The 144,179-nt window shown below is 37.0% G+C and overlaps 2 protein-coding genes across 4 annotated transcripts; both read left to right on the top strand.

Moving 5' to 3' along the window:
• Positions 1–43,446: 43,446 nt before the first annotated feature.
• Positions 43,447–74,109, top strand: Spart (spartin). Of its 2 annotated transcripts, none has more exons than XM_087199512.1 (9): positions 43,447–43,592; positions 50,793–51,604; positions 54,526–54,723; positions 56,014–56,181; positions 59,870–59,993; positions 63,341–63,535; positions 64,701–64,859; positions 65,225–65,315; positions 72,772–74,109. In XM_087199512.1, exons 2-9 carry the CDS (start codon positions 50,795–50,797, stop codon positions 73,025–73,027), a joined length of 2,001 nt encoding a protein of 666 aa, XP_087055638.1. In that variant the 5' UTR covers positions 43,447–43,592; positions 50,793–50,794; the 3' UTR covers positions 73,028–74,109. The 2 variants fall into 2 exon arrangements, with proteins under 2 accessions (XP_087055638.1, XP_087055637.1); XM_087199511.1 differs by having other exon boundaries at positions 43,592–43,803.
• Positions 74,110–80,475: 6,366 nt separating this feature from the next.
• Positions 80,476–143,856, top strand: Ccdc169 (coiled-coil domain containing 169). Of its 2 annotated transcripts, XM_021266487.2 has the most exons (9): positions 80,476–80,698; positions 83,182–83,261; positions 95,239–95,349; positions 95,432–95,472; positions 123,574–123,621; positions 124,974–125,072; positions 125,288–125,341; positions 135,981–136,057; positions 141,168–143,856. In XM_021266487.2, the coding sequence occupies exons 1-9, from the start codon at positions 80,616–80,618 to the stop codon at positions 141,277–141,279; spliced, it is 705 nt and encodes a 234-aa protein (XP_021122146.1). In that variant the 5' UTR covers positions 80,476–80,615; the 3' UTR covers positions 141,280–143,856. The 2 variants fall into 2 exon arrangements, with proteins under 2 accessions (XP_021122146.1, XP_004854963.1); XM_004854906.3 differs by lacking the exon at positions 123,574–123,621.
• The last annotated feature ends 323 nt before the right edge of the window (positions 143,857–144,179 follow it).

Raw genomic sequence — 144,179 nt, 5'->3', positions numbered from 1 at the left:
TGACCTCAAATCTTCTCAGTAAAATATTATAATTGCTATCTGTTAACATTCTACAGGGATTTGACTTCTAAGACAACCATTAGTGTAAAAAACAGTTCCTCGGTCATACTATATTTCAAGGTACTTACTATCTAGATAAGATAATAAAAAACCTACTGCTTCCACTACAATACTGGTGTAAATAATCTCCTAGACATCCAACAACTGAGATTTAGAGAACAAAACTAAAAAAATAACTAGGCTAAGAGGAAAGCCCTCCAACATCAATAGGAACTCAGGACATGAGGAGAAATTTCTACAGGATCCTACAACCCTGATGAGTCAGTCACTGGACCTCCTGAACAGAGAGATTGTTGGATCCCAAAAGACAGGAGGCAACCAATGTATAGTGTGCTAAAAAGGAGGGTCACCAAAGAGAGAAATCTCTTGCCCACTTCTATGAGAAGACATATGGTCAAGCAAGACTGTGACCCATCCTGGTGGTTGATACTAGCAGAGGAGCTGAGAGGTTCTGTACATGGTCCCAAAAGTAACACCTAAAGAACCTTAACTGACCTTGATATATATTGCAAAATGTTAGTTTTGATTAACATAAGTCTTGTTTTAACTTGGTTTTAAACATTCAACACAAAATATAAAATAATAATAACAACATAGGCCAGATATAAAAGGGGAAGATCCAATCACTACCCTGACCCCTGGTGGCAGTCTCTAGCTACACCTGTAGCTGACCACTCTTATGGTTCAATAAGGCTAAAAAGCTACATTGGTAAATATAAAAGCTCAGCAAAAGTCTTTAAATTCCTTAGCTAAAATTGTCTTTTGAAACTGTCTCTCTTCTTAAACTTCTCTCTTCTTAAAACTGGAGGCACTTGTACACTAACAAATGAAATTTATTGTCTTTAGATAAATAATTCACATCAGGTGAAAAAACAGTAAAAGAACTGTCAGACTTATAGATAAACACCATAAACAAACAGGTCTGGAACTCAGCTGGTTACAATCCCTATTCCAATACGTTGAAAACAGTGTCTGAGCCAGGCATAGTTGCACACACCTGTAATCCCAGCACCCAGGGGGCTGAAGCGGGAAGATCACTGTGAGTTTGAGGCCTGCCTGAGCTACATAGTGAGTTCAAGACCAGCCTGAATTACATAGCAAGACCCTGTCTCAAAAAAAGAAAAAGTGAAAAACAGTGTCTGGCCTTGGTTTCTTTCCCAATCCATTTTTCCATCCTGGTTCTTATTCTTTGGTCATGCATGCTTAATCTCTTAGTAAAATTTGTTTATTCTCACCTAGAGGCTGTCAAACTCCAAGTGGTCAGGTAGATGGAACCAACAATAAAGGTGTGACTCCTTTTACTGGGGTCCAGTGTATTGAACTTCTGAAGGGAGTTCATAATTGCTAAACCCCAACATGACTTCTATCCAAGGACCCTTAGATTATATCTCTAGAGAAGACCGCTGACTCTGGCCTCCCCTACACTGACCTTTCTAAGCTTAAAGCAACTAGACTGAAACTTTGCACATTCTCCCTTAACCACAGTTAGGGGTACCTCTACTATGGGAATATTATAGGCAGTTAAATTAGATAAAAATAAACATACACTCAGAAAGGAATTGGGCTTCCTCAAGGAAGTCAGGACAAAAAAGTAAAGACATCAAAATTGTGGTTGGAGGTAAATCTATAAAAGTCCAGACCTCAAGATGGAGACACAATGGCCAGACCTGGACACATCTGGAGAGATAAACAGTAACTTGATATCATTAATAATTAGTATCACCTTGTCCAGTAAGTCCAGATAACCATCAGATGCCCTGGTAAGTGACCAGAACATTTGGTCACCATTCTTTCCCCAAAATTCCTTTGTTCTATTCATATACCCTTGCTACATGACTCGTTTTCTCATTAGAGCAATATTAACTAAGTGGCCATACTCATAAGTCAACAGGTTGATTACAGTCTGACCCATGTTGTACACACGTAGCAATTTTGCTGTATAAATTACCCTTGACAAAAGTCCTAGGTGGCCACCCATTCAGGATCTCTCCTGGAAATCTAGGAGCTATTCTTCTTTTCAAAAAAACTCTCCTAACTTCCTCTTTTGGTTCATGACTTAATTCCTTGTTGTTGTGAAACAACAAACTCAGCACATGTGATATATAATAGTTCAGGAATTATATTTCTCATATATCACAATGACCTTCAAAATGCTCCACATCTATCTGAACACATGAGCCAAAAGGTTCATGTTCACCTTATTATGTAAAATGTATTTAGTTCATTTCTAAAAGTCACCAAGTCTTAACAGTTTCAGGAGTGCTGAAATGTCCAGGTACAAAATCTGAGACTCAAGAGAAATTCATACACACAAGCCCCTGTAAAACTCAAAATGAAAGTTAAATATTTCCAACATAGAATGGTACAGGGTAAACATTTCCATTCCAAAAGGGAGGTAGAAGAGGATAAAAGGAAACTGGACCAAAAGCAAGACTGAAAACCAGCAGATCTTAAATCATGTAGCTCAGTGTCCTGCACCTAGGGATAGTTGTAGGCTTACCAGATTTTGCTGGATGCTGGAGTCTCCTTCTGGAGGTGATTCCTAGGTTCTTCTCTTCTAGAACAATGAATTGAACGAGACAAGCAAAAGCAGTGACAAAGTTTATTTGAGAAAGTAAAAGTGAAGGGTAAGGGAGAAACTGGCTCTGTAGAGTGAACTTGGACCAAACAAAAGAAGGAAAAAGTAAACCCTGAGAAATACAGAGTGGAATACCATAAAGAAAGCCATGGCAGTGAACTCTTCATGACATCTGTATCCTTTATGCAGTCCATATCTGACAGAAACCCAAGAGAACTTCTACATATGGCTCCTGAGAGGCAGTGCTATGTAGATTCTAGAATCCTGCCATGACTCTTTTCCCAGCCAGTCTTAACCATGCCCTGTTTTTTATCTCATTTCCCCCAAAGAGACTCAAAAACCCATAATTCTTTAGCTGCTGTGGGATTTGAGATCTCTGTCTTCTTTAGTTTCTTTGAGCTGCAAGGGACTGAAGACTCTGCTTACTGGGGATTAGTGCTCTCCAACTACCTTGGGGTGCTATGGCTCACTAGCTGGGTTGAAGAAAGAAAAATCATGGGCCAGGGACTTAGCTCAACAGCACCACACCTGCCTTGCAAGTGCAAGGTCTCCAGTAAAAAAAAAAAAAAAAAAAAAAAAAGAAAGAAAGAAAGAAAGAAAGAAAAATCTGTCAAAAAAAAAAAACAAACAATAAGAAAAGAGTTAGGGACCACTGAACTGCCTGTTTGATGGGAGAAAGAAACTTCACTATTAGCCCAAATATGAGGACCAGGTCAGATTTCCACATTTCCTGCAGAGAAGAATGTATGTTAAAGCATATAAGTTATCGAAAGCCTTGGAGCCATGACCTTAGCAAGATCCTGTTACTTATCTGTAATCATACTGAAGTCTTGCTTTTCAAAGGGAAATCTCAAGTCTTCCAGAGGCTTACAAGAATAACTTTATCCCTCTGGGTGATCTTGTTCTTCAGACAGTTCAGGTAGAACTGGCTTTATTCTAGAAAGCTGAATCCATTATTTATCTCTACCCCTTTACTGCAATGAGTGTGGCAAGGATCACTGAAAAGGGGCCCTTTCATTTTGGTTTTAACTTGGCAGCAGGTGTGCCCTCTCTTCAAGTTTTTACAAGCACTTAGTCTCCAAGTGGACGATCCTGGTCCCTTGAAAACTCGTATGACCATTTCCAATGTAGCATTTCTTCCCATATGGAAGGAATCATGAAATGTTTTTATAACTTTCCAGTGTCCCTTGAAGAAGGACCAGTTTGTTTTCTAAATATCACCAGCATCCCTTTTTAATTCCCCCTTTCCTGAGAGACATTTACCTTCCTGGGGAGTATAGACTGATTTTCATTGTCCTTCAGGAACTTGGAATAAGAATAGAGTCTTAAGGGGCTGTAAGGTTGCCAATTTTGCTTCCCTATCAGCATTTTAATTTCCCAAGGAGACTTCAGACATATCTTTTTGGAGCCCTTTATAATGCATGCATGTGACCTTCTTGAAAAGATGGACTGCCTCAGAAGTTGTAGAATGCCCTACTTGTCCTTTATAAATGATTGCTTATTAGTCAATAACCTCCTTTCCTTCCAGATTGCTGTCTGGGTACTAGAAAGGCATATACAGAGTCTGTATATTTAACTTCCTGCCTTTCCCTAATATCAATGCCTGGCCAGATATTGAATCTTTTGGAGGGATATCTGAGCCTTTTCCTTGGAGACTATATCCCTTCTTAGCTAGAAAGTTGAGAGTCCAATGTTATAGTCAGATAACTGAGTTGGGCTACAAACCAGAATATTATCTACATTCTATAGGATAGTTCCTTGTTTAAGCCTTAGGTTCCTCAAGTCTTTCTCTAGTGCCCAAGCAAAACAGTGAGGACTGTCTCTAAATCCCTATAAGAGAACTATCCAAGTATATTGCTGCTTTTCTCTTGTAAGAAGATTTTCTCATTCAAAGGCAAATGGAAAGTGAGAGTGTGGATGTAGGGAGATGGAGAAAAATGTGTCTTTTAAATTATAAGACTGGAAACAAATTAGTGTCCCCTGCAACTTGGGAGAGAATTGTATATGGATCTGCCACCAGAGGATGAATTGTAATGATGGCCTCGTCAATGAAATAAAGAGGTCTTGTACCATCCTATATTCTCCTTTACTGTGAGGAGAATGGGAATATTGCAAGGGGACTGACAAGGCTTCAAAAGATCATTTTTGAGAAACCTATGAGAGGATGGAAGTATTTACATGCTCTTCCTTGATTGGATTTTTTTTTCAGTTAGAAAATTGGCTGGGATCCATTAGTCTTATAACTACTGGCATAACTGAATTTGCCCTACCAGGTATTCTGTTATACCATATAGCAGGATCTACTTATTAGCTAATTTGGTCAGGGAGGCCTAGTGTAGTCCCAAAGGAGTAGGAAACTGTGGGAATTTAGAAGCTCAAGCTTAAATATTTGGCCTTCAAGTGACATGTCAGAAGAGAAGTAAAGAATCTCTGATTAGGGGTCCTCTCAACCCCAACTATGGCTATGGACCTAGAGGAAGGCTTTCCAGAGAAGGCAATCAAAACAGAATGAGCTGCCCTTGTGTTGATTAGCAGTTGGATTGGCTCACTTGTGACATCTAAGATTACCCAGGGTTCCTCAGAAGAAATGGTGATGTCTGTAAACAGGGGCATTGCAGGTTCTTTGAGCCTCTTCAGTCATCAGAGCAGAAAATAAGAGGTTCTGGTTGGTGTATTTCCCTCTCTGGGAGCAAAGACAGTCAGACTTCCAAAGCCAAAAAACAGGTGCATTAGCTGCCTCATATTTGGTGCAGCACCCAGGCAGTGGCTTGATGCAATCTCATGCCTAGTGTTCAGTCCTCTTGCATCTGAAATAGGAATTCTTTCCCTGGTTGTCCCTGGGTTTTTCTGTAGATGACCCGGGTGAGTTTAAAGCATTACCAATGGAAATAGCTATAATCTTAGCCTTTCTCTTTTGTCTCTCCTCTGGGTCTCAGAACACAGAAGAGGCTGTGTCCATCAATTGGGTCATAGGTGTCTGTTGGCCTATCTGACATTTTTGTGGCTAATGCCAAATATCTGGGGCTGACTGACAGATGAAATGATGCCCCCTCTCCATGGAAGATGGATCTATATTAGTATATTTATGAAACACTTCTATTAATCAGTTACAAAAGACAGCTGGATTTTCATCTACACCCTGTATGAACCTACTTACTTTATCAGAGTTAACAGACTTTTTAATACTGTGAGACCAAAGCGACTCCATTTTGCTAAAATCCACTATTCCTCTAGTCTCTATTGTCCCCACAAATTAATGATTAAAATGTGCATGCTCTGAGACAAAAGACACAATCTGTACCGAAGCAAAGTTCCTAAGTTAATTACTCAACCATCTGTTTACCTAGGAAAAGAATGTTCCAGGCCCCCTATCCATAGAACAATCTGTAGATGTGCTGACTGTCAGTACGTAATGGTCGTAACTAATAGTCAGTGTGTCTGCTGACCATCAGTACGTGACAGTCGACCACTAACCTGTGTCCCTCATTTCCCTCATGAAACCTACATGTAACCGCCCCTCAACCCCCCGATGAACCTAGCCAATTGGAAATGTACACTTCATACTTGCAAAATGTCAACCAATCATGTAACTGCTAAGTGGAAAATCCCCAAACCTTGCTGTAACCACAATAAAAACCGTGCTAATTTGAAATTCGGGGCTCTCAATCCTGACCCGCTGTGTCAGTGTCCGATGAGAGTCCCTGCTGGAGCTTGAATAAACGACCCTCCTGTGTTTGCATCGGAATGGGCTCCTTGGTGGTCTTTGGGGACCTCGCGATCTGGGTACAACAAATACAACTTTTTATCTTCATGGTAAGAGGAGGCTAGACATCATTTCTAGTCCATGACTAGTATTATAGTCCCAGTTTGGTTCTGTTGAAGGGAGAATAGCCTCTTCAAGGTTGTTTCTTTCCCCTTTCTACACATACTGCTCATCTGCATAGTTCTTACTGTCTTATAGGTTTCTCTGCCTTTCATTTTGAGTATAGCAAGTTACCAAGATAAGTTTGGACATCTCACCATGACAAATCAAAAGCAAGGCTCAAAGTCTGAAACCCATCTGCAAACTTACTAGGACCCTCTGACAATTGGCCTAGTCATTCTTTACACTGATGGCCACCTGCTACTGAAAAGGGGACCTGGACTTGAATATTCCTTTCCACCCCTGGACCTCTCTAAGGGGCAGGATAATTTGTGGATTAGAATAGTAAGAATTACCACTTCTAGTTCAACTTGTGGTACATAAAGCTGTCTTTGTGTGTCTAGTGGGACTTAATGCTGTCTGGAGAGCATCATGAGGAAGCTGAGAAACACTGAATTCCTCTAGGGCACTAGGTTCAAATGGAATTCTTGAGTCACTTGTAGGGACTGGACCTGATTTATTGGCATGGAGTCCTCCTAGTCTCATCAGATAGATCAGAGAGATCCATATCCCCCTGAGAGATAAGTGGAGGTCTCAGGACAGGGTCACTTACGATATCCTTCTCCTCAAGGGCTGCTCTAAGTATCACAGATCCTGAGCATTCCCTTTGAAAAACAGCCACAAAATTCTGCACATAAAGGATTTCTTTTATTCCACCTTGTATCCTTTAATCAAAAATGCTGTAATTGGTTTCACATAGTTTCACAGTTTCATAGTTTCACAATAGTTTCACAGTTTAAAGTACCATGCTATATCCATCTCTCACCACCTTCCAGTTTGTACTGAATCCAAACTACATTGCAATAATAGATAAGCTTTTCTGTTTTAAATTGTCGAGATCAAACCTTTCCCACTCATCAAGGATGAAGCCTAGTAGTGAAGACGGTGAAATCCACATGGTGGCAAGATCCAAGAGGTTTCCCATTGGCTCACCTTGGAACCTATAGACAGAAGGAGGCAACTAGATCTTGATTCCTTAGGATGGCACCCTATGAAGAAGGAGAACCAAGGCCCCCACAAAGTGCCCCTTGTGAGACCCTAACACAGACTAGACAGACATCTCTGTCCAAATGGTGAGAGCTATGCTGGCATCATTCACAGAAGCACAAAAGAACCCAGCCTGAGGGCTTTTGTCTCCATATTTAGACCCATTAACTCCTTAGGGATAAGGGGGCTAAGCTAGCTGCTGGCCATACCTAGTTCTTTGATTCCCTTGAGATAAGGGTAGAACTTTGCCCCAAGCAAAGTTCCCTTAGCCACTTAAGGCCCTTGATGGTTTAACTTGCATTTTGAGCTAATTGGGAAAATTAACTCTTGAATTTACTTTGCTAGTAGAAAAACCTTTAGTACTTGTTTAAGGCAGTAGAGATAGAAACATTTTTTTCTTTCTAAGAATAGGGATTGCTCTGATTTTATATACTCACAGTCACTTTAGTTAAGTTTTAAATTCTGTTCATTTGTTCTCCTCAGGCCATCAGGCATAGGTTTTTTTAATTACCTGCACTTAAACAAGGAAGAAATCCAGCCAGGAAGTAAGGTTTAAGGACAAGGTTTAAGACAAGGAAGAAACTGAGTCAGCTAAAGCTGAATGGAGCACAGGGTGTATGGGCACTTCAGTTTGCCCAAATCAGCATGCCACTGAGGTGGGGGGACTCGACCTTGGCACCACCCACTGGCCTCCCCCAGCACTGCTTAGTGGTTTCCACTCACCATCTGAGAACAGACCTCTAGTGCTAGCCAGGAACAGGCCCTCCTGGCCATTCCCCCATTCCAGAAAAAGCCTCAGGCATTTTTTTAAATGGACACATTTTTCTCTTCTATGTGGGAAAAGCCAATGTGGCAGTTAAAATTACTTAAAAGAAGAGCAGTTGCTCCCTCTTGTTTTCCAAAAGCCCACATATTCTCCAAAACCAGGGGCTTAGCTTGTAAGGTAAAGTTTCGAGGCTAAGATGGGAGAGAGAGAGAAATGGAAAAAAAGATGGTTGCAGTTAATATAACCCCATGTCTAGCCATGTGCAGAAGACAGAATGGTACCATGATGGAACAAAACACAAACTAAGAAAAACCATTTACAAACTGGGATAATCAGAGACCAGGTGAATTTCCAAAAGCGTAGCATACAAATGCACAAACAAGGTGTGCCACAAGAAAAAAGTCTATTGTGGCTGGAAGAGAAACAAAAGCCATGTATTCTCTCCCCACTCCCATGGCTGGAAAAACAGCAGACAGTTCTCTGTGCACAATGAGAAGAGTCTCCTGAATTCCCAGCCTAGGGGAGTGAGCAAGGAAATGAAGGAGGAAAAAAATCCTTCATGATGTTTTAGAGAGAAACAAAAAAGTGTGCCTGTGGACCTTAACTGTTTTCTTCCTGGCTGGCTACACCAACTAATATTACCAGATTTTGCTGGGTGCTGGAGTCTCCTCCTGGAGGCGGTGTCTAGGTTCTTCTCTTCGAGAACAATGAACTGAAAAAGACAGGCAAAAACTGTAACAAAATGTATTTGAAAAAGTAAAAGTGAAGGATTAGAGAGAAACTGGCTCTGCAAAGTGAACTTGGGATGAATAAAAGAAAGAAAAAAGTACACCCTGAGGCACACAGGGCAGGTTACCATGAGGAAAGCCATGGTAGCTAGCTCTGCAGGCCACCTGTGTCTTTTTCTGCTATCCATATCTCACAGGAACCCATGAGAAGTTCTATATAGAGGATCCCAAGAGATGGTGCTATGTAGATTCTATGACCTTACCATGACTCTCTTCCCAGCTAGTCTAAGCCATGTCTTATCTCTGTTGCAGAATTTAAGACACTGGAGAGACCAATGGGTGAAATAGAAGGATTTATTTAGGTTCACACTGACTCAATGGACTTGTGTCCAAAGGCTGAGCCCAGCACAAAGGAAGGACTCTAGTTTTATACATGTTGTGGAGGGGGTTTGGTCTACCTATTGGGGTGCAAGACTTGTGGGCAGAAGCAGAACAAAGGCAGTCAGTCAAGCTGTAACTGTTTTGCAACTTAGCATATTTTGATGGTCTTGGTCAGGTAAAAACAAGATCTTATGAGAACAGGAGGTTATGAAATGTTTCTTACAGACACAAGATCACTAATTTTATTTGTAATAGAATGAAGAACAACAGCCATAGTGAGGGAGAAGTCTAAGGTGGAATTGCTTAGGTTGGGGAAACTTGTTTTTTCTTCTTTTTTAAAGTCCTGCTTCATCTCCTCTCTCAGGCTGATGTGAACTTCAGAGAGCCTATTGGCCTTGCTGTTTGCAGCTCAAGTGTCCTCCCTCTTGAGATAAGTCTGCTCACTGCCTTCAGCTTTCCTCAGCAGATGATCCACATTCCTGGAATCTCCAACTTCCTGGGACTCATTGTGCGTTTGGTTTTGTTCCCATAGCTCCGTGCACTGGTTTCTCAGGGGCTGCTTGCCTAGCCTCCCAAGCCTTCCTTTTCAATCTGTGTAGAGCCCTCCATGACCTCACAACTCTTGCATTTGGCATGGTTGAAAAACCAGAACAATGTGGATGATAGCAATAGCCTGGTTCCCTTGGACTATGGGTGCAAAATCTTCTAAGCACCTAATTGGCTGAACTTCAAACAGTTCTTTAGGTGGCTCTGAATGAGCAGCCTACTCTGGGTTTTCCTCTCAAACCCAAGTCTTTCAAAGGAGTTTACCTTTTTATACTCATGAACTTGCAATGAGTGGAGTCTGGCCAATTCCTGAAGTGCCTTCAGGCCATCTTTACTATTGTACTGATGCAAATTACTTGGCTCATTTTTAATTCTAATCTTTTCAGCAACCATGCCCTCATTGGCCCCAACTTTGTAGGCACTTCCCTTCTGGTGAAACTATACTTTTCATATCTTTTGGCTCCTGACTCTCACTATAAATCTGGCTAAAAGCAGCTAGCAGTACCCAGAGCATGGCTGAATGATGGGCTGCTTGGTAACTTTCTCCACCAGACTACTTAATCCATGATCATTAAAATTTACCTCATACAAAGTCATAGGAAATGACTGTAAACTATACACCAATTCTTTGCTAGAGTCAGTTTGCAATGGAATCTTCATTCCCAATTGAAACCTCAGAAGCCTAGGCTTTACTGTCTACATTCTTATCAGTATTCTGGTTTTCTGAGCTCTGGCCAATAACACCCACCGAACACTGTTCAAAAAATTCTAGGGCTTCTCTAGCTTGAGTCTCCATACTTTTCTAAGAGTTTGTAACCCAGATTTACAAAACAGATAAGAACAGCAATTTCAGCCTTGAATGGTTACAATTCTTAGTTGCTTTTCAGGGGAGTTCAGTTGTTAAAACAGTTCAAACAGGAGCTCTGTTATCTTCTGGACCTGAACATTCAAAGAAAAGCTAAAATTAAACAAGCAATCAAAAAAAACCTCAAGTCATGAGCTCAGTTGTTTTTCCAGAACTAAATGGAAGACAAATTTTAGAACAAAACAACAAAGCAACCCCACTAAGATCAATTCATGAAAGCTATATAACATTACCAGTTATATAAATAAATAGAGCTCCTGGCCAGAGTAAATGATTAGAGAGTAGCTAATTTTATGAAATTAAGTCACATAAGTACCCTTATACAAAACAAAGTTATGGCTTTTTATTTTATTTGTAAAAACATTCCTCTTCTTCTTTATGTGCTGTACCACAAACTTTCCATAATAATTTATTCAACAGATCCTTCTTGGAAGACAGAAACTTGAGAACGTATCAATTATGAAGACACAGTAATTGAGGAGCATTTCCTGAGGTTAGGAGCCACATTGTTTGCGTGTTACAAAGGATTGTCTACCCAAATACCATAAAATAATTTTGTTAAATAGAATCTTTCTTTCTACAATCTTAGACTTGATGTGGTGTGGTGGATCCAACAGATGGATTCCAGGGTCCTAAGAGCAGCAAGAAAAGAATTACAAGTTTATATCCAGTGGTAAAAGAAAAAGCAGCTACATTTATTGAAGATAACAGGAAGATGTGCTCAGGGCAGGGATAAAAAGAAAAGTGGTTCTGGGACAACAGGAAAATAAAAAGCACTCAGATAAATCAGGCATTTGCATTTTAAAAGATGTACCTCCCATCCCTGGTACCTCTCAATGGGTCTCCGGGTAAGATTAATAGGAATTATTGATGGGGATAGAGTCATCTCAGGGGCTTCCAGCATGTGTGCCTGTCCAGAATCCACTCTGATGAAATTGCATACATGAGATGTATTCCATATGTATGAACCTTTAACAAGGTTCAAGTGGAGAAAATGTCACTGAAGGCTATAAAACCTAACATGCATGTGCTTTGGCCTGGAGGTATAAAGATTCCCAAGGTCTTTATTTTTATTTCTGTTTCTCTTAGAACAATGAAAGGATTATCCCTAAAGTGTTGCCTGTTAAGACAGCACACGTGAAATCACTCATTTAAATGGGCTTTTGAAAGAAAAGTTTATTCCAGTCAACAGAGACTAAAATCAGGGATTATAATCAGGCATAGATTCTAGCAGCTATCTGGGAAAAGCCAAGTTTATTATATCCATGTGTGAATGGGCTGACATTGGGAGAGAGAAATAGTAGCAGCTAGCTGGGATAGATTTCATCCACAGTGGATGGGCTAATACTAGGAGAGAGATAGTAGCAACTAACTGGGAAAGGAAATAGGCTTATATAAGTATTGAAGGTACTAAGGAATCTGGACTGAAATGTTTATGATTGAGTCCAAGGACAGTCTGTACAGGTGTATAGATAATTACTGGGCTTTCTGGCACCAGGGAGATTGTCTTCTGTTTACTGAGAAATAGCCTGTCATTTGCTGAAAGCAGCCTGTTTGCTTTTGTCCTGTTTGTTTGTGAAGGACTCAGTTCAGGCAAGACATTGCCCAAATTCAGGTGAGTGAAGGGGATGTGGTCTCCCAGCCCAACTATGTTACTGTACTAGGCTCATACCCCACTTAAAGCAAAGATGGAAACTTGGTACAACAGACTCCACACTGTATCTCCATGAGCATTGGCTAAATGCACAGCAAACCTATTCACTTGTATGGTCTCTCTTCCATTTATTTTGTGTTCTGGGCAGTGAAGAAATTCTGGCAGAGTTTTGGACCCCAATGGCTGAGAAATTAAAAGGTGATGCATGCCTGGGTAGTTCTAATCTGCTATAAAAATAAAGCAAAAAAAATCATGCTAAATATTAAAACATAAGTTTTACAGTGGCTTGAAATTATTGCAAGGAAATAGTCAAGGGAATAGAGAAATCAGCAGGCAATTGATTAAAGATAGAAGGAAAACATTTTGACAAAACGAAACAAAAACACCATTGCGACCGTGACCTTCTGACCATCTACAAAAAATTGAGGAAACTATTATGTGAGCCACATCTTAACTGCGAGGCATTTGAAGACCACAGATACTGGTGATATGTCTCTATAGGAGCTATGCTAAGAAGCAGTGGTTCTCAAATGTTTGTTTCAGAGCAGGAGTCAGTACCAGTTGGAACAGGTTAGAGTATTAATTCCAAAGGTCCACTTTATCCATCAAATTAGGAAGTGTGGGATAAGTCCAAGAATTCTGACAAAACTTTAATGTAATTCTACTAAAATTTGAGAAAAACTGAAATTATGTTTCAATTAGCATTTCATTTCCATGCTGCATCATCTACATCTGTGGTGTGTATGTCCAAAAATTTTTTTAAGATTAAATTAATCTTTCTCTTTTTGCTTATTTTAAGGATATAATGAACACAAAAGTAGTCAGTAAATGATAATAACTAATCTAAAATGACAGAAAAAACCCAACAAGAAAAATATGAATACATCATTTTTTATTTTCTTTTTGTTAATAGAGCGTGTATCCCTTGAAATTCTCTTGATGCAAATATCATATTTGTTTTCATCTGGAAGGGAATTCAGACACATCTGTTGCTACCTTCTCAATTTACAAGGGAGGAATTTGAACAGGGTAAGATTTTCTTGGCATGCCAACATTAAACAGCAAGTTCAGGATCCAGGTCTGAGGAAGAAAGCTCTTAGGTAAAGGCTTAAATAGAGTAGATATTCTTTCATTTGGGGGAAAATAAACTGATTATCTACACCTTATTTTATGTAGTTATATAGTCCATTTAAACTATTTTCTCCATCATTTGGCTCCTGTCAGAGGCTGGTGCTAAGACACGTATCATTAGAGGCACTCAGACTCCTCAGGAGACACAGCAGATGGCCCCAGCTGCAAGGCTGCCTTTGCCAAAGGAATGAAAGAGTCTTTTCAGTCCCTGTTTCCTCCCTCCCCTGTGGCAGCCACAGCTCCAGTGCCAGCCCCCAACATCCCTCTGTGAATGCCTTCTTCCATTCTGGAGGGAAATCATAGGCAACTTATCCAGGAAGAATTGCTCTTAAGTGAGTAAAGAGACAAACTTATTGTTAGTCATTATTGTTTTATTGATGCTGTCTATTGCCCCTTCTTTTAGAAAGTATTCAAGGAGTGTGGACTTTGTTTTTAAAAACTGGTTACCTGTCTGTCCCATCCTTATCTAACCTCTTTATCCTCAGAAGGTGAGCCTGTGAAGAGTCAAGCCTGGATCCACATCTTCATTGTTTTCACAGTGTCACTGTGTGCCTGGTGTGTGCCAGGCACACAGTGAGGGCTTCATAAACCCCTGGTGAATTTCTGAGTGAATGGAAGAAAGCAATGAGTAGAAATGCAGTGTAGGCACAGAAAATGTTTCCTGTTTGATGGATAGTTCCTGACAATTGAATCCTTTGTTTTCACTTTACTTCGAAAAGTAAAGCTAGTAAGAGGGAATGGAATCACGGTAAAGTTATGCTGAATTAGAGGATGACACATCAGATCCTTGTGTTTTCAAGTCTGGACAAAGAGATTTTCCAGGATTTCCTCAGATTTGGAGATAGCTGCAGTAAGATGGTCATATTACAACTGTAATATTACAACTGAATATTACAACTGAAAATTAAAACTCGGAGCTCACAAAAAGTCATCAATTCATTCACAACAGGATTTAGAGACAGAATTATGTTAGATGCCATCTTAGAACTAAAGTGTTTGCTATAATACTAAGATAAATCATTACTATAATCATGAAGAGAATAAAGGTAAAATGTCAGCTTTACAACAATAGGAGTAAATTGCTATATTTTTAATGATTCTGTTGTTTTTTTCACTATGGCTTTGGCTAGAGTTTTTCAGGAACTAAATGAATTAATCCCTGTTAAATGTTTTCATTGTGTCTGGACCTCTTGCTATTTAAAGTCTTAATGAAATAAACAGTATGTTGACCCTAAGGAGGAAAAGACAGGAGGTAAATGACCTTGGAAGAAAATTCAAAGTCGATTTAATTTAGAGAAAAATAGAAGTTTTAAAAATTTTTTCTATAATTAAAAAAAATCATTATGGTAGTATATTAGGTATTTTAATGGGTAATATATTAGTATTTTAGTTTTAACTCTAGTAATGACTGATTGAAAAATATAAAACAAATATATATAATACATACTTTGATTTCTCTAATACTGAAATTACACAGTGAACAATTGATACTTTATTAGGAAAGGCATACAAATAACTTCCCACTGGAAATTTTTTTAAGTAAGGAAGAATAAAATTATCCTGGCAGAAGAATCATCAAAATTCTGTGTAATATTCTGTTTCAGTGATAGATAAACATGATCTCAACAAATTCTGTTTTTGGGGTGGTTTTTTTTTTAACAGGAATCTCACTATGTTGCCCAGGCTCCTGGGCTCAAGTGACTCTCTTGCCTCAGCCTTTTGAGGCAGTGCCACTGTACCCGGCTTGCCCTTTTCTTGGTGGCCTTTCTTCCTTAAAAGCTTTCTGGATTGGTTTGTGTTCATCCAGAAGCTTGTATCAGCCTTCTGAGAAGGGCACGTGCCTGTGTTGTTTATTCCTATGTCCTTAGATGCTAATATAGTGGCTGACATGTTAGAAAACTGAAGGAAGAAAAGACAGAACAAAAGAAAGAATCCATTTTTCCCTGACATGCTTTAAATATTCCTGATTGATCATTTCCTTGAAAGAAATATCAGAACCCTTAAAGTTGTAGAGCCAAGATTGTTTCACTTGTGGCAGGGGTTTATAAACATTAATGAATGTATCTGAAATAATTTTTCTGTTTGTAACATTTAGACTTAAAATATGTGGTAGTAAAAAAGGAGTGCAAAAATAAATCATGGACCTTAAATTTGCAGAGGCAAATGTTTACTCGTCCTTATTCTGGAGAGTATATTATTTTTAGAAACCTTAGAAAAATAATATTCATATTTACATCTAGTATATATTTAGACTATTTGTATCTATTATATATTTGAACTAAAAGCTATTTTAAATATTTTAATTGAACTAGAAACTATACGTGTGTGATTGTATTATCATATTCTTGTGTGAATACATGTCACCATGAAGTAGAAGATCTGTTTCCCTAACAAGGCTGAGAAAGCACTGCCATCTACCTGCCCATTTGTTTTCAGATTCCCTAAGAGGAGCATTCAGGACCTTTTTCTCTCCAATTAAATGGCTTTAAAAAATATGCGTGTAGAATTCCAGCACTTTATAAGTAATATATTTTCAGAACTCAACTGTGCTCAAAATGTCAGCTGGAAACTAAGTATCATAAAGTGGAGTCAGTAAGTTTATACATAAAGGTTGTCAAGGATTTGATAGATTGATTGAACTTGCCAACCCACAAAATCATTTCTGTGTAGGCAGAAAGTTTTTGGAGTGGGGAAAGAGTTATAAGATTATCTTTGAAATGATGAGCCAGTAGAGATAGAGGCATGCCTGGTTAAGAGTGTTGGCTAAGGAGTTAGTGGGGCTGATGGTAGTGTGGTAATTTTGGTGGATGGACAGGACAAGTTTCCATGGAATTTGTGGCATTTGAAATAAACCTTGAAATCAAAGAGCTGTAAAATGAAAGATCTGTTCTGGAATAGCTCAAAGTGTGGGGTGGCTGGAACAGAGACAATGTATAAGAGAGAAGAAAGAGAGGTGTGTATGAGTTGGAAAGACAGACCAAATTTTATGGTGGTCTTGAACACCTTTCTAAAACAATTTGAATTATTTTCCAGGCATTAAAAGCTTTCAAGTAAAAGAGTGAAGTGGACATATTGTGTTTTAGAAAACACTGGTCAGAGTAGAGAAAAGCATTCATTTAGAGAGATCAGAGAGAAAAGGCTCTTGCAGAAATCCAAGCAAGAAATGACAAATCTGGACTTTGCCCATGGGATGTTTAAAGGTATTGTGAAAGTAGAATTCGTATGATTTGGCTGTTGGTTTTATGTAAGAAGAGATAAGGTAGTCTGAGAATGAGCTCTCACCCCAACAAGGTAGCATTCTAGAGTGAAGTGCTGTGCCTTTAGTCCGCTCATGCATTCCACAATTTTCACCTGTAGAAAGAAAATATTACAACACGTATGACTAATATCCTTCATTGTGTGTTCAGTGGAGAAATGGGTAGATACCAACAGGCAGATCATGGGAGAAGAAATACATGAAGAAATGTTTGGTCTCCCGAGGGATCAAAGCAGTTTGCATTAAAACAAAACAAAAAATATTTGGGGGAAGAATCTCACAGACTGATAAAAACAAAAAAGAATAACAATAACAGTAACATATTCTGTGATACTTAAGCTGACATCAATTTGATTGGCTAAGGAGGTGTCTAAGCTATTATTAAAGCAAATCTCTGAGTGTGTCTGGATGTGTCATGGAGGTATGGCCTTTGGGTCTATATCTGGCTCCTGGCCCCTTTCTCTCTAGCACTAGTTCCCTGCTCTGTTTCTCAGCCACCATGAAGTGAGCAGCTTTGTATCTCTGCTTCACAATAACCTTCTGCCATGTTTCTGCCTTGGAGCCAGGTGACCCTGAACTAAAACCTCTAAAACTCTAAGCCAAATTAAACCTCTCTTCTTTTAAGTTGTGGGTGTTGGATGTTTTGTCCAGCAAAGGGAAAGTTGACTAATCCAATACATATCCCAATTTTATAGCCTAGAACACACACGCATGCACACACACACACACACACACACACACACACAGTAGAAAAATGGAAAGTATATTCTCCAGGCTGTCAATTATTTTTCTCCAAATCAGATATGATGTGTATTACTTAGTTGTACGCAGGGTTTCTTTGTATCATATAATTTTTTATACTTTAGCTATGTGATACTTCTATAAACTAAAAATAACCAATGGTTCTTTTTCAACTTTGGAAAAATGACAGAGCATTGAGTTCAGAGAGGATGGAAGGAGAGCAGTCCTGGCAGTGGAGGCACATCAAAAGATCTTGGAAATAGGAGTATTGGTGAGAGTCATTAGCAGTTCAGCATCACAGTGTTAAGTGCCAGAGGGGACAGTCAGAAGGTCATGAAAAAGAGCTTCAGTTTTTTATTTTTAAAATTGTATTAGTACATGTTTGCTGTACATGAAGTTTACAGTCACCTTTCGGGGTAGGTACATAACATAGCTTATTTCTTTTTTAAAAAATCCCCTTCCTACCCACCTCCCTCCATTTCTAAATCACCTTTCCCCATTTTCTGTATTATTGTTATTACTATCAGCTCATGTTTAGGATATATAATGTTCACATTAACTGTGGTTATTAGGTTCCTATATATGGCATATTTTTCTTACCCTCCCCCCTCCCCCCAGTCTCCTGAACTCCTTATGTGCAAGAGATTTATCTCCTTGTTTCCTTTTATCCAGCGTTTATTTTGTTCTTTGTACTTTGCCTTACTCAAAGAGATGCCATATAGTATTTAAGCTTCCATGTCTGATTTATTTAACTCAACATTATATATTCCAGGTGTATCCATTTCCTACAAAACTCTCAAAATTATACTTCTTTATAGCCAAGTAGTATTCCATTATGTATAGATACCTCATTTTCTTTATCCACTCATCTGTTGATGGGCATAAAGGCTGCTTCCAGGATTTAGCTATCATGAATTATACTGCTATGAACATTGGTATGCGTGTATCACTATAACATGATATCTTTAGCTCTTGGGGAAAGATACCTAGGACGGCAATAGCTGGGTTACATATGTCTTAGTTACTTTTCTTGTTGCTGAGACAAAATACCCAACACTTGAAGTTAAAGAAGGAAAGGTTTATTTGGCTCACACTTTGTAGAGATTTCAGTCTATAATTGGCCAGCTCCAAGGCAGGGTGTCATGGCAGACAGGTATCACAGAGGAGAAACAGTTCATTGAACACAGAAGACAGCAAACAGGTAGAAGGTAGCAAAACAAACAAGCAAGGGAACCACAACTCTCTCTATCCCTTATATCTTATTCAGGCAGCCAGGTAGCATTACACCCTTAATCCTAACATCCTTAATTCTAACCTTGCACCATGAATCAATCCCAGAGTCACATACTCTAGATCCAGCGACCTCTGAAAAACCCCCACATATGACTGCATGAGGCTCTGAAGGGACATCTAGACATAAGGCATAACAACATAGAATTTCTAATTTTAGTTCTTTGAGAAATCCCATACTGATTTCCATAATTGCTTATACTAAGTTTACATTCCCACCAACAATTTAGGGTGGTTCCTTTTTCACCACAGCCATGCCAGCATTAGTTATTCTTTGACTTCTTGACAGCTATTCTTTCTGATGTAAAATGCAATCATAGTGTTGTTTTAATTTGTATTTCTTTTTTTTTAATTTGTATTTCTCTAATGGCCAGTGTTATGTTGTATATCTAGCTGTCCCCCTAAAGCCTCATGCACTCATAGGTGGGGCTTTTTAGAGCTGGCTGGATCTTGGGTGTGTGATACTAGAATTAAAGATGTATGGTACTAAAATAGTCCACTGATTGGTTTAGCAAAGTTCTGGATGTGGATAATGAAGGGCCCTACCGTTAGTATGGGTGGCACCACACAAAAAGTTTATAGCCTGGATGGGATAAAAAGGAAAGGGAGGCTTGCTTCACTGCTGCTTCTGCTATGGCTGCTGTTTCTGCCTGCCTCACCATGGACTGTTTCCCTTCTGCCATGCCCCTCTGCTATGCTGCCCTGCCTTGAAGCCAGCTGACTACAGAGTGAGACTTCTATAAACTGTGAGCTGAAATAAACCTTTCCTCCTTTAGCCTGTGGGTGTCAGTTATTTTGTGTCAGCAAGAAAAGTAACTGAGACAGCCAGAGATGTTGAACATTTTTTTATATGTGCATTGGCCATTTTTACTTCTGAGAAGTGTACTTCTTAATTTCACTTGCCCATTTCTTAACTGGATCTTTTATTTTAGATTACCTAATTTTTTGAATTCTTTATATATTCTAGACATTAGTCCTCTGTCTGAGGAATAGCTAGAAAAAAAATTTTCCCTTTCTGTCGGTTGTCTCTTCACTCTACTAATTGTTTCTTTTGTTGTGCAGAAGCTTTTTAATTTGATGTAATTCTATTTGTTGATTATTGCTGTTACTTCTTGTGCAATGGAGTTCTGTTTAGAAAGTATTTACCTACACCTGTGACTCAAAATGTTTTACCTAGTTTATCCTCCAGTAAGTTTAATGTTTCTGTTTCAATATTTAGATCTTTGATCTATTTTTTAATTTTAGTTTAGTACATGTGAGAAAGTCTAGCTTCAATCTTCTGCAAATAGATAGCCAGCTTTGTCAGCACCATTTGTTGAACAGGTTATCTTTCTTCTAAGGTATGTTTGGGGCACTTTTGTCAAAGGTCAAATAGTAGAGTATGTCTGAGGATGTTTCTGTATCCTTTATTTTGTTCCATTGATCTACATGTCTGTTTTTGTGCCAGTACCATTCAATTTTTATCACTGTTGCTTTGTAGTATAGCTTGAAGTTAGGCATTGTGATGCCTCCTGCATTGCTCATTGCCCAAGATTCTTTTTGCTATTCTGGTTTTCTTCTGGTTTCATATGAGTTTTAGGATTAATGAGTTTTGCTCTTACCCTAAAAGTAAAGAGAGCCAGTGACAACTTCTGATCGGGGGGAAACATGGCCCCATGTTCAATTCCCTCTGTGGTCAATGTGGAGAATGTATGGAATACAATTGGGTAGTGACAGGAAGATCACATAAGAAGCGTTTACAAAGTATTGTCACCAGGTAATGGAGCTTCTCATGGCAGCAGGAACTTGGACAAGTTACATTCACAGATTTTCTGGCCTTCATTTGTCTCACTGTTAAAAAGAAATAAAAACAGTATCCACTTTGAAGATGAATACATTGCAAACTTTGTAAAGGGTAGTTTTCAGGACCTCTCATTTGCACCATCCCAAGTATTTACTTTTGTAAATATTAATTTTGCTTTTTTTGAGACAGGGTCTCTCTATGTAGTTCAGGCTGGCCTTGAATTCACTATGTAACCCAGGCTGGCCTCAAACTCATGGCAATCCTTCTTGCCTCAGCCTCCAGAGTTTTGGGATTACAGGGATGCACTATGCCCAGCTATAAATATTAACTTTGATATATGCAAGTTTTTATTGTTTTTCTTTAAATCCATCCCTGAAACTTGGATTCATTTCCAACAATGTGTAGGATATCTATCAGGATGAAATGAGATGACCTATATAGGTTATGTGAGACAGTACCCACAAGCACATGGTACTGTTCTGGGTGTGTAGGCTGTTCTCAATACATGGAGGTGAAATAGGAATCTATATGCATCTAGTATGGTCCCAGGGTATCCTGGCACTGTGGCTTGGGCCTCAGGGTGGTAGTACCCCAAGTAGAGATTATTTGGTTTAAGAATAAAGGAATACAAGCTCCACATTGGGTATATTGAAGTTTAAGGCTTGGATAAAAAAAATCTAGAGGTATCCAGAAGTAGGCCATGAGATGATTAGGTATAGGTATAGGTATAGGCCATGAGATGATTAGGTATGATTAGATATAGATTAGGTAAAGGTATATAAAAAAGAGGTTAAGATTATACATTTGAGAGTTATCCAAAAGGTAGTGAAAGCCTTTATGGATGACAGTGGCCAAGGCAGAGTATGATGAATGAAAGCTGAATGGGATTTAGCACCAATCTTTAATAATCACACATCTTGTGGTAGTAGTTACATGAATCTACACACAAATCTATTAAATTCCAGTAAACATACTGTATATACCCCATCAAAAAAGAATACATATAAAAACTGATAAAATCCAGATAAGTTATATAATTTAGTTATTAGTATTATACTAGTGCAAATTTCCTGGTTTTGATAATGTCCTATGGTTATGTAGGATGTTATCCTTAAAGAAATCTGGTTAAAGAGTGCACAAGACTTTTTTTTCCATATTTTTATAGTCTGAATTTTAAAACAAAAAGTTTTTAAAATCAAAGCAGGCTGCAGCACTATTGTTGCTGATACCCTAGGACAGGCTCATTTAGACATGTTGAGACAGAGTGGTCTCAAAGTTGCTGGATAATTTAGAGTAAGATATTGTATGCTGATATTATTTTATGGCTATCTTAAATAGTGATCTAATTTCGGGATAATTTCAAAAGAATGTGACCAACTACACAAGCTAAACAACTAGACATTCATGCTACAATGTCTCCAGGATTTTTATGAGGGTGGGAATCAGGGAGAGAGAGAGAGAGAGAGAGAGAGAGAGAGAGAGAGAGAGAGAGAGAGAGAGTCTATTCAACCCAACACAGTTTATTCCCAGACACTTTGGAAAATATCTCGCAAGACCAAAAAGAACATTAGAATAATATATTAATTTTTTAACTTCCTAGGATAAAAATCTCATAATCTCATCTGAAAAGTCTTCCTTCTCTAGATTATATCTGCTTTGTTCCTGTTAGTTTAGGGCCAACAGCTGAGAAGCAGCAGGCAGCAGGATACAGGGCTGTGGGCTCTCAGGCATCAAGCAACCTCTGTGAGCGACCTTAAAGGGACAGGGCCACACCTGTCACCTATCCAGCTTCTATCTGGCCAAGACCTTGAGCTTCCTCTGCATGGTGGTGTAGAGGCCACTTCAGAAGGATTGAATAGGGGCCAGAGATTTAACTCAGTGGTTCCGCTGCCTGCCTCTCAAGCACAAGGACCCAAATTCGATCCCCAATACCAAAAAAAAGAAAAAAGGATTGTATATACAGGGATCCCAAAGGAGAGAGGGGAAGTAGGGATTCTACATCCTGAGGTATGTCCCTATCTGACTAAAATGACTCTTTCAGAAAATGCTATTAGAATGCATTTATTTCAACAACTGAATCACTATGGTCAGATGGTCTAGCAGAATGAATATATTGCACTCAAAAGTCATACTTGCTTTGTCACACAGATCTCAAAAGTACTCTTAACACCTTCCTCTCTACCTATCTTCCTTGTACCCCAACTCCAACAAACTTACTAGTGAAGCTATAAAATTCATTACTGTGTGGCTGCTGATTTACTTTTATATGTTTCTCTAAATGCAAAATCAAAAAGTCAAGATTTTAGCTCTGTTGGTAGTTGCTCTTGCAGTGCAGAATCTTTTTAATAAGATGAGATCCCAGTTGTTGATGCTTTGTGTTAGCTCCCATGCTACTGAGGTTTTGTTCATAAAGTCTTTTCCTATGCCAATGTCATTGAGAGTTCTATCTAACATATCTTCCAGCAAGTTTACTGTTTCTGTCTTGATATTTAGCTCTTTAATCCACTTTGATCTTAGTTTAGTGCACGGTGATAGGTATGGGTCTGGCTTTAATCTTTGGCAGGTTGAAATCCAGTTTTTCCAAAAATTTATTGAACAGGCTATCTTTTCTCCAATGCAGGTGATTGGCCCCTTTGTCAAAGATGAGGTGGCTGAGTATGTCTGGAGTTGATTCCGCATCATCTAATCTACTCCACTGATCTTCTGGTCTGTTTCTTTGCCAGTACCATGCTGTTTTTATCACAGTAGCTTTGTAGTATAGTTTCAAGTTGGGGATTGTGATACCCCCAGGCAGACAACCTACAATATGGGAAGAAATTTTTAGCAGCTGTACCTCAGATGAAGGACTACTATCTAGAATATATAAAGAATTGGAAAAAGATCAGACCCCCCAAATTCAAAGACCCAATTCAAAGATGGGCATCTGAAATGAACAGACATTTCTCAGACAAAGAAGTAAAAACAGCAAATAAATATATGAAAAAATGTTCAACATCACTGGTCATTAGAGAGATGCAGATGAAAACAACACTGAGATTCCACCTGACCCCACAAAGAATGGCTGCTATCAAGAAATTAACCAATAACAAATGCTGGTGGGCATGTGGAGAGAAAGGAACCCTTCTCCATTGTTGGTGGGAGTACAGACTGGTGCAACCACTATGGAAATCCGTATGGAGATACCTCAGAGAACTAGGGCTAGAGGTCCCATTTGACCCAGCTATTCCCTTGCTGGGTATCTTCCCCAAAGAATTAAAAGAATCATACCACAGTGATATATGTGCACCTATGTTTATAGCGGCACAGTTTGTAATAGCTAAGGTTTGGAAACAGCCCAAGTGCCCATCAACTGGAAACTGGATAAAGAAGATGCGGTTTTTTCATAAAATGGAGTAATACTCAGCCATAAAGAATGAGAAACTAGAGTCATTTATAGTTAAATGGATGCATACTGAGGCCATACTCTTAAGTGAAATAAATAGGATACACATGCATAAATACCAAATAGTATCTCTAGTGTGAAAAACTGAAAGTGTAAATAAGGATGAAAATCATTAAAACAAATAATTGATAATTTGAAATAAGAAAAGGTGCAAAGGTGGAGGGGTGGTGGGAGGGGAAGGGGAAAGGGACGAAAGGAAAGGAAAAATTATTTGAAAGAAAAAAAAAACGGAAACAAAGTCTATGTAAATAGGGAAGGGTGGTGGGGGTGAAGGGCGCACAGGTAATGGGGGAAAAATAAGAACCAAGATACATCATGTTCAGGTACAAGCACCCAATGACAAATGTAAATGTATTGTATACCTAAAATGTACCAATTAATATATAAATTTTTTAAAAATTGGAAAAAAAAAGTCAAAATTTTAAGTTATGGGGAGGGGGGATCACTTTAATTCACCCAAATGATTGGAGAGCAAAATAGCTAACATTTATTCAAAAAATGTTTAAAATAATTCTGTGTATATAATGTGCCAGGCACTATCCTCAGTACTTCACACATACTAACTCATGAAGCAGTTAGTTACTATCATTACCCTCTTTAACAGTGGAAAACCAGCTGTACAGATGTGGATAAAGCAAACTTGCCCAAGGGTCACTGATGAGTCAGTGGCAGACTCAGAATGTTAATTCAGGAAGCTGGCTTCAGGATGTATGTTATTGACCACCCCATCTACTGCTTCTCATGAGGTACAGAGCTTTACATATATTAATTTGTTGAATGCTAAGTATAAAGCTGTAGTTATTGGTATCCCAATTATGCCAAGTTGGGAACTGAAGCATTGAGAGTAGGGACTTGCCCAACTAAGTTCACATAGGTAGTAGCCAAGACTGCCAGGTTTCAAATACTGGTCAATGTGATAGTCCATAATGTTAAGTAGATGTCTAATTTAAGAACTGTATCAGTTGACTTGCCAACACTGCCACCATGTACCTGACATAAGCAACTTTAAGGAGGACAGGTTTATTTTGGCTCATACTTTTAGAGGTTTCAGTCCATGGCCAGTTGTCCCCAAGGCAAAACATCATGGCAGAAGGTCATGGTGGAGGAAAACTTCTCAGGTTGTGGCAGCCAGGAAGCACAGCTGGGGAACAATGCCAGAGACAACAGGTAAAGGGACCAGATAGGTCCCCACAGTCATACCCCCATGACCAACCCAAAAATATGCTTTACTGATCTAGGCATCTGTCAAACCAATCAAGCTGATAATCAAGATTAAACACCACAAGAGGTAGTCCAAAAAAGGTCACCATATCCTTGGTAAAAGGATATGGCCACCATATCTTTAGTAAAATATTTCAGATTTTTCTAATATTTATTACCTCTTAGCATAACCAATAATATCAACAAGGCACTGTGGTATAAAAGAATTTAAAAAATTAATACAGTATACCCCCGCGAAGTTGTGGTTCAGTTTGCAGCCTCAGTCATTTGGAGATTTTATCTTAGAACCTAATAATTTTTTGCAGAAACCCCAGCAATTTTGTGAAAATTTTGCAAATATCCTCCACAATTGTTTTTTTGGTGGGAGGTTTGCAAGTAGCCAATCCGAGAGAATTATTCAGTTCTTGCTGCTGACTGCCTGCTGCCCTGTAACCCATAGCTGGCAGATGCACCAGCATTCCCACATGGTAACAGGTTGTCATACTGCATGTAGCTATCTTGAGTGTTCTTGGTTTTGTTCTTCTTAAAACCCTAAGATCCCTAAGATGCCACTAAAATGCCCTGCATCTTCTAAATCTTTATTAGTACAGTATTTTGTTAAATTAAATTACATAACTGCTGGAGACATAGCATATTTAAACTATAAAAATAGGCATGTATAGGCATATTTCTTACCATATCTGAAATTCACAATTTTTCACAACTCATGGGTGCTCTAGAAACATAACTCCCATGAATTTTGGCTACAGCTTAAATTATAGCTCTTATTAGCCATAAGACCTTAACCATATTATTTGATGTCGATAAAACCCATTCTGTATATTTTTGAGAAAATTCTAGGATAATGTATGAAAATTACTCATGCTGAGTATACAATATAACATCAACATCAACAAAACAATTCTGAAAACAGTCTTTGTGAATCTTGACTTTGTCAGGTATTTGTGGGGTTTTTTACTCATTACATAAACTTTCTTCATCTAAGGATGCCACCTTAGTGGATTACGGGGGTGAAGTGAAATAAAATGGTGAACACAGAAGAGTCAGTAGAGGACCTTCCACTTGGTTTGAAAAGAACAGTATTTATTACTAATGCTTCAAATTTAATTTTTAAGAAAATTTAATGAAAATTTTCTTCTCTAAATTATTTACTCAAATTCCAAAAGTTCTTAATTTATTCTGATGGAGTAATTTATAGTCTTGGCAGAGAAGGCCTAAATAATGCATATTCTGTGGGCTACTTAAAACTGGATTTTGTTAGCATGTAATTTCTGTCTCTTCAGGACTGCATAAGAAGCACCCCACTGTTATAATCAAGCCTTGTAACTAAATAGAATTCTGTGATTTCAGCTATGCTATGATCTGATATCATAAAAACATCTCTGCATGTAAATTAAACCAAGACAATATTTTGGGTGGCAGAACTGGCTTTTATTTTTTATTTTTATTTTTTGAAGTAGCATTTTTTAATGTATTGAGTTTATTTGTACATTTTAGGTATATATTATGATCACATTCATCATTGGGAATTTGTACCTGTACATGATATATCTTGGTTCTTATTTTTTCCCATTCCCATGCCCTCACTTCCACCCCTCCACTCCTCCCTATATATATAAGCTTTGTTTCCATTTTTTCCTTCTTTTCTCATTTTTTTCTTTCTTTTCTTTCCTTTCACCCACCCCCTCCCTAGTTCCCCTTCCCTTTTGAACATTTTCTTCCTGTTTTACAATATTATACATGTTGGTCCTCATTTACACTTTCAGTTTCTCACACCAGAGAAACAATTCGGTGTTTACACGTGTGTCCTATTTATTTCACTTAAGAGTATAGCCTAAGGTGGATCCATTTAGCTATAAATGTCTCTAGTTTAACTTTCTTTATGGCTGAGTAGCACTCCATCTTATAAAAAATAAACTATATCTTCTTTATCCAATCACCAGTCGATAGGTGTTTGGGCTGTTTCCAAGATTTAGCTATTACAAACTGTGCCACTATAAACATGGGAAACATGGGTGTGCATATATTGCTGTGGTATGATGCTTTTCATTCTTTTGGAAAGATACCCAGAAGGGGAATAGCTGGGTCAAATGGGACTTCTAATCCTAGTTTTTTGAGGAATCTCCATACTTATTTCCACAGTGGTTGCACCAGTCTACACTCCCACCAACAGTGGAGAAGGGTTCCTTTTGCCCCACAACCCCACCAGCATTTGTTATTGGTTGTTTTCTTGATAGCAGCCATTCTTTCTGGAATAAAGTAGAATCTCAGCATTATTTTCATTTGCATCTCTCAAAAGACCAGTGATGTTGAACATTTTTTATATATTTCTTTCCTGCTTCTACTTCTTTATCTGAGAAACATCCATTCATTTTAATTGCCCATTTTTAGATTGGGTTTTTTAATTTGGGGCATCTGATTTAAAAGAACTGGCTCTTTTAAAAGAAATAGGCATGATAAATATATGATAAATGTTGATGAATAGATCTGTTTACTCTGATTTAAACATTACATAGTGTATACATGTGTCAAGCATCACTTGGTATCTCAATATGTACAATTTTCATGTTTTTATGTATCAGTTAAATTTAATTTAAAAATTTAAAAGAAGAAATAAATAGGTATTCTCAACACTTCCACCTTGAATGTAAATTTTTAAAATAGTCAATAATGTCAGACCTAGCCTAAACAAATGAGACAAAACAAACAGGCTGCTTTTAGCAAACAACAGTAGCTCCTCAGTAAATAGGGCAAATGGACTCCAAAGATAATATACAACAGGGCCAGGGATTTAGCTCAGTGGTTCTGCTGCCTGTCTCATAAGTGCAAGGTCCTGAGTTCGATCCCCACTACCAAAAAAAAAAAGGATAGTATACAACCCCCTGAAACTGAGGACTCCAGTAATTGTCTACACACCTCAGTAGACCATCCTTGGGCATCCAAGTCATAAATATTTCACCCTGGATTCCTTAGCCCCTTCAAAACCTATATAAGCCTAATTCCTTTCCTGGTTAGTTGCAAATATCTCTCTCTCCTGGTGTTAGTCCATCCACTCAAAGATGAAATCTCTCCTAGTGTGGGACTGCATAACCTTTGTTCCTTTTCTTCAGCCCCATTGTGATTAAATGTGAGTTAATGGATAAAGATACTTGTTAGTTTTGGGACACTAGATAAAAATCTGTAAGAGACCTAAAGTCCCAAAGTAAACTACTCAACTTCTTCTTTGCTCAGAACTGATGTTCCGGACCCCACAATCTATAGAACAAGCTGCAAATGTCTGCTGACCATAAATATGTGACAGTCGACCACCAACCTTTGTCCCCTTTTCTTTAATTCTATATGTTAACTTCCTCCTCAACCCCCTATAAAAATAGCCTCGGACTCTGAGCCAGTTGCCTCTCTAAGCTATTTTGCTTTGGGAGTGCCGTCTGGCCAGACTAATAAAGGTCTGTTTTATTTTCCAACTTGTCCGGTGTGTTCCTTCCCGGGTGTTCTTCGCTGTAGTCAGCTCCTCGGAGTGTTTGGTAAGGCTCTTGGTCTTACATTCTGAAGGCACCACTGGGATTCCTGGGTGTGCTTCACTATAGTCAGCTCCTCGGAGCATTTGGTAAGGCCCTCGGTCTTACACTAGCTAGCTGCCACTGTCTCTCTCTCCCAATGTCAGCCCATCCACACACGGATGTGATAAACTCGGCTTTTCCCAGCTATCTGCTAGAATCCCCTGATTTCAGTCTCTGCTCACTGCAATAAACTTTCCTTTCAAAAGCCTATTTCTGAGAAGTGGATTCTTCATGACAAATAGCTTCTTTTTTTTGCAATACCTTTTGTTCAAGCCAAACTAAGGCTATCCAAAAAATAAATAAATTCAACTCTGATTTTTCATCTTCATGTATATGTAATTAGTCACAGCAACAAGTTTTTGTAACTTTGCGGCGGGGGGGGGCAGTGAATGTATTTAAAGTTTGTATTGCTCTAGGAAAAATGGGTTTATTTTTTAAAAAACTGTTATGCCCAGATCGCAAAGTCCCCAAAGACCACCAAGGAGCTGATTCCGATGCAAACACACGAGGGTCATTTAATCAAGCTCGAGCAGGGGCTCCCAACTGTCACCGATGGAGCGGACCAGAATTGAGAGCCCCGAATTTCAAATTAGCGGGGTTTTTGTTGTGGTTACAGCAAGGTTTGGGGATTTTCCACTTAGCAGTTACATGATTGGTTGACATTTAGCAAGTATGAAGTGTACATTTCTGATTGGCTAGGTTCATGGGGGGGGGTTGAGGGGCGGTTACATGTAGGTTTTACGAGGGAAATGAGGGACAAAGGTTAGTGGTCCACTGTCACGTACTGATGGTCAGCAGACACACTGACTATTAGTCACGACCATTACGTACTGACAGTCAGCACATCTATAGATTGTTCTATGGATAGGGGGCCCAGAACATTCTTTTCCTAGGCAAACAGATGGTTGAGTAACTAACTTAGGAACTTTGCTTCGGTACAGATTGTGTCTTTTGTCCCAGAGCAAGCACATTTTAACCATTAATTTGTGAGGACAATAGAGACTAGGGAGTGGTGCATTTTAGCAAAATGGAGTCGCTTTGGTCTCACAAAACAACAGCAATTAGAAATACAAACATGCAAAAAGACTAAAGTAATACAGGCTGTTTAGAAAATGAATACAGGTTCCGGGTTCCCGCCCACGGCACCGTGAGGTCCCGGGAACAGCTTGGAGCCCCGCCTTCATCCAGTGCTTCTCTCCGCGGGTCAGCCAAGCAGCCTGAAGCTCCTCAGCTGTGCTCCAGTTCCTGCCCATAGCATGGTGAGGTACTGGGAGCGGCTTCAAGCCCCTTCTTCATCCAGTGCTCTGCTTAGCCTTCAGGGAGCCTGCAAGGCCTAATTCCATCATCCCTGCCCCACCCTGGCTTCCGGCTCTTCTGCTACCTGGTCCCACACTACAGAGGCATAGGGGATTATACGTCACATAATTAAATGTGATAGATTAATAACTACCACAAATTGTCATTTTCTAAGCTGTGCTTGATGCTATGGTATTGCTGATTGTAACATTTGGCCTAACATGTTGTGATTGATCTAATCAGTTTTCCTTCCTGGTATAAGGAAAATAAAATAGCCTCAGAGTCATTAGAGCCTCAAAACCTAAACACAAGCCATATCTGGAAGACACCTCTGAAAAGCAATCATTCCACAAGGGTTTTAAACACAAGCAACAAAGATACCTGCATTAAGCAATTTTGAAATATCAACCCAGAAACTAAACCAAGGACAGTAGCAAAAACAAAAATGAGAAGACATTTAAGCAAGGCACAAACGCAGGCTTCCATGCCACAAAAAGGAAATTCTAGGGGAAATTAGGTGGAAAAGTCGGATAATCAACCACCTGGACACCATGAACTGATAGCACAGGAAGTAACAAAGCAGATACATGGGAACGGAACCAGCAGGGCCGAGTGGGGCTGAGTGGTTGCAGGCTGACCAGGACCTGCTTGCTCCAGCTTGCTCCACCAGCTTTCCACCAGCCACCAGGACAGGGTGAGGAGGAACACCCCCACCCCCACCCCCGGGCAGGCCCACCAGGAGGCATCTCCAACAATACTCCCTGCCCCTGGCCTCTGGCCTTTTGGCTTTGCAGCTACTTGGTTACACACTGCAGAGGCACAGGGGGACAAAAGCCATTGTCCTGAGCTCCAGAACTGAACAACAGAGAGAGTGCCTGTCTCAAACTCCCTGATAAAAACAAGCCCACTGGAAAAGTGAAGGGAATCTCTGCAGTAAAGGCACACCAGACCACTGTGATTGGTAAGTTGGAGGGATTATCAGCTCCCACCTGAAACTGGACTTTCTTCAGGAGAAAAGCAGCTGATACCTGCAGTAGAAACTTGCAGAATGCAACCCTGCAGGAGGACAGGGAGCTGAATTTAGGACTTGCAACCACAAATCTGCCTGAATCTCATAGGTCTGGGACTAGTTTATTGAGACTCATTGACTAATAACTGCACACTGCTGATCACGTTGTCTATTGTGACAGCAGAGACACACCTCGAAGGAGGCCCTTTATTTTTTAAAGGTGATATATTAATAACTATGACAAATTGTCATTCTTTAAGAGATACTTGATGCTATGGTGTTGCTGATTGTATGACTTAGGCTAAGGTGTCATGATTGACCTAAACAGATTTCCTTTCTGGTATAATGAAAATGAGATAGCCTCAGAGTCATTAGAGACTCAAAACCTAAAGACCAGCTATAACTGGGAGACACCTCTGAGAAGCAATCATTCCATAAGGGTTTTAAATAGATCAACAAAGATACTTACAATAAACAACTTCATAATATCAACCCAGGAACTAAACCAGGGATAGTACCAAAAACAAAAATGAGAAGGCATTTAAGCAAGTCACAAACCCAGACTTCCAGCCCACAAAAGGCAATTTCTGGGGGAAATGAGGTGAAAAAATATGATAATCACCCACCTGACACCCTGAACTGATAGCAAAGGAAGTAACAAAACAGATGAATGAGGCTCTACAAAAATTCAAAGCAGAAATAATCTCCCAGATAAATACAGAGATGGTGAGCAGCATGAAAGACATGATTAGAGGCTCTAGTACAAAAACTGATAAAAAAAAATAGATGAGCTCAGAAACATGCTGGAAGCCAGGAATGCCCAGCAAAAGAAAGAAATGAATGATCACCCAACATAAGAAACAAATGGAATCCATGAAACAGAGTCAAACAGATATTCAGGAGATTAAAAACTCCACTGAAAGCATACAGAGCAGATTAAGAGAATCTGAAGACAGAATATCAGATATAGAAGACAGGATCACAGTTAAGGACCATGAAAACAGAGATTTCTTAAAAATAGTAAGGGACCATGAGAAATCAATCCAACAGCTGCTAGATGATGCAAAGAAGAATAACATAGGACTGATAGCAGTCCATGAAAAAACAGGAGAAAGTGCAATTAACATAAAAAAACTGTTCACAGAAGTAATAGTAGAAAACTTCCCAGACAGAGGAGGAGAATTGGACATACAGATAAGCAAGGCATATAGAACTCCACCCAGCCATGATCAAAAAACATCTACACCTAGACATATAATAGTCAAGATCCCAGAAACCCAACAGAAGAACAAAATTCTACAGGCAGTTACAGAAAAGAAACAAATCACCTATAAAGGAAACCCCATTAGAATCATGGCAGACTTCTCAACACAAACCCTCAAATCAAGGAGAGCCTGGAGTGAAGTATTTCAAGCCCTAAAAGAAAATAACTTCCAACCTAGACTGTTGTATCTGGCAAAATTATCTTTCAAAATCGATGAGGAAATTAGATACTTTCATGACAAAGAACACCTGAGAAATTTCATGAACACCAAACCAGCATTCCAAACAATTGTATGCAATAACCTAGAAAAAGGCAATGAAGGTCAAAACTCCATGAGGGACAACAGAGAGAAGACACCACGCAAGGTAAGGCACTAAAGGGAAAGGGGGAAAAACAAGAAAAGAGCCAACAACAATAAAACATCATGGCAAGAATGAGTCAATATCTCTCAATTATATCTATCAATGTTAATGGACTCAATTCACCAATCAAAAGAAACAGACTGACAGAATGGATTAAGAAGCAAAACCCAGCAATATGCTATATACAAGAAACACACTTAACTCAAAAGAAAATTCATAGACTGAAAGTAAAAGGATGGAAAACAGTTCTCCATGTCACAGAAACCCAGAAAAAAGCAGGGGTAGCAATCTTATTTGCAGACAAAGGAGATTTCAAACCAAAACTAATTAAGAGAGACAAAGATGGTCACTTGTGGAGAGCGAAAGGTTGAAATAACCTTGAGAGACCTCTGAGTCTCTTGAGAACATGATGAATCCTGGATATGCAGCTGGCACAAAAACAAGGATGGTTACTTGTAACAAGAGTGGTTAAATAGAAAGAGTTCGAATGTCTGCAGTGCAAGGGAATGTTATTCCCGGAGTTGTAAAGATACATTTGACCTTTTCCCTGGAAAATAATTAGTCGCCGAATTAGGTACAGAGGAGGGGTTGGGGGTTGTGGAAAAGGTATATAAAGGGCAATAAAGTGGGAAGAGGGGTCTCTCCTCGGACTCTCTCTCCTTTTTCTTTTCCTCAGAGGTTTTGTTTTTCTTTCATCCTCTCCCCTCCTCTCAGGTACTGTTCGACTAGTGACGGCTGGCACCGTCACAGTCACTACATCCTTATTAAGGGAACAATCCAAGAGGAAGAGATGACAATCCTAAATATTTATGCACCAAATACGAATGCCCCCAACTATACAAAACAAATATTAATGGACTTGAAAAACCAAATAAGCACTAACACAACTGTAGTGGGGGACCTCAACACCCCTCTATCACAAATAGACAGATCATCTATGAAAAAAATTAACAAATTCTAGAACTGAACCAAGCTATTGAACAAATGGACTTAATAGATATTTACAGAGTGTTCCACCCCACAAAATCAGAATACACATTCTTTTCAGATCCACAAGCGTTAGTCTCCAAAATAGATCACATGCTAGCTCATAGAGCAAGTCTAAGTAAATGTAAAAGAATTCAAGTTATCCCCTGCATATTATCAGACCATAGTGCAATAAAATTGGAGATCAATAACATAAGAAACCGCAAAACACCCACAAACGCATAGAAATTGAATAACACCCTCCTGAACAACCAATAGGTCATAGAGGAAATTAAAGAAGAAATTAGACAGTTTCTACAAGTAAATGATCATGCCAGTAGAACATACAGGTATCTGTGGGACACAATGAAAGCAGTTCTACATGGGAAATTCATAGCAGTGAATGCCCATATTAGGAAAACAGAGAAAACTCAGTTAAGTAACCTAATGCAGAACCTCAAGCTCCTAGAAAAAGAAGAGAATAACAAACCCAAAGCTTGTACAAGAAAGGAAATTATAAATATCAGAGCAGAAATCAATGCAATGGAGACTAAGAGAACGATACAAAAAAATCAATGAATCGAAGAGCTGGTTTTTTGTAAGAATAAGTAAAATCGATAAACCTTTAGCCAACCCTATCAAAAAAAAGGAAAGAAAAGTCTCAAATCCATGCAATTAAGAATGAAAAAGGGGAAATCACAACAGAACCAGCAGAAATCCAGAGGATCATCAATACCTACTTTGAGAACCTGTACTCTAATAAAATGGAAAACACAGAAGAAATGGACAGATTCCTAGATACACACAAATAGCCAAAGTTAAATGAAGAAGATATAGAAATTCTAAACATCCCAATAACAATGAGTAAAATTGAAAATGTAATAAAAAATTTACCAACAAAGAAAAGCCCAGGTCCCGATGGGTTCACTGCTTAATTCTACAAGACATTTAAAGAAGAACTATCACCATTACTCTTTAAACTCATCAAGGAAATTGAAAGGGAAGCAAGGCTTCCAACTCATTCCTAGAAGGAAGTGTTACTTTGATTCCAAAACCAGAGAAAGACCCAACCCAAAAAGAGAACTACAGACCAATCTCCCTAATGAACATAGATGCAAAAATCCTCAACAAGATACTGGCAAACAGAATATAGAGGTTCATCAAGAAGATCATACACCCCAACCAAGTGGGATATATCCCAGGGATGCAAGGATGGTTCAATATCTGTATATCAATAAATGTAATACACTATATTAACAGAGTCAAGGACAAAAACCATATGATCATCTCAATAGATCCAGAAAAGTCATTTGACAAAATCTAACACCCATTCATGATAACAGTGCTACAGAAAAATTGGAATAGAAGGTCTTTATCTCAACCTGATTAAGGCTATCTATGAAAAACCAATAGCCAACATCATACTAAATAGTCAAAAACTGAAAACTTTCACGCTAAATTCAGGAGCAAAACAAGGATGCCCACTGTCAGCACTCCTGTTCAATATTGTTCTGGAAACATTAGCCATAGCAATTAGAAAAGATAAAGAAATAAAAGGAATAAGATAGGAAAGGAAGAAGTGAGACTGTGATTATTTGCTGATGATATGATTCTTTGCATAGAAGACTCAAAAAACTTGGTCAAAAGCCTTCTAGAGTTAATTGACAGATTCAGTAGAGTATCTGTATATAAGTTCAACACTCAAAAAACAATAGCCTTCTTATATCCAAATAGCAGACCCATTGAGAGAGAAATTCGGGAAATAATTCCTTTTACAATAGCATCTAAAAAAATGAAATATCTAGGAATCAATCTAAGAAAGTAAGCAAAAGACCTCTACACTGAAAACAACAGCACTCTGAAGAAGGAGATCGAAGAGGATATAAGGAAATGGAAAGATATCCCTTGTTCCTGGTTAGGAAGAATCAATATAGTGAAAATGGCCATACTTCCACAACTACTATATAGATTTAATGCAATACTGATTGAAATTTCAAAAATATACTTCACAGTTCTAGAGAAAACAATCCAAAAATTCATTTGGAACCAGAAGAAACCTAGAATTGCAAAAGTAACTCTAGGCAACAGAGACATGGCTGGGGGTATCACAATCCCCAACTTGAAACTATACTACAAATCTACTGTGATAAAAACAGCATGTTACTGGCAAAGAAACAGACCTGAAGATCAGTGGAATAGATTAGAAGATGCAGAGACAACTCCAGACATACTCAGCCACCTCGTCTTTGACAAAGGAGCCAACCACCCTCATTGGCGGAAGGATACACTATTTAATAAATGGTGTTGGAAAAACTGGATTTCATCCTGCCAAAGATTAAAACTGGACCTATACCTATCATTGTGCACTAAACTAAGATTGAAGTGGATTAAAGAGCTAAATACTAAGACAGAAACACTGAACTTTCTAGAAGGTAAGTTAGGTAGAACTCTTAATGACATTGGCATAGGAAAAGACTCTATGAACAAAAATTCAGTAGTACGGGAGCTAACACAAAGAATCAACAACTGGGATCTCATCTTATTAAAATGCTTCTGCACTGCAAGACAAACTACCAAGAGAGCTAACAGAGAACTTACAATGTGTGAAAAAATTTTTAGCAGCTGTAACTCAAACAAAGGGCTACTATTTAGAATATATAAAGAACTGAAAAAAATCAGACCCCCCAAATTCAAAGACCCAATTCAAAAATGGGCATCTGAAATGAACAGACATTTCTCAGACAAAGAAGTAAAAACAGCAAATAAATATATGAAAAAATTTTCAACATCACTGGAGATTCGAGAGATGCAGATGCAAACAACACTGTGATTCCACCTCACCCTACAAAGAATGGCTGCTATCAAGAAATCAACCAATAACAACTGCTGGAGGGGGTGTGGAAAGAAAGGAACCCTTCTCCATTGTTGGTGGGAGTGCAGATTGGTGCAACCACTATGGAAGTCCGTATGGAGATACCTCAGAGAAGTAGGACTAGAGGTCCCATTTGACCCAGCTATTCCCCTACTGGGTATCTTCCCCGAAGAATTAAAAGAATCATACCACAGCGCTATATGTGCACCTATGTTTACAGCAGCACAGTTTGTAATAGCTAAGGTTTGGAAACAGCCCAAGTGCCCATCAACTGGAAACTGGATAAAGAAGATGTGGTTTTTTTATAAAATGGAGTACTACTCAGCCATAAAGAATGAAAAACTAGAGTCATTTATAGCTAAATGTATGCATATTTAGGCCATACTCTTAAGTGAAATAAATAGGACACACATGTGTAAATACTGAATAGTATCTGTAGTGTGAAAAACTGAAAGTGTAAATAAGGATGAAAATGATTAAAATGAATAATTGATAATTTGAAATAGGAAAAGGTCCAAAGGTGGAGGGGTGGTGGGAGGGGAAGGGGAAAGGGAAGAAAGGAAAAGAAAAATTATGAGAAAGAAATAAAAATGGAAACAAAGTCTATGTAAATAGGGAAGGGTGGTGGGGATGAAGGGTGCATAGGCAATGGGGGAAAAATAAGAACTCAGATACATCTTGTTCAGGTACAAACACCCAATGATAAATCTAAATATATTGTATACCTAAAATGTACCAATTAATATATAAACAAAAAAAAAGAAAATGAATATAATGAAATAACAAAAAATTTCTGGGAGGAATTTTTTGATATTTTTAATTGTAAAGACATAATTCTTGTGTATTGTCACCAAGTTTTATAAAATAATAGGTCTATCATTTTCTCTTTTTTTTCTCTTCCCCATGAACAATGTCCTTGATTATGAACTCTCTGTGAACGTACTTGAATGTTATACTGAATGATGTGATTCTGATCAGCAGCTAAAATATCAGCTTATTTAGGCAATCAGGCTTGGACAACCAACCCCAAGAGCCGAAGGTTCTGGAGATGGTATTTTTGGGTCTTGATCTTACCCTCCAAACTGTGTGCTTATTACCAGACAAGTATCAACTGTTTTGAAGTTGGAATCTCCCCCAGGACAATCAAGGATGTCCAGCAACAAATTCCTGATGTTCAGTGGGTTTTATCAGCAATCCATTTCACATTTTTCTGCCCCAATAAGTGATCTACTGGAGAAAGAGTAAAGGGGGTAATGTCTGGCTAGTGTCAGAGCCAACAGTCACTAAAGATATTGTCTTCTCTTTATGTTTAGAATCCCCAATTACACAGAACTTGGAATATATATATACATATATATCAAACTTAACTACTGTTTTAACAAACTTAACTACTATTTTAACAATACAGAAACTTTCCCGTTTTATAAAGGGTTCTTTCACACTCCACTTATAGACTCATTTGGTAAAAAGACACACAATGTTTAAGCAAAAGTTCTGAGGATATGACTTGCTGCAAAGCTGCACAGTGGGACACCACTCTTCCTCTGACTCCTCAATTTTGGCAAGAGTCTTACCTCAAGGTCTTACTTGTAGGTGGCCAGGCTTCACAGTCTTCATATTCTTCTCAGAAAACCCCCAAGTTTTCATCAACTCACCTGCAAACCAGCAAAAGCAACTCACTTCTTACTTGTCAGGTCTAATTTGGTTTCTCAGCAGGTTATCACCACTGTGCAAGGGGGTTGAATAATAAAACTTCCATCCATGCACCTGCCTCACCGGGAAGTGGGTCCCAGGTAAGGCTACAATCAATCTCAGGAACAAAGCAATTAAATATTGATACGGGTAAAAATGCATAACCTGCACCTTTTCTAACAGGGAATCATAGCCTGTTGGTGACCCAAAACTGAGAGCATCAAAAGCTTTGAGAATCTGTATTACAGTTTGGACATGGTCTGTCCCCGCAAAGTTCTGTGTTAAATTTGTGGTCCCAGCAGTGAAGCTATCAGGAGGTGGGGCCTAGTAGGAAGTCTTCAAGTCACTGGAGATGTTCCCTGAAATATGATATGGAGATGTCAGTCTCTTCCTCTTCCCCTGTTAATTCACTTCCTAGGCATGAGGTAAGCAGTTTTGCTCTATTACATGCTCCCCACAGTTGCAATTGGACCCTCCTATCAGAGGCCTAAAAACAGGGAGTCAACCTGATTATGCACTGACATCTCTACAACGGAGCCAAAGTAAATATTTTCTCTTTATAAGTTGATTATCTAGAGTACTTTGTATAGTAATGTAAAGCTAACACAACCTGGGAAGCCAAGTTTGTGCCAGAAAACAGGGAGTTGCCTTTCTCAACTGAGGAGTATCAAACCTTAAGACATTTAAAGGTTTCTGAGGAAAATCAGTTTGAAGGATATTAATACTGAGTCATTAAATGTAGTTCTGTTGTTTACATGTCACAAAGTAATGTATACTTAGTATATAAAATCAATAACAAAATATTCTGTAAACAGCTAGTTAAACTGGAACCACCCGACTGATTGAAAAGGTGTAGCTAATTAAGTTGTTCTAAATTGACTTTTGGTTTTCTATAAATGCTGCCATGTCACACTGTTATTGGAGTTCTCAGAAGCTGCTCTAGTTCTGCAAGCTGCCCAGTTGGCAAATCTATTTTGTTCTGTTTTACTCAAATGAACTCTATTAATTTTAGTTGGTCTAAGAAATTTTCCTTTCAATAATACTTTCTTCATATGAAAATGATTTTATAAATATTCCATGGGGGGATAAAATTCAACTTTTCTGTAACATGGTTAATCAAGATTAGCTTTTTTAGGCTGGGGATTTAGCTCAGTGGTTCTGCTGCCTACCTTGCAAGTGCAAGGTCCCGAGTTCAATCTCCAGTACCAAAAAAAAAAAAAGAAAAGAAAAAAGAAAGAAAAATTAGCTTTTTTCTGTAATTTAGGGAAATTTATTTCAGTTTTCTAATTTAATATTGATAATGTCATCTTTCTGATTGTTTTCAAATTTGGAAGAACCACTAATAGGTTTTTGGTGAGGTATTGATGAGCAAACCAGATCCTTAGCTGATATTTTTACAAGCTTAATGACTGGAATAATTTTCCATAGATTAGTGTCTGTCCCTATATACATCAAACCTTGTTTCTTCTCCCCAAGCATACTTTTTATGGTAGACATTGTACAGGTTGAACATCCTAAATCTGAAAATTTGAAATGCTCCATAATCAGAAACTTCTTGAGTGCAATAATACCACAAGTACAAAATTCCTCAGCTGACATGTGATAGGTTGAAGTTAAAATGCAAACAGAGTAAAAATACGGCACATGAAATTACCTTAAGACAATGCATATAACGTATACTGTATATGAAATATAAATGAATTTTGTGTTTAGATTTGAGTCCTATACCCAAGATATCTCATTATGTATATGCAAATATTCCAAAATATGAAAGTATGTGAAATCTGAAATGTGTCTGGTCTCAAGCATTTTAGACAAGGAACTATCAACCTGGGCAGTATCATGCAAAGATTAGGTAAGCCAGCAGTCAGTAGAAAGAATATTCCTGGAAGTCAATGCTCTAACACTATGGTTAGCGATAACTTGATAATACATGGAAGCCACTGTAAACATAAGTATATCTCAAAAAACAAATAACTTATCCAGACCCCAAACCTCCCATAGCCATTTTAACACCAATGACAAGAAGGGAGGTCAAATGGAGCCGGTGGTTTTTAACTTATGTGTAAAAAATCCTTTTGTACATGTATGAATTTTACTAAAATATACAGTGGACCCTTGGCTTACCATCTCAATTGGTTTCAGAGGTCTGGTTGTGATTAAGTTGGTTGTAAGTCAATACAGCTGAGATTTGGATGGTTACCTGGGTACACCCTATAGAAAACAAGAGGCAAATGAATCTTCCATTAACTTAATTAATCCAAGTTGTTTGCATGTCAGGCCAGTCTGAACTTGAGGGTCCACTGTATATGATCACATAAACACATGCCAAGGAGGCTGTGCAAATTAGGAATGCTAGTGGCTAAGGGGGTAACAAATATTATACTGATCATCTAAATACAATGGTAGTGTCTTTTAGAGCTACAAAATCAATCAAGTTAATGTCAGGTAAAAGGCTGAAAACCAAGACCAGACCAGGCCACAACAAGCCTTTATTAGGGGAACAGATCTGCTGGGCTGTCTCTGAACAAAGAAGAGACAAAAGCAATAAGGCCAGAACAGCAAGTGCCTTTTATAGGGGCTTGTAGGAGCTGAGGTGGGGTTGAGTGAGGTAGTGACTAGGGACTGGCGGAGCCTGTGATGTCATTAGTTGTTAGGAGGAGAGCAAGTATTAGGTTACTCTTTTGGTGGGAGTAGGGGCATGTTGGAAAAACGGTAGCTATTATATACAGCAGCCACCCTAAATTGGAGGGAAAACCTATCAGTTAATACATGATAAAACCTAGAGATGAAACTTTTGATATTATTTTAGATTTCTTACACATTTTTAAATGAGGCATTAAAATCTAGTTTACTGAGATTTCCTCTTCTGGCTTAACAGTGCGAGGAGCTCTGTAGACGATTCCCCAAAGAAACTAGTGAGCTGTATTCAAAATAAACAATAAACAAAAACCCATTTAAAGTGTCTAGGAATTGTCCTAAAGACACACAGAAACAAAGACACACAGAAATCTGTTGCTGAAGCTAAGCTTGAGGTGAGTGTGGCTGAAAACCACAGGGCTCCCATCTGGCCAGACAACCCTGATGAGATGGAGGCAGGACATAGCACCACTGGGAATACTGAGAATATCTTGTTTTCCTTTTCAAGATTGTTTTACAAACTTTAGGATCATTTTACCAATTTCTACAAAATTGATCTGAGAGTTTGATGGGGATTATGTTGAATCTGTAGACCTATTTGAGGAGTATTACCATTTCAACAATATTAAGTTTTTCAATCCATGAATATAGAATATCCTTCCATTTAAATTCTTTTAATTCTTTCAGTAATATTGCATAGTTTTCACTTATTTTGTTAAATTTATTCCCAAGTATTTTATTCTTCTTCAAAGTATTTTAAATAAAAATTTGTTTGAGGTCCTGGGGATTGAGCCTTTGCACTAAGCTACATGCTCAACCCTTTAAAAAAAAATTTTTTTTAAGACAAAGTCTTCCAAAGTTGCTAAAATTGCCCAAGCTGGGGTTGTGCTTGCAATCCTCCTGCTTCAGCCTCCCAAAATACTGGAATTACAAGCTTGTATCACCATGCCCCCCTGTAAATGGAATTCTTAATTTCATTTTCAAAGTGTTCATTGCTAGTGTATATTAATATTGATATATGTATATCTTTTATTCTTCAACCTTGATTAACTCATTTATTAGTTCTACTATCTTTCTAGTAAATTCTTTAGGGTTTTCTATATATAATGATCTTATGTGTAGAAATTTTACATTCTTAAACATTTTAATCTTTATAGCTATTGGAAATTCTAAAAATTATATCTTATGTGCTTAGTTATTATGCAAATAAGTATAGTAGGTAATGAATAAAAGATTTTCAAGAAGAGAAAATATTAACTGAGGTAAAATTTCACATGGTGGAAATATGAGTTATGGAAGAAAAGAAATCACACAAAATATTCTATTAAAGCAAAGCTTGTACATGTAGTTTAAAAATTGATGGTAAATATTAAATTGTCTGGTATTTAGACATTGGCTACATTTAGAAGTTGTGTAACTTTTATTTTAAAATGCTATCCTTTCAAATGATTTAAGTCAGAAGAAAAATTTTGGTGAACATTCTAAAATGTGGGTAGTACATAATTAGTTGGTTTTTTAAAATTCTTTTAGGGGCTTGAAGAGCAAAACTAATAGCAAAGTGCTATACAATAAGACAGGCCCCTGTTATGCCTCCATTTCCCGCCCCCCCCCCACAGAATGTTTTGTTTTGGAAACGTAAGTTTGTGTTTCAGTGCTCCTGCCCAGCTTATCAAAATGGTTTGTGACTATTTGAACTGTGTGCCCTTTCAGGAAGGTCCTGTTAAGCTCTGCCCCCTCACAAGAAGGTTCTGTTAAGCTCCACCCCCTCTCAGGAATGTTCTGTAATATTCCTGAGGGGGCGGAGCTTGGAGTTGCAGCACATTCCTGAGAGGGGGCGGAGCTTGGAGTTACAGCACATTCCTGAGAGGGGGCGGAGCTTAACAGAACCTTCTTGTGAGGGGGCAGAGCTTAACAGGACCTTCCTGAAAGGGCACACAGTTCAAATAGTCACAAACCATTTTGATAAGCTGGGCAGGAGCACTGCAGCACAAACTTACATTTCCAAAACAAAACATTCTGTGGAAAAAAAAATGGAGGCACAAGGGCCTGTCTTTATTGTATAGCACTTCTCTGTCAATAGCATTTCACTAATTTTAAAGAACTTTTGAAGAAAAGTGAACTATGTGCACTTTGACTTTTTCTATTTAACCTTCTATAACCCTAAGCGATACTGACACAGTGTCTTAAGAGTCAGAAATTTAACAAATTTAATACACTTTGTAGCTGATTTCTGGCTACAACAGTAGAGTCACAAAGGCTACGTTCCAGAATTGCTGATCAGCCTTTGTTCTCCCAGATGCGCCGGGCTGCATTCCAGAGTTGTTCTGCCTCTAGCGGCCACAGGTCTTCAATGCCCCGAGACTCGTGTCGGGCGAAGCCTCACGTTCGCGGGAGGCGAGAGACACTGTGTGCGCAGGCGCGGGGTGACCTACGTGTCGGTGGGAGACCCGGGTGAGGGGTCCGCGCTGAGTTTCCTATTTAGGAGGTTCTGGGCCTCCTGTCCTCCCTTCCTTTCCCTAAAGTTTCACGTGGCGTCTAGGCTGGAAGCGGATTGACGTCCTCCCTTACACCACTTAGAAGGTTAGAGTGGGCAGAACCTAGTCTGGTCCGTGGGGAGGACGCCTATGGGCGTCACAAGAGAGGACCAGCGGCGCGGGCGGGTGACGTAGTCTGCGGCCTGAGTGTGAGCCCACGGGGCAGCCCGGGCGCGGGAGCCACGGCTCCTCGGCGGTCGCGGCGGGGCTGGGGACTTTGGAGCAGCGCCGGAGCGGGCCAGGTCTGGAAGGCGCAGGTGAGCAGCGGCCCGTGGCTCCCGCTGGGCGGGGGTGAGGCCCGGGGTCCAGGACGGGGGGAGGGGGTGCGCGCGGGGGGAGGGGAGCCATTTCGAGAGCGGAGTGTTTGAGAAACTGGTAGTTGGTAGGTACCTGGTATTTGAGGGACTTGCCCTGCCTTCCCGCCTCATTCTCTGCTGGGATGGGGCGCGGCGTCCCGAGCATCTGCGTCCTCCCACCACCGCCGTTTACTTTGCCCCCTGAAAATCGCCTTGGATATTACCCTTCCCCCAGCGCTTACAGTTTCCTAAAGGGTCAGTAGCCCACCTTCTTGCAAACCAACAATCAACAGCAGTTGGACACTAGATAGCGTGTGATTTTACTCTTTCGAATACATCTGTTAATGTGCACTAGGGATGGCGCGCCGCAGAGGAATCCCTCCCACTGGATTTTGTTTCGGGGAAAAGTTGCTTTTGGAACGTGCTGTTTCTCGTGACAAGGCATTATTGCGTTACTGTAGGGCGGGCCCGTTTCCCTCTGTAACTGCGGGATTGTTTTATAGTCCTTTGCGGATCCTCGAGGTTTGCTTTATCATATTATAACTTAATGGATTGCCGTTCAATGTTAGCGCATAATAATGACCTCAAATATTTAAGAATTTAAGTTTTTCTTTGAAGTTTATAAGAGGAAGGCAGTGGAATATCGCCAGTTCTAAAAGGAGCTGTTTTCTGATTCATTCTCTTGTATTATTGATTTAATTTGGTGGTCTCATATGACCTGTTAGAAACTATATTATGTGGTTTGCTTCTCACCTGTGGCGCTTTCTCAGCCAGTTTCCCTGACCAACAAGAATGGGTAGGACGCTACAGATGAAGTTGTATACCAATATTAGGGGGAAAAAAGCCTCAGCATCTCACGTTCCTCCACATCAGTAAGAGGAATAAGTGATTGTTTTTTGAGATTCGTTGCACCATGTGGGAACTATAGCTAATAATCGAGTAATATACATTTTAATATCTGTAAGATAAAATCGCGTTCTCATTTCAAAACCATCATAGAGATAACACGTTAAACGATTTAATCATTCCATATAGTACCAAAAGTCAAAATATAACATTTTGTACACGATACATATGTGCAACTATAATTTGTTAATATATAATTTAAATAATAAGTAAATTTACAAGGGAAAATCCTGTCTTCATAAAGGGCCAGGTGGGCAGGCAGGCATTAGAGTAACTTCTCTTACTAGCTCTAGGAAGATAAAAGCTGCTTTATTGTTTTATTTTGTTTTTACCAGTATGGGGGGTGGTACTCAGGGTCTTTGCACTGAGCTGTATCCCTGGCTCTTTTATTTGCTCTTTTATTTTGATTCAGGGTCTTGCCTAGTCCCTAGGTTGCCAGGCTGGGTTCACACTTGCAGTCCTCCTGCCTTGGCCTCCCAGAGTGCCAAGATTACAGGGGTGGGTCACCCAGGCTCTACCTAAATGCTATATTATTAGAGCCTACTGTGTTGTTGCCTATTAAGTGTAATTGTTTACTACTTTTACTTTTTTATGGACTTGAACTAACTTGCCAAGATTTTGATTCAGTTTTATCTTTGCTTGTATCTTTTAAAATATATACATACATAGTTTAAACTAAGTGCCTTTTACTTCTTTGATAGGAATATTTAATATAACTTAAGTACACCATTGTTATCTGGAAATAGGTTTTGGTTTCTGATTCGACTATTATAATGGTGTAACTACTGTTTATTTAATTGTACTTAGGAATATGATAGGGCTCTGCTTTTTTTGCTACTTTTTTTTTATTCTCTGCTTCCTTGTACCCTCTAAGGAAAGTGATGTCTTAAAGTGTTTGTCTCATAGTTTTTGAGGGAAGAGGGGATTACAATCTGTGGAAAGGGAAAACATCGTGATGATATGTAAGACAGAATTGCAGGGAAAAGGGATTTTCAGTTTTGATAGGACGATAGAGGTAGGGCAGAAAAGGTGGATCTGTGTATGGTCAGTTGTATATATTTTCTAGTTGGGGATCTAGTACTGTATGTTCTGGTGACTATCATAAAGTTGCTGCATGAGGAGACCAACTAGTGGCTTCTTGGTTTTTTTTTTTACTTTAGAAAATATGATTATATTATTGAAACTAGACCACAGTTTCTGCTATGCTTTTGTTATGGGGAAAATAAATCACAACTTGTTGGATGTCAAATGTGCTAAGCTCCTGGTCTCACAACATGGAGGAACGAAATTGTGAACCGGAGGAGATTTAAGAGAGTTTTATTGGAAATAAGGGGAAAAATAGTCCCTGGATTTCCTATTAAGGTTTTGATGAGTACACAGGAAAATAATCTTTAAAACTGCAGTGCCCCATGTGCTAATCTAGATACACGTGGATAGTGAGCACTTAAGATGAGGTTGGAATTAATATATGCTTTAAGTAAAATACACACTGAGTTTCACAGACTTAATACCAAGAAAGGTAAGTTTCATTCAGTAATTTTTGTATTGATTACATGTTGAACTAATATTTAGGATGTATTTGAATAAATAAAATATTACTATTGAAATTAATTTCACTTGATTCTTTTTACCTTTTTAATGTGCTTGTTGGAAAATAAGAGTTACATGTGTAGCTCACATAATTCTATTGGACAATTTTTTTTACTATATGCATAAAGAATTAAATATTTTTCGAGGCTTGAAATGAAAATAAAGTCCCACCACCTCAGCCTTTCTTTTTCCTCCCAAAAGCAGCTTGTGTCAATTTCTTTACCTAATTCTTTTGGCTTTATCTCTAAACAATGTGCTTATATTGCTACTTTTTATTTTCAGTTTTAAGCATTGTCCATCAGCTTGCCACTAGAAGGATGAAGTTTTAGCTCTTTTATCTATACCACATGCAGCTATATGCCTATCCAGCCGTCTTCCTATCTTTTCAATACTGTATGGTAGTTTTATTTGGTTAATATCAAGATTCATTATTTACATTATTATGATACAATCAAAACAAACATTTAGTACAGTATAGTATGATTATTTTTTGTTTCTAGCTCAGTATCGTGTTTTCCCTGGAGTTAATAATTGTCTTGATTTTTATTTCCTTAATTTTCCATATATTTACCACTAATTAAAAAAATCTGAATCTTTCCACAGTTCTGAAGATCTCTTCTTGAAATTTAGAAACACATTGGTTATTCTAGAAGTTTCAGTTTCTTGAAAATATCTTTTCTGGAATTCTTACAGTATTCCAGTCTGGACAAGTTGCAGTTTGGGGATTCCATTATCAGTCTCCGGGTTTCTTTCACCAAATACGGAATCCAGGAAACAGGATGCAGTACCTGAACAGTCATGTGGCTTTGTTTGAAAAGTCATTTTTACTGAGAATTATGAATTCCTTGTACCATTTTCTTCTGAATTACACTTGTTGCCTTTAAGAAGTTCCTTAGCACGCTTTTGTCCCCATCCCCATCTTTTGCTGTGCAGTATCTCAATAAGCCTTTGTAAGATGGGTTCTTTGAACCTTGTTTTTGGAATTTTTGTGATGTTCCTTGGTGTCTTTTTCATCCTTTGTCCATTGGTCTTTTTAAATCTGGAAATTTATGTTTTCCAGTTCTGAGAAATTCTGTCAGTTATTTCTTTGACTCCTTCATTGGTTTTTCCTCCCTCTATTCTCTGTTTCCGGAAATGTTGTTAGATAATGGACCTTCCAAAGTAGGTCTTAATTTCTTATTGAGTCTTTCTTTTTAAAAAAAAAAAAAAAATCTTAGTCATTTTGCTCTGCTTTTCTGGACATTTTCCATGATTTTATAACCTTATCTTTTTATTCTTCTGATTTTTTTCTTTCAGGTATTTTATTTTTGGGGGAGGTTTAATCAATGAATTTTATTGTTAGGACTTTGAACATCATTAATCTAATGTCACCTCTGATTTCTGACAAGTGATCATCTTCATCCTTTTTTATTTTTATTTTTATTAGTACTTGTACATAGTGCATGATTACATTCATTGTGGGGAAATGGTACATGTACATAACACATCTCAATTACTTTTTTGAAAAGTCATTTTTACTGAGAATTATGAATTCCAGCATCAGATTCATTCATCTTAAAGTCCTTACAAATTATCATACATACAGATCAACAACCAGACTAACAGCCAAAAAAAACCTCATATAAAACACATAAGACAATTATATTAAATAAAGGTGTGCTTTCTTCCAGCTATTTTAAATTAATTTCCAAAAGTTCCATTTGTTCTTTGAGTGTCCTCTTTTGTGGACACATATACATCTTGTTTTTATTTTATGAATGCAGTATTTTTTTAATGTTGATATACATGGTAGGGTTTAAACATTTTTCCTTTCTTCGGACCATCATCCATTTCAACTAAATTCATTGCCTTTATTTTTATTTTTAATGGTAGATGTTTTTCTCAAATTTTGTGACCCTTGGCTGTCTGTACTTATGTATGCAGACACATATATCCTTACAAGAGAGGTATGTTCCAAATGAAGCCTCAAACCATGGATAATATTGAACCCTATGTTGTTTTCCTATACATACCTGTGAGAAAGTTTAACTTATAAATTAGACACAATAAGAAATTAACAATGGCTGATAGTAAAAGGACAGTTACAATATGCTTAAAAATTATGTGAATATGGTCTCCTGTGAAGCATCTAATTGTACTGTACTAACCCTTCTTATGATGATGTGAGGTGATACAGTGCCTGTGAAGTGAAATGAAGTGAATGGATCATCTGCTTTGAGTCATCCTGGATCTTTGTACCATAATGATGTTGATTGTAGAAAGTTGGGTGATGAGGTCCATGGTTGGGAATCCTTGATAGTTGAAAGGTTATTTTGCTCAGAACTTTCGAAAGAACATTGTAATCATTGTAATTAGAATGAAACCCTTGTAATTGTCTGTCTTTTCATGTTCTATGCTCCATTACCTTCTTTATACTTATATGAATATAGATTCTTTTAGGTATCTTCTTCCAGAATACTCTGGCTTTGTTGAAGTCTTCTGTTGGATGGTATCCTTTTTCCTTAATTTCTTCAACTTTTGTCAGAAATATGGCAGTAGCTTCTTCATTAGAAAATGTAGCTTCTCTAGTAATTTTTCTATTTTTCTGTCCAAACCCATTGCTGAATCTTGGCACCCCCCCCCCGCATTTGCATTAAGTGATTTGATGACACATGTATCAGGGGATTCCTTGTTGAAGTCTTGATAGGCTCAGTGCTTTCTGCCACAACACTTGCCAACAATGAGAACATAGTTTCTGTTTATCTCTTCCACCCACACATTTAATGCATTTTCTATCTTTACTATGCTCATATACAACTTTTGAAATTTAGAGTTGTGGCAGCATAATTACCATGAATTTACTTTTCCTTTTTCACAAATGCACAGGTGAAAAAATTCACTCTTACCATGGCACTTTACAGCTTCTCTTTGACACATCCAAATTGCTAGTTGTACTTAGGCTATTAAGTAAAATAAGAGTTACTTGCTCACAGCACTTGCAATACCACACAGTTCATGTAATTACCAAGATGGGTACTAAGTGACTAATGGGCAGTAGCATATGGAGCTTGGATATACGGAACAAAGGAATTATTCAAATTCTAGGTTGGACAGAATGAGATTTTGTCACACTACGCAGAACAATACACAATAGAAAACTTACGAATTGTTTATTTCTAGAATTTTCCATTTAAAAACATCAGACTGTGATCAACCATATCTAACTGAAACCTTGAAAAGTGAAACCACGAATTAGGGAGGACTGCTATACCTGTCTTTTGTAGGTATATATGTCCATTTCTCCTGGTTATACACCTGCAAATGGGTCATAGAGTAGATTAATACTTAGCTATAGCAGTTGTCAATTTTCCAAAGTGACTGTGCCATTTTTCAGCTTACATTTTTCAGCAAAGTGTGAATTCCAGTTGTTTAACCCTGGTAAATCTAGATTTTAGCTATCTGATAAGTACATAGTTTGAATTATTATGGATTTTAGTTTAATTTTCCTGAAGGAATAGTGTTTATTCTTTTTTGAAAAGTACCTGGTTGATGTCTTTTTTATTAAGAAAAATCATTATGCTTTTTTAATCTTCTAAAAGTCATTTTAGTTGGACTTAGGGAGGGAATTAAGACTAACTGCTCCTGGGTAACCTATTACCATTAGAGATAGAGTTGAAATTCCCTCCAGATTTTTTCTTCTGTCCTCTACAATGTGTGATTCAACTCACTTTTATTATCTAGATATAATCTAGATTTATATTATAATAAATTTTAGAATGAAACCCTTGGTCCTAACCCTAAAGATTGATATATGATAGGGAAATGTTTATTAGAAGAAACTAGCACAAAACTTATTTAATATATTCTGATTTGTTCTGTTTTTTAACTAGGAACTTTTTTAGGGCCAAGAGCATTTAACCATTCATCACCTACATTTTGAGTGCTTTCTCTGTGACAGAACTAAAAGTAGGCATAGGGAACACAATAGTGAACAAGACAGTGACAAAATTCCTGTCCTCTTGAAATATAATCAGGAGAGATGGATAGTAAATGTGTTAGTTACTTTTCTGTCATTGCTGAGACAAAATACCTGACACCCAAAGTTAAAAGGAAAGGGGTTTATTTGGCTTATAGTTCATAGACGTTTCAGTCCATAATTGGCCGACTCCAAGACAGAGATGACAGACAGGCATGGCAGAACAGAAACAACATGGTGCACACAAGTTAGCAAAGGTAACAAGAGACCTTCACTGCATCTTTCTGCCTCTTATATATTATTCGGACTACTCAGATTAGGGTGATGCCAAACTAATTACTCAAGTGTAATGGTTTAGTAATCACACACTCCAGATTCAACTACCTTTGAAAAAGAATGCATGAGGCTTTGAGGGGGCCATCCAAACACAAACCATAACAGTAAATAAGTAAACAAATAGCTAAACAAGTAATTACAGATAGTGTTTCCTATTTTGCAGAAATGGAGCAAGAGTCACAAAATGGAGAACCTGCTGAAATTAAGATTATCAGGGAAGCATACAAGAATGCTTTTTTATTTGTTGATAAAGGTTTGAATACAGATGAATTAGGTCAGAAGGAAGAAGCAAAGAACTACTATAAGCAAGGAATAGGACACCTGCTCAGGGGAATCAGCATTATATCAACAGACCCGCAACACACAGGCCCTGGATGGGAATCTGCTAGACAGATGCAACGGAAAATGAAAGAAACACTACAGAATGTTCGCACCAGGTTAGAAATTCTAGAGAAAGGTCTTGCCACTTCCCTACGGAATGATCTTCAGGAGATACCCAAGTTATATCCAGAATTTCCACCTAAAGAGATGTGTGAAAAGTCGCCAGGGCCTCAGTCCTCTAATTCACCTCCTCAGCATGCTGAACTAAATGGAAACACTGCAACTACAAGTTCAGGACCTATTGCTGCATCTTCTTCTCTAGCCTTACCATCTCCAAGCTGCCCATCAGAAGCTCCTCCTGCTTACACTCCTCAGGCTGTGGAGGGTCACTACACTGTGTCTTATGGAACAGATTCTGGTGAAATGTCATCATTTGTAGAAGATTTCTATAGGACTCATTCTCAGCCACCTCCTCTTGAAACCTTAGGGATGGATGCAGATGAATTGATTTTGATACCAAATGGAGTACAGATTTTTTTTGTAAATCCTGCTGGGGAGGTCAGTGCACCTTCGTATCCTGGGTACCTTCGAATTGTGAGGTTCTTGGATAATTCTCTTGATACAGTTCTAAACCGGCCTCCTGGGTTTCTTCAGGTAAGCCAAAGGAAGATGTAAACCTAATTTCAAATATATATAAAGTATATAATTTTTATTTGTTAATGTTTGTAGTATGTCCAGGATAATAAGTACAAAAAGGTAATGATTTTTTTTTTTGCATTGAGTTTATTGGTACATTTTAGGTGTACAATATGATGACATTCATCATTGGGAATTTGTATCTTTACATGATATATCTTGGTTCTTATTTTTTTTTCCCCATTCCCCTGCCCTCCCTTCAACCTCTCCACCCCTCCCTATTTACAAAGACTTTGTTTACATATTTTCCTTTTCTCATATTTATTCCTTTACCTTCTTTCCTTTCCCTCACCCCTCCCACTTCCCCTTCCCCTTCAGACCTTTTCTTCCAGTTTCACATTATCTATTATACATTTGATCCTCATTTACACTTTCAGTTTCTCACATTCCATGAAATTTATGACCCCTAAGCATCTGTGTTTGCATTTAACTTTTTTTAAAGATATACAATCTTGTTTTGATATTATAACTGTGAAAATGGGACCTGAGGAAAATCATAGAACTCATCCTTGAGTTTTTAATTCTTCATCTGAAGAAGAAACATACTAACCATAATTTCAGAGAATTTATGTAATTCATGTGGATATACTGTGTAACTGTAAATAGTATACACAAGTATTGTCAAGTCCAACCTGAGGTCCTGAACTGGGCTAGAGACAGCTGTGTAGAGCATTGGTTAACAATCTGGAGCAATTTTCTCTTCCCTGGGAACTTTTGACAGTGTCTGAAGAATTTTTTTAGTTGTTACAAGTAGGGTGTGCTTGCTCCTGTCATTGTTGGTAGAAACCAGGGATGTTGCTAAACATCTACACAAATCAGCCTGCTGTCAGCAAAAAAAAAAGTCAACTCAAAATCTCAGTTGTGTGAAGGTTAAGAATCCCTGGCCTAGAAATAGAGATTGTGTATAAACTTAACAGAATACATTTGGCCCAAGAGCATATAGACCAGTGATGGCAAATCTTTTAGAGCTTTCAGTGATACGGAGACAGCCTGGTGTAGCATGCATGCCATAGGTTTATGACCACAAGCAGAGACTGATCCTAAGTAATGGTTGATGTCAATTCATTGGTACAGATTTAATGAGATATTCTGAAGTTGGTAGGTCAGAGACAATTTGGTATTAAAAAGTTGATTGTATATAAGGGAGAGGGGTCTTGAAATGAGGACTTGAATACACTGAGAATATAACAAAGGAGTTTGCATTGAGTAGAGATCACTAAGAAAATAGGTTCTTTTGCCCAAAGTTCAGATAATGTTTATTTAACAGTGGTCATCTATATATATTCTCTCTTATGGTGTACTCTAATCTCAATTTTTATATAGCTTTTATATGGAATCAGTTTGAAAATTGTTTAGAGGAAGCTGGAGGCGTATTAGAAATGCGTGAAGGAGATATTTTGGGGTTTTATTCAAAGGAAAAATTCGTTACTTGGGCAGGAAGAATATTGTGAATCCTACTAAGTTATTTTAGAGATCCAGCCTTAGTTAAAAAGTGTAGGCTTGTTGATTGGGGTCAAGGAAGAGAATGGATAAATTAAGCTTTATTTATGATGATCTGGTAATAATGCTGCATTGAAACAGTGGAATTTAAAATCTGAGTCCTCAGCAACTGAAGGTACAGAAAGTGAATGGCAGAAACATTGTATTTGGTTATATGAGCTCAGCCGTTGATTTGTCATACTCCAGCAAAAGTTTATCTTGTCTTAGAGCTATGGATTTGGTGTTTAATCTCTCTCATACCTTGTCTTTAGGTCCTGAAAGAAAAGTAAAATGGCATGTAGAATTTAATTTGGTTCTTTAACAAACTCATTTTCATATATTCAAGTACAGTATTTATAGTAGCATGTCCTACAAAGGAGTTACCATGTGTATTTACTGAATGTTTGTGTCCTAACAAACAGATAAGCAACCTACTCTTAGAAGTTAGATATGATTTATTATGCTGTTGGTCATTATTGGTCTGTTTAGAAACTGAGAACAAGATTATTTGGCTTTAAGTTGGCAAATTGGAATTCTAAGACTTCAAAACACTGTTTTCTTTTGGTTTTTAGTTTTAATATGCCTTTTGGCCTATTAAATCTGTAGTCACTTCATATAGAACTTGGTCCTGAGAGTTCCTTCTTAAAGTGAAATTGGAAGAAACCAGCCTATGGACAAAGAGCTCACAATCTGTAATAACCTATCCTACAAAAGGTCTATAAAGTTTTCTGTGTGTGTGTGTGGAGCTGGGGATCAAATCTAGGGCCTTGTACTTGTTAGGTAAGTGCTCGCCATTGAGCTATGTCCCTCCCCCTTAAAGTTCTTTTGGAGAAGATTTGAGGATATTCCAGTTCAGCAAGGCAATCAAGATAGAGCTAATTTTATAGAAATCATGGAATAATAAATAAAAACCGTTCCCATGCTTTAGTCATTTTAGAAAAACTTTTATAATTCTTTGGTCAAATCTATATCCCTACTATTATTACTTGCTTAATACTTTTATTGTTTCATTGTAAATTTCATCATAATGACTGAAATTAAGGAAAAGATATATTCTTTTCTAATACATATTAAAATACATAATTACTCAGATTTTGAAAGTTTATGAATTATCTGACGTTTCACATACCACAGATGACTTAATACTTTAGAAGGCAGTTTTATTATAACCTGTCAAAGAAAAATGCTTATTAGGAAATGGCATTTAAACTTTTTATTGCAAGATCATACTAGCAAATGACTAATTTTCAATGGAGATTTATTGATGTTGATGGTTCTATAAAATTTTTAAAATGTAATTCAAACGTTGAGATGTTTTATTTTCAGTATAGCAGTTTTACTGAAACTTCAGTGAAAATTTGTTCCTTAAATGATTTTATTTTTCCTTTACTTTTTTTCAGGTTTGTGACTGGTTGTATCCTCTGGTTCCTGATAGATCTCCAGTTCTCAAATGTTCTGTGGGAGCCTACATGTTTCCTGATACAATGTTACAAGCGGCAGGATGCTTTGTGGGTGTGGTCTTATCCTCTGAGCTACCAGAAGATGATAGAGAACTCTTTGAGGATTTGTTAAGACAAATGTCTGACCTTCGACTCCAGGTAGCTTGTGTCATCATTGTAGGATGCAAATTTACTTTATCATAATTGATTCTACTTCTAAATAAATTGTACTGTGATCAAAAGTAGGGGAGTATATAATTTCCTTCTGTGCTCATAATCCACATTGGGAATTTTTTCTAAGTATTAGGTAAGATTGTAGGGTCTAGAGTCAAATTGCCTGAGTTTGTAAGCATCCACTTAATAGCTGTTTCACTCAGCTGTTACTGAATTTCTCTGTACTTTAGTTTCCTTATTATAAAATGGGGATGCTAGTAGTAATCTCATTGGGCTGTGATGAAGATGAAAGAATTTGTATTAATGCTGGCAATTGGTAACGTTCTGTGAATATTGGCTGTTATTTTCACCACTATTTTACTGCTCAGTTGGAAAGGGGGCTAGTGGAACTAAATCATGAAATGAAGAAAATTTTACCTTTATCAAGTGGATTATGTTGGACATGCTAGGGGTATAATTGGCATTTTAAGGACATTGATTAAGAAAATTATGTTTCTTCTCATGGTAAATGATGGCCAGATGAAAAGAAAGTGTAATATAAAATGTAATCATCCTGTGACCTTCCTTATTTAGGCTGCTTGCCCTGCTCACATGCCTATCTGTCATAAGGAGTTGAAAGATTATTATAAACAAGTTGTCTAGGATTGAGTGAGGTTGACAGCATGATAGAAAAACCTTTTATTCTTTTCTTTATTCAACAGATATATGGAATCCATTATTTAACTATTTAAATGGTAGGATGGGAAGAATGAGAACAAGAAAATAAAAGGAGACATACAACACGCAGACACACACCCCTATTCTCTGAGAATAACCTGGTGATCAATAAGCCAGTAATTTATAAAAGCAGTAATTTAAACTATGTTAGTATACATCATTCGCATTCATAAATGTGTAGCATTATTTAATTAAATACTTATAAATTTATTTTACTCGTGTGTTATCTAAAATTTATTATTAAATTCAAATTAGCTACATCTGATTTCAAGCTACCACCACCAACAACTGCTACAAGTTACCTTTTATATTTTGTCTTTTGAAATATACTTTAAGCCACAGGCTGTAGTATTAACCAAAGAACTCAGAGGTTTGGGGTTTGGTAATGAGATAAAAATTTCAGGAAAAGAAAAGCAAAAGTAGTTATTTATAGACTATCAAATGCAGACATTTGAACAAGTATTTCATTAGATCATGGTGTAGTGTAATCGGAGCAAATAATTGGAGGAAACTTACTTAAAAGTCTATTTGAACTAAGCTTAGTCCTTTACTCTGTAGGCCAACTGGAACAGAGCAGAAGGAGAAAATGAATTTCAAATCCCTGGAAGAACAAGATACCCCTCTGACCAAGTGAAAGAAGCCTCTGGTAGTGATGTGAGTCAGTTAGACCCTTCATTAGGCCAAGGCAACAAGGATGTGCATCATAAAAGAAAATATAAGAAAAAGGTAAATAAAGAAGCAGTAAGAAGTATGTATGTTCCCTTCTAATGGTACCTTTCACCAGCTTTATGTATTCTATAATTGCATTCCCATTCTCTAAAGCACATCATCTTGGACAAAGTCACAAAGTGATCACTGGCAAAAGTAGTCAATTTTAATATTATATTTAATATTTAATATATCCCTTTCCAAATATTTGTTACTTAAACTATTTCAAAAATATATTTTGTGTTTGGGGATAAAAAGATTTTCATATTTATATTCATGTGCATACTTTGTTTCATGGTGTTCTCTACTTTCCTATATTCACCCAGATGTTGGGGCAAAGTATGCTAGCTACTCTTTTACTGCTGTTATTCTTCATTTCCTTAGATTTTCATGGATGAGCAGCAGAACTGAGATTTGATATCTTAAAATATACTCAGAAGTTTTCTCTTTCATTTCTTAGGTTGTGAATATGAAGTATACTCTAAATGATAAATCTGAATTAGGGTTCAGTAAAAATGTACAGTAATACCTGGTTCACACATGCTTCTGTTTGCAAATAGTTCAGTTCACAAACAAAGCATCAGGCAAAATTTTGTTTCCCTTTTCAAACTCCACATCAGGTGACAAACACAACCATCTTCCCTACACAAATACAGACACAGCCATCTTATCCAAAATTGTAAAACAAATTAAGTTAATAAACCAAGGTACCAATGTGTTGAGTACTGGAGTGTTACTCAGTGATACCAGTGTTACTGAGTTCTGGGGAGGGGAGCTATATAGTGGAAAAAGTTTGTTTCTTCTATTGAGGGATTTACTATCTAGTGGACAGTACAAATTAATAAGATTATTTCTATCTAATGTGATCAATAGATAATAGATAAAGCCTAACTTAATAGATAAATATGATTGGATGTGTGGCATGGAAAGCAGTGAAGAGCCTCATCCTTGAGTACATTGTGGTCAAGATAAGTATTGAAGGGAAAGAAGAGTTGGCCATAGAGTTAAAGACATCACACTGACATCACATTACACTGTATCATTGTGATATCATGTCAGTGTGATGTCTTTAACTCTTTCCGGAAGATAACTAAAAGGGTAATACCTGGGTAGAATGGAATTTCTATTTTTAGTTTTTTCAGGACTTTTCATATTGATTTCCATAGTAGCAGTTCTAGTTCACATTCCCACAATGTAGAAGGGTTCCTTTTCCCCCACAACCTTGCCAGCATTTGTTATTTGATTTTTTGATGAAACTCATTCTTTTCAGAGTAAGATGGAATCTCAGTGTAATTTTAATTTGCATTTCTCTAATGACTGAGCTACATCCTAGCCCTTTTAAAATTTTTACTTGGGAAAAAAAAATTTTTTACTTGGAGACAGAATCTTGCTAAGTTGCCCACACTGGGTTTGAATTTGCATTCTTCCTGCCTTAACCTCAAAGGGGGTCCAGTTATAGATGTGTGTGACCACACCTAGCTAGGATCATACTATTCACTCCCACTAGTAGTATATGAGTAGTCCTCTTCCCTCCCACTGGTTTTTGTTACCTGTGGTCAACTACAGCCCAAAAATATTAAGTCGAAAATTTCTTCTGTAATTATTTCTTCTGAAATATACAATTCATATATAATTTGGGCTTTCTGAGTAGTGTGTTGAAAACTCCTGCCACCCCTTCTACATGCCCTCCCATCACAAATGATCCCTTTGTCAAGCATATTTACGTTATATGCATAACTTGCCCATTAGTCACTTAATAGCCATTGTGGTTATCAGATGGATTGTCCTAGAGTTATAGGGTTTGTGTTCAAATAAGCCTTATTTTAATAATGGCCTCAGAGCCCAAGCATGGTGATTCTGGCAATTTGAATTTGCCAAAGAAAAGCCTTAAAGGTGAAAGGTGAAAGTTCTCAATTTAATAAGGAAAGAAAAATAATCAAATGCCAAGGTTGTTAACATCTACAATTAAAAACAAATCTGTGAAATTTTGAAGGAAAGGAAATTCATGCTAGTTTTGCTAATGCAAAACATACTGTTACAACTTTTCTGTTTTACCATTAGTGTGTTAACTGCTTACTGTGCCTAATTTATAAATGGAACTTTATCATAGCTATATATGTATAGGAACAAACAGTGTATGTGGGGTTCACTAGAAACTATGTCAGGCATCTAGTAGGGGACTACTGTGTCTGAGGAGGTGGTTAGTCTTTCTATATTTAGTGGTTCTGCTAGATGAGAAATGGTATATGAGAATATCTTTGCATTGATTTCATTTTAAATTATGCCAAACCTTTGTGCTTAAAGATTCCTTAAATTTTGTTTTCTGTGTATTATAGTTGTGTCCTGTTTCCATATTTTGAGAGTTACTAATTTTTTTATTCTCATTTTTTGGGAATTCTTTATATATTAGAGGTATTGCCACATTGTGAAAGATAGAAGTTGCAAATCCTTTACCCAGTTTATCTTTAGATTTTACTTATGGTTGGTTTTTTTCTCCCACATAGAAGTTGTTATCTAATACATGTGTGTATATGCATGTATATATGTATCTATACATATCTATATATACAAAATCTATTTTTATATTTTAAGTGAAGTTCTGTGGGGCACTTTGATTTTTAAATTATAATATTACAAGGTCTGAATTAGCTTGTTCCTCAGTTTTTAGAATGAATTAATTTGTCATTAAGATTGTGGCTGTTGGCCCTCCCATAGTAGCTGTTAAATTAGCAAGGTACAGATATTTCCTTGTTCCCCGTTTCCATTTTAATGGAATGGTAGGTCATTCCATGTTATCTGTTCTTATTTCGAATTAGCTTCTACTTGATTGCCAGGGGCAGATCAGACCCCCAGATACCCATTGAGAAGTCGGCAAGAAATAAAGACAGACAAATTTCAAGATGCAAGGGGGAACCAGAGGAGATAACGCCTCTAGTGGACACTCAGTAATCTCTGGGTTGACTCACTTTTATTAGATAGCCAAAAGCACAGGGGGAGGGTGTTGTGTGTCGTTTGTGGAACAGAGACTGCCAGTAGATGTCAGTAAATGTGTAACTAATGAATAATGGGGAACAGATCCCTCCCTCCTACCCAGAGGCCTGTGTTCTGTGCATTGTCCTCAGTAGAAGTTTTCTTGCCCCAGGAGTGCTGTGTTTATGAGTTCTCTGCACATTCCGCCTGTGTTTTTTGTGGGTTTTTTTCATTAACTTTTCTATTTCTGAAGCAAATACATCAGCCTTGGACTCTTCGGGACCCAAGTCACGTAGCCTGGTCTCCAACACTTGATCCCTGTCAAAGTCAGTTTATTTGGATGTATTGTTTATTACTGATCAAGTTGTTTGACAGAAATCTTTTGACCTTCCCGAGTACCATATGCATACTACTGAGATCTGCGGATGACACTTGTTTGAAGGAACTTCATACAGCCTAGTCAAGAAAAGTCAATTTAAATATGATTTGATAAATGCTATATTGGAGTTATACTGGTGTTTATCTCTTACTGTTGAAGATTTATGTAAGACTAGAATGATTTTCACCTGTATGCCAGTTCTGGTAATGCACTTTGTAAAATGTACCAGTAACGATCTGGAGATATTTTCATTAATTATATCTATTATTTGTTTGCTTAATATTTTATTATATAATGCTTAACAGTTTTCCCCCTTAGTACTTCATGTTTATATTTTGAAACATCTTTACTGTTTAGACTAAAGATACTTCAGATGAAGAAGTTAATCTGAGTCACATGGTACCCTGTGAGCCAGTTTCAGAAGAAAAAGCTAAAGAATTACCTGAGTGGAGTGAGAAAGTGGCTCAAAACATTTTGTCAGGTATTATAGTAATGTTAATTTTTTCCCTTATAACTTGAAATTTTTGGAATCCAGTAAAAGTACTGTGTATAATGGAATACTTAGAAGATAACATTTTGTATTTTACTTTTAAATAATTAATTTAGAAATACTTAACAAAAGGAACTATTCTCTTAGAACATCACATATTATTCTTCCTAGTATGTTATTATCTGTTTTACTATTGGGAAAATTGGTAGTGAAAAGTTTCAGGAATCTCTACTCATATAGCTTTAAACATGTAGTTACTTTCCTTTCTTCTCTGAAATATCACCATACACCACTGCTGTAATCTGAATGTTTGGGTCACCTCCCCCAATTTATATGTTGAAATCCTAACCCCAAAAATGATAGTATTAGGAGTTAGATAATTCTAAGTTATTTGCCAGCCTCTTATTTGTTAAGCAGCCCTTCATTATCTGCCATATGTCAGCATTACTGAATGCATAAAATGTAAACTTGAATGGAATCTGTCTGTATCTGACAGTACACATGCCATTTAGAAGACTTAAATAGCTAAGGGTAAAGAACTGCATTTGGCTTCCTTATCACCTTTTGTAATCCCTACAATTTTAAAATTCTTATTTGTATTATGCTCTTGCATGGTAATACCATATTCATTTGCATCTAGTATTTCTCTTAGTCCTAGGACTTTTCATTTATCTCATTTCCATTTATTTTTCTCAGTTGTCAGTGAACCCCATACCTTTTGTTTCTTATAGACTTTCATTGTATTATTACTATAGTCTCTGTCTTAGTTACTTTTCTCACTGCCAAGACAAAATACCCAACACTCCAAGTTAAAAGAGGTAAGGTTTATTTCAGTCCATAGTCAGCTGGCTCCAAGCCAGGGTGGCAAGGCAGAGGGGCATCGCAGAGGAGAAACAGTCCATGACAAAGTAGGGAAGGTAGAAGGGAGCAAAATTGCACAGCAGCAGACAGCAGCAGGAGCAGCAGGAGCAGCAGCAGCAGCCAAGCCTGCCCTTTTTTTTTTTTTTAATCCAGGCTACCTGCTTTTTGGGCAGAGCCACCCACACCCAGGGTGGGGCACCCTTAATCCCAGCATCACAAATTTAATCTCAGCACCACACCCTAGATCCAACCCCCTCTGAAAAGCTCTATCTAGCTATGAGTGGATAAGGGTTTGAGGGCCCATCTAGGTACAAGCCATAATAGTCTCCTTTGCTTCTTTGTCATTTTGATTTCTCAGTTTTCCATATTCAAATTTATCTTGGTTTTTTTTTCCCTTAAAATGTTATGATCTAGAGCTGAGCATAGTGGCACATGCCTGTAATCCCAGCTGAGGCAGGAAAGATTGCCATGAGTTTGAGGCCAGCCTGGACTACATTACTGAGTTCTAGACCAGCCTGAACTACATAGTGAGACCCTATCTCTAAATAAATAAATAAATATAAATAAATAAATACAATGTGTAAGTTAGTAACTTTTAAAACATACTTTCTCCTTTTTCTGACTGGACATACTCAGATCTTTTGTTGTTATGGGAGCCTGTTTGCCCTGGTTTGCAACCTGGTCTTCCCTAGAATTGGTTGTTGGGTAGCCCCATGAGACGGTATTATGATTTAGATCTAAAATGGCCTCCAAAAGCCTCATGTGTTTGTAAGATGATCGGATTGTGAAGGTGCTTTACTTTACCCATCAGTAGAAGAATGGAAGTGCTTTACCCATCAGTAGAATAATCCACTGATGACTCCATAGCTAAATGTATTGTGAGGAGGTAGGGGCTGGTTGGAAGAATCAGGCCGCTGAGGATGTGAACTGGAAGGATATATGACCCTCTCTGGCGCCTTCCTTCCTTCTCTACTTCCAGGTCACCATGATGTGGAGCAGCTTTCCTCCACCAGACCCTTCCACTATACCCTTCCTGCCTCAGCCAGCTGACTATGGACTAAAACCATGAGCCCAAATAAAATTCTGCTCCTTTAAGTTGTAGGTATCAGATATTACCTATGTCCAAATAATGAGACAGAAGAAAGGTAGAATTAAAGATATCAATGGAATGTTCATTGGGATGGAAAGAACAAATTTTAATGTTATGATTTGCTTCTTTTTGTTGTTGACATCTTTTAAAAATTATTTTCACATGATCACTGCATACTTACTCATAGGGTAATCATGTAAAACCATGCCACAGACCTTGAAAAAACCTACTTAAGTGTTTTATATGAACAGCTTTGAAAGTTCAGTTTTTTCAAGGTTAGCCAAAAGGGAAATATTTTAAATTGAAATCTCTCTACAGAAGGAGGGTAATACTTTTCTCTTCATCTTTCAAGACAGTGTTCTTGCTTCTCTCTCTCCCACTCCATTTTCCATCTGCCCACTGGTTGAGGACCTTCTCATCCTTCTTTCTCTCTGGGAACTACTTTTGTCTTTTGTGCTACAAGAAGGGTAAACAAAGCAAAGAACTAGGGCCCATGCTTAGAGAATTGCCTAAATCATCGAAGCTTCTCTGTTCTCTTTCAGATTTTCTCTTAATCATGCATTGTTTTGGTGTTCTTAAATTTTTGTCATTCAGATCCAGCAAGCTAAAAGATTCTGAGTTCCAGGGATTTGGGTTTGGAATTGAAGAAGGCCTAATGCCTTTAGCTTAAAACGAACTAGTTTTCTGTGGTACTTGAAGTGTAGGTTCTTTGCTTTCCATTTTGCATTGTTCGTGTCTTTCCCTCTTAAAATTTCACGGGAGACTGGTACCTGGATTAAGACAAAAAAAACATCTGAATCTTCCTGCAGAATATACTACTTTGACCACTTAACAGTCGTCACTTGAGCAGTGTGTTTATTTATATACAGCATTGCTCAGGCAGGTCATTTCAACTTGTCGATTCTTGTATTGAATAAATTTGATAAAATTCTGGTTTTAATATTTCCTTTTATAAAAATTAATGAAAAAATATGCAATATTTGGTCATCCTGTATTTCAATTATTGAACTAGTGATTAATGGCATCAAAACTTAAAATTAGTATCTAAATAGTAAATTGTGGTAACATGAAGAGATACATACAAGTTATAGTGGCAGCATCAAGTAATGCAAAATTCTGTCATGGAAAAATGTATGACCTAAATACTTGATCTTAGCCAAAAGGCTGAGAATTGATGTATGACTGAAACATTAAAAGATAAGTTTAATTAGAAAAGGTATGTATTCCAGGTAGAAAACTATAGGTACAAAATTGGCTTGAAAGTTCATAGGATGTTCAGGATCATGATATTTAATTCCTTTTATTTTTTCTTGCTGATGGTTTTATAAAAGAATTTAAGGATATAGTTGTCCGTAATACTATGCAATTTTTAATTTTCTTTTAAAAGGTGCTTCCTGGGTGAGTTGGGGTTTAGTCAAAGGTGCTGAATTTACTGGCAAAGCAATCCAAAAAGGTGCTTCTAAACTCCGAGAACGGATTCAGCCAGAAGAAAAACCAGTGGAAATTAGTCCAGCTGTCAGCAAGGGACTTTATATGGCCAAGCAGGCTACAGGAGGAGCAGCCAAAGTCAGCCAGTTCCTGGGTAAAGTACTTTATTGAATCTATAGTTAATTTAAATGTTCATTTAGATGGTTTAACTTCAAAAAGAAAGAATTAGAACAAAAGAATTTCACCTTGCTACACATAGTGGGACCTGTGCTCAACATCAGTAGTCCACTGGGGGCCTTAGAAATGCAGAATTTCAGGCATCAGACACAGCTGATTCAGAATCTGCATTGTTTATAAGGTGCCTAGGTGATTCTGTTAAATTCTGAGAAACTATTTAAAGGATTATTTGTATGTATTAGAGAGTACATGTGTCTTTGAAAGCAGTTATGAGTATATTTAAATATCAGCCTTGAATCTATCTAAGGGCTATAACACATTCTTTTTTTTTTTTTGGTACCTGGGATCGAACCCTGGTCCTTGGGCTTGCGCAGCAGGTGTCAAAACCACTGAGCTAAATCCCCGGCCCCTATAACACATTCTTTAGAGTACTGCAGCTCACTACAGTAGTAGAAGGTCAAGAGGGAGGGATATACAGTATTGTTTAAGCTAAGCAGATTTAGTAATTTTGTTGCCAGTCTTCCCAAGAATGATAGCAGTTGGGCCTGGGATTTAGCTCAGTGGTGCCACAACTGGCTTTCAAGCACAAGGTCCTGAGTTTGATCCCTGGTACCGAAAAAAAAATCATAGCAATTAAATTTGATGTTTTAAAATAATCAAAGTAATCCTTAATGATTGCTATTAAATTTAATGAAATTATCCTTTTTGGTATTCGGTATTCCTTGAATCAGATTTTGGGTTGTATGCTTTTGCAGATTTAAATACCTTACCATTATTTCACAGAGATATTTACTTATAGAAAAAGTATAAATATGCTTAGCTGGAAAACACTAAAGGTATACCTACTGGCTTTGTATCCCAGCAATCAGATAGAAAAAGTGGATGATTTTGAACAGAAGTGCCAAGAAGAACATGTAAATCCAAGAGGCAAGGTTATCAGTAGACTCTGCAAAAGTACATCTTTAAACCAAATGGTAGCCTTGTTTAAAATGAGCCAGCCTAGTATCTTGTCCTTAAGTAGAAATGTTATTATTATGCAGAAGAACAATTGTACTTGGTTATTTAGGAAGTTTGCTTAATAATAGTGGTAAAATCAAGAAAAGAGCAATTTTTCTATGTCTTTTTTTTAATGATTACATTAGTTGATGGAGTTTGCACTGTATCGAATTATGTTGGAAAAGAATTAGCTCCACACGTTAAGAAGCATGGAAGCAAGTTTGTTCCAGAATCTCTTAAAAGAGACGAAGACGGAAAGTCTACCCTGGATGGTGCTATGGTTGTTGCAGCAAGCAGTGTTCAAGGTAATAAAAGGTCCCAGACTTCTATTTATTTTTTAAATTTATTTTTGCAATTCTGGAGATTGACCCCAGGCTTTATGTATCCTGGGTAAGTGCTCTACCACACACTGATTATGTTCTCATTTCTCATGATTTTAACTAGGAAGATCTATTCAGCTTTTTTGTTTTGTTTTGTTTTATTTTTTGAGACAGGGTCTTGCTATGTAGCTCAAGCTAGCCTTGAACTCACAGTGTTGCCCAAGCTGGCCTTGAACTCAGGACCATCCTCCTGCCTCAGCCTCCCAAATGCTGGGATCACAGGTGTGTGACACCATGCCCAGCAAGAAGATCTATTTGCTTTGAGCTTGATTTACTTTTAATATTTGCAGGATTTTCAACTGTCTGGCAGGGATTGGAATGTGCAGCTAAATGCATTGTTGACAATGTTTCAGCGGAAATTGTACAAACTGTCAGATACAGGTAAGTTGAATATTATCATTTTAATGACTAAATCTCTTGTATCATTTCCAAAAGTCCAAGATAGTTAAGATGATTGGGTAGTTATTTTGTTAAATGTTTAGAAACAATTTTCTTTTCACTCATTATGTCTCCTAAAGAGGGAGAAGAATATTTTTTAGTATAATAATAGAATTCCTGTAACTTTGCTTTATGTTATTAATTATTATAAGTGTTAATCATTAGTGTAATAGGTTTGTTTTTTTAAAAGCCTGGAATTTTTGTATATCTTGTTAAGGATAACACATGTTGTGGGGGTTTTTTTGTTGTTTTTTTTTGGTACTGGGGATTGAACTCGGGTCCTTGGGCTTGCGCAGCAGGCGGCGAAACCACTGAGCTAAATCCCTGGCAGTACATGTTTTTCATAGTGATATTTGCCTCCAAGAACTTGATTAAACTATAGTGCCCCATTATAATATACCCCATTCTGTATACCAGGACCAGTATATATTTATATTGGAATGGAAAGAAAATAGTCTTATATTTCATTTAAGAAGTGAATAAAGTTAGTAATGATTGATTTGTACTTATCTGATCAGTACTATGATTTCTTTCTGATTTGACTTTGAGATCTCCCTGGAGAATGTCTACAAATTTCTGCTCCTACCTACTGAGGCCCCAGGAGAGGTTGTGGATCTTTACAGTGTAGCTTTCAGAGTTGCTTCTCCCACCCCCTAAAATTTATTCATTTTTGTTTTTATTTTTTATTAGCACATGTTTGCAGTACATAATGTTTACATTCCTTGTGAGATTGGTACATGTACATACCATATCTTAATTCTTTCTCATCCCCTTACCCTCCCCTTTCTTCCTCCTGCCTCCTCTCCTGATCCCCTTCCCATTTGAGAAAGATCTGTCTCCCTATTGCCTATTATCTTTTATTTTGCTTTTTATTTGTAATTTGCATTTCTCCTATATGAGAAATCATGCAGTATTGAAGCTTACATGTCTGATTTACTTCATTTAACTTTATGGTCTCAAAGTGTATCCAGTTTCCTACAAATGACTCAAGTGTATTCTTTTTGACAGAGTAGTACTCTATTGTGTGTAAACACCATAATTTATTTATATGTTGATGGACATACAGTCTTCTTTCAAGATTTAGCTATTATGAGTTGTGCGGCTATAAACATGGATATGTATGTGTCACTGTAATAGGTCATTAACTCTTTCAAGAAGATACCTAGAAGAGGATAGCTGGGCCAAATGGAATTTCTATTTTTAGTTTTTTGAGGAATCTCCATACAATTTCCATAGTGGTTGTGGTGGATGATACAGTGCCCAAGTGTCTAACTTGTGACTAGGTGTCCCTCTCACAAGAAACTAGTTTGTGCTGGCAGATACCCTCATGACATCCAGTTTATTTCTACCAAAATAGACGCACTCTGGGACACCACTGACTGGTAAGAGAGGTTTGGGTGTGCTGGTGAGGTTAGACACAGAGGTGGTGGTAGTACAATAAAACAGGAAGCAGTAAAAACGGGGTTAGCAAGAGCAAATGGCAAGAAGAGGGAGAGTGATGCTGTGGGACTTGAGCCCCATTAAGGTCCTAAGGGCACCATTGCTTCTCTTGGGCTTTGGCTGTGAGGAGAATTGGGTAGTTTAAAGAAAACAAATGTGAAAGAGAAACTTACTCACATGACTCTCGGGTGTTGACCGTTAGTCTTTTACTGTGGTCAGCAGCTGTGGGATGTTAGATTTTGAGTCGACTAGAAGAGGAACAAGTGGGCTACATTACAAACAACCATTCCAGGAAGGAAATTTTAACTAGGCTTAATGTGAAAAGACCCACATGGCTCATACAACTTGTGGTAGGCCTTAAAATGGATATCATGGAAACAACTGAAAACATATTTATTTCAAGTGGAAAAGATGGAACTGACAGCAAGATCTGCTTTTAGCTCTTCATTCCTTCCACCTGACATACTTACTATCTTTAAGTATTTGAGGAATCAAGGTCTGAAAATTAAATCTAGTCTGAAGGACCAGAGTGGTTCTTAGCTTTGATTTAGTTTAGATCTTATTTACAAAGAAAAAAGAATAGTAATATTAATGGTGTTCACTATTCTTGGTCGTTCGTATTTATCACCCCATTAAGAACATTTGAGTCCTTCCATATTAGCACTTAATTTTTTAACACTATTATTTCTGTTTTATAGATCAGGACTGCAAAGTGTAAAGTGTTAAATATCTTGTTAAAGACTACACTCTTTTTTTTTTTTCCTTAAATTCTTTTATTGGTACATTTTAGGTATATAATACATTTACATTTATCATTGGGAACTTTTACCTTTACGTGATGTATCTTGGTTTTTATTTTTCCCCCATTCCCCTGCCCTCCCTTCACCCCCTCCACCCTTCCCTATTTACAAAGACTTTGTTTCCATTTTTTCCTTTTCTCATATTTTTTTCCTTTCGCTTCTTTCCTTTCCCCTATCCCTTTGGACTTTTTCTTCCTATTTTACATTATCAGTTATTCATTTTAATCCTTATTTACACTTTCAGTTTCTCACACCACAGAAACTATTAAGTATTTACACATGTGTGTCCTATTTATTTTACTTAAGAGTATTGCCTCAATGTGCATCCATTTAGCAATAAAGGTCTCTAATTTCTCAGTTTTGATGACTGAGTAGTACTCCATTTTATTAAAAAAACCACATCTTCTTTATCCAATCTCTAGTTGATGGGCACTTGGGTTGTTTCCAAGCTTTAGCTATTACAGACTCTGCCTCTATAAACATGGGTGTGTATATATCACTGTGGTATGATTCTTTTAATTCTTTTGGGAAGATACCCAGCAGAGGAAAAGCTGGGCCAAATGGGACTTCTAGTCCTAGTTCTTAGAGGTATCTCCATACTGATTTCCACAGTGGTTGCACCAGTAAAGACTATACTCTTTAAGCTGGGCTTAATGGTGCATGCCTATAATCCCAGCACTCTGAGAGGCTGAGGCAGGAGGATCACAAGCTTGAGCCTTATTTTCTAGCATTTCTTTTGGCTTAGGAAATACTTAACTATATACTAAGCTGTCCTAAATTGATTTAATATGCTCAGTCAGGGGCATGGGTACCCTTGAATCAAAACAACATAGCACACCATCTTGGAGTATCAGTTTTTCCAAAAAACAAACAATTGAAAAAGAAAATATAGGGTTCATCTGAAATGCTTTTGCTAGAAATGTAAAAACTTCAGCCTTCCATTTCACCTCTTCTTGCTTGTGGCATTGACCTCTCACATATAGTCATTAATTATGTGCCTGACTTTAATAGCTGAGACACAGCTAGAAGAATAGTTTATTTTGTAGTAAAAGGAAGAAAAAGATAGAAGTACCTTTTAGGCCAAAAGTGAATTGTGTTTAGATTATCATTATCATTTGTTAGCACAAACAATAGGCAGTCATATTAGAAAATGAAAGTGCTCATATTAGAAAATGTAAGTGCTCATTGGGTTTCTCCAAGTTTGAGATTCACGTAAGTAGGAAATACTGGGATCTGATGTTGACTTTGTGTTTTGGTCCTTAGTGAAAATTATGTAATAAGACAAATAGGATATTTTAAAAGTGGTTCTGAGTTAACTTATTTGTATAGTGTGTACAGGTATTCTTTTTATCCATTCCTGCAAAGGTACATGAAATGCGGAAAAAAGAAATAGGTGAGGATTTAGTTAAGTAGCTTTTATTATACTATCAGCAAGTAGAGTATTTGTGGTTGTTTTCTTTTATGCTAATCCAACTGATGATAGTATAATAAAGAATATTTGTGTTCTTACTCCCTGTGATAAAACATTACTCTCCCAAGAAGTTGTTCTAAATCTGCCTGAATTATATGCATTGTGCCCAAACAAATATAAACTTCCTTATCTGATTTCTGGTGGTATAAGCTGAAACAGGATTATCTACCCTCAACATTTTTAGATATAAACATATAGCAAAGAGTCATTTATTTTTGTCAGTTACATTAATATTTTTGTCGTATTTTACATTTAGGCACATGAAGACCAACAGGGACAATGAAAACAATAAATAACTTTAAACCCATTATCCTTAATTGCAGTATAGTTCCTATTAAATAATTCATTACTCTTCTACATAGCTTCTAGATTTCACGACTAAGCTTCTGTGGTTGCACTTTTGTTTTAAGGCAAGTAACTAATTCTAGTAAGTTAGATCTATTTTTATTTTCCTTTAGCAGTATTTTATCTTTGATTACATATTGTGGAAAATAAGCTTAAAGATAAATATTTTCTTGTAAGAAATTTGTTTTGTGGCACAGTGTTTTATTGGTTTGCTTAGTGGAATTTAATTAAAATCTCTATTAAATTTTTATGAATTGAAGGAGTAACTCCAATGCCAAATGTCCTATACCTGAAACCAGTTCTATTTGATACCTATTTGGAATTATTTAGAATTATTCTTCTCTTTTCTAGGTATTAGTAGAAATATTTAAATACTGTCTTTATGCCAGTCACTGTTTTTTTCTTATTTTCTAAGTATCCTCAGTTCCTTACCAGTTTCACATATAGTATGGTTCCCAGGTCCTTATTTCGTTCATCTTTTGTTTGTATTAGGGACAAATGAAGGTTTATCAGTGTTCTCAAACTACAGCATCCAGAATTAAATCTGATGCTGCCCACATTATGATCAATTCAAATATAGTGGCCTTTGTTGCCCTTGTTTTGGTCATATTTTGTTCTTGATAAATATGGCACACAAGACAAAGAGTACATTTTGGTAGATGTTTTATGAAGCTTTCACTTTTTTGCAGGCTATTGTGGTACATACTTGTAATCTTAGCACTTTGGGAGGCTGAGGAGGAAGATCACAGATTTGAGCCCAGCCCGGGCAACTTAGGCCCTGTCTCAACATTCAGAATAGGGTAAAAAAACAGGGCTGGGGATTTAGCTCAGTGCAAAGACCCTGGGTTTAGTCCATTGCACTACCAAACAAACAAACAAAAACCTTTACACTTTAAAAGAATAAACCTTTATATCTATCTAGGCCTTTATCTTCTCTGTGGACAGTAGTTACTTGTGCCTAAAATAAGATCCCCTTTTTATACTGCTTAATTTTACTTCCTTGATTTTTAACCTGTCATTAAGTCATTTTTTCATTTAAGATTCTGCTTTTGAGGTGAGTCATATCAGACAGCTTTTTCCAGTTTGAATTATCAGTAGATAAAAAGATGAATTTTATATATAGAGAGAGATTTTTTTCCAGAAATTTTCATGGGTAAGGTCTAATCACATGCTTACTTAACTCTCCGCTGACTGATCTTGTTCCAGTATTTAATGCTTTTTAAGATTAATGGATTAGCAATCTTCAGATCTCCTTGCAATATTCTCACTTAGCTCACCTTTTCATTTTATCTCACCAGTCTTTCAGCCAAACCCATTCATAATCTATTTGTTCTTTGTGAGGTTTTACACTTTGTTCTCTCATGCACTTTTTATGGACAAGGCTATGTTTTCTGTTAACTTTTGTCTTAATCTTTGGGCTTAAACATCCCAACTATATACCACTACAGACTTTACACCACCATGTCCTGTTGATTTTTATATTTAGTCCTTGTCCTCAAACCTCACTATCTTAGGATAGACTCTTATTATTTTTCATGCAGGTCACACCTGTTTCCTAATTGGTCTCTTTGCCTCTAGTCTTATGCTCTTTAATTCACAATGCAACATGAGTTAGATGGATGTTTTAAATTTGATTATGCTATTCCTTTGCTTAAATTTTGTCTTAAACTCCTTAATTTCCCTACAAGTTCCCTCATAAACTAGCCACAAGCCATCTGTGTTTGATAGATACATTAATTAAAAACTATTTCTAGTATTCCAAGTATTTCCAAAAATAGTTTTGACAGTTATATAAAATTGACTTAAAGGCAGACACATTTGAGAGTTGATATGGCTGAAATGCTGCTATAATTAATAAAATCTAGAATCATTGCCCATGTGTTGTCTTTGTAGCCAGACTCACTGAACACAATGAAGAAATTTATGAAAAGTCTAATTCACACTGTAAATTAAATCCTGTTGATTATTTAGGGCATACTTCATACTAATTTTTATTCTTCACTTGGTAGTGTTAATATCTAAAGATCCAAATTAAGCTAATTTATTAAAAATATACCTAAAATAAGCTTTATATTCTTGTCAGAGATAAGGTTTCTGGGAGGTATTTTTGCAGTTTAGTTTGAATTTGAAGAAAAAGACTGGAAGTTATCTCTGCTTAAAGACAAACTCAGATTCCCATAGTTTAAAAGATCATTTATAATGATTCTCAGAGTAATGGATGCCTATTTGGAAAACTGGTTCTAAGGTATATAGGAAGGCAGAGGTGATAAGAGAGGATATACTTTTAAAAAGCACAACTAATGAAAATACACTTAAGACATCTTAGTACTTTAGAATGTAATAGAAATAGAGGACTTGTTCATTCAAAAGAACAAGTCTCCAGGGTTGATATAAAACATGCAGATATTGTTCACAAAGTACCTATGAAACTTCATGTGGAAGAGAAAATGTAAAATTTTGCAGGTTTTTGCTTGTTTTTTTGTTTTGTTTTGTTTTGTTATTTGGGAAAACTTGTAGATAAGAAAACCATTAAAAGGTTGGCATCAGAACAGGGGTTAAGAGTAAAACAAAACATAGGGAGACATGTTTTAGCATCCTTGTGTAGGCTTTCAGATTGGCATTAAAGACATACTGGTGATTATTCTGTTTGTTTTATAATTTCACAAATACTTTGCTATACATTGGATGTTCAAGAAGCTGAGGTGGATAGGGAAGATACTATTCATTTCACTCATTAAATATTTATTAAATGTCAGGCACTCTTATAGATGTTTAGGATGTGTTAATGAACAAAACGAAGAATCTCATCTCCAGTGGGGTTTATATTTTAATGAGACACAAGTAAGACATAAAGAGTAGTCATTAATAAATTTTATATTATGTAAAAGGTGGTAAGTTTGGAAGAAAGAGCCGTTTAAGGGGGGATTGAGCATTGATGTGGGACATAGGGAAGAAGGCCATTTGAGCAAGTTAGGCACTGATAAGATAATAGTTGGACTGACTTGAAGAAAGTAAGGTAGTGAGCCATGGGAAGTCCAGGCAGAGATTAACAGGTACACAAGTCCTAAGGCGTTTGTGTGCTTGGTGGGTTTAAGGAACAGCAGGATGGCCAGTGATTTTGCAGTAGTGTGTGATATCTAGGAGAATGTTATAGACTCTCTCTTTAAAGACAGACTCAGATTCCCATAGTTTAAAAGTTCATTTATGACTAGATTCTTTGTCCTGCAGTTGCTTCAGTGAAATTTTTTCCTTACACTGTTATTTCCAAAAAGGGAAGGTTAAAAAATGACTGATTAACAACATATAATTTCATTGTACATTCTCTCTCTCTCTCTTTTTTAAGATACGGGCATAATGCAGGAGAAGCTACACACCATGCAGTGGATTCTGCCATCAATGTTGGTGTAACTGCCTATAATATTGACAACATTGGTATCAAAGCAGTGGTGAAGAAAACTGCAAAACAAACAGGACAAAAACTCCTTGAGGACTATCAAATAACTGATAATTCTCAGAAGGAAGGTGAAGAAGGAACATCAAATACAAAAATGAGAAGACAGAAGGATGAGAAGAAAGAAGCAAAGAAGAAAGATAAATGATGAAAGTGCCGGGAATTACCTATACCAAAGCCTTACCAAATGGAGGAAATAAGCAAATATGGAATTCTCCACAGATTAACTAGTATTTTTTGAATGTATTCATTCCTATCAAATGACTGCCGTAAGTTTTCTGGCATGTATTCCACTTACAAGGAAAACAATTAACATTCTTGCATCTAGCCTTTAGAAATAATAAAGTTAGATTCTCAGTAAGTTTATTTTTGCCCTAAATATGGCTAAAATAGTTTTGCAGTTAAAATAAAGCTTGTAATACATGAGCTATAAATCTCACCAAACCTAATGTTAATATTTTTCTATCTGCTATCTTTCAGAAAGAAAAGTAGGAAATTATATATTTACATAATATCTGGTATTTAGTAACCTTAGCTCTATTTATACTGGGAAAGAATGACCTCTAAATTACTGTATTTTCTTTTTGCACTAATTGTGGATCTCTTTAAGTGCTTGTCAGAATTTTCAGTGTATAAGCTAAATAAAAATCTAAAAGAATTCTCAGATTCCATTTTCAAACAGGGAAGAGATTGATTATGAAAAATAAAAATGAGGCTCTATAAAACTATTTGGTAGCTTGCCTGTTTGTTAGGAAATGAGGTCTTTTTCATTTAAAATGAATAAAAATACATCTTTAAGTCTTTTAGATTGTGACTGTTTTTGATGTATTTACAAACAAATATTTTGCAGTATTAAGTAATTGAATTTACTGATGGTAAATATATTTTTGTTTTTTGATTCATTCATTGGAATTTGTATTTAAAAGCTAATAAGTTACAAGGGAAGGTTCTATTTGTGATCAAGGTAAAGAGATGAAAACCTTAGGCTTAACCCATGGTGGGTAAGCACGAGCAGTTTGTACTTTAGTGGAAGACAGGACACTCTGATCTTTAAGCTGCAAATATGTGAGTAAAGACCTAATGATTATGCTTACTGATTTTAAAAAGATTAATACTGGTATTTGTAGCTATCTATATAATCATTTCTGAACTTTTATTGGCTAATTTATTAGACTTTCTTTGAAACTAGCTAAAGAATGCACTTTGTGAATAAAGAAATTCTCTGACTTGCATGGCCTCAAATATATTTATTGGGCTTGTGGTGGGGCTTTTTCCTAAGGCCAATGATACTAGTTGTTAAGACACATAAAATTGAATTGGTAAATAGCTTCCAATCAGTCTCTGCTTTGTTCAAGTTTAAGAGATAGAATGCCAAATAGTAAAGCCTAAAGTTTGAAAAGTTACCTTAGACCAGAGGTCTGCAGATAGCCCCAGCTGACCACTTGTTTTTGTTTTTTTGGTACCGGGGATCAAACTCAGGTCCTTGCGCTTGGGTAGCAGGCAGCAAAACCACTGAGCTAAATCCCTGGCCCTGACCACTTGTTTTTAAAAAATAAAGTTTCATTGGAGCATAGTTATATCTGTTTACATATTGTCTATGGCTGCTTTCTTGTTAAAAAACATTATAGGGTCCAGAATCCTAAAATATTTGCTATCTGACCCTTTACAGAAAAAGTGAGCAGACTTGTGTCTTAAAATAGAGATTTGTCTCCATAGACTTGGCTATAACACTCTCCAGGCACGTGAATGCATTCCCCAATTCAGAAGCTCTCTGAACCCTATCATTGAGGGTTTTTATCGAGGCCCCATTACATAAGCATAATTCAGTGGTTGGCCATTGGTGATTAACTCAGTCCCAGCCCTCATCCAGTCCCCTGGAGGTCATGGAGTGGAGGGTCAAAAAGAACTCAAAGTTCCAGTCTTCTAGCTACGTAGTTGGTGTCTCTGGCAATCAATCTCGTGTCCTAAAAGTGATCTTATTAACATAAACTCAGGTATGATTGAAAGTGCATTAATTTAGGAAATTTAGGATTAATTAAGACATTTAGGAAATTCTGATGCTTTAGTAGATATGCGCCAGGAACCAGGAACTAGGCACTAAGACCCAATCCCTATCTTTTATGCCCTCACAGAATACCCAAAATATCTGGGTACCCCATAGTCCACAAAGTTAAGCATAACATCTTAGTCCAGGTTTTATTATTAAGAGGCCTTCTATGGTTTGAATGTTTACCCTCCCAAATTCATGTTGAAACTTAATCCCCACTGAAACCATATTAAGAGGTTGTTAATTAAGCCATGAGGTCTTTACCCTCTAGGGTGGAATTCATGCCTTACAGAAAAGGCTGGAGGAGACTAGCAAGGCCTTTTTTGGCCATCTGACATGTGAAGACACATTAGTTTTCTTTTTCTCTCCACCCTCGCCCCATAAGAGGACCCAGCCACAAAGGCATCATCTTGAAAGCAGAGACCAAGCTCATGTAACACTGAATTGGCAAGTACCTTGAGATTTGGTCTCCAGCTTCTATAACTGTGAGAAAGAAATGCCTGTTCTTTATAAATTACTCAGTCTCAGGTGTTCTATTACAGAAGCACAAATAGACCAGTGAGGAGATAGTGTGGGAAACATCTGCCTTAGGCTTACAGTAGGCAGGATGCCTTTGGGTCTTGGATATTACAAGATCATCCTGCTCTAACCATATTTTCTTAACATCCAGGCATGAGCCTAAAAGATATATTTTTGCTCTGTTCATACTTCCTTGACATTCATTCAGCATGAGTCTACAAGATGCTCCTGCTCTTACCAGTTCCTTGACATCTGGCATGAGCCTAAGGGGCATGGGCTCTAACTGCTTTAGAGTAACCAAGGTTTATACCACGGTCATTATAGTATCATTACCATTGTGGTTTTGACACTCCTTATGGGCTTTGGCAGCTATGCTGGTTCCCTCTGTACCTGTGTAAATTCAAAAACTTTCTCCTGATGTGAGGGTGGAAACTCAACTGGGCAGAGTACCTGTTAGTACCACCAAAAACCCAGCAAAGGTCCCAATAAATACCTCAAGATTTAAAACATATAGGGCCAGTCTGAGTCAAACTCACTCTTGAGCTTTTTCATTGGCCTGCTCCCACTTTGTAGAATATATAGTTTCTTTTTGATAAATCTCTGTCCTTACTACTACTAAATACTTGATAGAAAGACTCTGGATATTGGGTAAAACAGACTACTTGTCTATTAACACTAGGACTAAGACAAGGCCTTTTGCCTATCTCTGTATTCACTTTTTTAGAAAATAGATGTAAAATAGTGTGTGAAAAACAATAGTTCTCAGTATTTTTTACTGGGTTGGGGTTTTCCTTATTTTGCCTTTACTGACTGCCCCTCTCCTACTTGTACTAGGTAGTTTTCTAGGTGCACCTTCAGGGACTCTCTGGCTATAGTAATAGTGATAGCTAATGTTTATATGTTGCCTACTATGTGGTGGTGATGTTCTAAGTGCTTTTATATAGATAAACCCAACTTTCCTACAAGGTGAGTACTTTTAGAACTTCATTTTACAGAATAAGGAACTGAAGTATAGAGAGGTAAAGTACTTACCCAAGATCAAAAAGAATAGCACTAATCAGGAGAAATAAGAGGTCATGTACTGGCTTCAAAAATGAAGGACCTAAACAACAGAGTGACTGGCCAGTCTTCTTGTTTCTCATACATAGATGTAGATAAGAGGACAGATGGTCTTTATAATTTTCTGATTCTGGCTGCTTAACAATTTTGTTTTTTATTATAATTCTGTTGATGATAGAAATTTCTCAAGATACAATAGTTCATCTAGTTTTTTGTGATAGTGTGAGCTTTTGGTTTTTTTCTCTGTTCATGGGTGTTTTCAGGGTAGATAAGTGTTGGGTGAGACAGATTCATGTGCATAATCTTTTAATACCTCTGATACACCAGCCACATCAGAATGGGCTTTGAGCCTGGAACACTTTCTTATAAAGAGATCAGGAATCCACACAGCTTGGGCTTTGTATTGGAATACATTCCCCTATTCAGTGAGGCTCAAGGAGCGTTCCTTGTTCTGCCTAAGCATGTGTGCATGGCCTTTGGACACATCTGCAAGTATTTTAGAATCCATGGAAGAGAAGTTTGGGTCATTCCACAGCAATTGAAGAATACACATAGATTCCTGGCAGACCTACTGGTGGTGAGGAGCTATTATGGCTTGTATCTAGATGTCCCTCCAAAGCCTCATGTGGTGGGGGCACATTTAGATATAAGCCATAGCATTTCCTCAGATTTTGCAATTTTTGTATTTAGCAACAGAAATGCTTCAAAGAGAACATTGTATTCATTTCTGAAGAGAAATTTCTACATAGAAACTTCTACAGTATATCAGATTTGTTCGTAAATCCAACAAATTGAGTCTTACACACCTTGTACACAAAAATGTGTTTACTGCTTTAGGTTTCCTAACAGTCCCCTCCACAGCACCACTGCTTTTCCTCTTGCTACTGCACATCCTGGGCTCTGAGCACTATACTACTGTACACTATCACACTGTACAGCAAGCACACAGCAGCACAACTGTGACAATGTCTGGCAGACACATGAGCTACTTCTTCAATTTGTTCACATCTATAAAAGTTCCTAATACCAGGCCTATTCATTATTTGTGAAAGTTCACAAATTGAATGTTCGTAAGTCAAGGACTTGCTGTATTCACAGTATACTTAAAACATCCAGAAGGATGAGTAAGGCAGATCAGATTTTTTTTTTAAAAAGCCTGAAATTGTCATAAAATACGTTCTATGCAGAGTGGTCACAGATATGATCACCCTGGAGCTTATTCATTGGAAAAAACAGTTATCAGTAAGGATGTTCTCCATCTCCACCCCTAGTATATTCTGTTCAAATTAAAAAGATAGATTTAGAACACAGCTCTGGAGTGTGCTATCGATTAAATAAGATCTCTTACATATAAGAAAGGGTCCTGGAATGTGTGTAATGAGCCTCCAGAACATAACTTTAATGAATGAAACACTGTTGTGTAAGCAGTAATTGATTGGGGATCTGAAAGGACAGGAGGCTTTATAGATAGTTTTTGAATTTAAGATGTTTGAAGTAAAGCTATTCTGAGTGATGACAAGATTGAGAGTATGGCTGTAGAAGAGAAGTGGAGATACAAGTGATGAAAGTTGTGATTTGAAGGGTAAGGCTGTAGGATGGAAGCAGCCATTTGAAAGTCCAGTCAGGTGTATGGCAAGACAGTGGAAAGACCCTTTTGTTTTCAAGAAGACAAAAAGTGACTATGAAGTCTCTGAGCGGAACAAGGAGGAAGAGTAGAGGGCATTATACAGACACGTGGACCAGAGGAGTGGGTTTGTAAACATGCAGATAGAAATGTAGTGATTTGGAAGCAGCATCAGAAAGGAAGTGATTCTTGGCCTCCCTGACCTAAAAGCAGAGAGTTCTGCAAAGGAACCAAAGAACAAAAACATCAATTCTTGGCTTTGACATTTCAAAATCTATGGGTCAGGTATGCATTATTGGGAAGTTTTGAAACTATTTAACTCATAACTAGCTCTCTACCTATCCCCAGCACATTCTCACCTCCACCACTATAAAAGAGAAAATATAAGAACTCTGGCTGAGGCGGAAGGGAAGAAGCTACCAATGTAGAGAATAGATATTAGATCTTTAAGAGGAGACTTACTTGAATTCTTTCATATTACACTTATCCATTAAACCTCAGGTTCTCTGGAAGCAGCGAATATATTTAACATCTTACATGTCACTTTGTACACAATATACTCCTGCTATTAGTTCAGCTGATTCCTGACACTGAAATGCTTCAAAATCTAGAATTCTGGGTTATTGCTTTGGACAGTGAACATTGTCAGTCTAATGTGCTACTACTACATTTGTGTTTTTTTCAAATAATTCAATTTCAAATTATTTCCCTGCTTAAAACTTCCCCCATAGAGACTTTTCCAAATTTGTCAAATCTTTTTTTTTTTAATCAAAACCCACTTCATGTCTTGCTCATCAGTCAGGTTTGTTTTGTACAAACTTCTTTTTTTTTTCAATATTGGAGATTAAACTCAGAATCTTCTTCTCACTGAGCTACATCCCCAACTGTTTTCAAATTTTGAGACAGGATCTAGCTAAGTTACTAAGTTGCTCAGCCTGGGCCCCAACTTGCAGTCTTCTTGCCTCAGGCTCTCAGTGCTGGGATCACAAGTGTGCTGCACCATAACCAACATTTTGAGCAAACTATGCAACCATAAGTTTCTAATTTTTGCTGTCAGTTTCTAATACTTTTCCCATAAACTGTTGGTTTTCCAAAAATGTCGTAAGCATCAACCAAATATCCTTTTTAGTTTTTAAATATTTGAAAGGTTTTCCATTTACAGAAGTATAACATTTCAGCACTAGAGCTGAAATGAAGAATTTTTAAAGAGGAGGAGAAGAGGAAAAAAGAAGAAATCCTTTACCAGGGGGAGGTTACTTGTGCAGATTTCTGCCAGGAAACATGGTTCCATGTTCACACTTCTCAAGCTGACCCAGGAAAATGTTAGAGTCAGAAGGTAAAGGACATTGTCTTAGACTATTTTCTACAGCCAGTAACACTATACTACAGACTGAGTAAGCAATCAAGAAGTTTACTTTGGCTCATGGTTATGCTCCAAGACCAAGGGGCTGCATCTGGTATTTGCCTTTATGCTGGCAAAATCCCAACGTGGTGCAAGACCTCACCAGCCCAGTGACAGAGCATTAGAGAGTTCTGGCCGCACTGGCTTTTACAACAGACCTGTTCCGGAGATAAGCCACTAACCATTCATGAGATGGATGGATTATCTACTCATGAGAGCAAAGGGATCTTTTTAAAGATCCCTTGATTTCATCTCTTAACAGGCATTAAATTTCAACATGAATTTTGGAGGTGGCAAACTATATTCAAACACAGTAGCCAGTGCACGTTGGGGGTGTGAACGGAGACTATTAAACCACGACGCTGCAGGAGTAGAACGCAAAATTTAAGATTAAACATATAATAAAATTTCTAGTCACAGCGGACAGTCCACAGATTTGCCTAAACTCCAAGACAGACTATCTGGATGGGACACTCAGAAATTTTCCTGAGTTCAAGCAGTTATCCTTCCAAGGTCTGCTCCTTCTCTGATAACCCTAACCAGAACCTGTGGTACACACTCAACTGAAGCAAAGCAAGGCACAGCCGCTCTTGGGTCTGGGATTTCCCTGATGAGGCATAGGAGTCTAAGGCAATACAAGTACCTGGCAGGACGCAAGGAAAAGGAAGTGGATGTTCTTTCTGGACTCCCTGGCACATAGTAGCTATGCAGTCCGCGCACCTCAACCCCTACGCTGCCCCCCATCAAGCCCTCCACACCCAGCTGCCTCCATCAGTTAGGGAGGAGGAAAGGGCTGAAACTATCGGCCAAGCGATGGACCTGCTCCGGACGGTGGTCAGGGAAAGTGAAGAGGTTTGCGTGAGTTTTAGCCCCCTCAGCCTCAGTCGCCAGGCGATGGCGGCCCGCCCTGTGACGTCACCGCGTGACGCGACAGGACAGCGCGGGAGCCGGCGACTGTGAGGCAGTTGGTCATGGCGACGGCCGGTGACAGCACTTTGTTCTTCCCGGCCTCCGGGTATCCCTTCAGGTCTTATGCTCTAAACTGTGCGGAGGGGAAGAGCGCAGGTGGTCTCTGACCTGCCACTATGGGGGAGGGGAGAGGCGACAGCTTTGACTGTGTGAGCTTGGAGCGCCTCAAACTTCAGCTGCTGGAAGAAATCCACAGGAAGTGAGTCGGTGGCGCGCGGGCCTTCACGTGGTTGCGGTCGGTCCTCGGCCTTGTCGCCTCCCTGGGGCGCCCCACCACCCAACTCCCAAAGCCACTGAGATCTATCTGAGACCTGATTGATAAAGGGCACGTCGAGCGACTTCCCAAAACACTGTTTTATGTGAAAGATTAGTTTACTGTTGTAACCTTAGGTAGTATAAATAAGCTGCTTGTTCTGCCTTGAGGATCAAGTTTAATGAAGTGCATTATGGCCCTATACTGTGATGCTAAAATATGTTTGGTTTTGATGTTCCATTAAATTTCAAGTTTTTCTGTTTCATATTCCAAGGATTTTATTTTGTTAAGCATTTCTTTTCTCTCCTTAGAAGAACTTCAGAAGTGACATTTTGTAGAAATCAAGCATCTTTATATGCTTTTTCCACACTTATTTTTTGCTTTGCCAAGAATCCAACCCAAGACCTTTCAAATGCTAGACAAGCAGCCCACCACTGAGCTGTATTACCAGCCTACTATATGCGTTAAAAAACAATATTAGTATTTCGTGTCAAAATGTTGAACGTTCTGAGGATGTTTTAAAAAAGATAATCCTAATTCTACCCACAGGCCCCATTGTTAAAGGATGGAAGGTCCCATGAGAATCTTTCCAGTTTCTTGGTGTCCCAAAGAATTGGACAACATCCAGAACTGACAGTGAAAGTGTACTTTTATTGAAGGTGGAAAAGGAGTATGTTTTGCAGAATGAGAGTGGGTGGATGAAAAGGCCCACAGCTAGCATAGGGGAAAGGGTCTTTTGTATCAAAAATTCCCAGGTTATTGCCTTCTCATACAAATAAACATCAGGACCACTGTCCTATCAAACACACTTGGCCTTATGCCATAAGTAAACTGTCCTATGGAAAAGATCTTTGGCTTCCCGCTGTATGTAAATGATCAGGAATAATGTCTTCTGATTGGTTGTGCCCATATCCAAATGAAAAATTGAAAAGAGCTTCTTATATTTGGTCCTGTGAAGAGCACCATATTCAAATGAAGCCTTGAAAATAGCACTTTTCTAATTAGTCTGTGTAGGGTAATGAGGCCCTCACTAAGCACCATGAGGAGTGCCCCTCTCCCTGGTGCCCTGTCTCACCATGAGAACTGGATTCCTGTGCTCTGCTCTGTTATGGCTCCAATCACTTCTAATTGGCCTTTTCTTAATTCTGAGGACAAGTTCTATGTATTTTGTCGAGGCAGTAAAGGATCAGAGCAAGTACTTTAGTCTCTAAAATATTTTAGAAGAATTCTTCATAAATTCAAATCTCGTTATTATCACTCAATAATATTATACAATCTTAAGTTAATTAATCCTCAGCTTTCTCAACTCTAAGATTGTTATATAAATAGTTCCTGTGGCTATTACCAGGATGGAATGAAATGTAATGTGAATGAATTAGCACTTGTAGGTAATAAGCATTCAGTGGATGTTAGCTGGTGTTATTGTCTTTCAACTTGTGCATTTTGCTGTCCATGCCTTGAACAGAATAGGTATTCGAAGCTATTTATTGAAAAAATGATTCTTGTCATCATACTGCATTATGATAATATGACATTTACTTGTGTCCTAAATACTTAATCTATGGAATGGTTTTTTTAAAAAAATTTCTGTATGTACATGGGGTGATTAAAGTATACAGTGAATGTTTAAACTTAAAAACATTACAGGAAAAGACACATTGCCATTAGCCCTTCTCAAGATATTCTCCCTAGCTCTGAACACACTTATCCTATCATTTTTGCCGCTTTCTTTATGAGGAGTGAGACTTAAAATCATAGTATGTCTTTATCCACCTTATTCACTAGATATTATATACCCTGCAACTTCTATCTCTTCCCCAAAGCCAAAATGACCACAAAAGGTAAATATTTTGAATCAATTCAGGATATCAAGGCATTCGCGGCAAGACATTCAAGAAAAAGGACTTTTAGAACTTCATTAAGTGGCAAGAACAATGGGATACATGTGTTTTAAGTGAGAGGAAGTGTTTTGAGGGAGATTAATGGCAACGTATCTTTTACAGTAATACCTTTATTAAAATGTTAGTATTTACCTTAGTTTTCTATTACACCACCTGTGTACGTGTGTTTTATTAGTTTTTCTTTATTTTGGATTATTATTACCAATGGCTTTTGCTACTCCTTTTTGTAATAATTTGCAGCTCTTAATTTGTTGTTCTGAGACAGCTGACTTTTTGGGTATCATATCTAAGTTAAGAGTACAGGTCATCCGGTGGTTACCTGAGAGTTTTGAACTTTTCTGTATGTTTAATCCTTCCTTAAACTGGCTAATATGAAGCCTTCATTTAGCTTATTCCCGAGTTTCATCTATGCCTTCGGTAAATTATATTTCATAATAAATTGTTTCTGAAGTAGTGGTGGGTTACTATGTTTTAGTCTTATGTTATTTTTAATTGAATTGGAATTAACAATAATATTTTTAATAACAGGGATGTAGTGCAACTCTCAGTGGTTGAAATAAAACACAGGATAGCAGAACTGGAAACCAAACTCAATGCTGACAATGAAGGTATATAAGTACATATTTATATATGTGATTACTGTTAATTTTACCAGGATAATGATTATACCTTAAATTACATACATCAAATAATAGTAACAAGATATTAGTGTTGTTTTTTGATAGCAATAATAATTCATAAGAGCTTTAAAATGGATACTTGAGAATATAAACTCTATTGCTATCTAATTATTTTTCAACTTTCCAAGTTCAAAATGTTCATCAATCCACAAAACCTTTGTCAGGCAACATCAATATATCCTTTCCTTGTGTAAATAATATCACAAATTTTCTAGTCAACGTAGGTCACAGTCTTCATATCTTTACTAGATTTGGAGTAAAACTTTTCTTTATGTTGGACTAGAATTTGTGGTCCTCCTGCCTCAGCCTCCCAGAGTGCTGGGAGTGCAGACAGGTGCCACAGTGCCTGTCTGGCATATAACTTTAAAAGCCCCATCTAGGAACTGAGCTAGGTGTGGTGGCATGTTCCTATTGTCCCAACTATTCTAAAGGCCGAGATGGGACAATCACAAGTCTGAGGCCAGCCTGAGAAACATAGTGAGATGCCTGTTTGAAGAAAATCTCATCTAGGGTTTGACTTTTTGTTTGTTTCTTTGTTTTCCAAGAATGTGTATGTAGGAGTGGGGTGGGTATTGCACATACACATATAACATATACCTATATATTCTTACAATTTATGATCCATGCAGGATGTTAATTTTTTCCACAAATATTGATTGAGACACCATATGTTAACCCTTTTAAATAGAAGACTTTTCATTATTTTTAAGAGGTTTTCTGACTTGAGAGAAAGTATCTAAAATATGAATAGCAGAAGTAATGAAAGTTCTATGTAAGAAGGGGAGGGGGTTCAAGAGAGGGGAGGAGATTGGGAGAAAAAGGAATCAAGATATACCATGTACAGGTACAAATCCCATTTCATGAGATTGTTATGTGTATTTAAATTGTACCAATAAAATTAATTTTTAAAAAAGTTCTATGTAAGAAGAAATAGGAATTTAAGGAAAGGGAACCCAGCATAATTCAAGTGACGTTATAAATGTAGCTGTTCCATAGGAGGCAGTGCTTGAATTTAATGGTAAAGAACAGAAGGAATATATTAGGATTAAGATGATGGGCTTTGGTTCTTAAATCCATTTATACCTCTTTTCCTATAATGGGAACCATGAACAAAAAGGATTAGTAGCCCAAGAGAAATGAAATGCTACTTTGTCTAAATCCCCAATGCTGTGTTAAAGCTTGATTGAAGAACACTGCCTTGTCCAATTATTTCTTAAAGCTCCATATCTTCCTCCATATCTGGGGGAGCAGAGTCCAAATTCACTTAACAAATATTTGCATTGATAAGGGTGGCTGAATGATTTCCTCTACTCATTTACAGGAAAAAAACCAAGAAGGTATATAGGTATACATACAGAAGGTATGCTCACAGATACACATGCAATGCAATATCTATGTCTCCTAGTGAAATATTGCTCAACAAGTCCTATTACCAGTTGTTCTCATGGGGAGGAGCTAGATTGTGGGCACAAAGAGAGAAGGTCAGGAGGCAGGAGAGAAAATTATTTTCTCAGTGGGTTAAATACCATTATATACTGGCAACACACACATCTACATCTACATCCTGGACTTCTTTGAGTTCTTCACTATTTGCATTTATGGCCTGGTTTCTAACTCCAAGCTCCTTTGACTATTGGGTTTAATATAATGATAAATCAAACATTATTTTTGAAAACACTTCAGTAAATGCTAAAATTTTTAAATAAAATGTGCCTTTATTTCAAAACAAGGAAAAGAATAGATCTTTTTATCTCAAACTGGTATACTTAATCATGAAACATCAGTCATTTTTATTCCTAAGAAAAAATGATGACTGCTGCCATCATTAACATTAATATTATCTTGAAATTCTAATCAAGCAATAAATTATAAAAAGGAAATAAGCAATAATCCTCATATAAGAAGAGACAAGATTACTATAAATTTCATTTTTTATAACTTAGTATCCAGAACCTTCATTAGGATCAATTACAAAACTCATGTATTAATAAAGATTTAGGAAATGGTTGGATGCAATAATGGAAGAGATTTTTATTTTAAAAAACAAATGCCAGCAATAAAAAATTAGGAAATAGGGTTTTTAAATGATTCCAACCACAATTTCATACCAATCCATAAAGTATCTGTTAATTTCACTGAAAAGAAATATACAGTTCTATGTCTAATTTGTCTATATAAAAGGAGATAACAAGACTGACTATAGGTGAATAATAGTTCAATCTGAATTTCATTCAGTGTAAGATTTCATACTGAAGAGAAACCCTGGAATAGTTGGGCTGGGAAAACATGTAACCTCACATGTCTTGGTGAGCTTCTGAAATTTGTTGCCTGGTCACACACACACACACCAGCAAAAATAGGTCTGGGGGTATATCTCAGTAACAGAGTACTTGTCTAGTACATGTGAGGCCCTGAGTTTTATCTCAACCATTGCAGGAGGAAAAGTCACCGTGAACCTTCTAATAGAATTTACTGCTCAATAGAAATCAGGAAATTTCTGGAGAGACACGTGGGAGTTAATAAGTATATGCAACCATCACTGTGCTCAATCCCTGAGCATCTGAGAATCTTTACTGGGGAGGGTAAATGCTAGGAGTTAGCCTGTGAAAAGAACATTGACTTTAGAATCACCTCCATGGTTTAAAATCACAGCTGTGGAACTTAAATGTATGACTTTGAATGAATTAAAGCCCTCTTGTTCCCAATTTCCCTATCTGAAGATTGGTGAAAAAAATGCACAACCCATAGAATTGTTCCATTTTGCCAAGTCTAATGTCAACTCTCAGTCCTTATCTTACTGAGGACTAACGTTGCACTTCTTTACCATGTTCATTACAATTAATGCATTAGTAAAAGCAACCTCTTTTCTAAGATCAGTTCATAAAACTGACAATAAAATTAAATTTTCCCTATTTTTCAATTTTCTATTTGCTTTTGCTTTTTATTGTATTATTCCTAGCTAAGATCCTTCTTTAAGATGGCAAAGCAATTTAATTTTTTAAAATGTTTTCTTTTAAGGTGTACACTGCCTATTTTTAAGTGTTTTTTTGTTTGCTTTCAGGGTTACTGCAGGAGTATGTTTTCTAAAAGGAACAATAATTTTATGGAGATGTTGCTCAGAGTTTTTTTTTCTTTTTTTCTTCCAAAAGTCACACATTTTTCTGTTAAATGTTTATCATCAGAACCCATACTTTAAATAACAGCTTATTGTAAGTGCCTAAGTTCCCTGAGAGTCATAGGCAACCTAATAGCAACATAAGCCTATTTTCTCCTCATTTTTACATATTATATTGTTTTAAAATTTTTTTCCTGTTTAGTGTCATACTCCTGTAATTTCAGCACTTGGGAGGCTGAGGAAGGAGGATCACCACAAGTTCAAGGCCAGCCTGGGCTACAGAGTGAATTCAGGGCCAGACTGAACTATATAATAAGATTCTGTCTCCAAAAAACCCCAAAAGTTTTCTGCTTAAATCAATACTCCATGTGCTTTTATCTTTGTTTGTCCTGTACAATCTATAACCATATGGAGTGAAAGAATCGTACCTGTGGGTATATGTATATATTGGAGATCAGTTTGACACCATAGGGGCAGAGGGCAAACTGACTCTTTTTTTTTTTTTGTATTAAATTCTTTTATTGGTACATTATAGGTATACAACACAATTACATTTCTCATTGGGAATTGTACCTTTACATAATGCATCTTGGTTCTTATTTTTTCCCCATTCCTAGCCCTCTCTTCATGCCCTCCACGCTTCCCTATTTACAAAGACTTTATTTCCATTTTTTCCATTTCTCATCATTTTTCCTTTCCCTTCTTTCCTTTCCCCTGCCCCCCCACTACCCCTACCCCTTTGGACCTTTTCTTCCTATTTTGCGTTATTGATTATTCATTCTAATCATTGGTACATTTTAGGTATACAATATAATGACATTCATCATTGGAAATTTGCACCTTTACATAGTCTCTCTTGGTTCTTATTTTTCACCCTTGCCCAGCCCTCCCTTCAACCCCTCTATTCCTCCCTATGTACAAATATTTTGTTACTATTTTTCCATTTTCTCATATTAATCCCATTCCCTTCTATCCTTTCCCCTAGCCCTCCCACTTCCTTCCCCTTTGCCCCTTTTCTTCCTATTTCACATTACCTATTATACATTTTAGTCCTTATTTACACTTTCAGTTTCTCACACCAGAGAAACTATTCTGTATTTACACATGTGTGTCCTATTTATTTCACTTAAGAGTATCACTTCAATGTGCATCCACTTAGTTATAAATGTCTCTAATTTCGCATTTTTTATGGCTGAGTAGTACTCCATTTTATAAAAAACCCACATTTTCTTTATCCAGTCTCCAGTTGATGGGCATTTGGGCTGTTTCTAAGTTTTAGCTATTACAAACTGTGCTGCTATGAACATGGGTGCACATATATCACTGTGGTGTTATTCTTTTAATTTTTTGGGGACGATCCCCAGCAGTGGAATAGCAGGGTCAAATGGGACTTCCAGTCCTAGTTCTTTGAGGTATCTCCATACTGATTTCCACAGTGGTTGCACCAGTCTACACGCCCACCAGCAGTGGAGCAGGGTTCCTCTTTCCCCACAGCCCCACCAGCATTTGTTATTGGTTGATTTCATGATAGCAGCCATTCTTTCTGGAGTGAAGGGGAATCTCAGCGTTGTTTTCATTTGCATCTCTCAAATGACCAGTGATGTTGAACATTTTTTCATGTATTTATTTGCTATTTCTACCTCTTTATCTGAGAAATGTCTGTTCATTTCAGATGCCCATTTTTGGATTGGGTCTTTAAATTTGGGAGATCTGATCTTTTTAAGTTCTTTATAGATTCGAGATAGTAGACCTTTGTCTGAGGAAGAGCAGGTGAAGATTTTTTCCCACATTGTGGGTTGTCTCTTCACACTGCTGGTGGTTTCTCTTGCTGTGCAGAAGCCTTTTAATAAGAAGAGATCCCACTTGTTGATTGTTTGTGCTAGTTCATGGGCAACTGAGATTTTGTTCATACAATCTTTTCCTACACTGATGTCTTCAAAGGTTCTACCTAACCTCTGTTCCAACTGGTTCAGAGTTTCTATTTTAATATTTAGATCTTTAATCCAATTTGATTTTAGTTTAGTGCATGGTGAGAGATACAGGTCTAGTTTGAATCTTTGGCAAGTTGAAGCCCAATTTTTTCCAGCACCATTTATTAAAGAGGCTATCTTTCCTCCAGTGAGGGTGTTTGGCTCCTTTGTCAAAGATGAGATGGCTGAGTGTGTCTGGTGTTGTTTCTGTATCTTCTAATCTGTTCCACTGGTCCACAAGTCTGTTTCTTTGCCAGGACCATGCTGTTTTTATCACAGTAGCTTTGTAGTAGAGTTGCAGGTTGGGGATTGTGATACCCCCTGCCATGTCTCTGTTACCTAGAATTGCTTTTGCTATTCTGTGTCTCTTCTTGTTCCAAATGAATTTTTGGATTGTTTTCTCAAGGTCCATGAAGTATGCTGGTGGGATCTCAATTGGAATTGCATTAAATCTATATAGCAGTTTTGGAAGTATGGCCATTTTCACTATATGAATCCTTCCTACCCAGGAGCAGGGGATGTCTGTCCATTTTCTGATATCATCTTCAATCTCTCTTTTCAGAGTGCCATAGTTTTCAGAGAAGAGGACTTTGATTTCTTTCATTAGGATGATTCCTAGGTATTTCAGTTTTTTGGATGCTATTGTGAAAGGAATTATTTGCCCTATTTCTCTCTCAGTGAGTCTGTCATTGGTGTAGAGGAAAGCTATTGATTTTTGTGTGTTGACCTTGTAACCAGCTACTTGACTGAATTTGGTTATTAAGTCTAGAAGACTTTTGGTGGAGTTCTTGGGGTCTTCTATATAGAGTATCATGTCATCTGCAGATAATGACAATTTGACTTCTTCCTTACCTATCTTTATTCCTTTTATTTCTTTCTCTTGTCTGATTGCTGTGGCTAATGTTTCCAGAACTATATTTAACAAGAGTGGTGATAGTGGACATCCTTGTCTTGTTCCTGATTTGAGTGTGAAGGATTTCAGGTTTTGACCATTTCGTATGATATTGGCTGTTGGTTTTTCATAGATGACTTCTATCAGTTTGAGGTAGAGACCATCTATTCCAATTTTTTGAAGGGTTTTTATCATAAATGCATGTTGGATTTTTTCAAATGCTTTTTCTGCATCTATGGAGATAATCATATGGTTTTGTCCTTGGCTCTATTGATATAGTGTATTACACTGATTGATTTTCATGCATCCCTGGGATGAATCCCACTTGATCAGGGTGTATGATCTTCTTGATGATCTTGTGCATTCTGTTTGCCAGTATCTTATTAAGGATTTTTGCATCTATGTTCATTAGTGAGATTGGCCTATAGTTCTCTTTTTAGGTTGGGTCTTTCTCTGCTTTGGGAATCAAGGTGATGCTTGCTTCCAGGAATGAATTGCTTCCGTTTCAATTTCACTGAAGAGTTTAAACAGTAGTGGCAGCAGTTCCTCTCTACATGTCTTGTAGAATTCAGCAGTGAAGCCATCAGGGCCCGTGATTTTCTTAGTTGAGAAGTTTTTAATTACATTTTCAATTTCATTGGTTGATATTGGGTTGTTCAGAATTTTTAGGTCTTCGTTCAACTTTGGTAATTCATATGTATCTAGGAATCTGTCCATTTCTTCTGTGTTGTCCATCTTATTGGCGTATAGGTTCTCAAAGTAGGTATTGATGATCCTCTGGATTTCTGCTGGGTCCATTGTAATTTCACCCTTTTCATTCCTGATTGCATGGAGTTGGGCCTTTTCTTTCATTTTTCTGACAAGGTTGGCTACAGGTTTGTCAATTTTGTTGATTCTTTCGAAGAACCAACTCTTGGCTTCATTGATTTTTTGTATCATTCTCTTAGTGTCCATTGCATTGATTTCACCTCTGATCTTTATCATTTCCTCCCTTGTATGAGCTTTGAGGTTGTCCTGCTCTTCTTTTTCTAGAAGCTTGAGGTTCAGCATCAGGTTGTTTAATTGGACTTGTTCTGTTTTCCTAATATGCGTATTCACTGCTATGAATTTCCCTCATAAGACAGCTTTCATTGTGTCCCATAGATTCCGATACATTGTATTGTCATTGTCATTTAATTGAAGGAACTGTGTGATTTCTTCTTTAATTTCCTCTGTGACCCATTCGTTATTCAGAAGTGTGTTGTTCAAATTCCATGTGTTTATGAAATTTTTGAGTTTCTTTTGCTCTGGATCTCCAATTTCATCACGCTATGGTCTGATAATGTACAGGGGATAACTTCAATTCCTTTGCACTTACTTAAACATGTTCTATGTGTGAGTATGTGGTCTATTTTTGAGAATGACCCATGTGCAGCTGAGAAGAATGTGTATTCTGATTTTGTGTGGTGGAAGACTCTGTAAACATCTGTTAAGTTCATTTGTTCAAGAGTTCGATTGAGTTCTAGTATTTCATTACTTATTTTTTGTCTGGTTGATCTATCTATTTGTGACAGTGTGGTGTTGAGGTCCCCCACTACAATTGTATTAGTGCATATATGACTTTTCATGTCCATTAGTATTTGTTTTATATAATTGGGTGCACTAGTGTTTGGTGCATAGATATTTATGATTGTCATCTCTTCCTCTTGGATTCTTCCCTTTACAAGGGTGTAGCATCCTTCTTTGTCTCTCTTAATCAGTGTTGGTTTGAAATCTACTTGATCTGCAAAGAGGATAGCTACTCCTGCTTTTTTCGGGTTCCTGTCGCATGCAGTATTGTTTTCCACCCTTTAACTTTCAGTCTATGAGTTTCCTTTTGAATTAAGTGTGTTTCTTGTATGCAGCATATTGTTGGATTTTGCTTCTTGACCCATTCTGCCAGTCTATTTCTTTTGATTGGTGAATTGAGACCATTAACATTGATGGTTATAACTGAAACGTATTGACTTGTCATTGCCATGACTTTTTCTTTTTGTTGGGTTCTCCCCCTTTCCATTTAATTTCTTGTCATGCCAGATGGGTTCATTCTGCTTTGCTTCCTGGGGTTGTGATCCTCAATGTCTGTTCCTAGGCTGTTGTGTAAAATTCTTTGGCATGCTGGTTTGGTATTCACGAAGTTCCTAAGGTGCTCTTTGTCATGAAAGTATCTTATTTCTCCATCCATTTTGAAAGATAGTTTTGCAGGGTACAACAATCTGGGTTGGAGGCTGTTTTCTTTTAGGGCTTGGAATATGTCACTCCAAGCTCTTCTTGCCTTGATGGTTTGTGTTGAGAAGTCTGCTGTGATTCTGATGGGCTTTCCTTTGTATGTGATTTGTTTCTTTTCTCTGACTGCTTGTAGAACTTTGTTCTTCTGTTGTGTTTCTGGAATCTTACCTAGTATATGCCTATGTGTAGATTTTTTTTGATCAAGGCTATTTGGAGTCCTGTATGCCTCACTTATCTGTATGTCAGGCTCTTTTCCCCTGCTTGGGAAGTTTTCTGCCATTATTTCTGTGAAGAGATTTTTTATGTCATCTGCACTCTCTCCTGTTTCTTTATTGAGCCCAATCAGTCTTATGTTATTCTTCTTTACATCATCTAGCAGCTGCTGGATTGATTTCTCATGTTCCTTTATAATTTTGAAGCAATTTTTCTTTTCCTGGTCACTAATTGCAATCTTATGTTCTATATCTGAAATTCTGTCCTCACATTGGCTCATTCTGCTGTGTAGACTTTCAATGGAGTTTTTCATGTCCTGGAAATCTATTTGCATCTGTTTTATGGATTTCATTTGTTTTTTATGTTGGGATTCCATCATGTTCCTGAGCTCCTCTCTAGATTTATTAATCATATCTTGCACTAAGGGCCCAATTTCTCCTGTTATCTGAGAAATTATTTCTGATTTCATTTTTTCCAGATCCCCTTTTGTTGCCAGTTCAGTGGGTCCAGATGGTTGAGTATCATAGTGTTCCATCTCATTTCCTTTTGGGGTTGCTGTAGGTGATCTGAAAGTCTGGTTTTGAGACTTATTTGCATGTTGTCTCATTTCGACTGGGCCAGAGGGCTCTTAGCGCCTGCACGGATTACTTCCTCTGAGCTGGGTGAGGTGGGCCAGGGGCGGCGAGCAGCGGTAGGGATGGTGACCCAAAAGCCCTTTCCTGTGGGCTGGGAGCAGCGGGAGGGATGGTGTCCCAGAAGCCCCTTCCTCTGGACCAGGATCAGTGGGACAGAAGGTGGCCCAAAAGCCCTCTCCTCTGGGCTATTAGCAGCGGGAGAGATGGTGACCGGGAAGCCCCTTCCTCTGGACCAGGAGCAGTGGAACGACGGCTCAGAAGCCCCTACCTCTGGGCCAGGAACATCAGGACTCAGTACCTTGGTCTGGTGGTCTGGTGTCCTCTGGGTCTTTGTAGTGTGGCTGCCTGTCTGCAGCGGGATGATTCGGTGTCTTCCGCGGGACTCAGGACCTCTGTAGGGCATGCACAGACCTTCCTGTGTGCAGCGGGCTGATTTCCAAACTGACTCTTTAAACCATTATTCATTAAAAGCATGATTCGTGTTTTCTTCTGAGGCTTTCAGGGACTTAAAAGCTTTTTTTGTCACAAAAACAAAACAGTGGCATATTTGGACTATATAACCAATGGGTAACTAAAAGTAGAACAAAGCCTGAATCTTCATTTTGTATGAGGGTTTTTAAAAATTATTATCTTAAAATTTTGAGTCAGATTCCTGCTTAGCTCTGCATTATAGGCACAATAATTATTTAGGGAGTGCCTGTCTAAAAACTGGCTCTACTGTTTGATTAACCTTAATTTTATGTAACCTCTCATCTTCTTCCAAGACTAAAGACACCAAGATAAGCGATTTATAGAGACAATCAACTACCAGTGTGCACCAAGAAGTCTCTAGTCATTGCTCTAAACCCAAAGTTATTTTGGATTTCAGCAGAGCCTTCCCCAAGCAGAAACAATCACCTCATGAGAGTGGATTAAGCAATAAAGACTTCTCCCAGAGCCATTTTGTAAAAGCAGAACTGAGATAATCAGCCAAGCCAGCTTCTTAAAAACTGGTCCTATCCCTCTGTCAGTGTGCCAGTCTGGCCACCATTAGAGTTATGCCTTCATTATCTCTGCAAGTTGAATCCCTTCCCGTTTTCTCTTTCTAACTCGCTTAAGAAATCCCTTGGGCTTATTAACATTAATACAGAATACTATATTAATAAGCCTATCTAAATTTGATGATCTTTAGGCCAATAATATTTAAAACGGGGCTGATTTTATGAACTAGACTATGTCAAAAATAAATTGCTTTATTTATTCATATATTATATCAAACATTTTTATTTTAGACTATTGCTCTGAGTGGCTTGGAACACTATTTTTTGTGTTGAGACAGGATCATTCTACGTAACCCAGGCCAGTCTCAGACTTTCAGTCCTCATGTCTCAGCCTCCTGAGTGCTGTGGGATTATAGCTATGCTACCATCCCCAACTGGCTTTTTTTTATTTTTTTAAACATTTTTATCTTACTCTGAAGCTTCCATTCTTTTTTTTTTTTTTAGTACCAGGGATCAAACTCGGGACCTTGCACTTGTGAGGCAGGTGCTGGAACCACTGAGCTAAATCCCAGGCCCCGAAGCCTCCATTCTTATGATGAAAGATGGGGCATGATAACAAAAAGAGACGTCAGCTAGCCACTATACAAGCCATTCCACCTATTTGGGCTCAAGTGAGTCTGCTAGAAAAATGTTCAGATTTTCAGGGCTTTTCCTTTGTCCTGTTTCCTAAAATTTTGGATTAATAATTCTGTTTCACTTTGAAAGGATGTTCAGGCCCTTTCTTTGGTGAGGCACATTTGCATAAAGATGAGAGTACGAGGGAGGGAGGCCAGTTTCAGGCAGTGGTGAGTGCTACTACTTTCTTTTTCCTCAGACTCCTTCTTCAACTATTACCAACCAAACTTTATCTCAGATATGTAAAGAGTATGAAGATTTACTCCCCCCTTTCTCTACCCTCTCTCTCCCTCCCCTCTCTCTCCCTCTCCAGATCTCCTTGACCTTGAAGGCTTTGGACTTTAAAGATGAAAAAAGACTTTGTAATTCTATACTGTATTCTAGCCACACACACACACACACACACACACACACACACACACACACACACACACAACAATAAGACAAATACTTTGGCCATACTTTGGCCATACTTTGGCCTTAGTGCCTAAGGATAAGAGAAAATGTCTGACTAGAAGGCTAAACATACACAGTGTTACTGTAGCTTAGTGGTTGAGAGGATATATTTTTGAGTCAGAAAAAAATTGGGTTTACACCCAATTACCTCTTTTATTACCATTTTAAGAATGTTATGTTAAGAATGTTAATTGGCATCACTGAGCCTTGGTTTCTTCATTTATAAAATCAGTAACTAAATTTTTAAAATGAGAAATTAGTTGACATGTGAAGCATTGTGTGTGCTTTACATGTTATAAACATAGAAGTGATAATTTTATTGACTTCTGAAATCTTTTTCAAAGGGAAAAAATGAACATGACATTGGATGGGTGGTTAGTAGAGTTGAGGGTGTTGTGTTTATTTCAAGTTCCAAGGGAAAAAGCCCATTTCTGATATAATGAAATAGGAGGAAATAAGGGTTAATAGGAGGTGGAGAATAAATAAGAATAGGAACCACAATAGTCATGTAGAGGTTTGGCCTTCTCTCAGCCTGAGGGTGGGTCTAGTTCTCAAAATCTGGCAAATCCTATTTTCTAACAGAGATACATACTTAAAAATTATTTCTTACTAATTCATTTGTATTGTTAATAAATTCAAGATCAAGTTGGTTTATGTTACTTTAATTAATAAGTGATAGATGAAAAGGTGATCCTGATTTTTTTCTCCTCTCTTTTACTCAGGTAGTGAATGGAAAACTCGCTACGAGGCACAGCTTGAATTGAATGATCAACTAGAAAAACAAATTATGTCTCTGGAAGAGAAAAGGAAAAGAATCCGTGGAAATCCTTCAGGTACAAAAAAAAAATCATACGTGTCTTGTAAGCTGAGTTAAAACTGATAAAATATCAATTGTTCATGTTTGCTTTATTATAGATAGACTATCTTCTATTCGTGTTTATGAGCAAATGTCAGTGGTAAGTAAAAGATAGTTAACCAAAGAGAATAATTCAAGGAAATTATGTACATTTTTCCCCAGACAGATTTCAAACAAAAGCTTAATGATTGAGGAAAGATCCAAATAAAATATTTTCAGGGATGCTGTTCCTTGCATATGAAGAATGCAGTAACAAGGCCATCAGGTTAATCTTCCCCTTACAAAGCTGAACATGGATTCTGGTATAGCTACAAACAAACAAAAGGAAAGAAAGGGAATCTCAGTGGTCAGGTTGTCTGGAAATGTGAGAGTGTCTTTTCCTTGCAATCTGAAGAAGCCTGTTTAACACAAACTATATATCTTTATATATTCTACATATTTGAAACATCCCACTTTACTTTGTATGTAATATATACACACATTCACATATACACATCTGTGTACACATGCATATACATCCATACAAATACATTAAAATGTATAAAATTCAATAGAGAACTTATAACATTACGCCAAATGAGCAAGAAACCTCATTAGCGTACCAATCTACTTTTTCTTCTGGTTGCCCTAGTGACATCTTTCCCCTCTTTGACAGCACATTTTAATCTCTGATAAATTACTTACATTATATGCCTTATATTGTACAAAGCCCTTTCATTGGCTTTTCATTCATTCAAATTTGTTCTTTAAAATATAGATAAAGCCCAAAGTATGATTTATGCAGGTCCAAAACATCCTTAAAAATAGGCTTTCCTCAGAATTCTTGCTGAATTTTAATTTCAGAAATACTTGGGGGAAAAAAAATGGGAAGCTTGTGAAAAACCAAGGGTTTTTTTTTTGTAAATGAAAATACAATACTCAGTTGAATTTGGAAGATTTAACATAATAATAAATTTTTATTAAACATATTTAAGCATGCAAATTAATTTCATGCTCCTTATCTTAGTCTACCAAAAACTCCATAAGATAAAGTTTTGTATTATTTCCTTTAATGTATGTGACACTGAGCTTAAAGAGATGAAGGCATTTTATTTGCTCAGGCTCACACAGTCTGCAATCATGGAGCCCTCTGAAAACAACCTGCACCCATTTTACTACACTGTGGTATACCGTTTATCAGAAATAATATCAAATAGTTTCTGAATACCTATAATAGAGATTCACAAGACCCCTAAGGGCCAGAACATTGTGGATGTTCTTTGAAAAACTACAAACACCAGTGAAAGAGAAATCTTTCACTTTTGCTAATAATGAATTGAGGAGAAAAAGTCTATTTGAACACCGCTGTGTTATTTGCAACCCATAGATACTTATATTTCTGTGTCTTGGAAGGTAAGGAAAACAACTTTTATTTTTTTAATTGGAAAAATTAGTTTGTGTTTTTCTTTCTTCCTTTCTGTAGTAGAGTTCTATCTCCCTCTTATGGCACTTAGCAATTACTGCTAGAGTTGTTTTAAAAAGTCTTTTCTTTCTTTTTAAGACCATTTAATTTGGGATTTTTATTACTTTGTTTTTTTATTAAGTTTATTGGTACATTTTAGATATACAATACAGTTACATTCATCATTGGGATCTTGTACCTTTATATGATGCTTCTTGGTTCTCATTTTTTCCCCATTCCCCTCCCCTCCCTTTACCCCCTCCACCCTTCCATATTTACAGACTTTGTTTCCATTTTTTCCTTTTCTCATGTTTTATTCTTTTCCCTTCTTTCCTTTCCCCTACCCTTCCCACTTCCCCTACTCCTTTAGACCTTTTCTTCCTATTTCAATTATCAATTATACATTTTGATCCTTATTTACACTTTTAATTTTTCACACCAGAGAAACTATTCGGTATTTACACATGTGTGTCCTATTTATTTCACTTAAGAGTATGGCCTCAATGTGCATCCACTTAGCTATAAATGTCTCTAGTTTCTTGTTCTTTATGGCTAAGTAGTACTCCATTTTACAAAAAAAAAAACACATCTTCTTTATCCAGTCTCCAGTTGATGGGCAATTGGGTTGTTTCCAAGTTAAACATAGTCTTTTCTTAATTAAAAGTATAATTTTAGTACTACCTATAAAGTATGAAATATAAAATATTCTGACTACTTCTTCTTGATAACCCAGTCCTGTTTCTCAAGAAACTGGCATCAGTAGCCTCACACAACATGAAGTACTTCATTGCATATCTAAGAAGCATTTAGCAGGTTTTCCAACTGCTACCTGTAACATAGACTCTATTGGCAGGAAAAAAATTTTCCTGTGATGGATTTGTGTTATTATTGAAAAAAAGTGTAGTTTTCTAAGAGGTTTAGATTCAGAGGCATAGAATTATATCCTCTTCAGTAAGGGACTAAGGACATAATAGAATAACCAAGAGTGGGGCAACATACCCAACAGAAGGAGAATGAAAATTCAGTATAAAATTGATGCTTTCTATTCTATGAACAAATGCCCTGGACAAGCATTTAGATTTTCTTAAAATGAAATGCAGGAGGAGTTTTCTGACCAGGAAGAATTAGAAATCTAGCCAAAAGATCATGATACAAGAATTTAGCCAACTACTGAGCAAAAACCACTGACATCCAAGAGGCCTATATCCAGTCAAGAGCGTTCTCATATCTAAGTCCAGAAGATATACTGTCTTCTTCTTCTTCAACATAAATAATTTTTTGAAATACATATGTGTAATATTCATGTATAAAAACATTTAAAATTTCCTTTGAAATTGATAGAAAGGACTTAAATTAGTTGTTTTTGTAGGATAGAAAATGAATTCTTACCATTTGTAAATTTCCTGACTTTCTATCCTTGCTAGGGATTGTTCAGTCTAGAAATATCCTATTCTGACATACTTAAGATTGATGTCAGTTAGCTTGAACGCTAACTTTGAGTGACTGCAGACTATAGACTTGCTTAGGAGTAACCAAAGGGATAAGGGATAAGTTTTTGACTAGTATGTGTGTAATGTTTAAAATATTATTTGAAAAAACCTCTATGAAATGTTATTTTCAAACCGAGTTGTCAAGATGGGCTTGATTTTAATATTTTTGAAAAGTTATTTACTTAAATGAGAGTGAAGTCCTAAGTCCTTGTTTGGATACAGGCTAGTTTTGAGTCTTCAGCCTGTTTTACGGGTGTGTGTGTGTGTGTGTGTGTGTGTGTGTGTAAGGTCTATATTTTTCATCTGAAGGTGGTATAGAGTGTATTATCTGTTTTGTTTTGTTTTGTTTGTTTTTTAAGACAGGGTCTGGGTATATGGTCCAGGCTAGCTTTGAACTCCTGGCGATCCTCCTGGCTCAAGTACTAGAATCACAGGTGTGCGCCACCATGCCTAGTCTAGAGTATACTATTTTAAAAGTGTCTTTCGATGATATAGTTTGCTAAAATTTAATTTTAGTATGATGTATCAATTAACGGTTGTATTTGGCTGTATGTAAGAGAATGGATTAAACAAGGAAGGTGTTTCCCCCCTTTCATAACAGGAAATATTAGAAGTTTGTAGTCAGGGTTGGTGGTAGTGACTCTGTAATGTCCTTAGGCATCCAGGAGCCTCCTGACTTTCTATTTTGCTATCTATTTATAGGTGGCCTTTGACCTGCACCCTCATAAGTTGGTTGCTTCATTTTCTTACCTGATTCACATTCTTATTCAAGGAAAGAAATAGGTGAAGGGAAATGGGCAAAGGTGAGGCTAGTCCTGCACTTCTTCCAAGAGATTTCCAAGGTGCTGCACCCAGAAATTTTCCCTTACAGTTCACTAGTTAGAACATATCATATAGCCTTCCTTGTGCACAAGAGAGGTTGGAAATACCATGTTTTATGAGGATAAGTAGGAAGAGAAAGAAAAGGATATGAGGTATGCAATTATGTCTATCTGCCATACAAGGTCATTTACATGAATGGTATATTATTTTAAAGTATTGTGCATTCATTTGATATTATTAGAAAAATTAAAGACAAAAATAAAAAATGAAAATAAATGAAAAATTAAAGATAACAGTACCTATTGTTGCTCTTTATTTTAGTATTTTTGTGTGTATATGTCAATGAAAAAGAACAATAAATAAACCAGACAAAAATTAAAAGAAAGGAACAAAGCAGGACCATACTTAATTTTTGTTGTTATGTTCAATATTATAACCTCACTGCATTGACAATGTTTACAATACTTAATGATTACATCCCTCCTGGTGAGTTGGTACATGCACATAACACATCTTAATTCTTTTTTCACCTCCTTCCCTTCTCCTCGTTCCCTACACCCTCCATCTCTTGTTCCTTTTCCCTTTTGCAAATGGCCTATCTTCCTATTTCCTATTATCTATCTTTTATTTTGCTCTTTATTTATATTTTGCATTTCTGACATAACCCATTCAATATTTAACCTTGTGTGTCTGACTTATTGCATGCTATGTTCTCAAGGTGCATCCAGTTTCCTACAAATGACTCAAAATTGTCCCTTATGGGAGAGTAGTACCCCACTGTATATAAATACCACATTTTCTTTATCCAAGATTTAGTTACTAACTGTAATAACTCTTGCAGGCAGATACCTAGAATAGTAATAGCTGGGTAGAACAGAATTTCTAGTTTCAGTTTTTTGAAGAATCTGCATACTGATTTCTGTAATGGCTGAACTAGTTTACATTTCCACCAGCGATGTAGAAGGGTTTCTTTTTCCCCACAGTCTCTCCAACATTTGTTGTTATTTGATTTCTTGATGATAGCCACTCTTTCTGGAGTAAGATGGAATCTTAGTGTTATTTTAATTTACATTTCTCTGGTGACCAGTGATGTTAAACAGTTTTTATGTATTTATTGGCCATTAGTACATTTTCTTCTAAGAAATGTCTATTCATTTCAGTTGCACATCTTTTGATTGAGTCTTTTATTTGTTTGAGGTTCTTTATACATTCTAGGTATAAGTCCTCTGTTCAAGGGATAACTGGAAATTTTTTTTCCCATTCTGTAGGTTGTCTCTTCACCCTGATGGTTCTTCCCCCCCCATTAAGTTTATTAGTAAAATTTAGGTATACAATACAGTTACATTCATCATTGGGATCTTGTACCTTTACATGATGTATCTTAGTTATTTTTCCCCATCCCCCTGCCTTCCCTTCACCCCCCTCTACCCTTCCCTATTTACAAAAACTTTATTTCCATTTTTTTTCCTTTTCTCATGTTCTCTCTTTTCCCTTCTTTCCTTTTCCCTACCCCTCCCACTTCCCCTACTCCTTTAGACCTTTTCTCCCTATTTCAGTTATCAATTATACATTTTGATCCTTATTTACACTTTCAGTTTTTCACACCAGAGAAACTATTTGGTATTTACACATGTGTGTCCAGTTTATTTCACTTAAGAGTATGGCCTCAATGTGCATCTACTTAGCTATAAATGTCTCTAGTTTCTTGTTCTTTATAGCTGAGTCATACTCTATTTTATAAAAATGTTGGTAATTTTTTTTGTTGTACAGAAGCTTTTAAATTTGATATGATCCCATTATTGATTCTTGATGTTATTTCTTGTGCAATTGGAATTTTGTTCAGAAAGTTTTTGCTTAACCTATATCTTCAAGACTATTACCTATTTTATTTCCCAGCAAATTAAGTATTTCTATTTTAACATTTAGATCATTGATCCATTTTTATTTTAGTTTAGTACATGGTGAGAGATATGAGTCTAGATTCAATCTTCTGTATGTGGATAGCCAGTTTTCCCAGCACCATTCATTAAAGAGGCTAACTTTCCTTCAGTGTATTTTTTTGGCCCCTTATCAAAGATCAGATAGGTGACTATGCCTGGGATTGTTTCTGGATTCTTTATCTGTTCCATTGATCTACATTTTTTTGGTACCAATGCCATGCTGTTTTTTTTTTTTTTATCACTGTAGTTTTGTAATGTAACTTGAAGTCTGAGACTGTGATGTCTCCTGCTTTGCTCTTGTTGCCCAGCATCGCTTTGGCTGTTCTGGGTTTTTTTATAGTTCCATTTGAATTTAAGGATTGTTTCCTCTAGTTTTGTGAGGAATGTTATGGGTATTTTGATTATGATTGTTCTAAATCTGTATTTTAGTTTTGGAAATATGGTCATTTTGGCAATTTTGGTTCTTCCTACCTAGGAACAGGGGATATCTTTCCATTTTATGTTCTCTTCAGTCCCTTTTTTCAGAGTATTGTAGTTTTCATTCTAGAAGTCTTTCATGTTCTTGGTTAATTCCTGAGTATTTAAGTTTTCTTGATGCTATTGTGAATGATACCGTTTTCCTAATTCCTTTCTCACTGAGTTTATTAGTGTACAGAAATGGTATTGATTTTTGTGTGTTGATTTAGTATCCTGCTACATTGTTGACTTTGGTTATTAATTCTAGGAGTTTTTGGTGTAATTTTTGGGGTCTTTTATATAAAATATCATGTAATCTGCAAATAATGATAATTTGACTTTTTCCTTTCCTATATACCTAAATATCTTTTATTTCTTTCTGTTGCTCTGAATAATATTTTGAATACTATATTGAAGAGAAGTGGTGATAGTGGGCATCTGTCTCTTGTTCCTGATTTTAGAGGGGAAGCTTTCAGTTTTTCCCCATTTACTATGATGTTGTCTGTAGGTTTGTAATAAATGGCTCTTATCACATTGAGATAAGGTCCTTCTATACACCTATTTTCTTCCATTTTTAAAAATCATAAATGAATGTTGGATTTGACAAAAGTTTTTTTCTGCATCTGTGGAGATAATCATGTTTTTGTCCTTGTTTCTGTGTATGTGGTGTATTACATTTACTGACTTATGTGTATTGAACCATCCTTGAATCTCTGGGATGAAGTATCCTTGGTCATTTAATGATTTGTTCCATTATGTTTGCCAATATCTTGTTGAGGAGTTTTGCATCTGTAGTCATTAAAGAGATTGGTTTATAGTTCTCTTTATGGTTTGGTCCTTGTCAGATCTTGTCAGATCAATGCTAGCTGCCAGGAATGACTTTGAGAGTACTCCTTCCCTTTCAGTTTCATTCAAGAGTTTGAGGATATTGGCATTAGATCTTCCCTGAAGTTCTTGTAGAATGCACTTGTAAATCCATCAGGACCTGGGCTTTTCTTAGTTGGCAGGTAGGGTTTTTTTTTAATTACTGCTTTAATTTCATTGATGATTATTGAATTCTTCAGGGTTTTAAAATCTTCTCAGTTAGTTTTGTCAATCCATACATATCTAGGAATCTATCCATTTCTTCTGAATTCTCCAACTTACTGGAAAACAGGTTTTCAAAGAAGTTGCTAATAATCTCTGGATTTCAGCAGTGTCCCTTGTGATTTCAACTTTTCAATTTCTAATTGCATTGACTTAGGTCTTTTCTTTCCTTTTGTTGTCCTTTGTTACTCTCTAAGTCATTCCTATATACATGAAAGTTTGAGAACCACTACTCTAAGTGAGCATATACTTAAAAGTGGTATTTTAAAATCATGGAATATATACATTTTCAAATTTTCACATAATGATAGGATCCCTCTGGACTGATCTGAAGATACCCTAGATCTGCAATTATTTCATTATATCTGGAATAATTATGAAAGATAATAAAAATGAGGCTGGAAATACATACATAGGGACTAGATAATAAGAGATTTTGTATTCATGTTAGGAGATGTGAACCTTTTTATATATGATAAAATCTGTTGAAGTATTTTACAGAGTTTAAGTCTCTGCCCACCTCCAAGTGGAGAAAAGATTCTCCAGGGATGGTTGAGAATTGAAGTAGAAAAACCAATTGGGATCCTTTTGTCATAATGTAGCTAAGGAGTGGTGAGGATTTTGTTTGGGAAGTGTTATGTGTCAATGGAGTGGAGGAGATAGATTAAATATATATTTAGGAATGATTTCATGAACACTTGGATACTGGGGTGGGATTGAGAGAGGATTTAAGGGCATTTGAGGGTTCTGGTTTAAATAACTTGGTGATTACAATGAATAGGACTATAAAAATCAGAATCAGTTGGTATGTTAGGAAATGATGATACTGTTTGTGTGTATTACACAGATGATACTCGTCAGTAAGCAGCTGAAAATAGTTTTAGGCTGTGGAAAGTTGTCTCTGAAAATAGAGATCTGGAATCGTAAGTGTCACTTGAAGTAATGAAAATGTAAGAGATTGCTCACGGAAAATTATATAATCTGAAAAATAGGATTGAGGATGAAAACCTAGGAAAATACTAAAATTTAAGGTGTTAGCTAAGGAGATATTTTGGTGAAGATAATTGAGAAGCAAAAGTACTGAGAATATTAAGGAGGAGATTTGTTCCCTTCAATTGATGAGGGGGACAAGTGGAAGAGTAGTGTCACAGAAGCTATGGAAAATGACAGTTTTATGAATGCTCAGCAAAAGAATATTCTTCATGATACTTCTGGCATAGGGTAAGAAAAAGCACTGGTGGTCTAGAGTTCAAATTATGTAAAACATAGAAAGTAAACAAGTACCAATTAGAGGATAGGATGTTGGGAGAAAACATGATATAGGTGTGAGAAAACAGAGAGTATAACCTACTTTACCTAAAAACAGCTTATTGAATCAGACTATCCCAATTCAAATTCAGATTATGGGACACTGAGGAAATTACTTCATCTCTCTGAGGCTCAATTTTCTCCTATGTAAAATAGTTAATTAAGTTTTCTTGAAAAGTTGTCGTGAAGATCATTAGAGATATATAAGGTAAATAGCATAGTGTCTGACACCACTGATGTGTTATTTCTCTTCTTCCTTTACTTTGATAAAAGAGAAGCAAAGTTTCATTAAAACAAGTCTGTTGTGAAATTAACCTTAACCCACTTGGAAGAAATAGGAACAAGGGTAAGGCTCAAAGTGTACAATCTCTTTTCACTTACTGAGCTGTACTGTTACATAAGTTGTGAATATTCCGGTACCTCCCCAAAACTACAGTGAAATCTTGTGGTTCTTAATATATCCAGAAGGCAGAGGATTTGGCAGGGGTTTAACACTTTTAATTAAAAACTCAGAACCTTTACTTCCCTCGGGCTAGCTGGACATACATTTTCTAGCTGCTTCTATTTGTATTCACTAGAAAAAGGACCTAGTCACTAATATTCTTCCCAAGAATTTCAAAGTTAAGTCTAGCAAAGACCAATAGCCATTCACTGGAAGATGTGAATCTATCTTAAGTCTAAATAACTAAATGTTCAAACTACATAGCCTTTGTTATCTCTGATGAACATTAGCTATTTCAGGGGTTCTTGCTTGACACTCCCAGCTTCTTCACTCATCTCTAATTAGGATATGAAACTAAGGATTCAGTTGAGCTCTCTATTAAAACTTCATGGCTCTCAGTATATGGCCCCGGCCTGTGGTTCCCCAACAATGTTTTCAGTGCTTTATTGTTACTACTACCATATGATGGTGACGTCTTCTTTCTTATATTAGCTTAGGTAGGCACATTGACGCTCAGTACCTGTGATGCTGTACCATAAACAAAAAGGGTGATTGGTTTGTCTACTCTTCTGCTTCCCTGTGCTGTTGAGCACTATCATGTCCTTAGTTGACTGCTAGTGTATAGAGCTACGTTTCTTTGATTTTCAAACTCGGTAAGAATCACAAAGAGAATTTGTTAAAAAATACACTCTGGGGCTTACTCCTGGAGATACTCATCTGGTAGGTCAGACATTTGTAATTTTTAGCAGGCATTTGAACAGGTTCTGTTGCAAAAATATAATACAAGAGAAACAAATTTAGAGGATCCATGTCCCTCAGAAAAGATGTGCAAGACAGTTTCTTATAACAAGAGTTTTGTTTTGTTTCTCCTTGCCACTAGTATTCTCATCAGTATACTCCTCTTCCACCACCTCCCAACAGCTTAGATCCTTCAGGAAGATGTCTCATCAGTGCATACACTGATATTCGATGGAAACAGATGAGGAAATCTTTCCTTGAAAGCCAACAAGGCTAGTTGATGGTGGGAGAAATACTGAATCAGAGAAATATTATCTAGGAAAATATTTATAGTCTTACTGCAAACATTCTTTGAAAGACTCTTGATCAATTTGTAGAAAATCAATTCATAGGAGGTCAGTTTGCTGAAATCCAGATTCTTAAATGTGATCTGGTAAATAAATTTTCAGTAGCATTTCAAGGAATGTTCAGTGTATCAAAAACACTAGACACATGGAAATGCTTTAGCATTTAGTATCCTCATGAATGAAAAAAATCTTCATAAAAAGAATACATTCAGGCTATAAATTCACATATAAGATTCTCTTTAAAGAAATTTTTTAGTAAATCAGCAAATTTCAAATCTGAAGTAAATTGGTCTTTCTAAATTAGTCCTTTGATGAATTGACTTTTGAAATACCAAATTTTGTCTGTCAGGCTTCCCTTCCAAAATTTGCTTTTACTTTTATAGGGTTGACCAGAGGACCCCTTTTCCTGCCCTGCTTAGCAGTACAAGCTTGAAGGAAGAGATGATTCTAAGTCTTATAAGATTCTTTTAAACTATTGGGCCATTTTCTTTATCACACACTGGCCCTTCAGAAAAGCAAGACACATCCTTCATCATTTTCTACTTTTGTCTTTTTTTATCTTCTACATGCTGACTTCCAATCTCATTACTAATTGACATACTGTCTTTTCTTCATCCTGATGCATCATACTATTTTCTTAACTGTGGTATTTGTTCTGCTCCTTTATTGTGACTCAGATTCTTTTTTAGTGGACATTCAGACCAATTTGGGCCTTCTAGAACCTATCCACTTACTGTGTAACCAACTAATCACGGTCCCACTAAGCTCACTTTGGTCATTTCCACTTTCAGAAGCTTCTTAGGAATCTTCTCGAAAGTCTTGATACTGTACATTTTACAGCCTGAAAATCAGGCATTGAAATTATTGACACAAGAAAAATTTTGGAACCCATAAATATATTTTATTTAAAATATACCAACCACACAGTAAAAAAAATTAGTGAAGGGAGCTTGCGTTCTCAAAAGTGTAGTACTAACAAAGTGAGAAATAGGATTCTCGCTGTCCATCTGCTCTAGCAGATATGTAGACTCAATCTGATACTGCCTCCTGAGATATTCTGCTTCAGGCCTCACTACATCTGTGTTTTCCCCAACGATCAGAAGGATCACTGGAAACAGGTGGATGGCTTCAAATCAGAGAAAAGTTCGATTTTTATATATAAATCTAATAACAGTGTTGTCCACAAGGAGGCGCTTAATATTTAAACATACAAAATCCTGTGCTTTTTCATTGTTGGAATTACCTTTATTGAAGTACAGTACTATCTATCTGGTAACTGAGATTAACTAAATTATATTCTTGTGTTTTTCTCCTGTAAGCTTTCAGTGGAGTAATGATTTTTATACTTGTAGTTTTCTTTTCTTTCCCTTCCCTCCTCCTCCTCTCCCACCTTTTCTTCCTCCTCTTTCCTTCTCTTGCTCGTCTCCCCTCCTCCTCTTTTCTTGTTGTCTGCACCATAGCACTTTTTATTTCACTTTCTCTTCTTTTTCAGTGTTCTTTGGCAATTATTTTTTTCATTTTTTCTTTTCTTTTTAAAAACGTGGTCTTTAATATAGCAAATAACATTGGTTAAAAAATATAGGTGGCCAATCGTTTCCTTTCTCCTTGAGATGGAGTAGTGAGATTTAAAAAAATTTAAATCCTAAGTAAATTTTATTTTAAATATGTAAATAATGTCATAAAATTTCTTATTTTTACCCTGTTTTTCAGTCTACACTTCAAAAATTATCTTTCAAAGCAAATGAAAACAAGAACATAGCTGAAATGTGATGCTTTGTAGAATGCTTTGAACTGATTAGTATCAAAATCAGCTCTTTTATGAAAGAAGAATTACATTTTTGTATGTGAATTGGGGGTGGTGCTAATTTCTGGTAGAGCCTGTGGTTTCAGTTTGTCTTCCCAGGCTGCAACTTCCTAGTACATAATCACAGATTATATAATCAGATAAAATCAGCTCCTTGGGGTGGTCAAAAACATTAAGGGTTTTACAGTAAATTAGAAGTGATGAGGGAGTCTGTCCCTCTTATAAAATTGTTCTTGTCTCACAATCAATATACTTTTTCCTAAATTTGTAACACACTCTCACCTAACCAAATCTGAGCCCAGTGTAAAATAAGAAAGCTGTGCTATCAAACTTTTCATTTATTAAGGTACAATTTGTGTAAGTAGAAATCATAATATTTTTGGTAAAGTAGAGTTCGAAGTGTCAAGAGAATGCAAAAAATAGGCACCAATGGCTCTGTTTCTAGATCTGAATATGGTACTTATAAGCAGAAAAATGATACATAGTTAATAATTGAAGTAAACGGATAAGAAAAATATAGAAAGGGATCCAGGTGAGAGATTTAAATAAATTTATAGAAGATCATAGCTGGAGAAATAGTAATTGAAGTTGAGGAAGCAACAACAAAGTTTCTGCAGAGAAGGATATCAATGACAGCAAGGTAGCTTCCAGCACTGCCTAGTATTTTAGAGCTTGGCAGTGTCAGGTATGGAAAAAGGTAGGGGTAAGAACAGCAAGCAACTGGTCATTGGGCCCTCTGCCACTCTAAGAGCCAAGATACTCTCCTTCAGTTAGGATTCTGTTTCCTAGAGAAATAAAACGGCCATAGCTGGTTGAGTGCTTCAGGCACAGAGAAGGGTGAGAGTGAGACGTGGGTCTAAGGATGACAGGGTCAAATGCAAGTATGCTGCCTGAATAACAGAATTCTCAGCTCTTTCCTTACCTTATTACTAGAAAATCTCAGCTAGGAATAAACTGTGCCGGGTAGAAGATTAGAGGATTACTTAATTGAAAAACTGAAATATTCTTAAGAAAAGACAGTGTAATGGTCCAGACAATGCACCTCACAGACTTCCCAGGAAAGGAAGATTAATTGACTGAGGATCCCACGTGTTAGGTGTTGAGATCTATCAAGGCTACACTTCCCAAGGGCTGTTCCCTGCTCTTGACCAGCAGCAATTGAGATACTAAGAGAGACTTGTTCCTGAGACACATGGGACTCCACTGTTGGCTGATTTTGCCTTAGGTTTCCCTGATAGCTTTGCCAATCATCTTGTAGACTTGGCAATGCCCTAGGATGCTTTTGCTTCCAGCCAACATTCTAGGGTTGCATTACAATGAAATTGTTGTCTCAGCCTCATTCTGCCCCTTCCTATTTCCTATCACACAGGTATTTCTGATGGTCCTTGTATAGTACATTTAATCCCATCTTGGTATCCCCCCTTCTCAGGAGACCAGGTATAAAACTAAGGGTACTGAGAGAGATCCAAGAAAGCAAGAAGCTAAGATGGTGATTCATGATTGGTTCATTTACTGTGTGGCCAGCAGATATGTCCTGATTGGTAGACAGCATTAGATCTGTCCCAGGGTGCCAGATTACTTACTGAAGTCTTCACTGATGATGACCTTGGAAAATGTCCTAGTAGAGAGAATACTATGGAAGAAGCCATGAAGCAGGCATTTGGAAAATACAAGGGTCCTTTCTAATTTGCATAAATATAATGAGGCCAGGGACCCTCAGTGGGGTCCTCTCAAGAGGCCTCTATACCAGTAGCAGAAGGGTAGACACAACAGAACAACATGCTGAAGTCCTCAATGTGAGAACTCCAGAGGTATTTAGATGATTGTCAGCTTCATTGGCTTGAGATATGCCTATGAGGTTGGTAAAGCACACTTCTGGGTGAGCCTTGTTTGGTCATGTAGGTATGACCTTATGGTTTATATCTGGCCCCTGATCCTTCCTCTCTGGGTCTTTCCCTGCTTTCTGCTTCCTGGCTGCCATGTCGTGAACATCTTTCCTTTACCACACCCTTTCACCGTGATGTCTTTTCCTCTGAGTCAGCTAACCATGGAATGAAAGCTCTAAAACCATGAGCCAAAATAAACATTTTTTCCTTTAAAATTGTATATGTTAGGTATTTTGTCTCAGAGATGGAAAGGTGATTAATATCCAGCAGATCTGGTTTGCAAAGGACAGGGCCAAGATAGAGATAAACAGGGATCCTATAAAGTGTGGCAGGACCTCTGGTTAGGTGTCTGTGAGGATGTGGATTATACAACTCTTTCTGGACCTCATGAGCATGTAGAGCAGCACTTTAAAAGCTGGACCACCTGTTGTACTGGAAATTCTAGAGGCCTCTCTTCACAAAGGTATCAAGCACCCATTCAGTGCTGCCCCAGATCCTCTTATGGCTGCCAGGCTAATTAATAAGGGGGTTACTCAACATCTATAATTTTTTAAAAGTAAAAACAGAAGAGTAGTAGGCTGAGGACAGTCAGTCCAACAGAAAGCACAATTTATTGCCCATTTCCCAGACCTGAATCAGTTTCCAGAGCCAAGAACCATTGACTAAATAATAGCTAGGATCCTAAGAAGAAAGGCCCTATATTACCTGTCCAAATATATATTGTGATGGTATTGAATGCCTTTTCCCAAAGAGTCTGCTGGCAGCTTAAACAGATGACTATACAGCCAGGAAAAAGAGATAACTGGATATTTCCAGGATGGATGAACACAAAGTCTGAGTTACCAATGAGTGGGAGTAAGTGGCCAAAGTTCAAACTATAGTGGGCATTCCAACATACTACCCTACCCCTGCAGTGATAATTTCCTAGTGAATAATTAGAATAGATATACTTAGAACTGAAGTAAAATCAATCATAGTTGAGAAGACCACATGGAAACTTCTGAAACTGCCTCCTCCTCAGATCAAAGTATAAGTCAGAAGCACTCTTATCCTAGAGAAGACAGTAGGGATTAGTGCTGTAATTACAGATGGAAAAAGATGCAAGGATACCGGTGCCTATCATAGCTTTTGTTTAACTTGGCAGACCTGTGCAGAAATTGGATGGATCTTGGAGAAAGCTGTAAGGTACCACAGACTTAACCAATTAGTGGCCTTAATTGCAGCTGCTTTGCCAGATGTGGTGTCACTGTTAGAGCCAATTAATAAGGTTTCAGGTTGTGTTATTCAGCTTTCCTGTCACTGCACACAATACCTGACATCTACTTAAAGGAGAAGTTCAATTTGTCAGAAGTACCAGTCACGATATACCCCTTGTTACCCTCACACACAATCACATCTCCTTAAACTATACTTAAATCTCCAAATAAAGACAACAACAAGTTCACAATTCTACCTAACCTGAAATATAATAATCCCTTCCTCAGAGTCTCAATAGTTAGATCATTTTTCAAAAGTCCAAGTCTCTTCTGAGACTCAAAGCAAGCACTTGGCTGTGAACCTCTGTAAAAATCAAAAACAAGTTACATAATTACAAGGCACAATGGCACAGGGTAAACATTTCTATTCCAAAAGGGAGGAACAGGATGATAGAAAAGAATTTGACCAAAGTGAGACCAAAATCCAGCTAAGTCCTATAACTCCATACCTGGAATCCAGGGGACATAGTGGTGAGGTGTTAGTTCCAGACACCTTGGGAAACATGTGCTTGCTGGCTGCAGCTCATATGACCTCTCTCAAGCTGGCTCCACTCAGAGCCTTCAGCTTTCTTCTGTGGATATTCCATTTTCCTGAGATCTTCAATTTCCTGGGGTTTCCACTGCACCTTTGGCTTCATTTCTACTTCTTCATACACTGCCCTCTCGGGGGTTCCTTGCTTAGCCTCACAGGCCTTCTTTTGAAATATGGCTGGAAACCTTCCTGCAACCACAACTCTTGTCATTCTGAATGCAAGTAAAACCAGCATGAAATGGATGATGCCAAAGTTTGCTGGCAGTTCAAGAAGTGGTTGGGCCCTGTTGGCTTATGGCTACAGCAGCGCTTGAGTGCCTAGATAGCTTAGTACAGTGAAATTAATCCTAGGGAAACAATTCCTTAAGAGGCCCTTCTTGAGCAGGCATCCCAGGGACTCTCAAATGAAAGATTTATACTTTTGCACCCTTCAGTCTGTGGTGGGTGGTATCTTGCAGATACTTGAGATGTCCTCAAGTCATCTTTCTTCTTGCCCGCCCCCCGTACGAAGTATTTCTTTCTTTTTAATGGTGCAATCTCTTTACCAATCTTTATACTTCTTCTGGACCAGAATTTAAGTTCTTCAAAGTTTTATATTTTACCTTTTATCCCTAATGCTTATTTATAAACTGGGCTAAAAGCAGCCAGCAGCATCCATACCACATCCTGAATGTTGGGCTATTTGTAAATGTTTTTTCTACCAGATAATTAGTCTATCAGCCTTAATCTCAGTCTCTTGCAAAGTCTCAAAACATGGCTATAATGTAGACAACTTTTTTTGCCAAAATATAACACACATGGCTTCTAGTCCAAATGCCAGTGAAATCCTTGTTCAAAACTGAAACTTCCTGAGCCTGGCTTCTATTGTCTACACTCCTACCAACATTCTGGTCTTCTGAGCTCTGACCAGAGTCACCCAACTAGTGGACATCTCCTAACCTTTCCAAAGCCCTCTAGCATCCAGTGCCAAAGGCTTCTAACCTACATAGTCAAGTATAGTCACAGCAATAATACCTCTTCTTTGGTACCACTTTTCTGTATTAGCTTTCCCATTGCTAGACACAATACTTGAAGACACACATAACTTAAAGGAGAAGTTTAATTTGGCTCTTCTAACCTACATAGTCAAGTATAGTCACAGCAATAATACCTCTTCTTTGGTACCACTTTTCTGTATTAGCTTTCCCATTGCTAGACACAATACTTGAAGACACACATAACTTAAAGGAGAAGTTTAATTTGGCTCACAGTTTTAGGGGATTCAGTCCGTTGTTGGTTGGCTTCCAGGTAGAAACATCATGGCAGAAGCATGTGGTGAAGTAAAGGTGCTCAGTTCCTGCTGACTGGGAAGCAGATCAAGGGAACGCTGTCAGAGAGGAGGGGGCAAAGATCATATATAGTACCCAAGGGTATGCCTCCATGAGCCACCCAGATATACCAAGAGCATGCTTTACTAATTTGCTAGTGAAGTTGCCATATCAGGATTAATAGATACACAGGTACAGGATTACAAGCCATTGATTTGGAGAGTGCATTCTTTCCACTGTAGTTAGAACAGTGACTTTCACTTTCATCTCCAGCATATACAGAGCTTCAAAGTCATCAATCCTGTCATTACAAGAAAAAGTCAATAAACTGAAAATCAATGAACTTTCTTGGGCCTATTAGAAAGCTGAATTTGCAGGGAAAAATTCCATCCTGAAATCTAGATAAGTTGATATATATAGATAGTCACAAATGAGATCTGCTACCTGGAATGGAAGCTGCTAGAACTGTAAACTGGTAGGAACATTCAAATAGTAATTTTGGTGAATTACAGGAGGAAATATAGGCAAATATGTAATTAAAGTTGGAGACTTCACTCCCAGTCTGTAATTGATAAATCAAGCAGCTAGAAAACCACTAAGGATGAAATTGACCTGAACAGTGCAAGCATTTAAGTCAGTCTAATTGACATTATGGACTGTGCCATCCAATGGCAGCAGAATACAGATTCTTCTCAAGCTCATATGTAGCATTCACCAATATAGGCCACATTCTAGGGCCCCTATTAGACTCAGCTTCACATGGACAGGGGCTGGGTTTGCAGTTCTTACTGTAGAATCCCTAGGACAATGCCTGGAAATATGAGGAACTTGATGAAAGTTTTTGGAATAAGCGAATGAATTGCAGAATTAAGTTACAAGACAAAGAATCTAATCAGGATAGAAATAGCAATATGACATAGGACTAATTACAAGAATATATGCTTAAAAATTTAACTCTGAAAGGTTAGAGCTGCAAATCCATCCAACAACTAACAAAAACTCCTTTTATTATAGAGACTGATATGCCATTCATATTACTAAACCCCTTCTTTCTTCATTTCACTTCTTTAATAACTTGCAGTAGCTCCCAGTGCTATTCCTGAGCCTAATGTTCCAACCCTTCTGTTACCAGGTTTTTCCCTGGTTATTTTACTTTGCCTCTTATTTACTACTCAAATATTTTGCCTCAGTTCTAATCCTACTATTAAACAATCATTTCTGATTTAAGCTTATGATCAATATGTAGCTTCCCTTGTCTCCATCTTTTATCCATCTAAATATTTTCTATGTTGGGGACCTTATATGCTCTACCCACATTGATTAACCTCTTTTTAAGATGTTTGAAACATTTATTTCACATTTGGCATTTAAATCATGTATCACATTGCTTTTTAACTGCTATTTTGCATGTACATATTTAGTATGAGCTCCAAGAGTTTTAGATTATAACTAATTCAGATCACTTTTAATGTGATGATAATTTGTATTCTGGTAGATTATTTGTAAATGAACTTTTTTTAGAAATAAGAATGCATTTTTTCCATTGAAGCAATATTAGATGTACAAGATTAGATTCTCTTGTACATCTATACATGTATTTAACAAATTATGTAAATGATCAATATTAGGATCATAGCCTAATCTTACAATCCTTGAAGCAAGGGTCTATATAGCAGCATTTTAAACTACTTTCATTAAAACCCAACAGTTCCATCAAAGTTCTTCTTATTTGGGCAGTTCATTTCATAAGGGTTTAATTTCCCATAAAAGTAACTCAGTTTAAATTCTTACATATATACTGCTTTCATTGATTTTTTTCTGCAGCAAGTTTGCATTTGAGGGAAGGGAGATGGAAGCCGTTTATGATGCCACTGCAGAATGAACTTTCAAAGAATAGTGCCAACCTGAGAAATATCACCAATTATGTTTTAACAAGAATGTTAATCAAATATGAATGGTAGGGAATCATCACTTTTAAGGCATTTTTGGCTGGTATTATTTTGAGAGACTGGAATTTGCCAAGTTTTAGGTGACCCAATTATCCTCTTAATATAATCTTTTAAAATTCTAATAGTTATTAACAAATATCTAGGAGAATAAAAATAGTGTTTAATAAATTTGCTGTACTTAGGAAGGTATGAACTCTAAAATATTACAGTTTTGCTTTGCAGAGATTTAAATTAGCTGCTTCCATATTTGAATGTTTCTTTTAATAGATTTAGTGACCTACATCATTGCCAACAAGAGTTAAGAAATTTGACTGGAAGATCTCTTATTTAATTTATAGGAATATGAGAAATATTTAGTTACTGAGAATTATCAGTTATTAGTTTAGAATATAAATTTTAAATCAAAGGGTAAATAAAGAGCAAAATGGAGGATAGATAATGGGAAGTAGGAAGAACACATTCAAATAAGAAGGGGAACAAAGGAGGGGCGAAAGAAAGAAAGGAAAAGGAGATTTTAAAAAAGAGAGAATAGGGCCGGGGATTGAGCTCAGTGGTTTCTCCGCCTGCTGCGCAAGCGCAAGGACCGGAGTTCGATCCCGGTACCAAAAAAAAGGGAGAGAGAATGGAAGGGAAAAAATGGAAACAAAGCTTTTGTAAATGGGGAGGGGAAGAAGGGTTGAAGGGAGATGATGAGGGGGAAAAAAATTAAGACGTATTATGTACAGGTACAAATTCCCTATGATGAATGCGATCATTATGTATGGCAAATATGTACTAATAAAAATTATAAAAAATGAAAAAAATTAAAGTGGCATATAAATAAAACACTTAAAATATTTTAAAACAAACTGGTGGAATGTGTTATACTCTGGACCCAGACTAACCTTCTTTACTCTCCCACCAATGTATTTAGGAACTTGATTTTAAATAATGTACCTAATGCTATAGGTTTACAATTCCTTAAACTGCTTAATTTTACCCCTCCCCCCATTTTTAGTTACTCAGATACCATGCAAAATCCTGGGCTTAATACTTCATTTATAGAGGAAACCTTTGCTTGATTTGATGAGCGTTCCTTCTGACTTCTTCTAGAATAAATTTCCTTTTCTTCTGAAAATTGTCTTCCCCACACTTCAATCATATATTTAACACTGATGGAGTTTCACCCAGAGTTCAGAGGTAAGGACTTTACATAGTCTGCCAACCATAGTATCTCTTCTCCACTTACCACCGCAAAAGTTGATTGATTCAGAGCTGAGTACAGGAAACCAAATTCACTAACTCAAGGGCTCTGGTGAGGCCGTCCTTTTATGCAGAGTGCAGAGCCCATAGTGTACTTCCTAGGTAGAAGTACTTTAAAAGTACTACGTCAGGCTCAGTAATATATATCAACCCTCCCTCTTCAGCCTCCCTTTTTTCTTTCATTTGTGGCAGAGAATCTTCAGGTTTTCATGATGTGAGAGTATGTTTAAAGTAAGACTTCAATTTCTGGTGTAGTTCAAGGCTAGTAACACTTTTATTCATTTAGGTACTGTAGTGGAACTAATCTTTATGGTACACATTAGCAATCTTAAGACTACCTGAACGATGGATAGTAAGAGACCAGATCCCACTGTAATTCAAAATATTATGTACTGTTCATACCCAGAAAAAGATATGTCATTACGTACTTACACAGTCATAGTGGTACAATTCCTTTTTTTGTATTAAATTCTTTTATTGGTACATTGTAGGTATACAACACAATTACATTTCTCATTGGGAATTGTACCTTTACATGATGCATCTTGATTCTTATTTTTTCCCCATTCCCAGCCCTCCCTTCATGCCCTCCACCCTTCCCTATTTACAAAGACTTTATTTCCATTTTTTCCATTTCTCATCATTTTTTCCTTTCCCTTCTTTCCTTTCCCCTGCCCCTCCCACTACCCCTACCCCTTTGGACCTTTTCTTCCTATTTTACATTTTCGATTATTCATTCTAATAATTGGTACATTTTAGGTAAACAACATAATGACATTCATCATTGGAAATTTGCACCTTTACATAGTCTCTCTTGGTTCTTATTTTTCACCCTTGCCCAGCCCTCCCTTCAACCCCTCCAGTCCTCCCTATTTACAAAGATTTTGTTCCTATTTTTCCATTTTCTCATATTAATCCCATTCCCTTCTATCCTTTCCCCTAGCCCTCCCACTTCCTTCCCCTTTGCCCCTTTTCTTCCTATTTCACATTACCTATTATACATTTAGTCCTTATTTACACGTTCAGTTTCTCACACCAGAGAAACTATTCAGTATTTACACATCTGTGTCCTATTTATTTCACTTAAGAGTATCACTTCAATGTGCATCCACTTAGTTATAAATGTCTCTAATTTCGCATTTTTTATGGCTGAGTAGTACTCCATTTTATAAAAAACCCACATTTTCTTTATCCAGTCTCCAGTTGATGGGCATTTGGGCTGTTTCTAAGTTTTAGCTATTAAAAACTGTGCTGCTATGAACATGGGTGCACATATATCACTGTGGTATGATTCTTTTAATTCTTTGGGGAAGATCCCCAGCAGTGGAATAGCAGGGTCAAATGGGATTTCCAGTCCTAGTTCTTTGAGGTATCTCCATACTGATTTCCACAGTGGTTGCACCAGTCTACACGCCCACCAGCAGTGGAGCAGGGTTCCTCTTTCCCCACAGCCCCACCAGCATTTGTTATTGGTTGATTTCATGATAGCAGCCATTCTTTCTGGAGTGAAGGGGAATCTCAGCGTTGTTTTCATTTGCATCTCTCAAATGACCAGTGATGTTGAACATTTTTTCATGTATTTATTTGCTATTTCTACCTCTTTATCTGAGAAATGTCTGTTCATTTCAGATGCCCATTTTTGGATTGGGTCTTTAAATTTGGGAGATCTGATCTTTTTAAGTTCTTTATGGATTCGAGATAGTAGACCTTTGTCTGAGGAAGAGCAGGTGAAGATTTTTTCCCACATTGTGGGTTGTCTCTTCACACTGCTGGTGGTTTCTCTTGCTGTGCAGAAGCCTTTTAATAAGAAGAGATCCCACTTGTTGATTGTTTGTGCTAGTTCATGGGCAACTGAGATTTTGTTCATACAATCTTTTCCTACACTGATGTCTTCAAAGGTTCTACCTAACCTCTGTTCCAACTGGTTCAGAGTTTCTATTTTAATATTTAGATCTTTAATCCAATTTGATTTTAGTTTAGTGCATGGTGAGAGATACAGGTCTAGTTTGAATCTTTGGCAAGTTGAAGCCCAATTTTTTCCAGCACCATTTATTAAAGAGGCTATCTTTCCTCCAGTGAGGGTGTTTGGCTCCTTTGTCAAAGATGAGATGGCTGAGTGTGTCTGGTGTTGTTTCTGTATCTTCTAATCTGTTCCACTGGTCCACAAGTCTGTTTCTTTGCCAGGACCATGCTGTTTTTATCACAGTAGCTTTGTAGTAGAGTTGCAGGTTGGGGATTGTGATACCCCCTGCCATGTCTCTGTTACCTAGAATTGCTTTTGCTATTCTGAGTCTCTTCTTGTTCCAAATGAATTTTTGGATTGTTTTCTCAAGGTCCATGAAGTATGCTGGTGGGATCTCAATTGGAATTGCATTAAATCTATATAGCAGTTTTGGAAGTATGGCCATTTTCACTATATGAATCCTTCCTACCCAGGAGCAGGGGATGTCTGTCCATTTTCTGATATCATCTTCAATCTCTCTTTTCAGAGTGCCATAGTTTTCAGAGAAGAGGTCTTTGATTTCTTTCATTAGGATGATTCCTAGGTATTTCAGTTTTTTGGATGCTACTGTGAAAGGAATTATTTTCCCTATTTCTCTCTCAGTGAGTCTGTCATTGGTGTAGAGGAAAGCTATTGATTTTTGTGTGTTAACCTTGTATCCAGCTACTTGACTGAATTTGGTTATTAAGTCTAGAAGACTTTTGGTGGAGTTCTTGGGGTCTTCTATATAGAGTATCATGTCATCTGCAAATAATGACAATTTGACTTCTTCATTTCCTATCTTTATTCCTTTTATTTCTTTCTCTTGTCTAATTGCCATGGCTAATGTTTCCAGAACTATATTGAACAAGAGTGGTGATAGTGGACATCCTGGTCTTGTTCCTGATTTTACTGTGAAGGATTTCAATTTTTGACCATTTCGTATGATATTGGCTGTTGGTTTTTCATAGATGGCTTCTATCAGTTTGAGGTAGAGACCATCTATTCCAATTTTTTGAAGGGTTTTTATCATAAATGCATGTTGGATTTTGTCAAATGCTTTTTCTGCGTCTATGAAGATAATCATATGGTTTTTGTCCTTGGCTCTGTTGATATAGTGTATTACATTAATTGATTTTTGTATATTGAACCATCCCTGCATCCCTGGGATGAATCCCACTTGATCAGGGTGTATGATCTTCTTGATGATCTTGTGCATTCTGTTTGCCAGTATCTTATTAAGGATTTTTGCATCTATGTTCATTAGTGAGATTGGCCTATAGTTCTCTTTTTCAGTTGGGTCTTTCTCTGCTTTGGGGATCAAGGTGATGCTTGCTTCCAGGAATGAATTTGGGAGTATTGCTTCCCTTTCAATTTCATTGAAGAGTTTAAACAGTAGTGGCAGCAGTTCCTCTCTAAATGTCTTGTAGAATTCAGCAGTGAAGCCATCAGAGCCTGGGCTTTTCTTAGTTGATAAGATTTTAATTACATTTTCCATTTCATTGGTTGATATTGGGTTGTTCAGAATTTTTAGGACTTCTTCGTTCAACTTTGGTAATTCATATGTATCTAGGAATCTGTCCATTTCTTCTGTGTTGTCCATCTTATTGGTGTATAGGTTTTGGAACTAGGTATTGATGATCCTCCGGATTTCTGCTGGGTCTGTTGTAATTTCACCCTTTTCATTCCTAATTGCATGGAGTTGGGCCTTTTCTTTCCTTTTTCTGACAAGGTTGGCTAAAGGTTTGTCAATTTTGTTGATTCTTTCGAAGAACCAACTCTTGGCTTCATTGATTTTTTGTATCATTCTCTTAGTCTCCATTGCATTGATTTCTCCTCTGATCTTTATAATTTCCTCCCTTGTATGAGCTTTGGGGTTGTCCTGATCTTCTTTTTCTAGAAGCTTGAGGTTCAGCATCAGGTTGTTTAATTGGGCTCGTTCTGTTTTCCTAATATGCATATTCACTGCATTGAATTTCCCTCATAAGACAGCTTTCATTGTGTCCCATAGATTCTGATATGTTGTATTGTCATTGTCATTTAATTGAAGGAACTGTCTGATTTCTTCTTTAATTTCCTGTGTGACCTATTGGTTATTCAGAAGTGTGTTGTTCCATTTCCATGTGTTTATGAAATTTTTTGAGTTTCTTTTGCTCTGGATCTCCAATCTCATCACACTATGGTCTGATAATGTACAGGGGATAACTTCGATTACTTTGCACTTACTTAAACATGTTCTATGTGTGAGTATGTGGTCTATTTTGGAGAATGACCCATGTGCAGCTGTGAAGCATATGTATTCTGATTTTTTGGGGTGGAAGACTCTGAAACATCTGTTAAGTTCATTTGTTCAAGAGTTTGATTGAGTTCCAGTATTTCATTACTTATTTTTAGTCTAGTTGATCTATCTATTTGTGACAGTGGGGTGTTGAGGTCCCCCACTACAATTGTATTAGTGCATATATGACTTTTCATATCCGTTAGTATTTGTTTTATATAGTTGGGTGCACTAGTGTTTGGTGCATAGATATTTATGATTGTCATCTCTTCCTCTTGGATTGTTCCCTTTACAAGGGTGTAGCATCCTTCTTTGTCTCTCTTAATCAGTGTTGGTTTGAAATCTACTTGATCTGCAAAGAGGATAGCTACTCCTGCTTTTTTCAGGTTCCTGTCGCATGCAGTATTGTTTTCCACCCTTTAACTTTCAGTCTATGAGTTTCCTTTGGAATGAAGTGTGTTTCTTGTATGCAGCATATTGTTGGATTTTGCTTCTTGACCCATTCTGCCAGTCTATTTCTTTTGATTGGTGAATTGAGACCATTAACATTGATGGTTATAACTGAAACGTATTGACTTGTCATTGCCATGACTTTTTCTTTTTGTTGGGTTCTCCCCCTTTCCATTTAATTTCTTGTCATGCCAGATGGGTTCATTCTGCTTTGCTTCCTGGGGTTGTGATTCTCAATGTCTGTTCCTAGGCTACTGTGTAAAATTCCTTGGCATGCTGGTTTGGTATTCACGAAGTTTCTGAGGTGCTCTTTGTCATGAAAGTATCTTATTTCTCCATCCATTTTGAAAGATAGTTTTGCAGGGTACATCAATCTGGGTTGGAGGTTGTTTTCTTTTAGGGCTTGGAATATGTCGCTCCAAGCTCTTCTTGTCTTGATGGTTTGTGTTGAGAAGTCTGCTGTGATTCTGATGGGCTTTCCTTTGTATGTGATTTGTTTCTTTTCTCTGACTGCTTGTAGAACTTTGTTCTTCTGTTGTGTTTCTGGAATCTTACCTAGTATATGCCTATGTGTAGATTTTTTTTGATCAAGGCTATTTGGAGTCCTATCTGCCTCACTTATCTGTATGTCAAGCTCTTTTCCCCTGCTTGGGAAGTTTTCTGCCATTATTTCTGTGAAGAGATTTTTTATGTCATCTCCACTCTCTCCTATTTCTTCATTGAGCCCAATCAGTCTTATCTTATTCTTTTTTGCATCATCTAGCAGCTGCTGGATTGATTTCTCATGTTCCCTTATAATTTTGAAGCAATTTTTCTTTTCCTGGTCACTAATTGCAATCTTATGTTCTATATCTGAAATTCTGTCCTCACATTGGCTCATTCTGCTGTGTAGACTTTCAATGGAGTTTTTCATGTCCTGGAAATCTATTTGCATCTGTTTTATGGATTCCATTTGTTTCTTATGTTGGGATTCCATCATGTTCCTCAGCTCCTCTCTAGATTTATTAATCATGTCTTGCACTAGGGACCCAATTTCTCCTGTTATCTGAGAAATTATTTCTGATTTCATTTTTTCTAGATCCCCTTTTGTTGCCAGTTCAGTGAGTGAAGGTGGTTGAGTATCAGAGTGTTCCATCTCATTTCCCTTTGGAGTTGCTGTAGGTGATCTGGAAGTCTGGTTTTGAGGCTTATTGACATGTTTTCTCTTTTCAACTGGGGTGGGGGGCTGTTAGTACCTGCACGGATTACCTCCTCTGAGCTGGGTGAGGTGGGACAGGGGCCAGGAGCAGCGGTAGGGATGGTGACCCAAAAGCCCTTTTCTGTGGGCTGGGAGCAGCCGGAGGGATGGTGGCTGGGAAACCCCTTCCTCTGGACCAGGAGCAGTCTGATGGTGGCTCAGAAGCCCCTTCCTCTGGGCCAGGAGCAGCAGGACAGAAGGTGGCCCAATAGCCCTTTCCTCTGGGCTGGGAGCAGCGGGAGGGATGGTGACCGGGAAGCCCCTTCCTCTGGACCAGGAGCAGTGGGACGATGGCTCAGAAGCCCCTACCTCTGGGCCAGGAACAGTGGGACTCAGTACCTTGGTCTGGTGGTCTGGTGTCCTCTGCGTCTTTGTAGTGTGGAATCAGGTGGCTGCCTGTCTGCAGCCGGGTGATTCGGTGTCTTCCGCGGGACTCAGGACCTCGGTAGGGCATGCACAGACCTGCCTGTCTGCAGCGGGCTGATTTGGCATGTGTTCCATGCGACTCCATAGTGGTACAATTCTAATAGCATTATATGACACTTAGGATAGTCTTACACAGTTACTTGGACTTCTCTCTTTTTTGTCTAATGATGAGATCACATGCCTTTCTAAAAGCCATATATTTGATCATTTGGAAAATATTTACCTATGCTGAAGTGTTGGCAAATACTATGAGTTTAATATGGTTTGTCCCCTGTGAAATGCATGTTGAATTTTGATTTCCATGGTGGTATTGGAAAGTGGCCTTAAAGGTGTGATTAGGTAGTTGAACTGGATTAATGTCTTGCTCACAGGTATGAAGTAAACAATGACGTGACTCTTCTGTGTCCCTCTACTTGCCCTTCTGTTTCTCCACCATGTTATGACAGCAGCACAAGGCCTTTGCCAAGTGCAGCTGCTTGATCTTGAACTTGTAGTATCCAGAACCAAGAGCTAAACTAACTTACCTTTATAAATTACCATTCTGTTTAGCAGAGAAAAAAGACTAAGCAGAGGAGACTCAAATTTCATAAGTCATTCAAGGTAGTAGATTTGAGTTGGGCAATAGCAGAGAGGTGGAAAGTTATTTCTCCATATGGACCTTCTGCAAAAGGTGCTCACCTATGAAAGTCTCCTAGCAGGAGAACCTGCTAATTGTTTTTCCAGACTGTAAGAAAAAACTAAAAAGTGTGGGATGATCAAACAACCTAGACCTAGTAAGGCTTAGAGCAAATTGGCACCTGGGTCTATTGCACCAAAATCAGCTGATGAATTTACCTGAAACTACAACTGCACCACAGGAAGTTCCAGTAGCAAGTTCCAATGTTCAGTTCTGTGATTGTGGGATAGACTTTGGAGACAAGTGTACCTATGGAGAATCTAGCTTTCCTGTAGAATGGGTTTGACTTGTCTTCTAGTGGTAGTGTGGACTCCCTTTGTTACAAAGATTTAGCCTTGGACCTAGCCATCATATATTCAAGTCACAGTGTGTAAGCCACTAATTAATCCACATAGGCTACCAGTCTCTGACATCAATCAGTTCAGCCAATCCTTCCTGAAATAAGATATTAAGTTTGGTCTTTTGCCTAAAGGATATATTTGGGTAAAAAATAATCCCTTTCCCCTCAGAACTGGTGGATTACCAAAGTATGTGGCTGGCTGAGGCACTGTGGGTAGGAAAGGGAAGGAAACGGTATCTGGATATACATCAGATTGAATTGGCAGAAGGCATTTTATGTAACAACTTGCCACCAAGTGGAATGGTTGATCCTCTGAAGGATGGTATCCTTTCAGGGGCTCATGCTTGTCTCTCTCTCTCTTTCTCCCTCTCTCTCAAAAAATTATAAGCACACATTAATTGTCTGAAGTAATAGGTTTCTTTATGATCATTTTATATATACCTATAATATACTTTGATTGTATCACCCTTCCCAATGTTGGGGTCTCTTGCTGGCAGGTCAAACACTGAGCAGAAGCAGAATTAGCTCAGCCTGCATGGGAAGAAACACAGTTGTTAAATCAATCAATGCAAAGTTCCCATCTCAGACACTATGGTTAGCTCATGGTCCAAATATGGGTGACCAAGGATAGAACTAGATGACATCTCCTGCACAAGTTTTCAGTTTTCTTGATTTAATGCCTCTTCTGTTCTGAATATTCTTTGGTGAGAATTACTGTATAATATAAAATGCACAAGAATTCTTATCCTTTGTTCCTACTTCTGTAGGACCATCTACATTCCTCTTCCCCAGACCTCTCTGCTCCCAGTCATCAGGTCTGTACAAATTTCTGCACCAATGACATGGTGGCCAGGCAAAGGGATTATAAGATTTTTGAAACCTTTTCCATACTTTTGTGGAAAAGTATGTTCATGTCTAAATCCTCTCTGAAATGCTAAAACACATAGGATGGGAGGCTCTTAGAAAAAGTGGCATCCAGAAAATAAATTTCTGGAGTTTGTGAGGGAGGCATTTGGGAAAGGGGGAGCAGAGAGGAGGAGGAACAGCGAGAGCAGGAGCAGGGGGAGGGAAATGAGGAGGAGGAGGAGGAGGAAGAGAAGGAGGAGGAGAAGGAGGAGAAAGAAGGAGAAGGAAAAGGAGAAGGAGAAGAAGAAAAGGAAGAAAGAAGAAGAAGGAAGAAAGAAGAAGAAGAGTGATAAAACAGAAAGAAGGTGAAGGAGGGGACAGGAGGGATCTGGAGAGGACAGAAGGGAAGAGAAAAGAGGAGAGGAGAAATCAAGAAAATGAGATTATTTATTAAGCCAAAGGAGAGAGAGTGGTAGAACACAGAAGGTTGATAACCAGGGGGATTGTGACAATATTACAGAGCAGGGCAGTTCTAGAAACTGAGATCTCCATTCAGACAACCCTCTTCACAATCAATACCTGAAGTTTTTACAAAAAGAGTTTCCTTATATTTATTTCACAAATCACTAGGAAACTAGTGTAACTCAGCTTGGTAGATATAAATTAAACATTTGATTTGTGAATTTTCCAGTAATTTATAAATAATGTATATGTACAGTGTTATTGAAGTGAGTAAAATAATCCACTGCAATCTCTCTTTTTATGAAAGAGGAGCTATAAACTTTTCATTCTTTATGCATGCCTGTTCTCTAAAGTGGTTTTTTTCTCTAGCATATAAAAGTAGACTTAGTATACAGTTAGCAATAGGACAGTCTTTATGTCTTTGTATGTACCTCTTTTGTTAAAATGGTAGCAATAGAATGAATATAGGCTATAATTGTTCTTACTAATAATTGGTAGTATGTGTGGCATTTAGAATCACTATACCTAGATTCTAATTCCAGCTCGACAATTGATTAGCTACATACCTATGGGTCAGCTATGTAACCTCTGGAAGTTTCAGTTTTCTCGAGAGTAAAATGGAAATAAATATTAGCCATCAGAAGAGTTGTAATAAGGATTGTATGAAATAATCTATGGAAAGCTTAGTGTACATGGGTTAGAATTCAACAAATATTTTATTATTATTACTATTTTTAATGTAAATATTACAAAATTATGAAATCAGAATATTACATTAAAAATTAGTGAATTTGGTGATCATTTATTATTGTTGCTTGGAACATGAGTACATATAAAAATTTACTCTTTATATTTTCAGGAATCCTTAAATACATTACTTAAACAACTAGAAAAAGAAAAAAGGAGTCTTGAAAGTCAAGTGAAAGACTACGCACTTAGACTGGAACAAGAGTCAAAGGTTTGCTTTTATTCTATACTACACAATTCCTTTCAAGCTGCCATTATTTTAGTGTGATCTGCAAACCTATTGCACAATTTTCATAAAATGTTACATAGCTCTTTCTTATAGTATTTTAGAAAAATAGAATAAATGAACTTCGACTTAATATTTGTCTTGCAGGTATGGCAAATCTTTTTTAATATTTGATTCTTTACTTTTTATCTTTTATCTAGGTTTACCAGAGGACCAACAAAGAACGGCGTACATACCTAGCTGAAATGTCTCGGGTAACTTTTTTGTTTTATTTCCAAATTTTATAGATTTCCTTTGACTATAAATTATCTTTTTCACTTTTCTAGGCTTGTCTGTTTGGTAGAGGAACAGATATTGGAATTATGGGAGAAAAGATACTGAGTTTCTAAATATGGATAGTCAAAAGGAAAATATTTAACTTTTATGAAGAGATAAAACAATGTTATGTACATGTACCAATTTCCCATGATGAATATAATCATTATGTATGGCAAACACGTACTAATAAAAATAAAAAATTTTTAAAACCTTGAAAAAAGAGGTAAAATAGTCTCTTTAATTAAGAGATCATTTGCATATTTTCTTCACTTGTCCTTCTAGTTTCATCTATAATCCCTAGAATTCAAATAGGTAAGCCTCTATTTCTTTGCTATCTGGAAATTCCAGGCATTTCACTTTGTAATTATGCATGGTAAAATCTAAAGTAAACTCAGCTTTGCAGCTGGTAGAAAGTGTGTACTTATTATGAGATACAAAAGTGATCAGTAAATTATGTACATGTATTTTTCAGTTTTAACTTGCCTTTCAGTTTTAAGTCAGTATTATAGAAGTTATTTTATGTTGCCAGAGCTATCTTTTATTTATAGCTCCTGATGTCATAGTTAAAGAGACCATCTTCATCTCAATATTTCATAACATTCATCATATTTTAATACGTGTATGGCCTAATATTTGATGTTTAATATTTAATCTATGTTAATTTTATTTTGGTATATGTTGTAAGATTAGAGTAGGAGTTCATCTTTCAATGTGTGGTATCCAAACAGAAATGTTCAAGGAGCAGTTGGATATATGAATCTCGGGAAAATGTTAAAGATTAGAGATAGAGATTTTGAAATTATTTGCATATACGTAGTAAGTGAAGTTATGAGAATGAATGCATGGCATCAGGGAAGATATATAAGATGGAAAGAAAAAGATAGTCTAGGCTGTAGCTCTGAAGAACTATGGCATAGTCAAGGGAGCGAAAAATGAGGATTGGCATTCTTAAAGTGTTACAAACACCCAACAGCAGCACACATGCCATAGGTTCACCACCACTGATAGAGGGGTTGATAAAAGAATTCAGAGGAAGAATTAGGTGTGAATATTGAAGACAATAATGTGATATGTAGAAAAATTTGAAATTGAAAATTAGGGCTTCAGTGAGTAAAGGGGAGCTTGGACTTATATTATTGACCAAATTTACGTAGGAAATGAAATCAAGATAAGATTAATCCTTGTAGTCTTACTGTCCATAAGATGGACAATAAATTCAAATGTCCTGGTCTTTGATGCTGGGTTGAAAGCACTGCCTCCTCCTGTAGCACAGGTGTCCTTATGCTTTCACTCTGCCTAGAATGTACTTCTCTTCATACATGCCAAGTCTGCTCCCTTCAAGGTTTAGTGTAGACACCACCTCTTTTTTGAGGCCTTGATATGATGAAAACGCTGCAGACTGTGGAGCCATCACAAATTTATATTTGAATCCCAGCTCTAAATGTGCTGTTCTGTGATCTGTCTGGGTCTCAATTTATTTCCTTGTCTGTAGAAAAGAAGAATTAGTATCTGAAGTTAGTATTAATGTCAGAATTCCCTGAGTGTTTAGATATAATGCCTGTGAAGTACTGAATGAAATGGCTGGCACATAATAGGTTCTCAATGGTGAAGATCATTTCCCCGTTTTTCTTTCCTGAATTCAGTAGCTTCTCTCTCCATGTCAGGGCGTCAGAATTTCTGCTTACCTTCTGATGATTGCTGAGAAATCCATTTGCTTCATTCAGCTGTTGGTTCCTCCCTGAGGTCAGCCTGAGGGCCCAACTCTTGTAACACTTAGTGCAAATAATAGCATATAGCTAATGTTTAAAACTATTTATCAAACTGAACATAATACAGAAAGTTATGTAGATAATGAAAAGCCAAAGTCATTAAGAAAGAAGTGATCTATATATAAAACTCCATTGAAGGATATTTTTAAGGTTAAAAGTAAAGTTCTTTTGCCCTTGAAGCATTCAGTTACCTTTGTTTATCTGAAAAATTCATTTAGGCAGGATATTCCTATTCTGGCTACACAGGATCGCTAAACATACAATCAAAGCCTGTTTTAACAGCTTCTCTGGAGGATGTTAATCCTGTCCCTAGTATAAATGTTAATAAGGATTTTCACTCTAGAGTGATTTGTCAATCTTTATAGTAAAAAACAACGGTTCAGGCCATGTGGATACTATGGTGACTAGAAAGGTTAATGGATGATTTACAATTTTTTTCTATGCTGAATACATAAATAATTGATTCTCTAGTAGATACCTAGAGATATTTGCTGAGTTTGCTGTTTATACTTATGCTACTGTCTGGGATTTTGTATCAGTCTTGATGCACTGTTTTGACTAAAATGGAGTTTCTCCATCTAAGGATTCTTCATATTTACAGTGTGCATAGAGTAGACATACTACTTTTTAAAGAATTCACAAGTAGTTTCACTGCTCCCAGCACAGAGGAAGGGGCTTTGGGGACCCCTTTCGGCCACTCCCAGCCAGGAGGAAGGGGCTTCCAGGCTGCTGTTCCACCACTCCCAGCCCAGAGGAACAGGCTTCCAGGCCGTCGTTCCCCTGCTCCCAACCCAGAGGAGGAGAGCCACGCGGGCACCAATAGCACCCCCCCACACCAGTGAAAATAAAAAGACACATAAAGAAGTCTCAAAACCAGACATCCGGATGACCTACAGCAACCTCAAAGGGAAATGAGATTGAACACTCTGATACGCAACCACCTGGACTCCCTGAACTGGCAACAAAAGAGGATTTGGAAAAAATGAAATCAGAAATAATTTCTCGGATGACAGCAGAGATTGTGGCCATAGTGCAAGACATAATTAATAAATCTAGAGAGGACACAGTTACAAAAATAGAGGAGCTGAGGAATATGATGGAATCTCAACATAGGAAACAAATGGAATCCATAGCACAGATACAAACAGATTTCCAGGAGATTGAAAACTCCACTGAAAGTCTACACAGCAGAATGAGCCACTGTGAGGACAGAATTTCAGATACAGAAGATAAGATTGCAATTAGTGACTAGGAAAAGAAAAATTGCTTCAAAATTGTAAGGGAGCATGAGAAATCAATCCAGCAGCTGCATGATGCATGATGCAAAGAAAAATAACATAAGACTGATTGGAGTCAATGAAGAAACAAGAGAGAATACAGATGACAAAAAAAAATTGTTCACAGAACTAATAGCAGGAAACGTCCCAAGCAGGAAAAAATAACTTGACATACAAATAAGTGAGGCATATAGGAATCCAGCTAGCCTTGATAAAAAAAAATCTACACATAGGCATATACTAGGTAAGATTCCAGAAACCCAACAGAAGAACAAAGTTCCACAAGCAGTTAGAGAAAGGAAACAAATCACATACTAAGGAAAGCCCATCAGAATCACAGCAGACTTCTCAACGCAAACCCTTAAGGCAAGAAGATCTTGGAGTGAGGTATTCTGACTATTAAAGGAGAACAGCCTCCAAACCAGATTGATGTACCCTGCAAAACTATCTTTCAAAATGGATGGAGAAATAAGATACTTTCATGACAAAGAGCACCTTGGGAACTTCATGAATACCAAACCAGCACTCCAAAAAATTTTAGATAATATCCTAAGTATAGACAATGAGGATCACAACCCCAGGAAGTACAGCAGAATGAATCCATCAGGTGCAACAATAAATTAAATGTAAAGGGGGAAAATCCAACAAAAAGAAAATGTCATGACAATGATAACTCAATATGCATCAGTTATAACCATCAACGTTAATGGTCTCAATTCACCAATCAAAAGAAATAGACTGGCAGAATGGATGAAGAAGCAAAACCCAACAATATGCTGCATACAAGAAACACACTTAATTCAAAAAGAAACTCATAGACTGAAAGTTAAAGGGTGGAAAACAATACTGCACGCGACAAGAACCTGAAAAAAAAGCAGGACTAGCTATCCTCTTTGCAGATCAAGTAGATTTCAAACCAACACTGATTAAGAGAGTCAAAGAAGGACACTATATCCTTGTAAAGGGAAGAATCCAAGAGGAAGAGATGACAATCATAAATATCTATGCACCAAACGCTAGTGCACCCAACTATATAAAACAAATACTAACGGACATGAAAAGTCATATATGCACTAATACAATTGTAGTGGGGGACCTCAACACCCCACTGTCACAAATAGATCAACTAGACAAAAAATAAGTAATGAAATACTAGAACTCAATCGAACTCTTGAACAAATGAACTTAACAGATGTTTACAGAGTGCTCCACCCCCAAAAATCAGAATACACATGCTTCTCAGCTGCACATGGGTCATTCTCTAAAATAGACCACATACTCACACATAGAACATGTTTAAGTAAGTGCAAAGGAATTAAAGTTATCCCCTGTATATTAGACCATAGTGCGATGAAATTGGAGATCAATAGCAAAAGAAACTGCAGAAATTTCATAAACACATGGAAATTGAACAACACACTTCTGAATAACCAATGGGTCACACAGGAAATTAAAGAAGAAATCACACAGTTCCTTCAATTAAATGACAATGACAATACAACGTATTGGAATCTATGGGACACAATGAAAGCAGTCTTACAAGGGAAATTCAATGCAGTGAATATGCATATTAGGAAAACAGAACGAGCCCAATTAAACAACCTGATGCTGAACCTCAAGCTTCTAGAAAAAGAAGAGCAGGACAACCCCAAAGCTCATACAAGGGAGGAAATTATAAAGATCAGAGGAGAAATCAATTCAATGGAGACTAAGAGAAAGATACTAAAAATTAATGAAGCCAAGAGTTTGTTCTTTGAAAGAATAAACAAACTTGACAAACCCTTAGCCAACTTTATCAGAAAAAGGAAAGAAAAGGTCCAAATCCATGTAATTAGGAATGAAAAGGGTGAAATTACAACAGACCCAGCAGAAATCCAGAGAATCATCAATACCTACTTTGAGAACCTATATGCCAATAAGATGGAAAACACAGAAAAAATGGACAGATTCTTAGATACGTATGAATTGCCAAAATTGAACGAAGAAGACCTAAAAATTCTAAATGACCCGATATCAACCAATAAAATTGAAAAGGTAATTAAAAACTTACCAACTAAGAAAAGCCAAGTTCCTGATGGCTTCACTGCTGAATTCTACAAGACATTTAGAGAGGAACTACTGCCACTACTGTTTAAATTCTTCAGTGAAATTGAAAGGGAAGCAATACTCCCAAATTCATTCCTGGAAGCAAGCATCACCTTGATCCCCAAAGCAGAGAAAAACCCAACTGAAAAACAGAATTATAGGCCAATCTCACTAATGAACATAGATGCAAAAATCCTTACTAAGATACTGGCAAATAGAATGCAGATCATCAAGCAGATCATACACCCTGATCAAGTGGGATTCATCCCAGTGATGCAGGGATGGTTCAACATACCCAAATCAATCAATGTAATACACTATATCAATAGAGTCAAGGACAAAAACTATATGATTATCTCCATAGATGCAGAAAAAGCATTTGACAAAATCCAACATGCATTTATGATAAAAACCCTACAAAAAATTGGAATAGACGGTCTCTACCTCAATCTGATAAAAGCCATCTATGAAAAACCAACAGCCAATATCATACTAAATGGTCAAAAACTGAAATACTTCACAGTAAAATCAGGAACAAGACAAGAATATCCACTATCACCACTCTTGTTCAATGTAGTTTTGGAAACATTAGCCACGGCAATTAGACAAGAGAAAGAAATAAAAGGAATAAAGGTAGGAAATGAAGAAGTCAAATTGTCATTATTTGCAGATGACATGATACTCTATATAGAAGACCCCAAGAATGCTTCTAGACTTAATAAGCAAATTCAGTAAAGTAGCTGGATACAAGGTCAACACACAAAAATCATTAGCTCTTCTCTACACGAACAACAGACTCAGCAAGACAGAAATAGGGCAAATAATTCCTTTCACAATAGCATCCAAACAACTGAAATACCTAGGAATCAACCTAACAAAAGATATCAAAGACCTCTTCTCTGAAAACTATAGCACTCTGAAAAAAGAGATTGAAGAGGATATCAGAAAATGGAAAGACATCCCCTTCTCCTGGCTAGGAAGGATCAATATAGTGAAAATGGCCATACTTCCAAAACTGCTATGTAGATTCAATGCAATCCCTATTGAAAATCCAGAGCACACTTCACAGAACTTGAGTAAACAATCCAAAAATTCATTTGGAACAAGAAGAGACCCAGAAGAGCAAAATCAATTCTAGGTAACAGAGACATGTCAGGGGGTATCACAATCCCCAACTTGAACTATACTACAAATCTATTATGATAAAAACAGCATGGTACTGGCAAAGAAACAGACCTGAGGACCAGTGGAACAGATTAGAATATGCCAAAACAACTCTAGACACATTCAGCCCCCACATCTTCGACAAAGGAGCCAAACACCCTCACTGGAGGAAAGATAGCCTCTTTAATAAATGTCGCTGGAAAAATTGGGTTTCAACTTGCCAAAGATTAAAACTAGACCTATATCTCTCACCATGCACTCAACTAAAATCAAAATTGATTAAAGATCTAAATGTAAAAATAGAAATGCTGAATTGGCTGGAACAGAGGTTAGATAGAACTCTTGAAGACATTGGTGTAGGAAAAGATTTTATGAACAAAACCTCAGTTGCCTGTAAACTAGCACAAACAATCAACAAGTGGAATCTCTTCTTATTAAAAAGCTTCTGCACAGCAAGGGAAACCACCAACAGTGTGAAGAGACAATCCCCAATGTTGGAAAAAATCTTCACCTGCTGTTCCTCAGACAAAGGTCTACTATCTCGAATCTATAAAGCACTTAAAAAAATCAGACCTCCCAAATTTCAAGACCGAATCTGAAAATGGGCATCTGAAATGGACAGACATTTCTCAGACAAAGAAGTAGAAATAGCAAATAAACATATGAAAAAGTGTTCAACATCCCTGGTCATTCAAGAGATGCAAATGAAAACAAGGCTGAGATTTCACTTCCCTCCAGAAACAATGGCAGCTCTCATGAAATCAACCAATAACAAATGCTGCCACTGCTGGTTGGAGTGTAGACTGGTGCAACCACTGTGGAAATCAGTATGGAGATACCTCAAAGAGCTAGGACTGGAAGTCCCATTTGACCCAGCTCTTCCCCTGCTGGGTATCTTCCCCCAGTGAATTAAAACAATCATACCACAGTGATATATGTGTTCCCATGTTCATAGCAGCACAATTTGTAATAGCCAAAACTTGGAAGAAGTCCAAATGCCCATCAGCTGGAGACTGGATAAAGATTATGTGGGTTTTTAAAAAATAAAATGGAGTACTACTCAGCCATAAAAAATGAGAAATTAGAGACATTTATAGCTAAATGGGTGCACATTGAGGCGATACTCTTAAGTCAAATAAACAGGACACACATGTGTAAATACTGAATAGTTTCTCTAGTGTTAGAACCTGAAAGTATAAATAAGGACTAAAAGGTATAATAGAGAATGTGAAATAGGAAGAAAAGGGGCAAAGGGGAAGGGGAAGTGGGAGGGGTAGGGGAAAGGAAAGCAGGGAATGGAATTAATATGAGAAAATGAAAAAATTGAAACAAAGTCTTTGTAAATAGGGAGAGATGGAGGAGTTGAAGGGAGGGCAGGGTAAGGGGGTAAAATAAGAACCAAGAGAGATTATGTAAAGGTGCAAATTTCCAAAGATGAATGTCATTATATTGTATACCTAAAATGTACCAATAAAATAATATTTAATAAAAAAGAATTCACAAGTATACTGCACTACTGAAAGGTCAGGTGGAAAGACTAAGAGCCTGTTGAAATATCTCAGAAATTTAAGTTTTAGATACTGTTTCCAGAAATATAAAATTTTATCGATTGATCTGAGAGATCATGGGATATAATGCTTCTGATTTACTGAAAAGGGACTTGCGATAGTTCTGTTTCATTGACAGACAGTTCTAATTTCCACAATTATTGCCTTCTCACATGATTCTCATTTTTCTCCATTTTTATACATCCTTAACATCCAATTGGTTTTAGCTTTATTCTCCAAAGAACACAAAACAAATCTGTACTGCTCTTTCTACATGATATCTTTTGAAAGACTTAGAAACAATTCTCAGTCTTCCAATAGGTTTTTATTTTGTTTTGTTTCTGAGCTAAACTCAAGTTACCAAGTTAGCCATCTCTTATGACCTAGGTTCCAGGCTATCCAGACATTTCTGTTGCTTTTAGATAATTCACTTTTGCTATTGTTGGTTTTAAAATGTAATTCCCCATGTTTAAATCTAGTAGTTGAGATACATTCTCAATAGCAGAACTCTCAGAGGCCTATCCCCACTACACTCATTTTTCTTCTCTGATGCCTGAGTTATCAATGTTTAATACAGATACTATGGTGAGGATTAAAAACCTTCAGTATGCTTTGTCCAAAGGGTCACAGAAACACTCCTTGGTGTGGTCTACAAAGGTCCTTTCTAACATGGCTGTGCCTGTCTCTGCATCCGTATCCCTGGTAACATCTTGTACTACAGCCATATCTAAGGTTATGCCAATTCCTGCTTATATAATGCTGATTCATGCCTGAGACCCTTGGTGTTCCTTTCCTTATTTCTTAAATGATTACTCTTCTATGTGGAGCCTGAATTAGTTCCATCTGCTGTATGTTCCTAAGGCACTGTGTAAATCTTAATCAAGATTCTCATTGTCATCTTCTTTTGTTTTCACTGTTTCCCCAAACAGACCATGAGTTGTATTTGTACTCCTTTCTTTAATATACTGGTAGCACATGCTCAATAACATTTATTGAATGAATGAAAGAATGAGTGAATTCCATTTCTTGCTCTAAAACACTCAAACCTGTTACGTAGTAAATGATCTAATATATCATGAAAGAGATCTATCTATCAGGTGTGAAATCTAATTGTTTTTCTTTTTGCCTGCAAATATACCCATATCTTTATCTACCACTCCTGTTCTGCTTTTTGTTTTCTTTTTTGCATTACTTGGAATTAAACCCAGGGCCTTTGTACTTACATATACAGACAGGTGTTCCCCTCCTGCCATGTGTGCTTTTTTTCTCTTTTATTTTGAGACAGAATCTTGGTAAGTTGATAAATTGTCCAGGCTGGCCTTGAATTTATGATCCTCCTGCCTCAGTGTCCCAAAGGGCTGGGATTATGGTCTTGTACCACCGTTCCCAGATGTTCATTCTCTTGTTTTAAAGAAAAAGCATTCCAGCCAGGTGTGATGGCTCATATCTGTGATCCCAGCACTGGGGAGGCTGAGGCAGGAGGCTGAGGCCTGGGCTACATAGTGAGTTCATCCATTCTCATACAACTACTGCCAATTAAGATTTCTTTTACTCAGCCAAATTTCATGAAAAAGTGGATATATACTACCTTTGCCTTTCACTCCTTGACCTCTTTTCATCTTGTTTCTGACTCCATCATTGTCCCCAGCCCAGACCCTCCATTCTCTAAATAACAATTGGTACTTATTAATTATATAAATTAATGGGTTTCATTGTAAAATTTCTACACATGCATATAATGTGCTTTTATTTTTTAATAGCTGCATATAGTGGCTCCTCCTTAAAAATAATTTCTGAGGCATTTTACCCTGTTGATCAGCCTCACTTCTTTGTTTGTTTGTTTGTTTTTTTGGTACCAGGGATTGAACTCAGGACCTTGCGCTTGTAAGGTGGGTGCCAGAACCACTGAGCTAAATCCCCAGCCCTAGGCTCACTTTTTTGAATACCACCTTGCCCACATATACACACTTGACTTCCACAACAATGTATATGTATGGGAGTTCCTGTTGGTCCTATCTTTGATTGGATACCCTTAAAAATTGTTTCCCTAGGTTTGTGGTTTCAATTCTCTTACTTCTCTATATGCCTTTAATGAATGATCTCATTCATTCATGGCTTCAAGTTCCATCTGTAAGGTGATCATCCTCAATTTCTGGATTATAAATTATATTTAGACCATCCACAAGAGGTGCTTTTATATCTTGGAAGAATTTCAAAATAGAGAAAAGTGAAATTATTATCCTATTTCTGCCTCACTACACCTACTGGTACTGCTTAGATAAAATAATAGTCTTTTTTTTTTTTTTGGTACCAGGGATTGAACTTGGGACCTTGCCCTTCAGAGACAGGCAATGGAACCACTGAGCTAAATCCCTGGCCCCTAAAACAATAGCCTCATGTACTGTAATGACAAGGTGCATGTTTTGTATGTAGTGTCTACTACAAAATTTTCTCATGATCTAAACCACATGAGCAATACAAATTTCATAATTTCCTCCATATTTTTTTTTAAACCACATGGACTTTGGGGCTAAAGTAAGGAGATTTCCAGACACTTTGGAAGCTTGATTATCCTGGAGAAGGGCAGAATTTCCCACTATTCTTCAGCTTTTCTTACACATGCTACTAAAGGACCTGGTTGTGGACGAGTTAATTGAAAATGACTATTGCTCTTATTGCTGAACTCAATCATGAAATAAAAGGATGAACACTCAATTTCTTTTTGGATTTCAGGGATCTGGCTCACATCAAGTTTCTAAAAGGCAACAGATAGAACAATTGCCTAGAATGAAAGAGAATCTGGTGAAAGCGTAAGTTTAGCTATATCTTTTCTTTCTAGTTAATTATATTTGCTTGGGAATGGTATGGATAAAACAGGTGTCTGTTATATTTTGGAAGTGAATTTTATAGCAACAATATAAAATAGCAGATTGTAAGAGAACTTAAAGAAGTTTGTGGTCTTTGTTCACCATTTATACACGTTTTTTAGATCTCAGAAACATTTTCAATCCTCACGCATGGTAAGATATTATTTTTCAAGCTAAACCAATGCATTACCCAAGGGGAGCTTAAAACTACACTATTGACAACATTATATTACAATTAAAGTGTCATCCTTAACCTTTATAGTGAAGAAGTAGAATGTATTTTCATTACAATGGACACCAAAATAAATGTAGATGACAGTATAGTTTGTTTCCTTGTAAACAAACCCAATTTAGGATAAAGAATAGAAGTTTAGAAGGTTATATCTACACACAGTTTTCCTGGTTCTGTACTAAGTACAGAAGAACTATGCAAATATTTCTTGTTTTATATAACCTTATCCCATGTAGGGGTATATATTCACATATAATTTAACACTAAAATTAAATTGATATATAAATAAGTTACAAATGAGAATCCTTTTCAAAATAGATCAAGGCAGGAGGTCCTCATGGGGTATACAATGCAGCAAGTTTCTTTGATTAATTAATGGTGTAACAGATTAATTGGAGATGAATTATATGGCAACATTTTGCCCAATATTTGGCTAGGTAGATCAAAGTGTATTCTTTCCTGAATATTCATAGGTGATTTATATTTTATTTCACTATCTTTATGCACTTTCATCTTTGGATGTATAATGTAGTTTAAATTATTAAAGTAAGTTCAAAGAATTTCTCTATAAAATCTGTTGTGCTACTGTGTTCAGGGCACCCCAAGACCACTCTCATATTCAGTAATTCACTAGAAAGACTTGCAGGACTCAGGATATATTTTACTGTTGGCTAAGATTTATTACAGAGAAAGAATACAAACTAAAATTATCAGAGGAAAAGAGTCATGGGATAATATTTGATAAAACTAGGTGCAAGCTTTACAGGGTCACTTAATTCCTCTAGCAATGAGTTATGATAACATATGATATCATATGAAGTTTTATCCACTCAGAAAGCTTGTTTGATTCTTAGTGCCCAAGGGAGTTTCTTTTTTTAATCAGGGATAGATCACACAGACATCTTCTACCTAGTACCTATCAAAATTCCAGACTCCCAGAAGGTTAAACAAGTGTTCAGTATGAAGCATTCTGTTAGTATAAACAGGGTAGGCACCAGAAGACATTCTTATCATTTAGAGAAAGTTTATGTCAGGGTAGGGAACACTTAACCATTAAATTTCCACACCAGCCAAGAACTAACCTTATAAGCAGACTTTTCCAACAACAGCAAGGCTGCTATATTAACTTTCTTCTGTACAACCACCTTAGTTATTTTTTTTCACATTTATGTTCCATTTCAAATATCTTTTAAAAAGATACCACCTTTTCTTCAAATTTGCTTAAATAGTGAAGGGGAAAATATTTTGAAAGTAAAATAAAGCTTCATTCTAATTATGTACTAACACACATACATACAATATATCAGTAGACTGTATGTCTGTGAGGAGAGTATGGTTTTCTGTTGAATATTGTCATAAGTTGGGTCTCTCAAAGTGCTGACTCTGAAATGGGAATCAGCATGAAGAAGTTAATTACTGCAGTGTTCATAGGATCAGCATCTGTAGGGGAAGGAAAAGAACCAGGTCTGGGAAGAGAGAGTAGGGCTTTGGTGCAGGTACAGTCTACCTACCAAGTGTGGACTTTTCTTTTTCTGATTGAATGACCAAGATCCTTATCCCCATGAAATGTGAGTTCCTGTCCACCACATCCTTTCTAGGCCATGCCTAGTGCACTTGTCTACTTACTGCCAAAATTTGGGAAGTTACTACTAAAAGATTCCTGAGTAGATTACCTGTGCCAAACACATTCCTGCTTACCTCCTTATGTAGCAGCAGTTGTGTATCAGGCTGATGATTAGCTTTTCTGTGGGCTTCTCCATGCCACAGGTCTGAATGGAGTTTAATGTGCTGCTACAAAAAGATATGTGACACGGTCTGGGATCACTGCTCTGAATCAGCTGTTCATGTCCTTCAGCACAGTTCATGCCTAATCCCAGATCTATTACTTCCAGTTTTGATTCAACTCAATGTTAAGTACAGTGCCAGGCATCGATTTGTGTATAATAAATAATTTTTAGTGAATTTTTTTTGAGACAGGGTCTCACTACATAGTTCAGGCTGACCTTGAACTCACTGTGTAGCCTAGCCTAGCCTTGAACTCACAGGGATCTTCCTGCTTCAACCTCCGAGTGCTAGGATTACAGCACCACCACGCCCTGTGTATTTGTGAGTAAATGAAAGGTCAAACAAGTGGACAAAAAAGTCCATTACTTTCTAAAACTATAACACAAAGCTCATCTAACAGAGACATTTCTGTACACTTGTACTCTTTCAAATTAGGTATATGTAATTAGTACTACTTTAAAATACTGTTTTTCTGAGTTACTGATTTAAATCTGGAAGTTAGTACTGTTCTTTTATTGATGATTAAAATTTGATTCTTAAAACAACCTTTAGTGTTGAGAACCTCATAGAAGAAGATATACAAATGGTCTGCAGACACATAAGAAGGTACTCAACATCATAACTCATTAACAAAATGCAAATGAAAATTATGAGATACAGCCAAAAATTTTAATGATTGATGATTCCAAGTGTTGTCAAGTATGTGTGGGAATAAAGGACTCATATATTGCTGGTATGAGTGTAAATTTATACAGCCACTTTGGAATACTGTTTAGCATTAAGATTTATGTTTAGCTGATCATACTTACTCAATGACTCAAAAATTCTACTCCTTAGTTATATTCCAAACAGAATGGTGCTTACACCGACAACAAAAGACCTGTACAAGAATGTTTGTAGCAACTTTATTCACTGACAGTCAAAACTGAAAACAACCTAAATGTTCATCAATGATAGAATGAATACAATTTATATATATATGATATATATAACAAAAACAAACTACAGCTTGCATAACATTATGAATAATTCTTTGTTTTTAGTGGAAGAGGTCAGAAATGAAAGGAAATATGTGATAAATTTCCATTCACATAAACTTCAAAACAGCTAAAAGTAAACTGTGAAGTAAATAGCAATGACAAATATGAGAGAGAAAGAGAATAATAATAATTGGGAAAGACATGAGAGGACTTTCTAGTATGATTGCAATATTCTATTTATTAACCTGGGGAGTGATTACCTGAGCATTTGCTTTATTACAATTCATAGAGCTGTAAGTTTATGTTTTGTACATTTTTCTGTAAATACTATACATTAAACAGTGTTTTACAGATCAAGTGTCAGTGACATTTAATGTTTGCATTAGTTGATATTCTCATATGTGCTTGTGTTAGTCACCTTTCTGTCTACAACAAAATACCTGAGATAATTAACTTATAAAGAGAAAAGATTTCTTTTGGCTCAAAGGTTTGGAGGCCCCAGTCTATGATCTACTAGTTCCACTCTTTTGGATTGTGGTAAGGCAGCACATAAAGGTGATAGTATATAGCACAACAAAATCACCTACATCACAAGCCAAGGAGCAAAAATGAAGATGAAAGGGCTGGGCTCCCACTATGCCCTTCAAAGATATGCCACCAATGACCTAAGGGTTTCCTGTAAGGCTCTACCTCCTAAAGGTTCCACTACCTCTCAGCAACACCACCCTGGGACCAAGCCTTTAGCCCATGGACCTTAGTATCACATTCAGCATCCAAGCTATAACAATGATGATCTTAAAACATTGACTTATGCAGTGTTCCGAATGTTCAGAATAAATCAGAACATTAGAAAACACTCAATTAAATGTGAAATTCTATTTTTAAAAAGGATAGTGCCTGATTGAATATTGGCTGTTATATTCCTACTATGTGAAATTATGGCCACAAATTAATAAGCTATCTACACTACAATTGAAAGATTCATTCTAGTGATCCTTACATATATATACTGCTTTTTTAAAAGGCTTTTAATATAAATACAAGACATTAGTAAATTTCCAGAGTTGTAAAAAAATCCATTGGCTATTTTTTATCAATTTATGGAGTAGAGAACTTTTTCCCTCATGACCAAGAAATGACAGGTTTTTATTCTATCAGTTTTACTGACATCATTCTCCTAATTAAAATATTGTTTAAAAGCATATTTTGGGGAATCAGTGTCATTTCTCATTATCTTGGATAAGAATATAAAGAAGATTAGATTTGTAAAGATACATAAGTCAATAAGGGAAAGAAGATCCCATGAAAATTTTAGAATAGGAATTCATGAATTGCTTTATCCTGTTCTACTTCATTCTCATTCATTCTGTCTCTGTCTCTGTCTATGTCTCCACCCCCCCCCCTTAGCTTTAATTCAAATTCTAAGGGTATCAGAATGACCTGCCTCATCTGCTTCCAGACAGCTTTTTGCATTATGGCATCCAATTGACTACTTCCCAGCCTTTGGAGTATTTATGCTTGAGTTGGATGCCTCTATAGCTATGGTAATGTGGTATGGCTTCTGTGATGGTTGATTTTTCAACTTGATTGGCTTAAGAAATGCCTAGGAGATGAGTAAACCACACTTCTGGATGTATCTGGGTTGACCATAGGGGGGTAAAGCCTTGGGTAATATATCTGGTCCCTGGGCTCCTTTGGATAGGCTCCTCCCCTGCTTTCTGCTTCCAAGATGCCATGAGTTGAGGAACTTCCCTCCACCGTGCAGTTCCTCCATGATATTTCTGCCTTGGAGCCAAGTAAGTATGGACTGAAAGCTCTGAAACTGTGAGCCAAAATAAATCTCTCCCTTTTTAAGTTGTGTCACAGCAATGGAAAGCTGACCAAAGAAAGCTGCCTAAGATTGCACAGTAAGCAAAAATATTCACAGGAAGATTTCCATATGAAAGACTGTGGACTGAAGAACTAAGTACACTATACAGTTCTCCAAATACAGTATATGTTTATGTTGTACACAATGGTGATTGAAAAATTACGATCAATGCTTATTTTATTTCAGGGGAAGACACAATCCAGTTAATCAGAAGATTGTGAATGCTAAGAGAGGAACAGTGAAAAAGATGACAAGATCAAATCATCTTCCAAACTTCAGTGATTTCAGAACAGCATAGATTTCAATTTTTTCCTTCTCTTTCTTTTTTCATGAACAATATTCACCTTGTGAAGTTAATGTTCAATGTATTATTCAGAGAATGAAATAGATAAGAAAGAGCTACCAAACTTCTTTTTAGTTCTTACAGAAATTTACTCCTTTGTCTGCAGGAATGGAATTTTCAATATTAATCCTAAAATATCTAATAGAAGTGCTTGTGATTTTAAAAATATATATTAGGAAACTTGAAGGTTGGCATCATTACACTTGCTTTTAATAATATATTCATGATTTTCTCTAATAGTAACATTACTATTATATTTGGTTTCTAGTTGGCTTCTAGCTAAAAATGTGAGTTTATAAAAAGGTTTGCACTTGGGCCAGGGACTTAGCTCAGTGGTTCCACCGCCTGCCTTGCAAGCTAAGGACCTGAGTTCAATCCCCGGTACCAAAAAAAAAAAAGGTTTGCACTTTTTTTTAGCCTATATCATGCTCAGCTGTTTAAATTTAAAGCTCAAACAAAACTTCAAAGCAAACATTTATTAAATTTTGATTGAAATATCATTGTGTTATGGGAACAACCTTCAGTCATGAATCAGCTGTTAATATTTCCCACTTTGCCATAAACTTAGGTGATCTTAGGCAAATTCCTTCACTTTGTCTTCATTCTTCACACCTATAAAATGACAAAGGCAAAGTATATAATTTCTAAGTTTTCTTATCATTTTAGAAAGCCAATATTTATTCAGTCACATGGTCCTGCCACTGAGTACTTGATGATTTACATTATTTTATAATTAATTCATAATGATGTAGTTTTTACAAGGGTCACAATACTCAAGTGTAGATATAGAGACAGAATTAGGACAAAAGTATTTTTGAGGATCTATAAAATTTACTAGATATTCTTATTCATGTTTAGACTGTTTTTTGTCATTTAGACAGTTTTTGTAACTATAACCTTGGTTTGGAATATATCTATTTCTATATATATCATATTTGTCCATGTTAAAAAGTGAAATTATTGGAGTTTATATTTCCAGAAGTCACACAGAGATAATAGCTTTTAGCTAATGGTGTTTTTACCTATATCTAGAACTAAACCTAAATTTCATTCAGTAATGAATACCAGCAATGAAACCAGTGATGAATACCAAATGCATTTCTATAACTACAGTACCTCTATAGATACTTCTTTAAGGAAGAATGCATACATTTCATATAGTCAAATAATTCTTTATGTGACTTTAGAATATAATATAGAAAAATATAAAGCAGCTTCCTTTAAGTTATTCTGCACTGGGACTATTTGGAAATATGTTCCCTGTTCTTAAACTAACTAGAGATATCAGGTACCATGCCCCATATTACTAGACAAATATCAAATTTTCATGTCTTATACCAGGTTTCCTAGCATTAGCAGCAAATTGATAATTTAAGTATTATAGCAATTACAATTATTAATGAAAAACAAATGTTTATGTCTTTTATAAAGAGATAAGCTATTGTGGAAACTAGATTGAGGAATATTTATCTCAATTACTAGGATGGTACATTAGTTGAACATCTTATCATAGGAATTCTTCCACATGTTAACTCTGCTGGAACTATTTTGGGTGTCAGCTTTTTTATTTTTTATAATTTTTGAGACAAGATCTCATTAAGTTATTCAGTTTCCCAGGCTAGGCTTGAACTTGTGATCCTCTTGCCTCAAGAATTACTATTTATTAAAAATAAGTGTTCATGCCTGTAATCCCAGCATTTAGAGAAGCTGAGGCAGGAGGACTGCAAGCTTAAATTTGACCAGGGCAACTTAGCAACACCTTGTCTCAAATTTTAAAAACATTTTTAAAAGGGCTATGAATGTAGTTCAGTAGCAGAGCATCCCTAGGTTCAGTCCATAGAATGGCAAAACAAAAAATTACTAGAACAAAATAAAAAATACGATAATAATGTGTATTGACAAGGATATGGAGAAATTGAAATCCTCATATGTTGCTGGTGGGGATGTAAAATGATACTGCCATTTTGGAAAACTGTAAGTTCCTCAAATGGTTAAAATAGAATAACAATATGAACCAGCCCTTCTACTCCTATGTACATATGTGAGAGAAATGGAAAAGTAGATCTGCATAAAAATGTGTACAACAATTCATAACAACCAAAGAGAGAAAACAACCTAAATGTTCACGAGGGATAAAATGGTATATCCACAAAAATGGAGATTATTTTTAAAAAAGAATGAAGTACTGTTATTTGGTGTAACTTGGGTAATCCTTGAAAACATTATCCTAAGAATCCAAGGACAAGACATCATAGTATATAATGCCACTTACATGAACTGTTTACAATAGGCAAATCCACACAGATGGAAAGTAGTTTAGGAATTGCCTGGGGCTGGGGGGAGTGTTGATTGTAGGGAAGACTGTTAATGGGTACAGGGTTTTTGTTTGAGGGTATTGAAAGTGTTCTCAAATTGATTGTGATAACAGTTGCTCAACTGTGAATATACTGAAAATCAATGAATTGTATGGTTTAAATAGGTTAATTGTATTCTTTGTGATTTATGCATCAATAAAGCTGTTATAAAAACATACATTAATATTTTACTATGTATTAGTAGATAATATTATGAAATATTAGTCAATCTTATAAATGTGATCTCAAAAAAGTCAAAATGCATCATCAGTAGTGCTGTGATTGAGTAAAGAGCATAGTTTTGAACAGAATTTTCCAAGATTTTTCAAGCACTATACTAGTCAGAACAACAATGAAGAGATAGCTGTCTGTTAATTCCTAATATTTTCCTTTGACTGCTTTAACTTTGACTAATTCCATCTCTTGTTTAATAATATTGTGAAGGTATTTATAAGACACTTTTAATTTTTGACTGGGTCCGGGTTTTTTAATTTATAAAAA

This window comes from Heterocephalus glaber, unplaced genomic scaffold (genome assembly GCF_053883595.1).
Source record: "Heterocephalus glaber isolate CG9 unplaced genomic scaffold, H.glaber_assembly_v1.0 deba00001720, whole genome shotgun sequence".
Classification (NCBI taxonomy): domain Eukaryota; kingdom Metazoa; phylum Chordata; class Mammalia; order Rodentia; family Bathyergidae; genus Heterocephalus; species Heterocephalus glaber.
Note: the sequence above shows the minus strand (reverse complement) of the source record. Positions and strands in the feature narration are given on the sequence as shown.

Coding starts and splice junctions, on each gene's coding strand:
- Spart (XM_087199512.1), top strand. CDS start 50,795: ATGGAGCAAGAGTCACAAAATGGAGAACCTGCTGAAATTAAGATTATC. Junction 51,605..54,525: donor GGCCTCCTGGGTTTCTTCAG/GTAAGCCAAAGG, acceptor ACTTTTTTTCAG/GTTTGTGACTGGTTGTATCC. Junction 63,536..64,700: donor CAAAGTCAGCCAGTTCCTGG/GTAAAGTACTTT, acceptor TGATTACATTAG/TTGATGGAGTTTGCACTGTA.
- Ccdc169 (XM_021266487.2), top strand. CDS start 80,616: ATGGGGGAGGGGAGAGGCGACAGCTTTGACTGTGTGAGCTTGGAGCGC. Junction 83,262..95,238: donor ACTCAATGCTGACAATGAAG/GTATATAAGTAC, acceptor TCTTTTACTCAG/GTAGTGAATGGAAAACTCGC. Junction 125,342..135,980: donor ACCTAGCTGAAATGTCTCGG/GTAACTTTTTTG, acceptor TTTGGATTTCAG/GGATCTGGCTCACATCAAGT.